Source organism: Manis javanica, chromosome X, assembly GCF_040802235.1.
Source record: "Manis javanica isolate MJ-LG chromosome X, MJ_LKY, whole genome shotgun sequence".
NCBI lineage: Eukaryota > Metazoa > Chordata > Mammalia > Pholidota > Manidae > Manis > Manis javanica.
Genome location: NC_133174.1, coordinates 12313156 through 12435051, shown reverse-complemented (window position 1 = coordinate 12435051; position 121896 = coordinate 12313156). Strand labels below are relative to the sequence as shown.

Below are 121896 nucleotides of genomic sequence, written 5' to 3'. Positions count from 1 at the left end.
TGCAAATGGTAGGATTTGTTTTCTTCTTATGGCTGAATAATATTCCATTGTGTATATGTACCACATCTTCTTTATCTATTCATCTACTGATGGACACAGGTTGGTTCCATTCCTTGGCTATTGTAAATAGTGCTGCGATAAACATATGGGTGCATCTATCTTTTTCAAACTGGGCTGCTGATTTCTTAGGGTAAATTCCTAGAAGTGGAATTTCTGGGTCAAATGGTATTTCTATTTTGAGTTTTTTGAGGAACGTCCATACTGCTTTCCACAATGGTTGAACTAATTTATATTCCCACCAGCAGTGTAGGAGGGTTCCCCTTTCTCCACAACCTGGCCAACATTTGTTGTTGTTTGTCTTTTGGATGGTGGCAATCCTTACTGGTGTGAGGTGATATCTCATTGTGGTTTTAATTTGCATTTCTCTGATGACTAGTGATGTGGAGCATCTTTTCATGTGCATGTTGGCCATCTGAATTTCTTCTTTGGAGAAGTGTCTGTTCAGCTCTTCTGCCCATTTTTTAATTGAATTATTTGCTTCTTGTTTGTTGAGGTGCATGAGATCTTTATATATTTTGGATGTCAACCCTTTATCGGATCTGTCATTTATGAATATATTCTCCCATACTGTAGGCTGCCTTTTTATTGTATTGGTGGTGTCCTTTGCTGTACAAAAGCTTTTCAGCTTGATATAGTCCCACTTGTTCATTTTAGCTTTTGTTTCCCTTGCCTGGGGAGATATGTTCATGAAGAAGTCGCTCATGTTTATGTCCAAGAGATTTTTGCCTATGTTTTTTTCTAAGAGTTGTATGGTTTCATGACTTACATTCAAGTCTTTGATCCATTTCGAATTTACTTTTGTGTTTGGGGTTAGACAGTGATCCAGTTTCATTGTCTTACATGTAGCTGTCCAATTTTGCCAACACCAGCTGTTGAAGAGGCTGTCATTTCCCCATTGTATGTCCATGGCTCCTTTATCGTATATTAATTGACTGTATATGTTTGGGTTAATATCTGGAGTCTCTATTCTGTTGCACTGGTCTTTTGCTCTGTTCTTGTGCCAGTACCAAATTGTCTTGATTACTGTGGCTTTGTAGTAGAGCTTGAAGTTGGGGAGTGAGACCTGCCCCCACTTTTTTCTTCCTTCTCAGGATTGCTTTGGCTATTCGGGGTCTTTGGTGGTTCCATATGAATTTCAGAACTATTTGTTCCAGTTTGTTGAAGAATGAGATTTTACCTTTTGATATTTTTCCAAGGAAGTTACTGTTGTGAAGATAGGAAAAGAGCTTTATTGTAACCATCAATTCAATACCAAATACAATTTATATCTTAATGATAATGTGTTCATCTTTTAGTGGGGAAAAAGGGGTAATTTGTTAGAAACAACGATCTGAGGATGTTTGTAAACTCATTTACTATTTTAATTAATTTATTAGTTATTTAATATGTATTTTATGGATTTTTCCCCATAAGGTGAAAATAGGAATGGTGAGTTTACCAGGAATACCTTGGATATGTAGTCTCTACCAGGCTTATCTTAGTTATTGTTTAGGCTTCTGTGTTTTAGGGAGAAAGGAGCCCATGAAGTGAGAAAACTAAGGAGTCTTCACTAATTGTCCTAAAATGTTTACTTATTCAGATAATATTGTTTCAGTAGAACCCTGTGTGCTGATGGGAATCTAGATTAAATTTACCTAAATTGGAAGGAAGTTCATCTTTTCATTCTGGTGTACTAATAAATTGTAAAGAAAGGTACAAAGGAAGTAATCAAGCACACTTGAGATACAGGACTATTTCACATTGGATTTGAGCTTAGTGGGGACAACAAATCTCTAAAGTTATCACAGGCTGAATCAGAACTATAGGAGCCAGTTGACAGAAGTAAATCTGAGGCTTGAAAAATGATCACGAAAATTTGGATTTTACCAGCCTTAGTCTATTCTCTCAATTCAAATAGAACTGAATTAATTTTATGTTTCATTTTTTGCTTATCCTTAGTTTCATATTTTAAAGAAAAATTAATTGAACATCATATACTAGGTGTTCATTCATCCATTGATCCATTCACTAGTTCAACAAATATTTACTAGATTTCTACTGTGTGTGGGGTACTCCCATATAATGTAAAAGAGACGGTGATGTTCCGACCTATGCTAACATCATTAAAGAGCTGTCTCAAGTTTATTTTGGCAAAGGGGGAAAAGGAAAAGCAGGGTATAAGTAAGTAAAAGAATTATTGAATGTTTATAAAAATAACCTGTGAGGAAAGCATATGATTTCCCAAGGGTGGGATAGGAAATGTTCAAGTGTATGTTCAGAAGTTGGTTCTGCCACTTATGAACTATGTAGTATTCAATTTCCTCATGTGTAAAATGGGAATAAAGGTACCTACCTCGTAAGGACTTTATGAAAGAACAGTATGTATCTGAAGAAGCTAGCATGATTCTCAGGACATGGTAGGTAGATGGTTGACTGTTAACCATTAACTCACATTCAATGTAACAGTCACACTTCTATAAATGCTGTAAACACAGTCATTGACAAGATGTTCTAATATAGATAATGTGAATTATATTTTTCAAGTAAAGGCTTCAGTAATTTCATGTTAAAAACAGAAATAGGGGAAGTAGATGAGGTTTTGGTCAGATAGAGTGTGTGTGTGTGTGTATATATATATATATACATATTGTATAATCTGTGTATATATATATATGCATATGTATATACAACAATCAGGCATAGGGGACAGCCCAAATCTTTCCCACTTAGAATGTAGAGGTGAATTTTAAATGTTTCCAGTGCGTCATGATTAGAAAGACAATGGCTAGTAATTAAGAGTTAACTGCGGACCCCATCCCCACCCTTCTGTAACCCGGATTTGCTTCGCTTAAAGGGTTTTGCTTTACTAAGGGTTTGCTTAGATTAAACCTGTTTTAATTTCTTTCTGTTAAAGATAACTTTCTGGCTTTAGAAGACATTTTTGAACCCTCATCTTAGACCATGTCACCATTCCGTTCCTCACATGTGATGTATATTATACAATTGATATGATCAAATCTCTTTAATATTTTCATATGAATGGCCTAGTTTCTCGATTTTCCACCATCAAGTTTTCTTGAGTTTTGCATTAACATGTATTGATTCATTTTTAAAGGATTCAAGATAAGAGCAATTTGAGTTTATGCCACTCCTCGATGTTTCAATATAATCAAAACCCTTTAATTTGGCCCTTGTTTAATAGTGAAAAAGTTGTGTATGAGAAGTTTTATTTTGCATTGTAGACAATGGATATGTAACGCAGTTTTTTAAGTTTAGGCTCCGATTTCCCACTTATAATTTTAAAAAATACATAATGCTCTATATATACTACGTTAAGGCGATCACGGATGCAAAACCTACATACAAGTTTTGAAAGAGTTGTAGAAAGAGAGGCCTGCCAATGGTTTATTTTAGTTAACACAGCACACTGTATTGTTTTTCAAACAAAAGTTTTAGATCTGTTCATACCCAACCTCACAAGGAGGGGTGGGATGTTTTTCTACGGTTTTCTGTTTGCTACACTGTGCAGAGATCCTTGGGCTGTTTTACCCCTGCCGCTTTCCCCTCGGTGCGACTTCCACCTGCGCAAACGCTCCTCCCGAGACGAGGAGGATCGAACAGAGGAGACACCCTCCAAAAGCGCACACTCGTGGACGCTTCCGAGCACCCTAAAGCCAATGAGCGAATTCTTTTCCCCGCCGGGTTAATCTAGTTCCCGTTAGCTCAAGCCTGGGTTTACGGAAACAACTAAACGCAGAATGTGCAGCTGGAGGGGAACGCGTGGCAAAAACCCATGGGGGGACGGGGGGAAGCTCTTTCAAGGAAAATGCTGCAAGTCGCGAAAGAGGGGCTTTGGTCAAGTTGCTCTGACGAGCTGTATTTTCCTTGCTCATCGGACTTCAGCTTGAGCTCTAGGGAAGCGGCTGCCTTTTCATTGCGTGTCCAGGGTGGGTGGCGGCCGAGAGTCGAAGGTGGTGGCCAATAGGAGCAAGTTCCCGGGATGGAACTTGACGCGGACCCCGCGGTCCCAGTTGGGGAGCCCACCAGTGTCTTGGGTGTTTGGGTCGCGACTGGCTTTTTTCTTTGGCGGGAGGGCAGATGGTGGGGGGAGGATGAAGGAAAACTGCCAAGGGCTTTCCCGGGCTCTCCGTGTCTCATCGCCCGGCACCGTCTGCGCGGGCTTCCGGCTGGGGCCCTGGCTCGGGCCACGCCCGCGCCGGTGGTCACAATGTGCGTGACCAAAGAATGGCACGCGGGCTGGCGTGGGCGGGGCTGGCTGTCGTGGGCGGGGCGTGGGCGGGGCAGGCGCGGGTCCGCGCGCGGCTTCTCAAACATGGCGGCGGCGGTGTGAAGACCGGCAAATCGTTCGCGATTCCACTGGACAGAATATCCCTGCTGTGGCCGACGAGACCCGAGGCGCATGGCGACTTCAGGCCCTGTGAGTAGCAGAGAGACCGCGACGTGGCGTCCGGGCTCTGGTCGTTGTCCGCGGGCAGGTGGGCGGCCGGGAACCGTCGCACGGTAGTCGTGCGCGAGAAACGACCCCTCGCCGCTCCGCGGGGTTCGGCCGTAAGTGGGCCCCGCCGGCTCTCGGCGGCCTCACTCCCGAGGCGAGCGCTCCTCTGCGCCGTGTAGCGCTCTTCGCGACGCCCCCCAGTATTCGCGGCTCGCCTTACCACTCCCCCAGGGCCCGTCGCCGGGCGCGGGCCAATCCCTCCCGCGGCGTCCGGGTTCCGGGCCGCGGTCCGATCGTCCCCTGTCCCGAAAAGCGCAGAGCACCCTCCCGAGTATCCTCCCTCTGTGAGTGCGGTCGGGCTGGGGTCCCGGGCTGGTGCGGGTGGGCTGCGGGCTTGAGGTGCAGGGTTGACTTTGAGTGCTTGGGGCTGAAACCCACCCGATTGCCTTCCGGGGACTTGTTAAGTAACTTTGGGAGTTTGGGAGGGAAACGTTGGCCCGGAAGGATGCACCTGTCGCGGAGCGCGGGCTCGCGTCCCAGTGCCAGGTGCCCTTCGGCCTCGCGCCCGGAGCTCCGGGCGCTTGGAGGTGGCAGGGGTCGCCGGTGGCTCGCCTTGGGGAAGAAGGGGGCGAGGTGGGGGCGCGGTCCCCTGTGGGAGGCGGAGCGGAGCGCTGGGCGCCAATGCTCCGGAGGAGCAGCGAGGTGGCCGCAGTGCCCTCGCGGCACGAGTGGGTCTAGGGACCATTGCTGCCTTCATTAAGAGACTGCGTTCTCGCCTTTTCCAGCTGAGTACTGGTTGTGCTATATCCTAGTGTGAACCGTCGTACGGAGAGCGAGTATGCGAATTTGATAGGTTTTGCGCCCTGCGGTTGTACGTTGCTTTTAGGTCTGAACTGTAATTTGGTCTCCTCTCTGCCGAAATGTTTGGTCTAGGTCAGGTAGGTAGTTACTGGTTTCTATTTAAGGTTATTGTGTTTTTTTTAAATTTTGGTATCATTAATCTACAATTACGTGAGGAACATTATGTTTACTAGACTCCTCCCTTCACCAAGTTCCCCCCCCACATACCCTATTAGTCACTGTCCATCAGCGTAATGAGATACTGTAAAATTACAGCTTCTCTTCTCTGTGTTGCACAGCCCTCGCCGTGCCCCCCACCCCACAACCCCACATTATACATGCTATTCGTAAGGCCCCCTTTCTCCCTGCCCCCCTGCCCCATTCTCTGTCCCTTCCCACCCATCCTACCAAGACCTTTTCCGTTTGGCAACTGTTAGTCCTTTCTTGGGTTCTGTGATTCTGCTGCTGTTTTTTTCCTTCAGTTTTTACTTTGTTCTTATACTCCACAGATGAGGGAAATCATTTGGTGCTTGTCTTTCTCCGCCTGGCTTATTTCACTGAGTGTAATCCCCTCTAGCTCCATCCATGTTGTTGCAAATGGTAGGATTTGTTTTCTTCTTATGGCTGAGTAATATTGCATTGTGTATATGTACCACATCTTTATTCATTCATCTACTGATGGACACTTAGGTTGCTTCCCTTCCTTGGCTATTGTAAATAGTGCTGCAGTAAACATAGGGGTGCATCTGTCTTTTTCAAACTGGGCTGCTTATTTCTTAGGGTAAATTGCTAGAAGTGGAATTTCTGGGTCAAATGGTATTTGTATTCTGAGCTTTTTGTGGAACTTCCATACTGCTTTCCACAATGGTTGAACTAATTTACATTCCCACCAGCAGTGTAAGAGGGTTCCCCTTTCTCCACAACCTGGCCAACATTTGTTGTTGTTTGTCTTTTGGATGGTGGCCATCCTTACTGGTGTGAGGTGATATCTCATTGTGGTTTTAATTTGCATTTCTCTGATGACTAGTGATGTGGAGCATCTTTTCATGGGCCTGTTGGCCATCTGAACTTCTTCTTTGGAGAAGTGTCTTGTTCAGCTCCTCTGCTCAGTTTTTACTTGGATTATTTGATTTTTGTTTGTTGAGGTGTGTGAGCTCTTTATATATTTTGGATGTCAACCCTTTATCGGATCTGTCATTTATGAATATATTCTCCCATACTGTAGGCTGCCTTTTTATTGTATTGGTGGTGTCCTTTGCTGTACAAAAGCTTTTCAGCTTGATATAGTCCCACTTGTTCATTTTAGCTTTTGTTTCCCTTGCCCGGGGAGATATGTTCATGAAGAAGTTGCTCATGTTTATGTCCAAGAGATTTTTGCCTATGTTTTTTTCTAAGAGTTGTATGGTTTCATGAATTACATTCAGGTCTTTGATCCATTTCGAATTTACTTTTGTGTATAGGGTTAGACAGTGGTGCAGTTTCATTGTTTTACATGTAGCTGTCCAGTTTTGCCAACACCAGCTGTTGAATAGGCTGTCATTTCCCCATTGTATGTCCATGGCTCCTTTATCCTATATTAATGGACTATATATGTTTGGGTTAATGTCTGGAGTCTCTATTCTGGTGCATTGGTCTTTTGCTCTGTTCTTGTGCCAGTACCAAATTGTGTTGATTACTGTGGCTTTGTAGTAGAGCTTGAAGTTGGGGAGCGAGACCCCCCCAGTTTATTCTTCCTTCTCAGGATTGCTTTGGCTATTTAGGGTCTTTTATGGTTCCATATGAATTTTAGAACTATTTGTTCCAGTTCGTTGAAGAATGAGATTTTACCTTTTGATATTTTTCCAAGGAAGTTACAGTTTTTTTTTTTGAGAGGGCATCTCTCATATTTATTGATCAAATGGTTGTTAACAACAATAAATTTCTGTATAGGGAACTCAATGCACAATCATTAATCAACCCCAAGCCTAATTCTCAACAGTCTCCAATCTTCTGAAGCATCATGAAGTTCTTGCACGGTGAACAAATTCTTACATAGTGAATACGTTCTTACATGGTGAACAGTGCAAGGGCAGTCATCACAGAAACTTTCGGTTATGATCATGCATTATGAACTACAAACAATCAGGTCAAATATGAATATTCATTTGATTTTTATACTTGAATTATATGTGAATCCCACATTTCTCCCTTATTATTATTATTATTATTATTTTAAATAAAATGCTTAAGTGGTAGGTAGATGCAAGATAAAGGTAGAAAACATAGTTTAGTGCTGTAAGAGGGCAAATGTAGATGATCAGGTGTGTGCCTGTAGACTATGTGTTAATCCAAGCTAGACAAGGGCAACAAAACATCCACGGTGCAGATTTCTTTCAAAACAGGGTGGGTGAGGTTCTAAGCCTCACCTCTGTTGATCCCCAATTTCTCACCTGATAGCCCCTCTGGGACTGTGCCTGTCTTAGGTTGTTCCTCCCTTGAGGAATCTTACCCGTCTCTGGCTAACCAGTCATCTTCCAGGGCCATACAGGGAAATGTAAGGTTGTTAAGTGAGAGAGAAGCAATATTGTTTGAAAAGGTTAGCTTTTTACTTCTTTGGGAAGTTGTTGTTTTGAAGATAGGGAAAGAGCTTTATTGTAACCATCAATTCAATACCAAATACAATTTATATCTTAATGATAACCTGTTCTTGTTTTAGTGCGGAAAAAGTGGTAATTTGTTAGAAACAACGATCTCAGGATGTTTGTAAACTCATTTACTATTTTAATTAATTTATTAGTTATTTAATACATATTATATGGATTTTTTGAAAATAGGAATGGAGAGTTTACCAGGAATACCTTGGATCTGCAGTTTCTGCCAGGCTTATCTTAAGTTATTGTTTAGGCTTCTGTGTTTTCAGTGAGAAAGGAGCACATGAAGTGGGAAAACCTAGGGAGTCTTCACTAATGGCCCTAAAATGTTTACTTATGCAGATAATACTGTTTCAGTAGGAGCATGTGTGCTGATGGGAATCTAGATTAAATTTATGTATTTAGGAAAGGAGTTCATCTTTTATTCTGGTGGACTAATAAATTGTAAAGAAAGGTAATCAAGCACACTTGAGATACAGGACTATTTCACATTGGATTTGGGCTTAGTGGGGACAACAAATCTCTATAAAGTTATCACAGGCTGAATCAGAACTATAGGAGCAAGTTGACAGAAGCAAATCTGAGGCTTGAAAAATGATCACGAAAATTTGGATTTTACCAGCCTTAGTCTATTCTCTCAATTGAAATAGAACTGAATTTTTTTATGTTTTATTTTTTTGTTTATCCTTAGTTTCATATTTTTAAAGAAAAATTAATTGAACATAATATACTAGGTGTTCATTCATCCATTGATCCATTCACTAGTTCAACAAATATTTACTAGATTCCTACTGTGTGTGGGGTACTCCCATATAATGTAAAAGAGACGGTGATGTTCCGACCTATGCTAACATCATTAAAGAGCTGTCTCAAGTTTATTTTGGCAAAGGGGGAAAAGGAAAAGCAGGGTATAAGTAAGTAAAAGAATTATTGAATGTTTATAAAAATAGCCTGTGAGGAAAGCATATGATTTCCCAAGGGTGGGATAGGAAATGTTCAAGTGTATGTTCAGAAGTTGGTTCTGCCACTTATGAACTATGTAGTATTCAATTTCCTCATGTGTAAAATGGGAATAAAGGTACCTACCTCGTAAGGACTTTATGAAAGAACAGTATGTATCTGAAGAAGCTAGCATGATTCTCAGGACATGGTAGGTAGATGGTTGACTGTTAACCATTAACTCACATTCAATGTAACAGTCACACTTCTATAAATGCTGTAAACACAGTCATTGACAAGATGTTCTAATATAGATAATGTGAATTATATTTTTCAAATAAAGGCTTCAGTAATTTCATGTTAAAAACAGAAATAGGGGAAGTAAATGAGGTTTTGGTCAGATAGAGTGTGTGTGTGTGTGTATATATATATATATACATATTGTATAATCTGTGTATATATATATATGCATATGTATATACAACAATCAGGCATAGGGGACAGCCCAAATCTTTCCCACTTAGAATGTAGAGGTGAATTTTAAATGTTTCCAGTGCGTCATGATTAGAAAGACAATGGCTAGTAATTAAGAGTTAACTGCGGACCCCATCCCCACCCTTCTGTAACCCGGATTTGCTTCGCTTAAAGGGTTTTGCTTTACTAAGGGTTTGCTTAGATTAAACCTGTTTTAATTTCTTTCTGTTAAAGATAACTTTCTGGCTTTAGAAGACATTTTTGAACCCTCATCTTAGACCGTGTCATCATTCCCTTCTTCACATGTGATCTATACTATACAATTGATATGATCAAATCTCTTTAATATTTTCATATGAATGGCCTAGTTTTTCGATTTTCCACCATAAAGTTTTGAGTTTTGCATTAACATATATTGATTCATTTTTAAAGGATTCATTCAATACAAGAGCAATTTGAGTTTATGGCACTCCTCGATGTTTCGATATAATCAAAACCCTTTAATTTGGCCCTTGTTTAATAGTGCAAGAGTTGTGTGTGAGAATAGTTTTATTTTGCATTGGAGATAGTGGATATGTAACGCCGTTTTTTTTTTAAGTTTCGCTCCGATTTCCCACTTATGATTCAAAAAAGTACATAATGCTCTATATATACTATGTTAAGGCGATCACGGATTGAAAACCTACATACAGGTTTTGAAAGAGGTGTAGAAAGAGAGGCCTGCCAATGGTTTATTTTGCTAACACAGCACACTGTATTGTGTTTCAAACAAAAGTTTTAGGTCTGTTCATACCCACCCTCACAAGGAGGGGTGGGATGTTTTTGTACCGTTTTCTGTTTGCTACACTGTGCACAGAGATCCGTGGGTCGTTTTACGCCCGCCCCTTACCGCTCGGTGAGACTTCCACCTGCGCAAACGCTTCTCCCGGGAAGAGGAGGATCGAACAGAGGAGACACCCTCCAAAAGCGCACTCTCGGGGACGCTTCCGAGCACCCTAAAGCCAATGAGCGAATTCTTTTCCCCTCCGGGTTAATTTAGTTCCCGTTAGCTCAAGCCTGGGTTTACGGGAACAACTAAATCCAGAATGTGGAGCTGGAGGGGAACGCGTGGCAAAAACCCATGGGGGTGGGGGGGAAGCTCTTTCAAGGAAAATGCTGAAATTCGCGAAAGAGTGGCTTTGGTCAAGTTGCTCTGACGAGCTGCATTTTCCTTGCTCATCGGACTTCAGCTTGAGCTCTAGGGAAGCGGCTGCCTTTTCTTTGCGTGTCCAGGGTGGGTGGCGGCCGAGAGTCGAAGGTGATGGCCAATAGGAGCAAGTTCCCGGGATGGAACTTGACGCCGACCCCGCGGTCCCAGTTGGGGAGCCCACCAGTGTCTTGGGTGTTTGGGTTGCGACTGGCTTTTTTCTTTGGCGGGAGGGCAGATGGTGGGGGGAGGATGAAGGAAAACTGCCAAGGGCTTTCCCGGGCTCTCCGTGTCTCATCGCCCGGCACCGTCCGCGCGAGCTTCCGGCTGGGGCCCTGGCTCGGCCCACGCCCGCGCCCGTGGTCACAGTGTGCGTGACCAAAGAATGGCACGCGGGCTGGCGTGGGCGGGGCAGGCGCGGGTCCACGCGCGGCTTCTCAAACCTGGCGGCGGCGGTGTGAAGACCGGCAAACCGTTCGCGATTCCACTGGACAGAATATCCCTGCTGTGGCCGACGAGACCCGAGGCGCATGGCGACTTCAGGCCCTGTGAGTAGCAGAGAGACCGCGACGTGGCGTCCGGGCTCTGGTCGTTGTCCGCGGGCAGGTGGGCGGCCGGGAACCGTCGCACGGTAGTCGTGCGCGAGAAACACCCCCTCGCCGGCCCGCGGGGTTCGGCCGTAAGTGGGCCCCGCCGGCTTCGGCGGCCTCACTCCCGAGGCGAGCGCTCCTCTGCGCCGTGTAGCGCTCTTCGCGACGCCCCCCAGTATTCGCGGCTCGCCTTACCACTCCCCCAGGGCCCGTCGCCGGGCGCGGGCCCATCCCGCCCGCGGCGTCCGGGTTCCGGGCCGCGGTCCGATCGTCCCCTGCCCCGAAAAGCGCAGAGCACCCTCCCGAGTATCCTCCCTCTGTGAGTGCGGTCGGGCTGGGGTCCCGGGCTGGTGCGGGTGGGCTGCGGGCTTGAGGTGCAGGGTTGACTTTGAGTGCTTGGGGCTGAAACCCACCCGATTGCCTTCCGGGGACTTGTTAAGTAACTTTGGGAGTTTGGGAGGGAAACGTTGGCCCGGAAGGATGCACCTGTCGCGGAGCGCGGGCTCGCGTCCCAGTGCCAGGTGCCCTTCGGCCTCGCGCCCGGAGCTCCGGGCGCTTGGAGGTGGCAGGGGTCGCCGTTGGCTCGTCTTGGGGAAGAAGGGGGCGAGGTGGGGGCGCGGTCCCCTGTGGGAGGCGGAGCGGAGCGCTGGGCTCCAATGCTCCGGAGGAGCAGCGAGGTGGCCGCAGTGCCCTCGCGGCACGAGTGGGTCTAGGGACCATTGTTGCCTTCATTAAGAGTCTGCGTTCTCGCCTTTTCCAGCTGAGTACTGGTTGTGCTATATCCTAGTGTGAACCGTCGTACGGAGAGGAGTAGGTGAATTTGGTAGGTTTTGCGCCCCGCGGTTATACGTTGCTTTTAGGTCTGAACTGTAATTTGGTCTCCTCTCCGCCGAAATGTTTGGTGTAGGTCAGGTAGTTAGTTACTGGCTTCTATTTAAGGTTATTGTGTTTTTTTAAAATTTGGTATCATTAATCTACAATTACGTGAGGAGCATTATGTTTACTAGACTCCCCCCTTCACCAAGTCCCCCCCCACATACCCTATTAGTCACTGTCCATCAGCGTAGTGAATGCTGTAAAATTACTTGTCTTCTCTGTTTCACAGTTCTCCCCGTGCCCCCCACCCCACATTATAAATGCTAATCGTAAGGCCTCCTTTCTCACGCCCCCCCCCTAGTTCTCTGTCCCTTCCCACGCATCCTCCCCTGACCCTTTCCCTTTGGCAGCTGTTAGTCCTTTCTTGGGTTCTGTGATTCTGCTGCTGTTTTGTTCCTTCTGGTTTTCCTTTGTTCTATACTCCACAGATGAGGGAAATCATTTGGTACTTGTCTCTCTCGGGCTGGCTTATTTCACTGAGTGTAATCCCCTCTAGCTCCATCCATGTTGTTGCAAATGGTAGGATTCGTTTTCTTCTTATCGCTTAGTAACATTCCATTGTGTATATGTACCACATCTTCTTTTTTCATTCATCTACTGAGGGACCCTTAGGTTGCTTCCTTTTCTTGGCTATTGTACATAGTGCTGCAATAAACATAGGGGTGCATAGGTCTTTTTGAAAAAGGGCTGCTTATTTCTTAGGGTAAATTGCTAGAAGTGGAATTCCTGGGTCAAATGTTATTTCTATTTTCAGCTTTTTGTGGAGCCTCCATACTGCTTTCCACAATAGTTGAACTAAATTACATTCCCACCAGCAGTGTAAGAGGGTTCCCCTTTCTCCACAACCTGGCCAACATTTGTTGTTGTTTGTCTTTTGGATGGTGGCCATCCTTACTGGTGTGAGGTGATATCTCATTGTGGTTTTAATTTGCATTTCTCTGATGACTAATGATGTGGAGCATCTTTTCATATGCCTATTGGCCATCTGAATTTCTTCTTTGGAGAAGTGTCTGTTCAGCTCCTCTGCCCATTTTTTAATTCGATTATTTGCTTTTTGTTTGTTGAGGTGTGTGAGCTCTTTATATATTTTGGATGTCAACCCTTTATCGGATCTGTCATTTATGAATATATTCTCCCATACTGTAGGCTGCCTTTTTATTGTATTGGTGGTGTCCTTTGCTGTACAAAAGCTTTTCAGCTTGATATAGTCCCACTTGTTCATTTTAGCTTTTGTTTCCCTTGCCCGGGGAGATATGTTCATGAAGAAGTCGCTCATGTTCACATCCAAGAGATTTTTGCCTATGTTTTTTTCTAAGAGTTGTATGGTTTCATGAATTACATTCAGGTCTTTGATCCATTTCGAATTTACTATTGTGTATAGGGTTAGACAGTGGTGTAGTTTCATTGTTTTACATGTAGCTGTCCAGTTTTGCCAACACCAGCTGTTGAAGAGGCTGTCATTTCCCCATTGTATGTCCATGGCTCCTTTATCGTATATTAATGGACTATATATGTTTGGGTTAATGTCTGGAGTCTCTATTCTGTTGCACTGGTCTTAGGCTCTGTTCTTGTGCCAGTACCAAATTGTGTTGATTACTGTGGCTTTGTAGTAGAGCTTGAAGGTGGGGAGTGAGATCCCCCCAGTTTATTCTTCCTTCTCAGGATTGCTTTGGCTATTCGGGGTTTTTGATGGTTCCATATGAATTTTAGAAGTTTTTTTTCAGTTCGTTGAAGAATGAGATTTTAGCTTTTGATATTTTTCCAAGGAAGTTACTGTTTTGAAGATAGGAAAAGAGCTTTATTGTAACCATCAATTCAATAGCAAATATAATTTATATCTTCATGATAACGTGTTCATGGTTTAGTGAGAGAGAAGTGGTAATATTTTAGATACAAGGATCTGAGGATGTTTGTATGTTCATTCATATTTTTAGTTAATTTATTAGTTATTTAATACGTATTGTATGGATTTTTTTCCATAACGTGAAAATAGGAATGGAGAGTTTACCAGGAATACCTTGGATCTGCAGTTTCTGCCAGGCTTATGTTAAGTTATTGTTTAGGCTTCTGTGTTTCAGGGAGAAAGGAGCACATGAAGTGGGAAAACCTAGGGAGTCTTCACTAATGGCCCTAAAATGTTTTCTTATGCAGATAATATTGTTTCAGTAGGAGCATGTGTGCTGATGGGAATCTAGTAAATTTAGGTATCTAGGAAAGAAGTTCATCTTTTATTCTGGTGGACTAATAAATTGTAAAGAAAGGTACAAAGGAAGTAATTAAGCACACTTGAGATACAGGACTATTTTGCATTGGATTTGGGCTTAGTGGGGACAACAAATCTCTGAAGTTATCACAGGCCGAATCAGACAGAACTATAGGAGCCAGTTGACAGAAGCAAATCTGAGGCTTGAAAAATGATCATGAAAATTTGGGTTTTACCAGCCTTAGTCTATTCTCTCAATTCAAATAGAACTGAATTACTTTTATGTTTTATTTTTTTGTTTATCCTTAGTTTCATATTTTTAAAGAAAAATTAATTGATCATAATATACTAGGTGTTCATTCATCTATTGGTCCATTCACTAGTTCAACAAATATTTACAAATTCCTACTGTGTGTGGGATATTCCCATATAATGTAAAAGAAGCGGTGATGTTCCAGCCTATGCTAACATCATTAAAAAGCTGTGTCAAGTTTATTTTGGCAAAGGGGGAAAAGGAAAAGCAGGGTATAAATAAGTAAAAGAATTATTGAATGTTTATATACATAGCCTGTGAGGAAAGCGTATGATTCCCCAAGGGTGGAATAGGAAACGTTCAAGTGTATGTTCAGAACTTGGTTCTGCCACTTAGGAAATATATGGCATTCAATTTCCTAATGTGTAAAATGGGAATAAAGGTACCTACCTCGTAACAGCTTTATGAAAGAACAGTATGTATCTGAAGAAGCTAGCATGATTCTCAGGACATGGTAGGTAGATGGTTGACTGTTAACCATTAACTCACATTCAATGTAACAGTCACACTTCTATAAATGCTGTAAACACAGTCATTGACAAGATGTTTTAATATAGATAATGTGAATTATATTTTTCAAGTAAAGGCTTCAGTAATTTCATGTTAAAAACAGAAATAGGGGAAGTAGATGAGGTTTTGGTCAGATAGTGTGTGTATATATATATGTACATATTATATAATCTGTATATGCATATATATATATGCATATGTATATACAACTATCAGGCATAGGGGACAGCCGAAATCTTTCCCACATAGAATGTAGAGGTAAATTTCAAATGTTTCCAATGCGTCATGATTAGAAAGACAATGGCCAGTAATTAAGAGTTAACTGTGGACCCCATCCCCACCCTTCTGTAACCCGTATTTGCTTCGCTTAAAGGGTTTTGCTTTACTAAGGGTTTGCTTAGATTAAACCTGTTTTAATTTCTTTCTGTTAAAGATAACTTTCTGGCTTTAGAAGACATTTTTGAACCCTCATCTTAGACCATGTCACCATTCCGTTCCTCACATGTGATGTATATTATACAATTGATATGACCAAATCTCTTTAATATTTTCATATGAATGGCCTAGTTTTTCGATTTTCCACCATAAAGTTTTCTTGAGTTTCGTATTAACATGTATTGATTCATTTTTAAAGGATTCAAGATAAGAGCAATTTGAGTTTATGCCACTCCTCAATGTTTCGATATAATAAAAGCCCTTTAATTTGGCCCTTGTTTAATAGTGCAAGAGTTGTGTGTGAGAATAGTTTTATTTTGCATTGTAGACAGTGGATATGTAACGCAGTTTTTTGTTAAGTTTTGGCTCCGATTTCCCACTTATGATTTAAAAAAATAGATAATGCTCTATATATACTACGTTAAGGCGATCACGGATGCAAAACCTACATACAGGTTTTGAAAGAGGTGCAGAGAGGCCTGCCAATGGTTTATTTTGGCTAACACAGCACACTGTTTTGTGTTTCAAACAAAAGTTTTAGATCTGTTCATACCCAACCTCACAAGGAGGGGTGGGATGTTTTTCTACGGTTTTCTGTTTGCTACACTGTGCAGAGATCCTTGGGCTGTTTTACCCCTGCCGCTTTCCCCTCGGTGCGACTTCCACCTGCGTAAACGCTCCTCCCGAGACGAGGAGGATCGAACAGAGAAGACACCCTCCAAAAGCGCACACTCGTGGACGCTTCCGAGCACCCTAAAGCCAATGAGCGAATTCTTTTCCCCGCCGGGTTAATCTAGTTCCTCTTAGTTCAAACTGGATTTACGGTAACAACTAAATCCAGAATGTGGAGCTAGACGGGAACGCGTGGCAAAAACCCATGGGGGTTGGGGAGAAGCTGTTTCAAGGAAAATGCAAGTCGCGAGAGAGGGGATTTGGTCAAGTTGCTCTGACGAGCTGTATTTTCCTTCCTCATCGGACTTCAGCTTGAGCTCTAGGGAAGCGGCTGCCTTTTCATTGCGTGTCCAGGGTGGGTGGCGGCCGAGAGTCGAAGGTGATGGCCAATAGGAGCAAGTTCCCGGGATGGAACTTGACGCGGACCCCGCGGTCCCAGTTGGGGAGCCCACCAGTGTCTTGGGTGTTTGGGTTGCGACTGGCTTTTTTCTTTGGCGGGAGGGCAGATGGTGGGGGGAAGATGAAGGAAAACTGCTAAGGGCTTTCCCGGGCTCTCCGTGTCTCATCGCCCGGCACCGTCTGCGCGGGCTTCCGGCTGGGGCCCCGGCTCGGGCCACGCCCGCGCGGGTGGTCACAATGTGCGTGACCAAAGAATGGCACGCGGGCTGTCGTGGGCGGGGCTGGCTGTCGTGGGCGGGGCGTGGGCGGGGCAGGCGCGGGTCCGCGCGCGGCTTCTCAAACATGGCGGCGGCGGTGTGAAGACCGGCAAATCGTTCGCGATTCCACTGGACAGAATATCCCTGCTGTGGCCGACGAGACCCGAGGCACATGGCGACTTCAGGCCCCGTGAGTAGCAGAGAGACCGCGACGTGGCGTCCGGGCTCTGGTCGTCCGCGGGCAGGCGGGCGGCCGGGAACCGTCGCACGGTAGTCGTGCGCGAGAAACGCCCCCTCGCCGCTCCGCGGGGTTCGGCCGTAAGTGGGCCCCGCCGGCTTCGGCGGCCTCACTCCCGAGGCGAGCGCTCCTCTGCGCCGTGTAGCGCCCTTCGCGACGCCCCCCAGTAGTTTTTGCGGCTCGCCTTACCACTCCCCCAGGGCCCGTCGCCGGGCGCGGGCCAATCCCTCCCGCGGCGTCCGGGTTCCGGGCCGCGGTCCGATCGTCCCCTGTCCCGAAAAGCGCAGAGCACCCTCCCGAGTATCCTCCCTCTGTGAGTGCGGTCGGGCTGGGGTCCCGGGCTGGTGCGGGTGGGCTGCGGGCTTGAGGTGCAGGGTTGACTTTGAGTGCTTGGGGCTGAAACCCACCCGATTGCCTTCCGGGGACTTGTTAAGTAACTTTGGGAGTTTGGGAGGGAAACGTTGGCCCGGAAGGATGCACCTGTCGCGGAGCGCGGGCTCGCGTCCCAGTGCCAGGTGCCCTTCGGCCTCGCGCCCGGAGCTCCGGGCGCTTGGAGGTGGCAGGGGTCGCCGGTGGCTCGCCTTGGGGAAGAAGGGGGCGAGGTGGGGGCGCGGTCCCCTGTGGGAGGCGGAGCGGAGCGCTGGGCGCCAATGCTCCGGAGGAGCAGCGAGGTGGCCGCAGTGCCCTCGCGGCACGAGTGGGTCTAGGGACCATTGCTGCCTTCATTAAGAGACTGCGTTCTCGCCTTTTCCAGCTGAGTACTGGTTGTGCTATATCCTAGTGTGAACCGTCGTACGGAGAGGAGTAGGTGAATTTGGTAGGTTTTGCGCCCTGCGGTTATACGTTGCTTTTAGGTCTGAACTGTAATTTGGTCTCCTCTCCGCTGAAATGTTTGGTCTAGGTCAGGTAGTTAGTTAGTAGTTTCTAACTAAGGGGATTGTGTTTTTTAAAAATTTGGTATCGTTAATCTACAATTACGTGAGGAACATTATGTTTACTAGACTCCCCCCTTCACCATGTCCCCCCCCACATACCCGATTAGTCACTGTCCATCAGCGTAGTGAATGCTGTAAAATTACTACTCGTCTTCTCTGTGTTTCACAGCTCTCCCCGTGCCCCCCCACCCCACATTATACATGCTAATCGTAAGGCCCCCTTTCTCCACTCCCCCCTCGTACTCCGTCCCTTCCCACCCATCCTCCCCTGACCCTTTCCCTTTGGCAACTGTTAGTCCTTTCCTGAGTTCTGTGATTCTGCTGCTGTTTTGTTCCTTCAGTTTTTCCTTTGTTCTTATACTCCACAGATGAGTGAAATAATTTGGTACTTGTCTTTCTCCACCTAGCTTATTTCACTGAGCATAATCCCCTCTAGCTCCATCCATGTTGTTGCAAATGGTAGGATTTGTTTTCTTCTTATGGCTTAGTAATATTCCATTGTGTATATGTACCACATCTTCTTTATTCATTCATCTGCTGAGTGACCCTTAGGTTGCTTCCTTTTCTTGGCTGTTGTACATAGTGCTGCGATAAACATTGGGGTGCATATATCTTTTTGAATCTGGGATACTATTTTCTTAGGGTAAATTCCTAGGATTGGAATTCCTCGATCAAATGGTATTTCCATTTTGAGTTTTTTGAGGAACCTCCATATTGCTTTCCACAGTGGTTGAACTAATTTACATTCTCACCAACAGTGTAGGAGGGTTTTTCTTTCTTCACATCCTCGCCAACATTTGTCATTTTTGTTTTGGATATTGCCCATTCAGCTGGTGTGAGGTGATATCTCGTTGTGGTTTTAATTTGCATTTATCTGTTGATTAGCGATGTGGAACTTCTTTTCATGTGTCTGTTGACCATCTGAATTTCTTTGGAGAATTGTCTGTTCATATCCTCTCCTCATTTTTAAATCAGGTTATTTGCTTTTTGTTTGTTGAGGTGTGTGAGTTCTTTATATATTTTATATGTTAACCCCTTTTTAACTTTACAAACTCTGAGTGAATCGATCTTTTCCAATATGGATGATCTGAAGCTTAAGGTATCTGAAATTCTTCCTGTCTTTAGGGTTAAAAAAATAGAGTATTTTATTCATTGGTCTGTGGTTCTCCCTCTAAAATGACTGGTTTGGATTCTGAAGCACTGGTTTTGAATTTAAGAATGTTTCCTTTGTGTTTACCTCTAAGAAAGGTCTGTTTTTATGGAAATACTTGATTTATATTCCTGCCAGCAGTGTAGGAGAATTGAAGTTCCACGCATTCACTGACATTTGGTATTGTCAGTCTTTTTAATTTTAGCTATTTATGTCGTGGTATGTTGTTGTGGTTTTAATTCGTGTTTTCTGAACACTAACAGTTTTGATTGAACATCTTTTCCCATGCTTGTTTGCCGTTTGTGTATCTAGTGAAGTGAGTGTCCAAATGTTTTGCTAATCATGTTTTTATTAGGCTGTTAGGCTTTTTAAAATTGAATTATAAGTTTTCTTTATATATTCTGGATACAGATCTTTTATCAGATGTGCATTCTACAAATATTTTCTCCCATTCCATGGCTTATCCTTTTATTTTCCTAACAGTGTACTGTGAAGAGCAGTTGTTAGTTTTGAGAAAGTCCAATTTATCAATTTTTTTTGTGCATTGTGCTTTTTTGTGTTATATCTAAGAAATTGCCTGACTCAAAATCACAAGGTCTCTATGTTCTTTTGAAACTACATAATTTTAGGTTTTACATCTACACTTGCAATCTTTTTCAAGGTTATTTTTGTGTATTAACTTGTGAGATGTGCTATTTTTTACTTTTTTGTATATGAATATGTTCCAGCAACGTTTGTTGGAAAAAACAAAACAGAACTATCCTTTCTGCGTTACCTCTCTGAATTACCTTGACACTTGTATTGAAAATCTATTTACTATATATATGTGGATCTTTCAGGATTACATCTCTCTTTACTTTCTCTTTGGATTCAGCACCTTCTATATATTTCACTTTTTCTTTTTCTTTAGCCACTAGGTTATAGTCCATAATTGACAGCATCCTTCCATTGGTATCAAATATTCAATCCATTTGATTATTCCTGTCTGACTTTCAGAGGAGAGATCTGGGAAGGGCCTTGAGTTAATGCTTTGTGTTTGTGTGGCTTCTGAAGCCATGGGCCCTGAGAGACTGTAGAAGGAAGTGAACGCCCGGGAGGAACCTGAGCAACTCCAGCATTTCATAGTCAAGTAGAAGAGGCAGGAGCCTCTTTAGTCTCTGCTCATTGTGTGTCTTTCGCCTGAAATTCTGTCTTCTCTACTCATGGAAATGCTCATCTTTAAGGACCAGTTCAGTGCCATTTCCTTTGAGAAGCCTTCTTTTATATTCCCAGTTAATTGTGCCTTCTGTCTAACCACATAGCATTACTTTTACCTTCCTTAATAAAGCCTGTATTTTATTCTGCTTTGTTTGACAATTATTTGTTATGTCTTTCCCAGTAGATTTGCAGCTCTTTTGTAGTAGATTGTGTGTCTTCTGTCCACATAGCACTGAGCACAAAACAAGAATTCTGTACATATTTATTAAATAAATGACTAGATCACACCTGGGAATAGATGATGGTAATGTAGAGAGGAACAAGAAGCCTTCAAGAAGGAGGTTGCATTTATGTTAGGCCTTAAAGGATAGATAGGATTTCAAGAAGCAGAAGAGGAGGAAAGGGTATTGCATGTAGATAGAAAAACATGATGAGTCTTGGATTAGGCCATAGGATAGCTGTAGGTGGTAGATGTCAGGTGGCTTTTGAAATTGTGAGGGGGTAATTAAATAGGCCCCATATAAGATTTTTTGTTCAAATTCAGTAGTCAGTGAAATTATTAAAACAGGAGTGTGATTTGGGCAGAAAGCAACTCAGACCATATGTAACATTATGTGTTGGGTAGGTTGGAGTACGGAAAGGCCTTTGTGGTGAGATGAGTTAGGTGGCCATGGTATTACACCAGGCAGGAGCCAGTGAGGGTATAATACCAGTTAGTGGCAGGGAAAGTGGGGGGGAATATGAGAGCATGTATTGGCCACTGAACATATGAGTGAAAGAAGAAAACCTCACACATTCAGTCATACCTTGGGTTTTAAGTCCAAGTACCTGGGAAATCAATAGTATTTGTAAGATAAAAATGTCAGAAGGAGTAAGTTTTGGGGAGGTGATGCTTGAGTGTAACTCTGTTGAGTCATAGGTACAGAAGGTAGGTGTTCTGGATGGCTTAATGAATGTATTCCTCATAGGCTTCTTTTAAATAAAAAATTACCTTTCATTATTGAAGGGCCCCCACCAGTAAGATGGCAAACTTCCGGCTTCTCTTCGGGGGGGGGGGGTCCTCAGTTCCCGCCGGTGCCACCTGAAGCCCAATCACCTCTTGACCCCCTCCCAATCCCAGCACCTAGCCAACAGCCACCAGCCGCATAGAAGTGACACCTCAATCAATTCATGCCCCTTCCTATATAACCCAGCACCTTTCCCTAATAAAGGAAAATTCTCCGGTGAATTGCTGCTGTGTGTCACTCCTTTCCTTTCATTGGTGCTGAAACCCAGGAGACGGGACACCCCAACTGGGCCCCGTCTTCCCCCCGACACCAGCAGCAGCTTGCCCTCGTCCTCTTTTTCCTGCGCTGGCTCATCACACTCACCACTCCTCTCTGGCCTTTAGGTAAGTTTTCCCCCCGGAGTGGGCCACTCTTCCCTGAGCTATCGCAGTGCCATTGACCGTGATCGTCCGGCAAGGCCCTGACGCTCGGGGATGAGGAGGGAACTCTCCCGCCTCAGGCCTTCACGGCTGTGGCAGGCCCTCAGGCCCCTCCTCCAACAGCCATAAACGAGGTGACTCCTTTGCTGATGAGAACGCTCCCTTTTCCCCCCCCTCCTCCTTCTGTTCCGTCCGCCGAAATCTGTCTGCCAAAAATTCCTAGCGCTAGGTACCTCGTGACTCCGGCAAACTGCCTTCTTAGGGAAGTCTGGGTGACGACCCACACTTCCTAAGAAATTCCGACTCGTATACAAGTTTCCGCAGACCACCAAGGATCATCGGGGACGCCCTTTGTCTCCTTGCGGTCTGCTTCCAGTCCGAGGATCTCCGTTCATCTTCCCCCGTTTGTCTCCTTCTCTGTCCTTTAGCCATGGGAGCCTCCTCATCCCTCCCTGAAAGTTCACCTCTTGAATGCCTGCTTAAGCATCTGGCTACCCTCTCCCTGACACCTGATATAAAACCAAAACTTCTCCGTAAATATTGTTCCCAAGATTGGCCGACATACCCCCTAGACAATAACAACCAATGGCCCGCAGGGGGAACTCTTGATCCTAACATCACTTGCAATCTTTTTAACTACTGCCAGCACCTGAAAAAATGGAAGGAGATTCCCTATATGGAAGCTTTCCACCTCCTCCCGCCGCCCCCTCCCAAGTTCTCCAAGCCTGCAAGCCGTCTTCCTCCCCTCCCCACACTCCCAGTCCCTCTTCGATTACCTTTGACCCGGCTGACGAGCCTCCGCCATACAGGCTTCCCCCTTCGGCCCCTCCCCCTCCTACAACCCCTCCACCCTCCACCGCGGTGGCTGCCTCTTTCCTGGCGGAAGCCTCCCGTCCTCTCCCTTCCCCTTCTTCTCCTACAACAGCCCCTCCCCCTTCCTCTGCCGCCACCGCCGCTGCTGCCTCTGCCTCCACCCCCGCAGAAGTCTCCCGTCCTTTCCCTTCCCCTCCTCCCCTCCCTCCACCACCATCTCCTCCCTCACCTCACCCCCTCCTCCTCTGTCCCCCTCACCTCCCCACCTCCTGCAGATCGAGCCTGAGCCTTTCAGCCCCCCTCTAACTAAGTTCCAGGAGCCTCCTCTGTCTTTGCCCCCTCAGACTTGGTCCTGAGGGCCTCCCAAAATTATCGCGGCTTTGCCCCCATCACCTGTTTCCCCCGCACAGACTGAGCCAGAACCCTTCAGTCCCCCTCAGACCCGGTCCTGAGGGCCTCCCAAAATTATCGCCTCCCCTCCGGGAAGTAGTAGGATCCGAAGGCATCGTGCGCATTCACGTCCCTTTCTCCTTAGGAGATTTAGCCCAACTAGAGAAACGCCTAGGTTCCTTTTCCACTGATCCCACGACATACATCAGCGAGTTTCAGTGGACCCTCTAGTCTTACAGCCTCACACATCATGACATTTTCATGCTCCTGGCCAATACTCTCCTCCCTGAAGAGCGTAGACGAGTTTGGGACTTCGCCCAAACGCATGCTACTGAAACCCACAGGACTGACCCCACCTATCCCCCTGGCCCCACTGCTGTCCCTGAACGAGACCCACACAGGGATTATAACACCACCGTGGGTCTCCACTCTCGAGCTATTTTTGCCTCCTGCTTAATAGCAGGCCTGAAAAAGGCAGCTCGTAAAGTAGTCAATTTTCAAAAGCTCCAAGACATAATTCAAAAGAGAGACAAAACCCCCTCCCAAGTTCTTAGACAGACTCACTCAAGCCCTATTACAGTATACCAGCCTGGACCCAGAAACACCTGAAGGAAGACATGTCCTTATGACATACTTCCTAGCTCAAAGCTACCCCGACATTAAAGCTAAACTCAGAAAGTTAGAACAGGGCCCCGCTACCCCACAGACTGAGATCCTAACAGTGGCCTTTAAAGTCTTCCATAACCGGGAGGAGGAGAAAGAACGCCGTAAACAAAAGGCTGATCAGGCCAATTTCCAGATGTTGGCCCAGCTGATAAAACCACAACCTGGGCGCCCCTCTACAAACAAGCCCCCCCCCAGGAGCTTGTTTCAAGTGCGGAAAAGAGGGACATTGGTCAAGGGCGTGCCCCTCCCCCAGATCTCCTACCACCCCATGCCCCAGATGCCACAAAAAGGGCCACTAGGGGTCTGATTGCCCAACCACCCGGAGGGGAGGCTGGATGAGCAACCCCCATCCTAAGCCCGCCGTAGTGGGGCTGGCAGAAGAAGATTGACGGGGCCCGGGGGCTTCTCGCCCAACCATTTCCATCACCAAACAGGAGCCCAGGGTTACTTTAACAGTAGACAGTCGCCCCATCTCCTTCCTCCTAGATACAGGAGCCACCTTCTCAGTCTTGCGAGAATACCGGGGCCCTACCACGCCAGCCATTACTCCTATAGTCGGGGTAAGAGGTAAACAGATTTTCCCATTAAACACCCCCCGCCTTTTATGTACAATCCAAGACAGTCCCATACCTTTCTCCCACTCCTTCCTGGTTATGCTCCAGTGTCCCATCCCTTTACTCGGATGGGACATCCTTTCTCTCCTCCACGTTTCCATAACTATATCCACTGCCACAGCCCCCAGTACTCCCTTTCTGATGGCCCTCATAGCCAACAACCCCCGTCTACCCAATGAAAGCTCCGGTTCTGCCCTCATACACCCTGTAAATCCCAAAGTTTGGGACATTACAAGCCCCTCCATGGCCCTATGTCCCCCTGCCTCTATCAAATTACGTGACCCCTCTCAGTATATCTGTCAGGCCCAATACCCCCTAACCACTTCAGCCCTCATAGACCTCCAACCCATCATTCAAGATCTCTTAAACAAAAATTACCTCAGACCCACTCACTCCCCATTTAATACCCCCATATTAGCTGTTAAAAAAACCAACGGATCTTTCCGCCTTGTCCAAGACCTTCGCCTTATCAACATGGCCGTTGTCCCTATCCATCCCTTAGTTCCAAATCCATACACCCTTTTATCGCAGATCCCTGCCTCAGCATCCCACTTCTCAGTCCTAGATCTCAAGGACGCATTTTTTTCTATCCCTCTAGACCCCTCCTCCCAAGATTTTTTCACCTTCACCTGGATGGACCCATGCACCAGACATTCTGAACAACTTACTTGGACAGTTTTGCCACAAGGCTTCTGAGATAGTCCCCATATTTTTGGACAAGTCCTAGCTCAAGACCTCAAATGGTTTCATCATGATCACCCCGAGTCCACTTTATTACAATATGTAAATGATCTTCTACTCTGCAGTCCCTCGTGGGAGCAGTCTCAACTTGACACTGCGTCTCTACTTAACCTTCTAGCTTCCAGAGGTTACCGGGTATCCCCCGTCAAAGCTCAAATCTCTTCCCCTTCTGTCACTTACCTTGGATTCCTTCTGTCTCAAGAAAAAAAGTCCATTACCTTAGACAGAAAATGACTCCTCTCTGACCTGCCCGTTCCCAAAACCAAGACAGAAATCCTTTCCTTTCTAGGCCTGGCTGGGTATTTTAGAGCGTGGATCCCTAACTTCTCCCTGTTGGCAAGACCCCTATACGACCTCAGCAAGGGCCCCCCTGAAGAACCATTGTCATCCTCACCCCGACACTCCTTCATTAAGCTCCGTCAAGCCCTTGTGGAAGCGCCAGCTCTCCATCTTCCTGATTTGTCAAAGCCCTTCTCATTATACATTCATGAGAGGTCCAGTCAAGCTCTAGGAGTCCTAGGCCAATATTATGGCCCATCCTTTGCCCCAGTAGCTTATCTCTCCAAGCAATTAGACCCCACAGTTCGGAGATGGGCCCCCTGCCTATGAGCATTAGCCGCTAGACAGCTCTTGGAGAAGGAAGCTCATAAACTGACATTCCGGGCGCCCCTTACCATTCTGTCCCCACATCACCTAAAAGATCTCTTAACCTACAAAAGTTTACAGACTCTCCCTCCCTCCCTCCAGACTCCTGAGCTTACTGTCCTCTTTCCTCCAAAACCCCGTTCACCCCCTTTGCCATCCATACCCAAATCATGACTTTTTCCTCCTTTACTGCTCTCTCGCTTTTTTCCCTCATTCCTATTGTCTTCCCCGCCACCCCAGCCTCCTTTGTATGGCGATTCAAAGTCAGACAGGCTTACACACAGCATCAAACAAAAGTTACTGCCCTCATTGCCACACCAGACTGCCCTCTGAAAAGCTGCTCTGAGCCTTTATACCTCCACTTTCCTCCTTCCACTGAAGTGTTCACTAGCAGCTACCCTTATTCTCCCTACCTCTGCTTCCTCTATGACCAAAAACAAGCCTATTGCAGGCGATAGCCAGACACCTACAGGAGATGTCCCTACTGGTCTTGCGCCATTCACTACATGGGTAACTTCCAGTACCCACAGTATTACTCCTCCAACCGTTTCATGAAATATCCCAACGGCTCATTCTCCTTATCAATCCCAGATCCCTGGGACTCTCGATGGGCCGCCGGAGTCACAGCCTCAGTTTACTACGGGGGGTCCTTGACCCCCCACGGTACCCTTCATATCTCTTGAAAGTATGTTCCCTCTCATTCCCAGATCTCTCAAGTTGCATCAGATATCAGACATTCTGAAAAAGTCATTATCCAAACTCTTGACGGCACCTCTTCATCTTCTTATCCCCGCCCCTCTTCCCATTTCTCCTACTCTTCATTACAGCTCATTCAGGACACCACCATCTTTCTCAACCACACCCTTAACACCGCCAATTGTTTCTTGTGTGCATCACTACAGCGCCCACTGCTGGCCGCTGTGCCCCTTAATATTTCTAACTACTCCTTCCATGCAGAAAGACAACCCCTCTGCCCCCTGGCAGACATACCCCTATGGGAACCAGAATACACAGATAATCTCACCATCCACCACTGTGTAGGCCCAACTCCACCCCCCTCCAGCGCACTTCACTGCCTCTCTATCTACACCCCTACCTCCGGCTCTAAGACTTTTACGCAACCGGGACACTTCTTTTGGTGTAATGGCAGTCTTTTCAACTCACTGCCTCTTGACTCTGATACACTCTGCATTCTCGTCACCGTAATCCCACAACTTACACTTTACAGCATGGCAGAATTTCTTGAGCTCCAACCTCCCTTGCCCTCGTCCACAAAAAGAGCTGCTTTCCTTCCCATCATGGTCGGTCGGGGCAGGGTTTTCGGGAGAAGCCTTGGGTCACTCTCTATGGGCAGTTAGAGATCTTAACGCCAAACATGAGGGAGTCCTGACATCCACTGCCGATTCCCTAGCCTCTCTCCAAAGACAGGTCACTTCGCTAGCTAAGGTCACCCTTCAAAACCGGCGGGCCCTAGATCTGCTTACAGCCGAGAAGGGCGGCACCTGCGTCTTCCTCCAGGAAGAGTGCTGCTATTACATCAACAAATCCGGCATTGTAGAAACTGATATCACCAAACTCACTGACCTTGCCTCCAGTCTCTCCTCTGCTTCCAATTCCCACCCATTCTCTTCAATAGTAGCAAACCCCCTCCTCACCTAGCTCTGGCCCATTGCAGGCCCCATAATAATCATTCTTCTCGCCTGTCTCTTCTTACCCTGTATAATAAAGTTCATCAAATCCCAAGTCGGAAAAATCTCTAATCAAGCTTTCAACCAGCTTTTACTCAGGAACTACCAGCTTCTGGCCACCCTCAGGTGACCTCCTCACCACATGCTGAGATGGACCCCTCTCTCCACTGGAAACTGTTCCTGGAAACAATGGCCGCAGACACCTGGCTCCTGACACCCATATCCTCTTGGCACCATTGGAATCAACAGGTCCTCAACCTATGGTTACAGGGAACCTTCATTAATTTCCAACCTGAAGAAGTCCACATCTACTCGTCCTTACTGTAGAGAGTCCTATCAACCCTTTCCTCCCAATCCTCAAGCCCTCACTCCCTTCTCCGCCCCCGTTCAGCAGGAAGCAGCCAGAGAGAAAGCAACGTCCACAACCCCATAGAGGAGAAAGGGGGGAATGAAGGGCCCCCACCAGTAAGATTGCAAACGTCCAGCTTCTCTTCGGTGTCCTCAGTTCCCGCCGGTGCCACCTGAAGCCCAATCACCTCTCACCCCCCTCCCAATCCCAGCACCTAGCCAACAGCCACCAGCCCCGTAGAAGTGACACCTCAGTCAATTCATGCCCCTTCCTATATAACCCAGCACCTTTCCCTAATAAAGCGAATTCTCCGGTGAATTGCTGCTGTGTGTCGCTCCTTTCCTTTAAATTATATACATCATTGTGCTCTGACTATGGGCATAGAGTAATGGGAAGTAGATAGCCTTTTGATATACTAAGTATTTCTGTATACATCTCTCCTTTATGGCGCTCTTACTGTGTTTTGTTCACATGCCTATTTCTAACTGGACATAGTGCCTGGCATATTGAAGACATGTAGGAAAATGTTTGAATTAATTAATTAGTGGCTCAAAATACACAGGCCTTCTAACATGTAACTGCCTTGTTAGAATACTTGACTCTTGCAGTTCTTCCAAATTTCACCAACACAGTTATGATTCTTCTACCTCTCAGTAACATGGGCTTATGTGAGCTTTTGGTATAGGCCTCAATTTGAATCCTGTCTCTTAAGAACATATCATCTGCTCTTTTTTGTTCATTTAATCATAAAATTAGCCCTTTTAAAATGTATATTCAGTGATTTTTAATGTATTCACAAGGTTGTAGAACCATTACCAACCACTATGTAATTCCAGAACATTTTCATCACCCCAGAAAAGAAACTCCTTACACGTACTCGTATCTCTTGTCCTACCCCTGACAACTACTAATCTACTGAACCTACCATTTTTATTCAAGGGAAAGGGATTAAAATGATCTAACTCTGTAACTGATTTCTAATGCTAGTACCCTTCAGAAATGTATTATGCTAAAGAGAGGCATTAATTGATTTTTTTCCTTGTAGGAGAGAGCACCAGAAGGAGATACCATGGGGCAAACAGTAAATGAAGGTAAAGTTTACTTGTCTAAAGATGATATTTTTAGTTGTTCATTTGCAATGAGTATGTTCTGGTAGACTGAAGTTTTGAAAAAAGCCTTTTTAAAAGTAAAGTTAGAGGAGAAAACTTTTGGGATTTTACCCAAAGAAAAAATCCCTAATCCAAAAGGATATATGCAGTGTTATTTACAATAGCTAAAATATTAAAACAACTTAAGTGTCTATCAGTAGATGAGTAGATAAAAAAGGTGTGTTAGGTATATGCAGTGGAATGTTAGCCATGAAAAAGAATGAAATCTTGCCATTTGTGACAACATGGATGGACCTAGAGGTTATTATGCTAAGTAAAATAGGTCAGATAGAGAAAGAGAAATACCATTATCATTTCACCTATTTGTAGAATCTAAAAAACAAGTGACTCAAACCCAGAGAACAGACTGGTAGTTGCCATACGGAAGGGTGGTGTGGAGAGTGGGTAAAATAGGTGAAGGGGGAGTACAATTAGAGAGAATGTTTGATATCTTGATCTGGGTAATGGTTACATGAGTGTATGTGTCAAAATTAATCAAGCTGTGCACTAAGATTTGTACGTGATTGTATATGCCTCAATATAAAAAAATTAAAAAGAGAAAGAATGGTCATCTGCCCTTTCCTGGGAGGGCCCCCAACTAAACACTGGTTAATGATTGGGTATGAAGATCTGAGATTCAGAATCAGTCACTAGAGAATTAGCTTCAGGCCTTTGTTGTGATTGAACTGCAGTTCAATTTCCCTCTGCTCAATTCTGCTTCCTTCTCATCCCCCAGGTATTGATCCTGAGTGCACTCCCCAATAAATCTTGTTTATGTAGAAAAAATAAAATAAAGTTACAGGAGATAATAGGTGCTTAGATTCGGATGTTAGGTGTTTAGATCTTTTATAGATCTTTCTTTAAGAAGCTTGTCATTTGACAATTTGAATATCAGTTAGGGTAAAACAGCAATAGATGGAAACAGAGCAAGTATGGTTAAATCCATGAGTTCATAATGATATTAAAAAATAAAACAATTTATTGTCATGTGAAGAATGGTAGGGATCGAGTTCATTACTTTCAAAACTAGGAAATAAAGGAAAAGGCAGCATTGATCATGACTTCCCCATGTTATCTATACCTCAGGGTGACTCAGTGGTCAAAGAGCGGAGGGTTCTATCTGTAGAAGTTTTCTGGCTAATAAAGACAAGATGACAAAATTAGAATACCTCTGTTTGGCAATGATGAGCCAATGGATCTAGGCAATAGCCATCTGTGGCTGCTTATATCACCAAAAGAAGAGAGAACTAGGTACTAGGAGCCTCCTTTGAGAAGTACACATCAGCTAGGCACAGAGAAAAAACTGCCTTGTCCATTGAATTATATTGTATTCTAGCTTCCCTGTTATGTTTTAAACTCTCAGAAACATCTACGTTATTTCTAGGGCAAACTGATTTAACCATTGTAAGGATCAGCTCAGCTTTTTTTGGTTTGTTCATTCATTCATGTAACAAATGTTTGAGGATGTTCTGTATGCCAGGTCCTATTCTAGGTACTGAGGCTTCAGCAGTGACCAAAACAGAGAAAATAAATAAATCGCTGCTCTTTTGGAACTTATATTTGAGTGCAGTAAGACATACAATAAACAAAATAAATACACAAATTATAAGGCATATAGTATATTAGAAAATGAAGTTCTATGCAGAGAATTATTGAGGGTGTTATAAAATTATAAAATTAAAACTGGCTCCTGTTAGAAAATAGTTTTAGTTTATAGTTTTTCTAAGTGCTCTTTCAGACTATTGCTATGAACTTCTGGCATTGCTCACTATTGCCTTTCTTTTTCTTCCCTTTTTTTTAAGAAAGCTCCTCGCTCAGGTGCATCTTCTGTGCAAAGTGCCAGGATTCAAAGTAGTTCAGCACGCCATATTTTTCTTCTCTACCCAGTGTTAATGTGAACTCTTTTTGCTTTTAGTCTATGTACAGTAAACTCCTGTAAATATAAAACCTAAGCAGTAGGAAAGGTAAAAAAATAGTATTTTATTTTGAAAATTTTACTTTGGTTTTACTTAGAGGTAAATTGGTATGGGATTAAGTAAAAGGATAACCATGTATTTCACTGAGAATTTTGCCCAATTAAAATACTTAGTTATTAATTACCATGTATTACCAGTTTAAAATAATTTGATTATTAATAAAAACCCTTATTTTAGCATTAAAGTCAGTGTGAAAGGCCTTTTGTGATGGTCAGAAGGCAGTTTGGTAGATAAAAGTTAAGACATTGAGAGGTCTGAGAAGACCTGTTCTAGGGTCTTGGCCCCATTCTCTACTGGCCTTGTGACCTTGGGCAAATTACTCAAAGTTCTTCTCTGTAGCATAGGTTAATGCTACTAACCTCATGGGAATATTGGAATTAGATAAAAAAAGAGAATGTAAAGCACTTAATATAATACTTAGGGATATGGAAAATGTTCAGTGAATGTTAACTTCATTAACCCTGAGCTATTAGTTCATGTTTTAAGTGCCTTATTATGAATAGCATGTGTATAGCACTGCATCAGAAACTCAGGAGATAGAATATGACCACTGCACCTGCTCTTAAGGAAAATGAGAAAATGAGTCATGCATACAGAAGGCTGAATAAAAACATACTGTTTGTAAACCTAGTGTACTTAAGAGTGATTTCCAGGCAAATCTGCTCTTTGTCTTTCTGTTGTACCTGTCCTTCCAGTCCCACTTTCTGTTCTTACAGGAAGATTGCCTGTAGAGGTAGTCCCCATGGAATCATTCTCACTGTAGCTGAGCACCCCCCTTGGTGCTTCCTTAGCTTTCTTTTCCATTGGCTTTTTTTGTTCTTCAGCTCTTTCCTGCAACTCCAAAAACCCTCCAAGGAAATGGAGGCCAAATGGTCTTCCTCATCTCTACAGAATCCTCTCCATCTTTTTTTTTTTAAAAGATAACAGTTTTACTGAGATACAATTCATCCACTTAAAGTATACAATACAGTGATTCTTATTATATTTACAGAATTTTATGACCATCAGCACGATCATTTTAGAACATTTTTATCACCCTAAAAAGAAATCCTGTACCCAGTTAGCAGTCATTCCTTGTTGCCTGCAGTGCCTCTCCCCTCCCCCACCTCTGGGCAACCAGTTACCTACTTTTTGTCTCTGTAGATTTGCCTTTATGGAAATTCATAAAAATAAATTTAAAAAATAGTACCTTAAAGTAACTTCAAAATTCAAAATGCTATGAAGTAGTGGGTGCTGATCACTGAGCTGAGAAGCTGCTGGTTCTAGTTATTTTGCCTATCTTCATGACAGGACCTCTGAACCCAATCCAAGCACTGATGGAAGACATGATTCTGATTTACTCTGGAGAAAACCAGGGGGGCTTATACAGATCATGTCTAGTTTGCCAAAGGTATTTGATCTAATGCCTGGACTGGAATAGAGTACAAGTCAAATAAGGACCCATGGGCATGTGTGAACAACAATTAGATTACAAGGTTGTGTATGTATACCTGTCTTGTGGGCAAACATATCTATTCCCAGTCCTCTTTTCTGAGAGAGAATAACTGCCCCCCCATCTGTCAATGAGGATAAGATGCAGAGGCAGACTGGGAGTTTCTGACCATTTTGGCTCCTGGTCAGGAATTCCAGCTGTGGTATTGTAGACGTGTCAAATCTAAACTAGTAAAGCCTGTTGCTATATATATTTCCCCTATGTTACTGGTAGGGTCTTAGCACATGAGCAGCCAAGCTGAACAGTTTTACAGATTAAAAGCTCTGCTTTATGAATAAGGAAAAGAATTAAGGCTCCATTGGTTAAATGCTACATATGTGCATTGGCTAACAATGTGATAAAAAATGACCATATTATAGAGCACCAGTATAAAGTATTTGCTAGCTCAAATTATAGCCCCTTCAGATGCAAGTAGTGATAGAATATTTTTAAAAATTGTGTTAGAGGTGGATTAAGTATTTCCTAATGTCACTGAAAAATTTTACAAATGTAACTGATTTATGGAAGAGTCATAATTCTTTGAGGCATAATTGTGAAGTGGTTTTAGTTTCCAGTCATCTTCAATTTAACACTCCTTTCTTCCTTAGATGCCAGCTCCTTAATGACATCCTAGTCGTATTTTTCCTTCCATTCATGTTTTATTCTGTTTTTTTAATGCTAAGACCAAATCGTGGTAGAGCTTCTGGGTCTTCTGATTATTGGGTTAGTGCCTAGGAGGTCACTGAAATATTCTGGTCAGTTTAATTTTGGAGCCATTGATCTTAGTTTCCACTTTTGACAAAAATACCCAGTATATGTAAATTTGGGAACAGCTATGACATTTAATTTTATAATAATAAACATACCGTTTATTGAGTGACTCACATGTATGCTACTTCACTTAATTCTCAAAATACCTTGTACCATATGTGTTATTTTCCCCTATTTTATAGATGCAGGAAAACTGAGGCTGAGAAAGTAAAATGACTTGCTCTGGGTCACACAGATAGTAAGAGGCAGAGCCAGACTGGGGGAAGCAGGTTCAACTTTGAAGCCCATATTCTTGACATTCTGCTGAATGCCTTTCAGCACTGTGGTAGTGCTTGCCTCACATCGTCTGGAAGTGGAATTAGATCCAGTATTTTTTTTTTTTTAAGAGATGGAACAGTCTCGTAGATATATTGTATTAGAAAAAAAGGCAGGGTGTGCAATGTTAGGTGTGACATGCTTAATACCATATATAATATGTGTACATACACCTGTAAGTGAACGCACACAATTAACTGTGGTATGCCATGGCTCATGACAGCTTGAGAGAGTCAGTTGTGCACATGTCTTCCCAACTTTGTTGTTGATTACTTCACTTTGGCATCTTGCTGGTAGTATTTACATCGCAGAAATCTGCAAACATTACCAGTTAGGTTTTTTGTTTATATTTTCTGGAAAGCTGCTTATTAAGCATTTATCAACACTCCATTTTTCTGTGTGTGTATATATATCATATCCTTTGAAGGATATATCAGAGGCTGGTAACAGATTCGCCCAGGAATGCGGAACTGCCAAACCCAGTATTTTTATAGTGAGGAAATTAAGAGTATAGAAAAACCTCATTGTTCATGAGAATTAAACTTTGTATGAATTAATAGTACCTTTAATACTGCTGTCAAGTTTTTCTGTGTCTTGGCAGTCTGACTGGCACAGCGAATTGTTCAAGCCAGACAAAGTACACTGCTTTCTGACCTTCTCCTCTAGCATTATAGTATATCATGAAGACTGTGTGACAGAAAGGACAGGAAGAGTTGATAGGAAATGTAGATTATTAAAATAATCCATATCAGTGACTGCACCAAAGAGTGGTTTATTGCTTTGTTCTGCCACCATGTTTTTGACATCCTGGATGGAGCTCTGATAGTCCATTGAGAAACAACAACTTTGGTTCTCAGATTTTTCCTTTTCATAAGCACTTCAGGGTAAAATTCTGTTATAGTACATACTTATAGCTTCCCATGAACAACAAAGATACACACCTTCATATTGGGATAAAAATGGGAAACACAGGTTGAGTAAATTTATATTAGAGACAGATGAGTAGAAATTGCTATTACTCTATAAAAAGTCCTTTAAGCATTTCTGGAGTTGATATTTTTATAATCACAGTGCTGCTGTCCTCATTATATTGAGCAGATTTGGAGTGTTATGTATATCAGAGCCATTATTATCAGAAAGTTACCTAATTTTTTTATTTCCATGCAACTCATCAAATATTGATCTCTTTAGGAAGTATTTTTTTTAAGATACGTAAATAAAACTCATTTTATTCCTGAAAGTTAGTATACATATTGTATGTACTAAAAAAATGCTGATTTTGTACATGTTTTTTCCCCCAGATGATTTCCATTGGGACGATTACTTGAAAGAGACTGAATCTTTAAGGGCTCCTTCAGAGTGTTTCAGACAGGTATGCCAAACTTCTATAGATGTTGTATATATTAGTGTAAACTATTAACTTGTTGAAGGATGTTTGTGTGATCATTAGGTTCTGGTAGTGTGAGGAGAGAGTGGGATTGTGGTAGTGACACTTAAGAGCCAGATGGTCTCTGCATTCATTTGTTAGGAATTTACTCTATGTCAGTTATACTAAGCCCTTATGCTTGTCCATCTGGAAGGAAAGACAGATATGTAAATAATTATGAGAAATGTCATAAGTCTCTACTGGAAGGGCTCACAGAAGAAGTGCTATTATATGAGATGGTTGGAATGAGGAGAAGGATATTCTGGGTAGAGAACACCAAACAAAGGCACATGAGTGTAAAACAACCTAAATATTGAGGGATGGCAAGGGGCGGCTGGAGCACAAAGTGGGTAGAGGTGGTGATGTGGGAATGAGGTTAAAGGTGTGAGGGTTTTGAAATTGTACTGAGGATTTGGACTTTATGTTAGGCAGTGGTACCCTGCTGGTTGGTTTATCAAGGTGGGTGGCCTAATTGGATGCTTAATTTAGAAAGCCATTCAGGGTGCATTTTAGAGGCTCTATTTGGGTTGTCTGGAAGTGGGCAGATGAGTGAGACAAGCCATGGGCAGTGTTTTTATGCTGCATGTCAAGCCAAGGAGAGGGTTTGGAGAATATCTTTTTCTTGACTCTTGCAGCTGTTACTGCGGTCACCATCTGCTGTGATTCTTACCTTAAAATGTTTCTCAGGTATTCTGGTAACATAACTGACAGTTTGTTTTTCTTATAGTTTATGCATTTTAACAAAATTTTATTTATGTGTGTGTATATATATATAGGCCAAAATTCCACCGGCTAATGACTTCGAAGTTGGTATGAAATTGGAAGCCCATGATCCTCGCAATATGACTTCAGTATGCATCGCTACAGTTGTTGGAATTACTGGTGCTAGACTATGTTTAAGATTGGATGGTAGTGATAACAGAAATGATTTTTGGAAACTTGTCGATTCTCCAGACATACAGCCAGTTGGAACATGTGAAAAGGAAGGGCGCTTACTTCAGCCTCCACTAGGTAAAGAAAATAGTTTTAAAAACAACGTATTCTAACTAATTGGATATTCAGTAGAAATAGTTATAAGTGGCCTTTAAAAAATCTCTTCTAGGCATTCTTGCAAATAGATTGTAGGGTAGTTACCGTGGAGAATGAGAGAGGAACTCAGTACCATATGTTACAGAGTTTCACTTAAGTACACATTTGGTGTATATGTGCTGAAGGTTCCCCACTCTGGGGCAAGACTCCTGCTGTCTTCAAACTTAAACTGTCAGAAACAGCTCTGCTAGATTACACATGCAGATTCAGAAACCCTTCTGTGGGAGAATTTTATAGTGTTTGATATCAGTTTCTTGCTCAGTATTGTCCACTGAGTCATTCATCTTTGGTATGGAGGTAAGCACGGGGGAAGGGCATGATTCCACATCCACACTCCACTTTCTAACTTAGGAATTTCATTACCTAGAATGAGAAGAAATCATAGTGAAAGGGGGGGGTGTAGGAATCAGTATCTATGGGTTTTGCACAAAACTCTCAATTTTGACCAAGTTTTTAAAAGGTAAAAGTGTGTGACTCCAATTTTGGGCAAAATTTTTCTCTTGATGTTCTGTAGAAAGTAAGTGACTTAGTTTATTTATACCATGAGATTCTGTAGAAAATAAGTAATTTAGTTTATCGCTTCTGCATTCTGAGTGAATGTTTGGGTATTTTTATTTCTTCTTCACGGTGCGGAAAAGGAAACTTCTCTGTTGTAAAGCACAATGAGAGAATGGACTTTTTTGTCTCCTACTAGTGAAAAATTCCCCGAAAACCAGAAATTTAAGATATTAATAATAACCACTCTTTCAGCTGTATCTTTTTATATTGTCCTTGCTCTAATTGTTAATTATTCCTAATTTGGTTTAAAGTAGTCAAAAAATCTAATCAGGAATGTGTTATTTCAAGAAGATGGTTTAGGGTGTGTGCCTTTCCTTTTTTTTGCCTTGATCATACCATTTTTGTTGTTTGTTTTTATATTTCATAAATCATACAGAATTTTGTAAGAGATACAAGTGTAAACCCGAGGGTTAGTGCTTCCCTGTTTGGATTTTAGTTGTTTGTTTACAAATGATAATCTGTTCTTGTATTTTGTTTAAAGGAAATGCAGCTATAGTTATTGTTAACATTTCAAACTCATAGTCAGATTTAAGATCATTATTTTTTCAAATTATTTCTGGAATTTATTAATTAAAAATATGAGGTACATAGCAATATGTGCTAATTGGTGTATATTTTGACAGTACATATAAAAAATACACAGTTTTGGCAATTTGCTAATCAGATGCTTTTGAATAGTTTCCAGTTTAAAATAACACAACTTATTTACTTTTCCTTTTTAAAAGGTTTATTTGTTTAAACCTTAAAGGTTATTATTTAAAAGACTTTTAGGAGTTTTAACATACAAACAGGAAAGTGCAAATCATGTGTGCAGCTTATAAATGAACACACCTGTATAACTACCACCCAAATAAAAATATAAAACATTTTCAGTATCCCAGAAGCCCCAGTTCTCCTAATCCCCAGTCATAATCTCCTCTTTACCAAAGGTAACCACTGTCCAGACTTGCTAACATCATAGGTTAGTTTTATCTGCGTTTGAATTTTTTATATGGACTTTCATCTGTACTTGGTCTTTTAATCTATGTTTGACTTTAGGCGATTAAAGAAATAAGAAAAATGTTAAAGAAAATTATGGCGTATGATGTAATAGTATAAAATGGGGGTTCAGAGAAAGGCATAAGGACCAGAGAATGATTCTTTTTTTTAATTTTAATTTTGGTATCATTGATGTACAATTACATGAGCACCAGTAGGTTACTAGACTCACCTCATTATCAAGTCCCCACCACATACCCCATTACAGTCACTGTCCATCAGCATAGTAAGATGCTATAGAATCACTACTTGTCTTCTCTGTTTTATGCTGATTTCCCTGTGCCTCCCCCCTACCTTATGTGTGCTGATCGTAATGCCCATTTTCCCCCCTTATCCCTCCCTTCCCACCCATCCTCCCCAGTCCCTTTCCCTTTGGTAACTGTTAGTCCATTCTTGGGTTCTGTGTTTCTGCTGCTGTTTTGTTCCTTCAGTCTGTTCTTTGTTGTTAATACTCCACAGATGAGTGAAATCATTTGATACTTGTCTTTCTCCACCTCGCTTATTACACTGAGCATAATACCCTCTAGCTCCATCCATGTTGTTGCAAATGGTAGGATTTGTTTTCTTCTTATGGCTGAATAGTATTCCATTGTGTATATGTACCACATCTTCTTTATCCATTCATCTACTGATGGACACTTATGTTGCTTCCATTTCTTGGCTATTGTAAATAGTGCTGCGATAAACATAGAGGTGCGTATGTCTTTTTCAGACTTGGCTGCTGAATTCTTAGGGTAAATTCCTAGAAGTGGAATTCCTGGGTCAAATGGTATTTCTATTTTGAGCTTTTTGAGGAACCTCCATACTGCTTTCCACAATGTTTAAACTAATTTACATTTCCACCAGCAGTGTAGGAGGATTCCCCTTTCTCTACAACCTGGCCAACATTTGTTGTTTGTCTTTTGGATGGTGGCCATCCTTACTGGTGTGAGGTGATACCTCATTGTGGTTTTAATTTGCATTTCCCTGATGATTAGCGATGAGTATCTTTTCGTGTGCCATCTGAATTTCTTCTTTGGAGAAGTATCTGTTCATATCCTCTGTCCATGTTTTAATCGGGTTATTTGTTTTTTGGGTGTTGAGGCATGTGAGCTCTTTATATATTTTGTATATTAAACTCTTATTGGATATGTCATTTACGAATATATTCTCCCATACTGTAGGATGCCTTTTGTTCTGCTGATGTTGTCCTTTGCTGTATAGAAGCTTTTTAGTTTGATGTAGTCCCATGTGTTCATTTTTGCTTCTGTTTCCATTGTTCGAGGAGATGTGTTCCAGAAAAAGTGGATCATGTTTATGTTCAGGAGACTTTTGCCTCTGTTGTCTTCTAAGAGTTTTATGGTTTCATGACTTACATTCAGGTCTTTGATCCATTCCAAGTTTACTTTTGTGTATGGGGTTAGACAGTAATCCAGTTTCATTCTCTTACATGTAGCTGTCCAGTTGTTGAAGAGGCTGTCATTTTCCCACTGTATGTCCATGGCTCCTTTATTGTATATTAATTGACCATATATGCTTGAGTTTATATCTGGGCTCTCTAGTCTGTTTCATTGGTCTAGGGCTCTGTTCTTGTGCCAGTACCGAATTGTCTTGATTACTGTGGCTTTGAAGTAGAGCTTGAAGTCAAGGAGCATAATCCCCCCAGCTTTATTCTTCCTTTTCAGGATTGCTTTGGCTATTCAGGGCCTTTTGTGGTTCCATATGAATTTTAGAACTATTTGCTCTAGTTTATTGAAGAATGTTGTTGGTATTTTGATAAGGATTGTATTGAATCTGTGGATTGCTTTAGGCAGGATGGCCATTTTGACAATATTAATTCTTCCTACTGAAGAGCATGGGATGAATTTCCATTTATTAGTGTCCTCTTTAATTTCTCTCAAGAGTGTCTTGTAGTTTTCAGGGTATAGGTCTTTCACTTCCTTGGTTCGGTTTATTCCTAGGTATTTTATTCTTTTTGATGCAATTGTGAATGGAATTGTTTTCCTGATTTCTCTTTCTGCTAGTTCATCGTTAGTGTATCGGAATGAAATAGATTTCTGTGTATTAATTTTGTATCCTGCAGCTTTGCTGAATTCAGATATTCTAGTAGTTTTGGAGTGGATTCTTTAGAATTTTTTATGTACAATCTCATGTCATCTGCAAACAGTGACAGTTTGACTTCTTCCTTGCCAATCTGGATGCCTTTTATTTCTTTGTGTTTGATTGCCGTGGCTAAGACCTCCAGTACTATGTTGAATAAAAGCAGGGAGAGTGGGCATCCTTGTCTTGTTACTGATCTTAGGGGAAAAGCTTTCAGCTTCTCACTGTTCAGTATGATGTTGGCTGTGGGTTTGTCATATATGGCCTTTATTATGTAGAGGTACTTGCCCTCTATACCCATTTTGTTGAGAGTTTTTATCATGAATGGATGTTGAATTTTGTCTAATGCTTTTTCAGCATCTATGGAGATGATCATGTGATTTTTGTCCTTTTTGTTGATGGGGGTGATGTTAATGGATTTTTGAATGTTGTACCATCTTTGCATCCCTGAAATGAATCCCACTTGATCATGGTGTATGATACTCTTGATGTATTTTTGAGTTCAGTTTGCTAATATTTTGTTGAGTATTTTTGTATCTATGTTCATCAGGGATATTGGTCTGTAGTTTTCTTTTTTTTGTAGTGTCTTTGCCTGGTTTTGGTATTAGAGTGATGCTGGCTTCATAGAATGAATATGGGAGTATTCCCTCCTCTTCTATTCTTTGGAAAAGTTTAAGGAGAATGGGTATGTCTTCTCTAAATGTCTGATAAAATTCAGCGGTGAATACATCTGGTACCGGAGTTTTGTTCTTGGGTAGTTTTGTTCTTGGGTAGTTTTTTGATTACCAATTCAATTTCGTTGCTGGTAATTGGTCAGTTTAGATTTTCTGTTTCTTCCTTGGTCAGTCTTGGAAGGTTGTGTTTTTCTAGAAAGTTGTCCATTTCTTCTAGATTATCCAGTTTGTTGGCATATAGATTTTCATAGTATTCTGTAATAATTCCTTGTATTTCTGGGCTGTCTGTAGTGATTTTTCCTTTCTCATTTCCAATTCTGTTTATGTGTGTAGATTCTCTTTTTCTCAGTAAATCTGGCTAGGGGTTTATCTATTTTGTTTATTTTCTCAAAGAACCAGCTCTTGGTTTCATTAATTTTTTTCTGTTGTTTTATTCTTCTCAATTTTATTTATTTCTTCTCTGATCTTTATTATGTCCCTCCTTCTGCTGACTTTGGGCCTTATTTGTACTTCTTTTTCCAGTTTCAATAGTTGTGAATTTAGAGTATTCATTTGGGATTCATCTTCCTTGCTTAAATAGGCCTGGATTGCTATATACTCTCCTCTTAGAACTGCCTTTGCTATGTCCCACAGAAGTTGGAGTGTTGTGCCAGAGAATGATTCTTATATATAATATTCTATTCACAGTGTGGAAAATCCATGCTGTGGATTATTTATTAGATATCACTAATAATAGGGTTTATTTCAAATAAAGGGATTTATTATAAGGGAGTCTGTAACAAATGTTTCCCCCACCATTTTTTCTAACAGTTACTTTCCCTAGTCAGATTAAGGGGGTTTTGGTATAGTATTATTATAGGATGACTTTTTATCTGTACTTTTTTGCATGTTTTATCCTATTGATGGCTGTATTCTGGTTCATGTGCCTCCCTATCTTAATGCATGTATCTGTCAGGGATGCATGCCAAGCTCTCCATTTCTGGCATCAAGGCAGGCAAGTGTTGCATGAAACAGATTGCCCCACAGAGGGTAGTAAACATAGCAGACCCCTGCTCCCTGCTTCGCTGGCAGATGAGATCCCACTGCGGTAATTGATGAGATCCCTAGAAAAGACACCTGTTGAAATCTATTTTGATAGCATTTGATAGAAATTCTAAGAGAAGATCATGTTTAGTGTGTGTAAAGATTGCTAAAGTGAGAGCTGTTTTTTTTTTCCTAACATAGTGTATGGAAAATTTCAAACATACAGGAAAGGTAAAAGAATTTTACAGTGAACACCCACATACCTACTACCTAGGTCCTGCTATTATCATTTTTTGTACTTGTTTTATCATTCTCCTATCCATCTGCCCTAGATTTGTCAGTCCATCTAATTTTTAAATCCATTTCAGAGTAAGTTACTGATGTCAGTACATTTCCCCTAAATACTTCAGCATGTAAATTGTTAATTGGAGTTCCATATATTTTTTCCCCTTTGGAGGTGAAAATTATATATAATGAAATGCACCTTTGTAAGTGTGCATTTGCTGAGTTTTATGAGAAAGTAGATTTTTCTGAAAAGAAGTAAGGTTCTGAGGAAAAAGAGGGGCTGGAAGTCTTCTGCAGCCTTTTTTCTGCTTGTGTAGCTGTTGGTGAGGAATGCAAGCTCTCATGGGTTCTGGCTTGGATCACCCCCTAGTATTATGACCCATTCCCAACATATATGTGTATAATGGTAAATCCTAGCTAAAGGCTTTTCTAAAATGAGTTTCTACCCCTACTGTAGCATTGCTGCCAAACAGTACAGTGGGGATACTTATTGCAGGGTGTATCTGCAACCCTTGTCCATTTTCTGATTTCCTTGATAAGAAAGTCATTCTCTGGAGAAGAGAGGTTAAATGAAATGTAATTTTTATACCAGCTAGCTCTGTTGCCACAGGGAGGCCTTTTCATGATATCTGATTTGTTTTATGAAATAGGGTACCAGATGAATCCGTCATCTTGGCCAATGTTCGTTTTACGAACTCTGAAGGGATGTAAAATGGCTCCTGCAGCATTATTTAAGGAGGTAAGAAAGATGTTATAAAAGGTTTCCATCAACTGGGCTGTGGTTTTATTGTTTTAATTGGGACACTTCAATGCTTTGTCTTCTTTGACATGTAAAAACAAAAATGCTTTTTAAATTACTGGAGTGGCAAGTATATTAGTCCACTAGGCGTGCCATAATGAGGTACCACAGATGGTGCCTTAAACAACAGAAATCAATTTTTTCACAATTCTGGGCGCTAGAAGTTCAAGTCATAGTGCCATTAGCACTGGTTTATGGTGAGACCTCTCTCCTTTTTCAGTGTCATCACATGGCCTCTTCTCTTTGCATGTATGGAAGGAGAGGGATCTCTTGTTTCTCTTCCTCTTCTTAACAAGGATACCAGTCCTATTGGATTAGGGCCCCACCCTTCTGATCTCACTTAACCTTTACTACCCCCTTAAAGTCCCTGTCTCTAAATACAGCCACATTAGGGGTTAGGGCTTCAATTTAGAAATTTTGGGAGGACACAATTCAGTCCTTAACAGTGGCTTAAACAATCAGAAATTTATCTGGAGGCTAGATGTCCTAAATCCAGAGGCTTGGTTACTTCTGATGTCTTTTTCTTTGGCTTGTAGATGGCCGTCTTCTCTCAGGGTCTTCACATGATCTGTGTGTCTTGTGTTCTAAATTTCCTCCTCTTGTGAGTTTATTGGTCATATTGGATGAAGGCCCACCCTAATGACCTCATTATAATTTAATTACCTTTTTAAGGACCCTATATCCAAATAAAATCCTGTCTGAGGTACTGGGGGTTAGGACTTTAACATGAATTTTGGGGGGGAGGATGTAATTCAGGTTATGACAGCAAGTCATAAAAAAGGCCCAATTATAATCACAATGAATTCATACCCTCTTTCTTGACCTTAGATATGAAAGGGGTGCTCTGCTGGAAGAAAATGTTCATTGCTGTTTTTATTTACCTTCTGAAGTGAAGCATTCCCTCACTTTGCTATGTTAATCATCCCTTTGATATCAGAGAAAACGATGATGGGCCAAAAAACCTCTTCAAAGTTACTTGGAAAAATTTGGTTTTAGAAGTAAAAAAATGTTAAAACCAGTTACCAGAATTTGTTGTAAGGAAATACTTGTTATATAACAAAAAGAGAAAATTCCAAAATAGTTTATGCTGTTGAGAAAATGTTGAAAGGATACAGTTTAAGAAACAATGAATAAAATCAAAGTTTTAGTTAAATTATGGGTTAAAATAGTTCTTTCTCGCTCTCTGTCCTGATTGCTTTCTCAATCAACTTTTATTATAACTACTTATACCAGGAATGATAAATATTGATTGTAGTTTTTTTAATTAAGGTATCACTGATATATACTCTTAGGAAGGTTTCACATGAAAAACAATGTGTTTCCTACATTCACCTATATTATAGAGTCCCTCCTCCCCCACCCCATTGCGTCACTGTTCATCAGTGTAGTAAGATGCCACAGAGTCACTACTTGTCTTCTCTGTGCTACACTGTCTTCTCCGTGATCCCCCCCCACCATGTGTACTAATCATAATACCCTTCAGTCCCCTTCTCCCTCCCTCCCTACCCACCCTCTCCCACCCTTCTCCTTTGGTAACCACTAGTCCCTTCTTGGAATTTGTGAGACTGCCGCTGTTTTGTTCCTTCAGTTTTGCCTTGTTGTTATACTCCACAAACGAGGGAAATCATTTGGTATTTGTCTTTCTCTGACTTATTTCACTGAGCATAATACCCTCTAGCTCTATCCATGTTGTTGCAAATGGTAGGATTTGTTTCTTTCTTATGGCTGAATAGCATTCCATTGTTTACATGTACCACATCTTCTTTATCCATTCATCTACTAATGGACACTTAGGTTGCTTTCATATCTTGGCATTGTAAATAGCGGTGCAATAAACATAGGGGTGCATATGTCTTTTTGATTCTGAGAACTTGTTTACCTTGGGTAAATTCCTAGGAGTGGAATTCCTGGGTCAAATGGTATTTCTATTTTTAGTTTTTTGAGGAACCTCTATATTGCTTTCCACAATGGTTGAACTAGTTTACATTCCCACCAGCAGTGTAGGAGGGTTCGTTCCCCTTTCTCTGCATCCTCACCAGCATTTGTTGTTCCTAGTCTTTTGGATGTTGGCCATCCTAACTGGTGTGAGGTGATATCTCATTGTGGTTTTAATTTGCATTTCCCTGATGATTAGTGATGTGGAGCATCTTTTCATGTGCCTGTTGGCCATCTGAATTTCTTTGGAGAAGTGTCTGTTCATATCCCCTGCCCATTTTTTAATCAGGTTATTTGCTTGGTTGTTGAGGCGCGTGAGTTGTTTACGTATTTTGGATATTAACCCCTTGTCAGATATGTTGTTTACAAATATGTTCTCCCATACTGTAGGATGCCTTTTTGTTCTGTTGATGGTGTCCTTTGCTGTACAGAAGCTTTTTAGTTTGATGTAGTCCCATGTGTTCATTTTTACTTTTGTTTCTGTTGCTTGAGGAGATGCGTTCAGGAAAAAGTGGATCATGTTTATATTCAGGAGACTTTTGCCTCTGTTGTCTTCCAAGAGTTTCATGGTTTTGTGACTTACATTCAGGTCTTTGATCCATTCCGAGTTTACTTCTGTGTATGGGGTTAGACAATCCGGTTTCATTCTCTTACATGTAATTGTCCAGTTTTGCCAATACCAGTTATTGAAGAGGCTGTCATTTCCCCATTATATGTCCATGGCTCCTTTATTGTATATTAATTGACCATATATGCTTGGGTTTATATCTGGGCTCTCTAGTCTGTTTCATTGGTCTAGGGCTCTGTTCTTGTGCCAGTACCGAATTGTCTTGATTACTGTGGCTTTGAAGTAGAGCTTGAAGTCAAGGAGCATAATCCCCCAGCTTTTATTCTTCCTTTTCAGGATTGCTTTGGCTATTCAGGGTCTTTTGTGGTTCCATATGAATTTTAGAACCATTTGCTCTAGTTCGTTGAAGAATGCTGTTGGTATTTTGATAGGGATTGCATTGATTCTGTAGATTGCTTTAGGTCAGATGGCCATTTTGACAATATCAGTTCTTCCTATCCATGAGCCACAAGATGTATTTCCATTTATTTGTATATTCTTTAATTTCTGTAATGAGTGTCTTGTAGTTTTCAGGGTAGGTCTTTCACTTCCTTGGTTAGTTTTATTCCTAGGTATTTTATTCTTTTTGATGCAATTGTGAATGGAATTGCTTTCCTGGTTTCTCTTTCTGGTAGTTTATTGTTAGTGTATAGGAAAGCAACAGATTTCTGTGTATTAATTTTGTATCCTGCAACTTTGCTGAATACAGGTATTCTGATGGTTTCTTGGTGGAGTCTTTAGGGTTTTCTATGTATAATATATCATCTGCAAATAGTGACCGTTTAGTTTCTTCCTTATCAATTTGGATGTCTTTTATCTCTCTGTGTTGTCTGATTGCAGTGGCTAGGACCTCCAGTACTATGTTGAATGAAAGTGGTGAGAGTGGGCATCCTTTTCTTGTTTCCAATTTTAGAGGAAAAGCTTTCAGCTTTTCACTTTTAAGTATAACGGTGGCTGTGGGTTTGTCTTATATGGCTTTTATTATGTTGAGGTACATACCCTCTTATACCCATTTTGTTGATAGATTTCATCATGAATGGATATTGAATTTTGTCAAATGCTTTTTCCCTATCTATTGAGATGAGCATATGATTTTTGTCTTCCTTTTTGTTGCTGTGGTATATGATATTGATTGATTTATGAATATTGTACCATCCTTGCATCTCTGGAATAAATCCCAGTTGGTCATGATGGGTTATCTTTTTGATGTGTTTTGTAATTCAGTTTGCTAATATTTTGTTGAGGATTTGTGCATCTATGTTCATCAGGGATATTGGTCTGTAATTTTCTTTTTATGTGGTGTCTTTGGTTTTTGTATTAGAGTGATGCTGGCCTCATAAAATGAATTTTGCAGTATTCCCTTCTCTTCTACTTGTTGGAATACTTTAACGAGCATAAATATTAAATGTTTGATTAAATGTGTGAAGCCATCTGGACCAGGGCTTTTGTTCCTGTGTAGTTTTTTTGATTGCCAGTTTGATTTCATTGCTGGTAATTTGTTCAGGTTTTCTGTTTCTTCCTGGATCTGTCTTGGAAGGTTGTATTTTTCTAGAAAGTTGTCCATTTCTTGTAGGTTGTCCAATTTGTTGGCATATAATTTGTCATAGTATTCTCTAATAATTCTTTGTATTTTTGTGGTGTCTGTTATGATTATTCCTTCTTTGTTTCTGATTCTGTTTACGTGTGCGTGCTCTTTTTTTTTACTTGGTAAGTCTGGCTAGGGGTTTATCTGTTTTGTTTCTTTTCTTGAAGAACCAGCTCCTGGTTTCTTTGATTCTTTCTATTGTTTTATTATTCTCAAATGTATTTATTTCTCAGATTTATTTATTTTATTATGTCCCTTCTTCTACTCACTTTGGGCATCCTTTGTTCTTTTTCTAGTTTCTTTAATCATGATTTTAGACTATTTATTTGGGATTGTTCTTATTTCTTGAGGTAAGCTTGTATTGCTGTGTATTTTCCTCTTTGAACTGCCTTCGCTGCATCCCACAGGTTTTGGACTGTTGAGTTGCTGTTTTTATTTGTGTCCATATGTTGCTTGATCTCTGTTTTAATTTGGTTATTGATCCATTGGTTATTGAGGAGCATGTTGTTAAGCCTCCATGTTGTTTTTAGGCTTTTTTGTTTTTCTTTGTGTAATTGATTTCTAGTTTCATACCTTTGTGTTCTGAGAAGCTGGTTGGTAAAATTTCAGTCTCTTTGAATTTATTGAGGCTCTTTTTGTGTCCTAGTATGTGTTCTATATTTGGAAACACTCCATATACACTTGAGAAGATTGTGTATCCTGCTGCTTTTAGGTGGAATGTCATGTGGATAATCTGTGAAGTCCATCTGATCTCATGTATTATTCAGTGCTTCTGTTTCCTTACTTATTTTCTGTCTTGTTGATCCATCTATTGATGTGAGTGGTGTGTTCAAGTCTCCTAAAACGAATGTTTTGCAGTCTGTTTCCCCCTTTAATTCTGTTAGTATTTGTTTGACATGTTTAGGTGATCCTATATTGGGTGCATAGATATTTATAATGGTTATATCCTCTTGTTGAACTGACTCCTTTGTCATTATTATGTAATGTCCTTCTTTGTCTCTTTTTACTTTCTTTGTTTTTACTTTTTCTGATATAAGCACTGCTACTCCTGGTTTTTTTCTCCCTAGTATTTGCATGAAATATCTTTTTCCATCCCTTCACTTATAGTCTGTGTATGTCTGGGTCTGAAGTGAGTCTCTTATAGGCAGCGTATCAATGGGTTAAATGGGTCTTGTTTTTTTATCCATCCTGCCACTCTATGTCTTTTGATTGTGCATTCATTCCATTTAAATTTAAGGTGATTATTGATAGATATGTACCTATTGCTATTTTACTAATTTTTCTAATTTTTTTTGTATCTCCTCTCTCTTCCTTTTTCTCTCTCTTATTCTCATGTCTCTGTTATTTGATGGATTTATTTATTTTTATGATTGGATGTTTTCCTTTTCCTTTTCCTCTCTTTTCTCCTTTTTTGCTTTATTTTTGTGGTTACAAAAGGTTTAAGGATTGCTCCCTTACTATGTAAGTCTATCTTAAATTGCTGATTACTGTATTTCAGACAAAATCTGTAGATTTTTCTTCTTTTCTTTCCTCCTCCACACTTTATTATTAGATGTTATAATCTGCACTGATTGTGTATCCCTTGACTGATATTGTGAGTTGTTGATTTTGCTCCTTTTGTTTTAATTTTGTAATTGCTTGGTAATTAATTGGTCTACTACCTTTACTGTGAATTTATTTTCAATGGTGAAAGCTATTTAGACTGAGGGAAATTGCCATCTACAGCAGTCCATCTAACAGATCCTGTAGGGTGGCTCAGTGGTGGTGAATTCCTGCAACCTTTGTTTATTGGAAAACTGTTTAATCCCTGCTTCATTATTGAAATGATAATCTTGCTGGGTAGAGGGTTCTTGGTTGGAGGCCCTTCTGTTTCATTACATTCAATATATCATGCCTTCCTTCTGGTTTTTAGAGTTTCCACTGAGAAGTCTGCTAATAGCTTGATGGGGTTTCCTTCATACATAATTTTTTTTCTTTTTCTGGCTACTTTCAGTAGTCTCTCCTTATTCTTGATCTTTGCCATTTTAATTATTGTATATCTTGGTGTTGTCTTTCTGGGTTTTTTTTGTTAGGGGCTTTCTGTGCTTCCATGACCTGAGTGTCTCTTTCCTTCCCCAGACTGGGGACATTTTGAACAATTATTTTCTCAGAAAGTCTTTCTGTTCCTTTGTCTCTGTCTTCTCTTTCTGGTACACCATTAGGTGATTATTTTTATGTTCGGATTGGTCACACAGGTTTATTATTCTTTCATTTTTATAGATCCTTTTTTTCTCTGGTTTTCTGTTTTATTTTCTTGTTCCCTAGTTTTTATATAATTTACAACTTCTTCAACCTTTGTTGCTGTTAAATCCCTCCTTTATATATTTCATTTCAGGTACTGTATTTTTCAGCTCAGAGTGACTCTTTTGCAGGTCTTCTATCTTTTTTGTTGAAATCCTCCCTGAGATCTTGAATATTTTTCTGTTGATTTGTGAGCATGTTTATTACTTTGTTTTAGAAATATTTATCAAGGACATTGGTGATTTCTGTTTCATTCTGCCCTTTTTCTGGGATTTTCACTTGTAGTTTTGTTGGGACCATAGGCCTCTACTTCCTCATTTTACCAGGGTTTTTTTGTATTTCTTCCAGTCGAGTAATAGCTTTATGAAGGAGGCACCCTCTAGTGCCCAGAAGCTGAACACTGTTTACTTTCCAGTGTGGGAGTCCCAGCTGTTGGTGTGTAGTGGGGTAAGGCTGCCTTTCTGTGTGGCTTATAGTGGTCTGATTCTGGGCAGGTAGTGTTCTTCCACTGATCAGCACAGACGTCTTTGGTGGAGTTGCTACGGGTGGGGCCGCCCTCTACCTTGCCCTATAGCAATGGTGGAGTCACAGGTGCACAGGACCTGGTGCCCATGGGGAGGAAGGAGCTTCCTGGGGGCCATCCGTATCCCTGGCTGGGCCAAAAAGAAGCTGAGAAAGCTGGGATGGTCTTTCTCTGCCTACCTGGCAGTAAAAACTGACACTACTGCTGGGCCAAATGGGTTGTCTGCTGGCGGTGTGTGAAGAAAGGAGCCTCCGGGCTGCATGACCAGCAGAGGGGATGGAGCATCTGGGGCTCTCAAGAGTTACCAACCTGTTGGGCTGAGGGTGGGATGGAGAGCCATTGTCCACCTGCCCGTTGTCCTGAGAAGAGAGCCCTGTCCATTCTTCTCCCCTCTGGGACCCCTCTCGTTGCTGGAAAGTATTTCAAATTGCCTGCTTTGCTTTTTTCTCAAGGCCAGTAGAGTGTGCCTGTTCTCCACACGCAGCTGGAATCTCAGCCTCCCCGAGTGCTGTGGGTGTCTTTGTGGTCCAGCCCCACTCATCTCCAGAGCACCATGTAACATGGGCTCGTGTTCCTGGAGCAGATCTCCAGGTCCAGGTGTTCAGAGATCCTGAGCTCCTATCCCCTCCCAACTCTTTTCCTCTTTTTCCTGCCTGTGGGCTTGGGTTGGGGGAGGGTTTGGTTCCTGCCACATCTCAGCTTTGCCACTTTAGCCTTTTCTGTGAGGTCTTCTCTTCTCCCCCAGGCATGGGTAGTCAGTTCTGCAGTCTTCAGGTCACTTTCAGGTTTAGTTGTATTTGTTGTATTTTTGTGTTTTATGTATTTTTGGGAGTATTCTTCCTTGCCTTTCTACTCTGCTGTATTTTTCCAGGAGACTCCCCCAGATACGATTTGTAGATTATATTTTGGTAAAAAATTTGTTCTTCATGTGATCACTGTTCGCTCATTAAAAAAGAAACTCTTGCTGCAGGATTCTGTGCTTGAAATAACAAAATAAGATATAATACCTGCTTTTGATAATCCCTTAGTCTCATAGTGGAGTCAACGAATTTCAACAGTTGTTCCACAGCTGAAGGCCAGCACATCTCTTTGATGTGGGCCTAGAAGTGAGCAGGAGTTGGTCAGGTAAGCTTTAAAGTGGCCAGGAGAGCTGGGCTTTGAAGTGGATAAGTTTGAGTTGGCCAGGCAGATGATGGAATAGAGTGTTGCATGATGTTGGCTGCCTAGGTTTAAAATCTAGCTCTGATAGTTAAGGCGTATTTGCGGCAAAAACATCCATTCTGAGGCTGTTTTTGCATTAGTTTTATCATATGTAAAATGGGGATAATAATTTCACTGACTTCACGGGGTTGCTGTGAGAATTAAATGAATATATTGGAAAACATTTAAAACAATGCCTCGTGTATACTAAACAATTGAAGTTTAATTTTTTTATTTCTATTTTGTTTAATTTGTTTTGTTGTTAGAGTCCACATATGAATGAAGTCATGTGGTATTTGTCTTTCTCCGTTTGGCTTGTTTCACTTAGCATAATACCCCCTAAGTTCATCCATGTCGTCACAAATTGTAGGATTTCTTTTTTATGACAGAATAATATTTCATTGTATATATGGACCACATCTTTATCCATTCCTCTTTTGACACTTTCAGAGCTTTCATGTCTTGACTATTATAAGTAACGTGGTGATAAGCATAGGGGTGCAAATATCTTTTCAAATCAGAGATTTTGTTTTCTTCAGGTAAATTCCAAAAGTGAAATTACTGGGTGGTAAGGTATTTCTATTTTTAGTTTTTTGAGGAAACTCCATACCGTTTTCTATAGTGGCTGTGCCAATTTCACTCCCACCAATAGTGTATGAGGGTTCCCTTTTCTCCACATCCTTTTCAACACTTGTTATTGTCTTTTGGATAGTAGCCATTCTAACTGGTGCGATGTGATACCTCATTGTGGTTTTGATTTGCATTTCCCTGATGATTAGCAATGTGGAGCATCTTTTCATGTGCCTGTTGGCCTGAAGTTTAAGTTTAAATGTTATTCTAAAGATCTAGGGGTAGAACTGGCAGGTTGTTGTCTTTGAGTCTGAGTGTTAAGGGAAAAAGGTTGTGTCTAGGTTAGTGGTCCTCAGTCCCTGCTGCATGTTAGAATCACCTGGGGATTCAAAATATGTTGATGCCTGGGCTCTACCTCAAACTGATTTAATCAGTATCTCTTGTGGTGTGGCCCCAGGTGATTCTATATTCAGTCAGGTTGAGAACCACTGGTGTAGGACTATTTACATACTTCTGGCTTGGATAAGTGGTTGCTGATGGTGACATTTACTAGGATAAAAAGAAATTGAAGGAAAAGATGTTCCCTTTAACATAGCAGTTGGGTTTTCTAAGACTTCTGTTAGCATTTGCATACTTTAACTTTTTGTAATTATCTGCTGCTGTTCGTTCTCTTTGGGCTTATCACCTTTGACATATCCTATAATATATGTATTTATTAGATTTGTTTGACTATCTCTGTTAAAATTTCTTATTGATTGCTTGCCCTTCTTTCCCCTACTCAGCTCCTAACCACTACTAACACCAGCACTAGAATGTAAGGTGCACCAGAGGAGGGATCTTTGATATTTTTTTCACCTGTGAATCCAAATTCCTGGTACATGCTATATAGTACATATTTCTTGAATACATGAATGAATTAATTAATATCAGGCTGGTTTTGTTTCCTTCCAGGTTCTTGGCTCTGCTCCAGAGTAAGTGAGATGTTGTAGAGCAGTTTCAGAGAAATCTGTGAGAACTGTTTCCTTGTAGTTAATTGATAAACATGGAGCTTAATTTTTGGTTGTTAAAGGTTGTAAGAGTACAATTGAATGATTTATTACATCTTAACAATGGAAACTTTTTTTTATTGTTTTGGTAGGAACCACCAAAGCCACCTCTAAATAATTTTAAAGTGGGAATGAAATTGGAAGCTGCAGACAGAAAGAACCCTTATATGATTGGCCCTGCAACTGTTGGAAATGTTAAAGGAGATGAAATTTATATCACATTTGATGGCTGGAGTAAGGGTTTTGATTATTGGTGCAAGTATTACTGTCGAGATATTTTCCCAGTAGGGTGGTGTCACTTGACAGGAGATGTATTACAACCACCAGGAACTCATGGTAAGATAATAAGTAATTATGTATTTTTTTATTTACAGACGTTATATCTAACTGCTATTGGCAGTGAGGTTGGGCCTTTATGCCTAACTGGAGCAGCAGGCAGAACAGCAAGGGCATTGTCTATGCTAGAGGACTGAGGGTAAAGAAGGCTATGATTAGACTTCTGGAATGCCAACCCAGAATCATAGTCTAAATTGATAGTACACACTGAAGCATGTGGTTAAACTATAAGTCATACTTGGACCATTGAAGCTCTCCTGCTATAAGCATTTTGAAGTGCTCAGCTACCTTTATAGTTGATATTCAACTTAAAATTACACATGGTATTCCATTGTTTATATCTTGAAGGTAGTTTTTAAAAGGTTGGGTATAACAGCTGTTATATACAGGTTTTACATGATTTTGGTCATTTTTCAATTTAAATTGATACTTTGAGAGTCTTAAGTAAAATCTATATGTCAATGAAAATTTCTGACTAAGAAGGCATCATAGATTAGTATGTTATTTTACTCATGTGTTTATCAGTTGTAATGCTGTGCTTTCTAAGTTGAATAGTATGATTGTCTAGATAGTTTCTTTCAGAGAAAAATCATTAAAATATTGAAGCTCCTTGGTGACTTTCCCAAGGGTTTAGAAATGCCTACCCAGGTCTTCTCTGATGGACTAACTGCTGAGATTCAAGTGGGAATCTAAGCATAGAACCCATTCATTGGCCTAAATTAAATATAAACCTATTAGTATAACCAAATGTAAACATACTTAAAATTTACCCCACTAAATTTATTTGTTTTTATTAAAAAAAGAGATTTATGTAGAAAATGTGTAAGTAATGTGTATCGAGGACAGCAGTGGATAGGTAAGAGCAGATGGCCATGTTATTTTAACTGCTTTGATAATCTTCTATAATTTGGGATTTTTATGTATCCCATTATACTACAGTCCTACATACTATGATGTCTTTTTTATTAGGTACCTCTTTTACCAGTTCCCTGCCACCATAATTTTAGGAAGCAGATATTAATGGTTGATTTTTGTAAAGTTTATTATGATACAGACCTATGTGCACATAGAAATTTACCTTCTAGTGGAAGAAGGATGAATGTAGGTGTAGACTTAAAAAAAATCTGTTACAGAATTAGCAATGCAAAAATGGAGGTGTATGCTATGTATGAAGGTGATCCAAACATGTCCAGTCTGTTCAGGCTGGAGGAAAAGGTGGTTGGTTGGGTAAAGGAAAGCTTCACAAAAAGACACATGATGTTAGTATTAAGAGAGGAGAATGAGTTTGTTAGGCAGAATGGATATAAAGGTAGGGTGGACCCATCACAAAGGTATAAAATTAGGTTGTCCTGAAAACTGGTAAGTTCATTTTGGGACATGGTTACTTTGGAATGTGTGGCCAAGAATGCTGTTGTCCTTCAGTATCTGATCTCCTTCTTTTTTTCTCCCTAGTAACACAGTTTGACTGCCTAACATAAAGACTACATTCTAGTGTCTCAAGCAGTTAGATATGGCCATGAAACTAGTCTGGTCCATGGGATAAAAGTATGAGTAGTGTATTCTACTTCCAGGAAGTATATTACAGAGGGATAAATGAACCCTCCTCTCTCTCTCTTCTACCTGCTTGTACCCGTCTGTTAGGAATGTGATTGTTTTGGTGGGACTTGGGCCATGAAATGGGGGCCCTATTTTAGGCATAGTGGAGTGGAAAGAAGAAAGGAACAGAATCTATATGAGAACTTTAGAAGAATTTTCATATTAGCCTGGTCCAGACTGTTATTTGAGAGAAATAAACTATGTTTTATAAACCACCATTTTTTTAAAGTATCGTTGATACACAGTCTTATACTGGTTTGATATGTACAACACAGTGGTTCAGCAGTTACCCCTGCTATTAATCTTCACCCCCTCTATTGTAGAAAGGTGTTTCAGAATCATTGACTATATTCTCCATGCTATACTATTGTCTCCATGACCAACTTACAGTGTGATTGTGAATTATTGTGCTCCTTTGTACTCCTCACCCTTCCCCTTGACCTGCCCCAACCCCTCTAGACAATTCTCAGTGTCCCTGAGTCTATTGCTATTTTTGTTCCTTCTGTTATACTTTGATTTATATTCCACAAATAAGTAAAATAATATGTTATTTCTCTTTCTATGCCTGGCTTATTTCACTGAGCATAACACCCTCTAGATGCATCCATGTTTTTACAAATGGCAGTATTTCTTTTCTTTTTATGGCTGAATAATACATTCCACTTGATGGCCAAATAATAATATATGTACCACGTCTTATTTATCCATTCATCTACTGATGGACACTTAGGTTGCTTCCATAACTTGGCTATTGCAAATAGTGCGGCAATAAACATAGGGGTGCATATATCTTTTCGAATTAGGGATTGTGTTTTCTTTGGGTAAATTCGTAGAAAAGAAATTATTGGATCATATGGTATTTCTATTTTTAGTTTTTGAGGAACCTCCATACTGCTCTCCTGCAGGTGTACCAGTTGACATTCCCACTAACAGGAGGGTTCCCATTTCTCCACATCCTCATCAACATTTGTTATTTCTTCTCTTTTGGATAGTGACCATTCTAACTGGAGTGAGGTAATAGCTCATTCTGGTTTTGATTTGCATTTCTCTGATGACTAGTGATGTGGAACATCTTTATTCCATGTGCCTGTTGGCTGTTTGAATTTCTTCTTTGGAGAAATGTCTGTTCAGGTCCTCTGCCCATATTATAATTGGGTAATTTGTTTTTTTGGGTGTTGAGGTGTATGAGTTCTTTATTTATTTTAGATGTTAACCTCTTAGGGATAAAGTATTTACGAATATATTCTCCCATACTGTAGGTTGCCTTTTTATTCTGATGATGTTGTCCTTTGCTATACAGAAGATTTTTAGTTTGATATAGTCCTACTTGTTCACTTTTTATTAGTTTTTCTTGCCCAAGGAGATGTGTCCAAGAAAAAATTGCTCATATTTATGTTCAAGAGATTTTTGCCTTTGTTTTCTTCTAAGACTTTTATGGTTTCATGACTTAATTGAGGCCTTTGATCCATTTCGAGTTTACTTTTGTGTGTGGAGTTAGACAGTTACCCAGTTTCATTCTCTTACATGTAGTTGTCCAGTTTTCCCAACACCAGTTGTTGAAGAGGCTGTCTTTTCCCCGTTGTATATTCATGACTCCTTTATCGTATATTAATTCACCATATATGTGGGTTTATAATGATTCTATATTCCGTTCCACTGATCTATGGGTCTGTTCTTATGCCAGTACCAAACTGTTTTGATTACTGCAGCTTCATAGTAGAGCTTTAAATCCGGGAATGTAACACCCCCAGCTTTGTTCTTCCTTCTCAGGATGGCTTTGGCTATTCAGGGTCTTTTGTGGTTCCATATGAGTTTTAGAACTATTTGTTCTAGTTCATTTAAAAATGCTGTTGGAATTTTGATATAGATTGCATTGAATGTAAATTGCCTTGGGCAATATGTTCATTTTGATAATAATTCTTCCTATACATGAGCATGGGATAGATATCCATTTATTTTTGTGTCTTCTTTAATTTCTCTCATGAGTGTCTTATAGTTTTCAGAGTATAGGTCTTTCGTTTCCTTGGTTACATTGATGTCTAGGTATTTTATTCTTTTCGATGCAATTGTAAATGGAGTTGTTTTTCTGATTTCTCTGTCTGCTAATTCGTTATTAGTATATAGGAGCACAACAGATTTCTGTGTATTAATTTTGTATCCTGGAAGTTTGCTGAATTCAGTTATTAGTTCCAATAGTTTTTTGGTGAAGTCTTTAGGGTTTTCTATGTATAATATCATGTCCTCTCCAAATAGTGACAGTTTAACTTCTTCCTTGCCAGTTGGCATGCCTTTTATTTCTTTGTTTTGTGTCATTGCTAGGACCTTCAGTACTATGTTGAATAAAAGTGGTGGGAGTGGGCATCCTTGTCTTTTTCCCCATTCTAGAGGAAAAGCTTTCAGCTTTTTGCTATTAGTGTGATGTTGGCTGTGGGTTTGTTGTATATGGCCTTTATTTTGTTGAAGTACTTGCCCTGTATACTCAGTTTGTTGAAAGTTTTTATCATGAATGGATGTTGAATTTTGTCAAATGCTTTTTCAGTATCTATGGAGGTGATCGTATGATTTTTGTCCTTTTTGTTGATATAGTGGATGATGATGATGGATTTTCAAATACTGTACCATTCCTGCATTCCTGGAATAAATCCCAGTTGATTATGATGATCATTTTGATGTATTTTTGAGTTCGGTTTGCTAATATTTTGTTGTGTATTTTTTGCTTCTTTGTTCAAAAGGAATGTTGGTCTGTAATTTTCTTTTTTTGTGGGGTCTTTGCCTTGTTTTAGTATTAGAGTGATGGTGGCTTCATAGAATGAGTTTGGAAGTTTCCCCTCCTTGCCTACTTTTTGGAATACTTTATGAAGTATGGGTATTAGCTCCTGTTTAAATGTTTGGTAGAATTTAGCTGTGGAGCCCTCTGAATATGGAATTTGTTTTTTTGGAGTTTTTTGATTGCCAGTTTGACTTTGTTTCTGGTAACTGGTGTGTTCAGATTTTCTGTTTCTTACTGTTTCAGTATTGGAAGATTGTATTTTTCTATAAAGTCGTCCATTTCTCCTAGGCTATCCAATTTTTTGACATATAATTTTTCACAGTATTCTCTAATAATGCCTTGTATTTCTGTGGTATCCATTGTGATTATTCCTTCTTTGTTTCTGTTTTTGTTTATATGTGTACTCTTTCTTTTTTCTTGATAGGTCTTGCCTAGGGGTTCATCTATTTTGTTTATTTTATCAGAGAAACAGCTCCTATACAAACCACTGGTCTTTTAGTTTTTTCTGTTCCTATTAGCTGTACCTAATTTCAACTAATTTGGGGTAACTTTAGGACATTTGCAGGATATGTCCATTGCACATGCAAGTATAGAGCCTAAAAGAGAAGAGGAAGAGGTAGGTCTTGGTTGACAAAGCAAGTTTTGAGAGTTGTGTTTATTCAAACAACTATTCTTTGTGTAAGGTGGGATTATAGGAGCTGGGTGGAAAAGGGGTGGGCAGGGTATACATTCTATTGGTACTCTAAGGGAAAGGTAGAAGATAGAAGTGGATTTATGACACTGAGAAATGTATATGTAAGTGTAGGAGAGTCACTAGAGTAGTTTCTGCAACAGGAGAGGAAAGATTTCAAGGAGTAGGATTAAACAGTGTCATATGCAGCATAAAAGTCAAGAAGAGAACTCAATAATGGTCTTAAGTAAAAGTGTGGTTAGTAGACTTCTTTGGAAAGCCAGATTTAGAGAGTTGAGGAATAAATAGATTCAAAAGTATTATTTTTTAAATGTGGTTTCACCAGAGCTTTCTGAGGTCAGCCTCCTCTTTCTTTTACCTCACTAGGCATTTCACCAGTTAAAGTGAAGTTTAGAAACCTTACCTCAATTTACATGTCTTAAGCATTTCCTCTGCATTCATTGAGAGTGGCTTTAGACAGTGCTTTAATTTTTGCTTCTACCATTAAACATAATTGAGAAAACTCAAGAGAAGGAAAGTCTTCTGTTTTTACTCACATTTTTGCCCTTGCAGTTCTTTCATCCTTCCTGATGTTCCAAACATTCCTTCTTTCATTTTTTTCTCTTTAGAGAATTTCTTTCAGTCATTCTTTGAGGATATAGGTCAGCTGGCAGCAAATCTTTATGTTTTCCTTCATCCAAGAATGTCTTTATTTCTCCTTCATTCTTGAGGGATGTTTACTGGATATAGAATTCTCTGGTGACAATTATTTTCTTTCAGCAGGTGAAAAATGTTCTGCAACTTATGGCTTCCATGTTTCTGCTGAGAAGTTTATTGTTTTTCCTCTGTTGGTTCCATTCTGATTATGGGTCATTTTTCCTTCTGTAGTTCTTCTAGTGTTTACTTTATGCTTTATGTATCTTTTTTTCTTTTTTTTATCTGGTATCATTAATATACAATTACATGAGCAACACTGTGGTTACTAGATTCCTCCCATTATCAAGTCCCCACCACATACCCCATTACAGTCACTGTCCATCAGCATAGTACGATGCTATAGAGTCACTACTTGTCTTCTCTGTGCTATACTGCCTTCCCTGTGCCCCCCTTACATTATGGGTGCTTATCATAAAGCCCCTTAATCCCTTTATCCCTTCCTCTCCCCCCCCACCCTCCCCAGTCCCTTTCCCTTTGGTAACTGTTAGCCCATTCTTGGTTCTGTGAGTCTGCTGCTGTTTTGTTCCTTCAGTTTTTTCTTTGTTCTACTTTATGTATCTTATGGCTACATGATCAGGTGTGTACAAATTTAGAACTGTTAAAACTTACTGCTCAATTGAACCTTCTGTAGTAACCCTCTTTTTTTTAAAAATTAAAGTATCATTGATATACAGTTTTATGTTGGTTTCAATTATACAACACAGTGGTTCAGGTGTTATCCATATTATTAAATCCTCATCCCTTCTAGTGGGCCACTATCTGTCAACATAAACTGTACTAACACTCTTTATGGTAATTTAAAAAAATATCTTCAAGTCTGCTTCATTTTATACTAATGTAGCTATACCAGATTTTATTTGATGTTCTTAATTGTTCTTTCTCCGATGTTCAACTTTTATTCATATTTAGAAAGGTGCATGTCCTGCAAATAGTTAGATTTTTATTTTTTGTCCAGTCAGCCAGTCTGTCTTTTAACTGCAGCTTTTAATCTATTTATATTTATTGTAATTACACATGCATTTGGTTTTCAGTATGCCTCCTTGTTTTGTGCTTTTTATTTGTCCTGCCTTTTTGGTACATTTTTTTCCTTTCATGGATTATTTTTTTTGTCATCCTGTTTTTTCTCCCTCTTCTTGTTTAGAAGTTATTCACTATATTTTCTGTTCTTTTGGTATTCCAGCAATCAATCAATCAATCAACCAATTAATTAATTAATTCTGTTATCATTAATCTACAATTACATGAAGAACATTATGTTTACTAGACTCTTCCCCACAAACCCCATTACAGTCACTGTCCATCAGCATAGTAAGATGCTATAGAATCACTACTTGTCTTCTCTGTGTTGCACATCCCTCCCTATGCCCCCCCCCACATTAATTGTAAGGCCCCTTTTCTTTTTCCCCACCCTTATCCCTCCCTTCCCACCCATCCTCCCCAGTCCCTATCCCTTTGGTAACTGTTAGTCCATTCTTGGGTTCTCTGATTCTGCTGCTGTTTTGTTCCTTCAGTTTTTCTTTGTTCTTATACTCCACATATGAGTGAAATCATTTGGTACTTGTCTTTCTCTGCCTGGCTTATTTCACTGAGCATAGGTATTCCAGCAATTTATTAAAGTTTTTTAATGGAAGCCTGAAATTAGTATTTTTGCTCTGTACTAAGACAATAAAAGGAACTTAGAATACACTATCTGTTTACCCCCTTCAAATTTGTGTTGTTACTGTTGTATATTTTAATTTTTAAAAAATTTTGGTATCATTAATCTACAATTACATGAGGAATGTTGTTTACTAAACTCCCCACTTCACCAAGTCCCCCCCACATACCCCATTAGTCATTGTCCATCAGCATAGTAAGGTGCTGTAAAATCACTACTTGTATTCTCTGTGTTTCACAGCCCTCCCTGTGCCCCCCCACATTACACATGCTAATTGTAAGGCCCCCTTTCTTCTTCACCCCCTTCTCCCTCCCTTCCCACCCATCCTCCCCAGTCTCTTTCCCTTTGGTAACTGTTAGTCCTTTCTTGGGTTCTGTGATTCTGCTGCGATTTTGTTCCTTCAGTTTTTCCTTTATTCTTATATTCCACATATGAGTGAAATCATTTGGGACTTGTCTTTCTCCACCTAGCTTATTTCACTGAGCATAATACCCTCTAGCTCTATCCACGTTGTTGCAAATGGTAGGATTTGTTTTCTTCTTATGGCTGAATAATATTCCATTGTGTATATGTACCACATCTTCTTTATCCATTCATCTACTGATGGAAACTTAGGTTGCTTCCATTTCTTGGCTATTGTAAATAGGGTAAAATAAACATAGGGGTGCATCTGTCTTTTTCAAACTGGGCTGCTGCATTCTTAGGGTAAATTCCTAGGAGTGGAATTCCTGGGTGAAAAGGTATTTCTATTTTGAGCTTTTTGAGGAACCTCCATACTGCTTTCCACAATGTTTGAACTAATTTACATTTCCACCAGCAGTGTAGGAGGATTCCCCTTTCTCTACAACCTGGCCAACATTTGTTGTTGTTTGTCTTTTGGATGGTGACCATCCTTATTGGTGTGAGGTGATATCTCATTGTGGTTCTAATTTGCATTTCTCTCATGACTAGCGATGTTGAATATCTTTTCATGTGTCTGTTGGCCACCTGAATTTCTTCTTTGGAGAAGTGTCTGTTCAACTCCTCTGCTCATTTTTTAATTGGATTGTTCACTTTTTGTTTGTTGAGGTGCATGAGCTCTTTATATATTTAAGATATCAACCCTTTATTGGATCTGTCATTTATGAATATATTCTCCCATACTGTAGGATACCTTTTTGTTCTATTGATGGTGTCCTTTGCTGTGTAGAGGCTTTTCACCTTGATATAGTCCCACTTGTTAATTTTTGCTTTTGTTTCCCTTTCCTGAGGAGATATGTTCATGAAGAAGTCGCTCATGTTTATGTCCAAGAGATTTTTGCCTATGTTTTTTTTCTAAGAGTTTTATGGTTTCATGGTTTACATTCAGGTCTTTGATCCATTTTGAATTTAGTTTTGTGTATAGTATTAGACAATGATCCAGTTTCATTGTCTTACATGAAGCTGTCCAGTTTTGCCAACACCAGCTGTTGAAGAGGCTGTCATTTCCCCATTGTATGTCCATGGCTCCTTAATTGTATATTAATTGACCATATATGGTCATTTAATGACCACTAATGTTTGGAGACTCTATTCTGTTTCACTGGTCTGTGACACTATTCTTGTGCCAGTACCAAATTGTCTTGATTACTGTGGCTTTGTAGTAGAGCTTGAAGTTGGGGAACGAGAACCCTCCCACTTTATTCTTCCTTCTTTGGATTGCTTTGGCTATTCGGGGTCTTTGGTGGTTCCATATGAATTTTAGAACTATTTGTTCCAGTTTGTTGAAGAATGCTGTTTGTAGTTTGTTAGGGATTGCATTAAATCTGTAGATTTCTTAGGGCAGGATGGCCATTTTGACAATATTAATTCCTCCTAGCCATGAGCATGGGGTGAGTACCCATTTGTTCGTGTCCTCTTTGATTTCTCTTAAGAATGTCTTGTAGTTTTCGGGGTATAGGTCTTTCACTTCCTTGGTTAGGTTTATTCCTAGGTATCTTATTTCTTTTGATGCAATTGTGAATGAAATTGTTTTCCTGGTTTCTCTTTCTTTTAGTTCATTGTTAGTGTACAGGAAAGCCTCAGATTTCTGTGTATTAATTTTGTATTCTGCAACTTTGCTGTATTCCGATATCAGTTCTAGTAGTTTTGGAGTGGAGTCTTTAGGGTTTTTTATGTACAATATCATGTCATCTGTAAATAGTGCCAGTTTGACTTCTTCTTTACCAGTCTGGATTCCTTGTATTTCTTTATTTTGTCTAATTGCCATGGCTAGGACCTCCAGTACTATGTTGAATAACAGTGAGGAGAGTGGGCATTCCTGTCTTGTTCCCGATCTTAAAGGAAATGCTTTCAGCTTCTTGCTGTTCAGTATGATGTCGGCTGTGGGTTTTTCATATATGGCCTTTAGTATATTGAGGTTCTTGCCCTCTGTACCCATTTTGCTGAGAGTTTTTATCATGAACGGACGTTGAATTTTGTCAAATGCTTTTTCAGCGTCTATGGAGATGATCATGTGATTTTTGTCCTTCTTTTGTTGATGTGGTGGATGATGTTGGTGGATTTTTGAATGTTGTACCATCCTTGCATCCCTGAGATGAATCCCACTTGGTCATGGTGTATGATGCTCTTGTACTTTTGAATTCGGTTTGCTAATATTTTGTTGAGTATTTTTGCATCTGTGTTCATCAGGGATACTGGTCTGTAATTTTCTTTTTGGTTGGGTCTTTGTCTGGTTTTGGTATTAGGGTGATGCTGGCTTCATAGAGTGAGTCTGGATGTATTCCCTCTTCTTCTATTTTTTGGGAAAACTTTAAGGAGAATGGGTATTATGTCTTCTCTGTATTTTTGATCAAACTCTGCAGTAAATCCATCTGGCCCGGGAGTTTTGCTCTTGTTTAGTTTTTTGATTACCAATTCATTTTCTTTGCTGGTAATTGGTCAGTTTAGATTTTCTGTTTCTTCCTTGGCCAGTCTTGGAAGGTTGTATTTTTCTAGAAAGTTGTCCATTTTGTCTAGGTTTTCCAGTTTATTAGCATATAGTTTTTTGTAGTATTCTCTAATAATTCTTTGTATTTCTGTGGGGTCTGTCGTGATTTTTCCTTTCTCATTTCTGATTCTGTTGATGTGTGTAAATTCTCTTTTTCTTTTTGTAAGTATGGCTAGGGGCTTATCTATTTTGTTTATTTTCTCAAAGAACCAGCTTTTTGTTTCATTGATTTTTTTTCTTGTTTTATTTTTCTCAATTTTATTTATTTCTTCTCTGATCTTTATTATGTCCATCCTTCTGCTGACTTTAGGCCTCATTTGTTCTTTTTCCAGTTTTGATAGTTGTGTCTTTAGACTATACATTTGGGATTGTTCTTCCTTTTTTTAATAGGCCTGGATTGCTATATATTTTTCTCTTAAAACTGCTTTGGCTGCATCCCACAGAATTTGGGGCTTTGTGTTGTTGTTGTCATTTGTTTCCATATATTGCTTGATCTCTATTTTGATTTGTTCGTTGATCCATTGATTATTTAGGAGCATGTTGTTAAGCCTCCATGTGTTTGTGAGCCTTTTTGCTTTCTTTGTATAATTTATTTCTAGTTTTATACCTTTGTGGTCTGAGAAGTTGGTTGGTAGAATTTCAGTCTTTTTGAATTTACTGAGGCCCTTTTTGTGGCCTAGTATGTGGTCTATTTTGGAGAATGTTCCATGTGTACTTGAGAAGAATGTATCCTGTTGCTTTTGGGTGTAGAGTTCTATAGATGTCTTATTAGGTCCATCTATTTTAGTGTGTTGTTCAGTGCCTCTGTGTCCTTACTTATCTTCTGTCTGGTGGATCTGTCCTTTGGAGTGAGTGGTGTGTTGAAGTGTCCTAAAATGAGTGCATTGCATTCTATTTCCTCCTTTAATTCTGTTAGTATTTGTTTCACATATGTTGGTGCTCCTGTATTGGGTGTGTATGTATTTATAATGGTTATATCCTCTTGTTGGATTGACCCCTTTATCATCATGTAATGTCCTTCTTTATCTCTTGTGACTTTCCTTGTTTTGACATCTATTTTGTCTGATACTAGTACTGCAACACCTGCTTTTTTCTCGCTGATGTTTGCATGAAATATCTTTTTCCATCCCTGGACTTTTAGTCTGTGTATGTCTTTGGGTTTGAGGTGAATCCCTTGTAAGCAGCATATAGATGGGTCTTGCTTCTTTATCCATTCTATTACTCTGTGTCTTTTGATTGGTACATTCAGTCCATTTACATTTAGGGTGATTATTGAAAGATATGTACTTATTGCCATTGCAGGCTTTTGGTTCGTGGTTACCAGAGGTTCAAGGTTAGCTTCTTTACTATCTTACTGTCTAACTTAACTTTCTTATTAAGCTATTATAAACACAGTCTGATGATTCTTTTTTCTCTCCCTTCTTATTTCTCCTCCTCCAGTCTTTATGTGTTAGGTGTTTTATTTTGTGCTCTTTTGTGTTTCCTTTGATTGCTTTTGTTGGTAGTTCTTTTTATTTTTTGCCTTTGTTAGTATTTGATTGTTCTGCTTTCTTTGCTGTGATTTTGTTTTCTCTGGTGACATCTGTTTAGCCTTAGGAGTTCTCCCATCTAGACAAGTCCCTATAAAATATGCTGTAGAGGTGGTTTGTGGGTGGCAAATTCCCTCAACTTTTGCTTCTCTGGGAATTGTTTAATCATCCTTCATATTAAAATGTTAATCGTGCTGGATACAGTATCCTTTGTTCAAGGCCCTTCTGTTTCATTGCATCAAATATGTCAAGCCATTCTCTTCTGGTGTGTAAGGTTTCTGTTGAGTAGTCTGATGATAGCCTGATGGGTTTTCCTTTATAGGTGACCTTTTTCTCTCTAGCTGCCTTTAAAATTCTTTCCTTGTCCTTGATCCTTGCCATTTTAATTACTATGTGTCTTGGTGTTGTCCTCCTTGGATCCTTTCTGTTTGGGGTTCTGTGTAATTCCATGGTCTGTTCGATGATTTCCTCCCCCAGTTTGGGGAAGTTTTCCACAATTATTTCTTCAAAGAGACTTTCTATCCCTTTTCCTCTTTCTTCTTCTTCTTCTGGTACCCCTATAATACGAATGTTATTCCTTTTGGCTTGGTCACATAGTTCTCTTAGTGTTGTTTCATTCCTGGAGATCCTTTTATCTCTCTCTATGTCAGCTTCTATACGTTCCTGTTCTCTGGCTTCTATTCCTTCAATGGCCTCTTGCATCTTATCCATTCTGCTTATAAATCCTTCCAGGGATTGTTTCACTTCTGTGATCTCCTTCCTGACATCTTTGATCTCCCTCCGGACTTCATCCCATTGCTCTTGCATTTTTCTGTGCATCTTATCCCATTGCTCTTGCATTTTTCTCTGCATCTCTGTCAGCATGTTCATGATTATTATTTTGAATTCTTTTTCAGGAGGAGTGGTTAGATCTGTCTCCTTCTCAGGTGTTGTCTCTGTGATCTTTGTCTGCCTGTAGTTTTGCCTTTTCATGGTGATAGAGATAGTATGCAGAGCTGGTATGAGTGACCGCTGGAAGAGCTTCCCTTCTTCTTGGTTTGTGGCCTTCCTCTCCTGGGAGAATAGTGAGCTCTAGTGGCTTATGCTTGTCAGCTGTGCGCAGACAGGGCTTCTGCTTCCTGCCCGTTTGCTATGGAGTTTATCTCCGCTGTTGCAGTGGGCGTGGCCTGGCTGGGGCCACTCCTCTAAAGTGGTGGCGCCCAGTTGGAGAGGGAGCGGCCGGGAGGCTATTTATATCCGTAAGGGGCCTCTGTGCTCCCTGTTGCCCAGGGAGTTAGAGTGCCCAGAGATCCCCTGAGTCCCTGCCTCTGGTCTAAGTGTCCTGTCCTGCCCCTTTAAGACTTCCAGAAAGCACTCTCCAAACCAAAACAACAGCAGCAACAATGAGAGAGGAAACAGCAAAAAAAAAAAAAAAAAAAGGAAAAAACACACGATTTTTTTTTTTTGTCCTCAGGTGCCGGTCCCAGGCACCTGCTCACTGGTCCTGCTGCCCTGCCTCCCTAGCACCGGGGTCCGTGTCCCTTTAAGGCTTCCAAAAAGCACTCGCCCAAAAGAGAAAAAAAGAAGGGTAAAAACACGCGATTTCCTCCGTCCTCAGGTGCTGGTCTCAGGCACCCGCCCACCAGTCTCTCAGGAAAACACGCGATATTGTTTGTCCTCAGGCACCGTTCCCAGGCACCCGCTCACCAGTCCTGCTGTTCTGCCTCCCTAGCACCAGGGTCCCTGTCCCTTTAAGGCTTCCAAAAAGCACTCGCCAAAAAGAGAAAAAAAAGGGAAAAACGCGCGATTTCCACCGTCCTCAGGCGCTGGTCTCAGGCACCTGCTCACCGGTCCTGCTGCCCTGCCTCCCTAGCACTGGGGTCCCTGTCCCTTCAAGGCTTCCAAAAAGCCCCTGCCCACCGGTCCCGCAGGGAAAAACGTGCGATATTCTTTGTCCTCAGTCGCCGGTCCCAGGCACCCGCTCACCGGTCCTGCTGCTCTGCCTCCCTAGCACCGGGGTCCCTGTCCCTTTAAGGCTTCCAAAAAGCACTCTCCAAACAGTGGGAAAAAAAGGGGAAAAACGCGCGATTTCCTCCATCCTCAGGCGCTGGTCTCAGGCACTCGCCCACTGGTCCCGTAGGGAAAAACGCGCGATATTCTTTGTCCTCAGGCACCCGCTCACTGGTCCTGCTGCTCTGCCTCCCTAGCACCGGGGTCCCTGTCCCTTTAAGGCTTCCAAAAAGCATTCGACCAAAAGAGAAGAAAAAGGGGAAAAACGCGCGATTTCCTCCGTCCTCAGGCGCCGGTCTCAGGCACCCGCCCACTGGTCCCATAGGGAAAAATGCACGATATTCTTTGTCCTCAGGCGCCGGTCCCAGACACCTGCTCACCGGTCCCGCCGCCCTGCCTCCCTAGCAATGGGGTCCCTGTCCCTTTAAGGCTTCCAAAAAGCACTCGCCAAAAAGAAAAAAAAAAGAACCGCTCCAGTTTCTTTCCACCCGCTGGGAGCCGGGGGGAGGGGCGCTCACGTCCCGCCGGGCCCGGGCTTGTATCTTACCCCCTTCTCAAGGCGCTGGGTTCTTGCAGGTGTGGATGTGGTCTGGATGTTGTCCTGTGTCCTATGGTCTCTATTTTAGGAAGAGTTTTCTTTGTTATATTTTCATAGCCCTATGTGTTTTTGGGAGGAGATTGCCACTGCTCTACTCCCACCCGCATCCTGGCTCCGCCCCCTATTTTTCTTTTGATTATAATCTGTCATTTTTTTCTTACCAGGTTTGATATGTTCATGTCGTGTTTTGTGTTCTGCAGTTGTACTCTGATCCTTCTAGGTGTGGGTTTCATTGACATCGGATATATTGACAAATCCACACATACACAAATTATGTTTACTTTCATGTGTGAAACATTTTTAGTGTTTGATATTATATTTTAACTTCTTTATCATTATCAAGGATTTCAAATGTCACTGGTAATTTGATGTTGTAAAATACTTTTCATGATTGCTTTCAAATTACAAGTAATCCAAACCATATTAAAGTAGGATTTGGAAGTGGTAAAGGCAAAGATGTGCCCACTGGTGCCACATTCTGTTTTGTGAAGATTCACACAGGTCCCTAGAAGAACTTCAGGATTCTGGGGAAAGTATGATTAAAATTTGTTAGGTGTTACCTGAAGATATTGTATGTATGATTTGGTTTGTTTTTTTTAAAGCATTGATTATTGGTTACAGATAGATCACTAAGGTTAATAGTGTACTTACACAAGGTAAAGTGGTCCTTTTGAGTAGAATTTTTTAGCTAATGTTCATTAAATGACAGCTATAATATAGAAGTACCATATCTTGCATATAATGTGATGCATTTTTGGCAGCAAATACTTTAAAATTAGTTTTCATTACTTTTAGTATAAAATTCTTCCCTTGCAGAAAAAGTAATTAATGTTCCAAGCAAAATATTGAGACAAGCACACTGAGATAACCATGGCAAGGAGTTTGATCTGTTTGGCTTCACACTGCTTTTATTCTTTTTGTGTTACACATAGACCTTTATAGACACGTGGCCAAATCAACAGTGAAATGCTGAAAGGCAGGTTATGGGGTAGTTATTCTTTAGAATAATATAGAACAATTTAGAATGAGTGTGTTTCTATTTATTAAGAAAGAAAGCTCTCCAAGATGTATTAAGACAAAAAGGCAACCCCCTAAAATACAAACAGTATGACATCATTAAGTCAAAACAAATAATGTATTTCTATATGTAACTATAGATGTATGGATATAAATACATAAAAAGGTCAGAAAGGCTATATACCAAATCTGTAGTGAATTATTCCTGGAAAGGGTTAAAGGAAGGGTAAATATCTGCAGGGTGATAAAAGAAGTGGTAATGGTAGTTTTGCTTTTATCAGTGGCATTTTTTAAAAATACAAGAATGTATTTGTGTGTTAAATTTGTACTGCAAAATAAATTCACAATTTTAGTTTGAAAAGGATTTACTGTGCATATACCTTGCCATATCATAACATTGTGACTATATTCCCATGTGTCACATCAAATTCTATTTTATTTCTGTTGTATTCCATCATATGGCTCTACCATAATTCATTTAACCAAACTTCTATTTTATTTGATATTAGAATGTTTCCAGATTTATGTCATTAAACTAAATGGTATAATGAAACTATCTTTTTATGCCTTTCTAGTTATTTCCATGGAATAAGTTTGCTGGGCCAGGAGGTATGTTTCTAATATGACAAATTGTCTTTCAGAAAGGTACACCTATTTCCACTTCCCTTAGTGGTGGGTGAAAGTTTTTTTTTTCCCTCTGGTCAACTTTGAGCATTAATTTTTGCTAATTTGAAAAACGTTATTTAAAAATTTTTTTAATTTCTTAGATCACTAGTGAAGTTGAGTCTTTTTCTTTCCATGTATTTTGGCCATTAATATTTCCTCATAATCTTCTGGCTACTTACCTTTGCTCACTTTCTTCTTAGAGTGTTCCTTTTCCTGTTAACTTGAGTGCTTATTTTTTTGTACATACCAACCATTTGTCATAAAGGTAAAAACATTTTTCTCAGTCATTTCCTTTGTAATGTTATCTGTGGTCTTTTAAAAAAATCTACAAAAATGTTATATTTGTTGGCTTGTATATTAAATAACTTAAGGGCGTTAGTGCCAAGTAATTTCAGAAGGTACAAATGTTAAATACTGTATTTCATAAATATTTAAAAATCTCTCATTTTGTTCATTTTGACTGTTTCTAAACATTGGAAATGTTTGTTTTTTAACCTTTGTATAATTGCTTTTCCAACTTTTTTTAGGATATAGCACTTACAACTTTTTCTGATAGTTGATTGAAAACAATTCACTTGCATAATTTCTTAAAGAAATGTGAACTGTCTGAATGCTACTTGATTTGACTTTACATTAAAAAAGTACTTTAAGCTTTACTGGTTTTCAAGAATAGTAATAAAGTGTAATTGACTTTAAAAGTTTATCTAACAAATATTTTTACCTCGGTATTAACATTTCTTATAATCAGAAACAGACAAGTTCTTATCAGGCTTATCACTTGTAGAAAAATCCAGTGAGCAGCTTACCTTGGATAGAAAATTGAGCTGTGTGGCTTTTCTTCTTGTTTATTTTGGGTTTCCGTTCCTGGCCCGTGTTACGGCCTTACAATCTTTCAAAACCCTTCTTTTCTGTTTATTTCTGTAACAGCTCATCAGATTTATTCTGGAGACCTGTACAGTGTGCTGCCTAGGGAGAAGGAAAGATGTATGTGTGATGCTAGCTAGGTCCTTGGTAACTTAAAGAAAGCTGAGTCAAGTAAATTAAAACAAGCTCCATTGTAGATTTTCTTGCAGAATTTATTTGATGTTGCTGCTTTCTTTTTCACCTTCTTCCTCCCTTACTTTTTATCTTATACCTTAATTCTCTCTAGAAATTGATAGAAATTGAGGAATGTGCTGTAAGCTATTGGTTTCTTCTCATATTACCCTTCCTTTGTATCTGGCTAATATAGTTATGGGAATTTAGAGTCAGTGGTCTTGTGAGAGTCCAAATATTTGGTATATGAAGGAGCAAGACTTTAGAATCAAGCAACTTAGATCATTTAAATGAAAAATTTTTTTTTCTTCTTTATCTGGGAAAGTTTGTAAAACAATTATGTTACTCTTTTGTTTCTATAATATTATTTATGACCACAGTAAATTTAGGTTTTTAGTCTTTAGAGAAGTTGGAGAAATTTGAAAGAAAATAATTCTTTAAAAAAATTAGCCCTAATGTTATTTTTTTTCTAATATTGTGGTATAGTCAGAGTTTTTTTTTAAAGTAGATTGTTATATTATAAACCTTTCTACCTGGCTTAAAAAGTACTTAATTATTTATTTATCTATGTGTGTATTTATGTATGTATGTATGTATGTATCATTAATCTACAATTATATGAGCAACATTATGGTTACTAGACTCCCCCCTTTGTCAAGTCTCCCCCACATACCCCATTACAGTCACTGTCCATTAGCATAGTAAGATGCTCTAGAATCACTACTTGGCTTCTCTGTGTTGCATAGCCCTCCCCGTGCTCCCCCCCTACATTATGTGTGCTAATAGTAATGCCCCCTTTTTTCTCCCTTATCCCTCCCTTCCCCCCCATCCTCCCCAGTCCCTTTCCCTTTGGTAACTGTTAGTTCATTGTTGGGTTCTTGTTCCTTCAGTTTTTTTCTTCTCATCTCCACAGATGAGTGAAATCATTTGGTACTTGTCTTTTTCCACCTGGCTTATTTGACTGAGCATAATCCCCTCTACCTCCATCCATGTTGTTGCAAATGGTAGGGTTTGTTTTCTTCTTATGGTTGAATAATATCCATTGTGTATATGTACCACATTTTTTTTATCCATTCATCATTCATCTACTGATGAAAAAAAAGTACTTAATGCTTTTAACTATTTATATTTTGAGCTTAAATATTTTCTAAAACATTAATGAATTAGTTTTAACTTAGCTTCAGATTTATGCATCAGTGATTGTGAATTAATGACCCACACTGGTGTGAAGTGTCGTCTTGTAGCCTAATTCTTTAAGCAGTTGTATCCATACAGATCAGAAAGAAGAGCAGCAAACTTCCAGATGTTTTGAGTATAAAGTTGCAGGCTCCCAAGGGTATAGAGTTATTCCTTTGCTCCAAAGGGGACTCTGTGGAGGAGGGGAAAAACCTAGAATCAGGAAGATATAGCCAGACATTTCTTTCTAGTGGCACCATAGGCTGTCAGTAGCCATCTTAACACTTTTCTTGATAAAATCCTTCAGTTTTGGGGTTTCCCCATTCCCTGCCTCTCATAGAAATAGCTTAATTTCCAAGTAGAATTCAGTGTTAACATGGCATTTCCTTCACTACTTTGTAAAACATTTCTAATAATGAATATTTGATACAACCAACATATTAGATTTTCTTCTTTGTTGGTAATTCGGACATAAATTGTATGATATAGGAACTTGTTAAGATTGAAGTAAAAAATTAAAAATAAAATTTAAATGAAATTATCTTGGGCACTATAAACTTTGGTGGTTTCTTGTGTATGGTTTAGTTTTTATCTTAATTAAGATTTTAAAGGAGCAAGTTTTAAAATCTAAATTCCGATCTTTTTAAAAAATGTAGGATTGTAGGTAGTCATTTTATACAGTACTTATTTGCAAAACCCTTCCTATGAAACATTTTTCTTTTGAACTATTAAAAGTTAGTCTTTTGAGAAGTATTTCAAAACTTCCATTGAGCAAAGAAGTAGCTTTACTCCTCACCCCTGCCTCATTGTCATCTATTAAAAAAAGAAAACCAGAAGTTACGGCTACTTTTGCTCTTTGTTTAGAAGTGCGCAGAGGAGTATGTGTTTTCTGTGACTTGTACTTCACCTCTCTAAGTTTTAAAATGAAGATTTTACAATTTTTAGGACATATCTTTATCAACTTTTTTCTCTTTTTATGTAACTATATATGTTTAGTAAAAACCACATAAACCAGCATTTTTCCTTTCTCTATGTTATAGTAGTTCAAAGTAAGAGGTACATATATTTAAGGCTGTAAAAAGTTCAAGGTGTGTCAGTCCCGCTGGAAAGCTTCTGAATAAAGCACTGAAGTATTTGTTTAGGTTTTTGCCCTTAATGTGGTTTATAATGAAATACAGACTAGTATACTTATTATATGTAGTACTCTTCTTGTTTGGTTTAAATGAAATAGTTAGAAATGCTATCAAACCGGATTATTCCCTCAAAAGCTATGAAATTTAAAACAGCTGATACTTTCTTTTTCATAGGAACAGCTTGGAACAAATGTTTTGCTTGTGCAAACGAGACAGCTATTATGATGCAAAGAAGTATCTTGAAAAAAAATGTCCTTTCTCAGTTTTAAGTATTTCAGGGAAATACTGCAGTAATTGTAAGCATAGCCTGGAGCTTTTTTCTTGTTTCTGTTCTATAATATATTTTAACAAGTTCTCTTGAGACTATTAAAATGTCTTGGTTTTGAGGACATGTGGTCCAGTGGGGATAACTTTGTCTACAGATGCAATGGGTTGGCAGTTAGATTTTGCATGTCTTCTCATTTCTTGCCAGATTCTCTGACCCAGGGTAACCTTTGATTTTTCTCTGAAGGAAGGAGTGAAGGAAGCTTGAGCAGGTGACTGATGATCACTGTCTATTACAGCCTCTAGACAGTATGCGAATTACTTTACCAGTCCCGTCAGTCCCTTCCCTCCACTCCACCCCTCTCAAACAAACAAATGCAAATAGCTTCATCCCCATTTGCTAGAAATCCAGGCTTGCCCAGGCAACATGGGCTTTGTTGTTGACTGCTTTCTCCAGAAAGGCAGTTTTATTCTGGTAAAGGAGAAAAGCTATCAAGTGGAACCTAAACGACCTTAATGGTAAATACAGCAAAAACTTGTTTCTTCAGAATATTTCTAAAGGTAGGAATTACCCCCAAAATTTCTTTATATTGTAGTAGAAGTGTGGTTAAGGAAATTTCATTGTCTGCTTTGTTAGCTTTCGTATACTAAAATATCCGAGTCCTTTCTGCTACCTCAAAAACTCTCTGTTTTGTTCTAAACATTATTTATGGAAATTGTTGGTACTATTATTTGATTAGTCACTTCTAAAAATTGTTTTATTGTAAAAGAGAAAAGTCAGTCTTTGATTATTTCCACCATAAAAATGGTTTAAAATAAAAAGGAACATCTCTATTATAAGTCAAACTTGATCATTTAAATCTCCGGTTTGTAATTAAAAGTGTTGCCAGTTTTTTTCTATAGCTTTGAGGACAATGACATGATTTTTCACTGGTAGTACATGAGACTTACTGAAAGTGTTTTTATGATATAGAAAACTGTATAACATTTTACTAATTTAATGTTGTTTATACATACAATGTGTTCTGTGGAAGTTATTGCAGTGAGTGATTTTTTTTAACAGCATAATAATGGAAGTCGCTCTGTAGTAAAGTCATTCAATAAGGAAAAAGATGCTGTGTTTTAAAAATAGAGTGGCCTTTAAAAGCTCAGTGTTCTTATATGAATTATGAATTAACCTGAAAAAACTGAAGTTTCTTCTTTTTGTGTGAACTTTTCTTCTAAAAACATAAAAGGCTTTGGAAATTGTCATCTTCTTTAATAATATCATTGTGACCAGAATCTTGGTCTCTTTTGAAGTGAGCAGATACTAATAGTGATAGTGAAATAAAATAATCTTCATGGGAAACACACCTCATGAAGCTGAAGGGGAGTAATTTACAAAGCATCTGTGATTGGCCAGTAGAAAACAAATATATTTTTTAAACAACAGTCTTAAAGCCTTTCTAAAGTCTAACTGATTTCTAGCTTCTTACTTTTTATGATTTCTTTTCTGGCATGAATACTTATGACATAAAATTATATAACAGGGTAGGAAAACCATGTAAATTCTACTAAATCCAATTTCTTATTTTTTATTTAGCATGCATGCCAAGAAAAAAGGCACTGTCATTTAGGTATGGGGATAAACAACTTTAATTTGCTTTTGTTTTTTGTTTAAGTTAGAGAGCTATCCCTTAACCTTTCAGTTGTGTTTGGGAAAATTTCCCAGTAACATTTTTACAAGTTTGCAGTAACCTTAAGATAGAATATTCTATGCAGATTAAGGTGTGCTTTATAAGGTGTATAAATAATTTCTTCTGTCCTCTTTTATCTATCTTTTCTCTCCAAACCCTGTTTTGAAATGGGGGAAGGAGAGTAGATGAAAGCTACAGATCCTTTGTGGAAAAAAGGGAACCCTTTTACACTGTTGATAAGATTGTAAAATGGTACACCCACTGTGGAAAAACAGCATGGAGGTTCCTCAAAGAATTAATAATAGAAATACCGTAATTCCACTTATGGGTATTTACCCAAAGAAAACAAAATCACTAATTCGAGAAGATGTATACGCTCCTATGTTTATTGCAGCATTGTTTACAATAGTCAAGCTACAGCAATAACCAAAGTATCCATTGACAGTTGAATGGATAAAAAAGAGTGGTATATATGCACAATGGAATATTACTCGACCATAAAGAATGAAATCTTGCCATTTGTGACAATGTGGATGGACCTAGAGGGTATTTTGCTAAGTGAAAAAAGTCAGAGAAAGAGAAATACCATATGATTTCACATACATAGAATCTAAAAAACAAAACAAATGAACAAATAAAACAAAGACTCATAATACAGAGAGCAAACTGGTGGTGGCCATAGGGGAGGGGAGTAGGGGCATGGGAAAAATAGGTGAAGGGGATAAAGAGGTACAACCTTCCAATTACAAAATAAATAAGTCACAGGATGAAAAATAACAGCATAGCGAATATCATTAATAATATTGCTTTGGTGACATGGTAACTACACATGGTGGTGAGCATTTCATGATGTATGTAATTGTTGAATCTCTATGTTATACACCTGAAACTAATATTGTGTGTGAACTACAATTAAAAAAGAAAAGCTACAGTTTCTTTCATTGTATTTGGTTTTAGTTTAGTTGTCCAGACATAATTTTAAAAAGCTGCTAGAAAAGGCATAGCAGTATTTCCCAAATGGGGATGCAAACTATGAGATCTTTACTTTTCTGGGTGAATTGTTTGTTTTTGCGTGGGAGTTACTTTTGTTACATGTTCAAGGTATTTTTAATGCTGTAAAACTGTGGTTCTTGGTGTGGAGAGGGAAACCAACATGGGTCACCAAGGAGACTCAGGAAGGATGATGGAGGAGCTAAGGCAAAAGAGCTGGGCTTGCTCATATTATTGGATGCCAACCATACCATCTCTGCTTGGTAATGAGCAGGGAACTGGGCAGAGCCCTCAGGTTTGAATAGAGAACTTGGGGCAAGATCTAATAGGGGTTAAAATAGAAAACACAGGTCCCATTTCCATAAAAACCTGCCCAGCACTACTAAAAATTAGAGACTAATTTGCCTTTGTAACTTCTCCAGTGTTTGCCATCCTTTTTCCTTGTAGTGATGAGGTGTAAAACAACATTTTAAAATGAAAGGTGGGGCGGGTCTCAAAAAGGACTTTTCTATTTGTTTTGGCAGAGTAGGAAAGTGAGAGAGAGAGAGAGTAAAAAAGCAGTATTGTAGAGAAGTCTTTCAGTTATGATAAAAGGAAAAGCGATAAGCAGAGACCTGTAGGAAGCAGGATGTAGGTTTTAGAGGGTTTCTAACCGGGATGGAGTGCCTTTTTTTTTTTTTTTTTTTTTTTTTTTTTTACTAGGAATGGAAGTAGACTGGTCTGTGACAGTCAACTGCTTGGGCAATAGAGATGCTTTTATAATTATGTTCTGCTGAATCAACTTCTCTGAAAGATTTCTGCCTGTGGTACTGAGGGGATCAACTGTTTAATTCCAAAACTGCTGGATACTGAGCTGTAGGTTCTAAAGGTCACTGTTAGTATGCACTGAGCTTACATGGGTATCTCCAATGTTATTTTTAATGGATTTATATATGCTAGTCTAAAAGTTGCATGGCTTTTTATCAAAATAGACCATTATAATGCTTATATGTTGAATAATTGTTTTCTTTAGAGACATCTAAATATTTAGAATGGCTGGTTCTATTCAGAAGTGGCTAGTTTGTTTATCTTTGTTAGGGCATTTTATAATTTTAATGACAAAATTGGTATATACTGTAGAACATTCAGGAAACAAGGGTAAGTATGAAGAGTAAAACCTAAAAATTGCTTGTATTTCTGCCACTGGATATAATGACTGCTAACGTTTTGGTATATAAGCCTTAGGATATTTTAACTAAAGTTTTGGTATATAAACCTTAGGATATTTTAACTAAAATGTCAGAAATGTTAATTGCCAGTAGTCATTGAGACTGATGGAGGACACCTTCAAAAGCATTGTATTGTATTCTGTTCTGTGTACACAGAATTGTATTGGTTTGGTCTCATCTTCTTAAGTAATCTTACTCTGTTATTCCAGTAACTAATAAACATATAGTATGTTCTGATTGTAAAAATTTGAATTAGAGAAAGTCCACAAGAAAATTTAGAGTTACAGACTACCAGAAGTTACTCCTCCAATATTTGATGCAGTTTTTTTCCCTTAAGGGTGTATTCAGCCAAGAGAATTAAAAAACCAAAGCACCTAAACATTGATTATTAAGGGCATGTTGATAAGTTGTCTTCTGTACTACTTTAAATATTTTTCTTTGTGATTTACATGTAAGCTCCCTCAAATTTGAACCTGAAAAAAATGTTTATCCAAACTAATTCTGCATTTTGTTCATTAAATTTATAAAAGAAAATAATTAAAAGACCACGTTTTTTCCTTTTTTTTCCCTCACTAATTTAACATAGCACTCGGTTTAACCAAAGAGCCTGGGCTAGATGTGTGATACTGGATTGGATATTGCTTATCTCACTGAGCCTCTATTTCTTTAGATGTAAAATGGAGATAATAATGTTACCTGGCAGTGGATTGTGGAATTCCTTGGTTCTTGTCTTCTCAAAGGAAAGAATTCAGTCAGGAGACCTGATAGAGAGTTAAAGGTGCAAAAGGTGTTTTATTTAGCTAAGCGAAAGGAAAGTAGTCAGCAAAGACGGAGGGGTGGGCTGACCACAAGGGTGGATAGCAACCTGCCAGGTTTTACATTGTTTTTTTTTATGGGGGTTCATTTAGTTTCCTCCCTTCTGATTTGTCATTCTTACATCATCCTTTGGATCTGCCTTGGTTTCTCCCCTCAGTCTCTCTGCGCAAGATTGTGTTCATTGTTTTTCTCATGGGCACCTAAACAAAACCCACAGTAGGGCTAAAACTGCAATGTAAATAATATTATAATGGCCTCAGGGTCATTAGCAACAAGGTCTTCCTTAAATGCATATGGTCCAAAATCGGGAAGGTCCAGTGACCTGTATCTTTTGCTTATCAGTTTGAGCTGAAGGGCAAAAGGAATTGGTCTTAGGGAGACAGGGTGGTCTTTGGGCGGAGACGGGGTAGAAACTGGCTGGTCTGCCACCCTCCTTTCTTCCCTCTCCCCTCTTGCTCATGTCTGTTTAACTGCCTACTTTAACAATAATACTTGCTCTCCAAAGTTGTAAAGACAAATTTTAATAATACCTGCAAAGTCTCTGGTCCATTTGATGTATACAGATTCTTCTTCCTTTCCCCCCACCCCCAGTATTTGTTTTGTTTTTTATGAGATAAAATTCATATAACCTAAAATTAACCATTTAAAAATGCACGATTTAGGAGCACTAAGTACATTCACAGCAGTACATTCACAGTGCTGTGCATCTACCACCTGTATCTAGTTCAGAAACATTTTCATCATCCTAAAAGGAAACCCTGTACTCATTAAGCACTCCCTTCCCATTTCTCCCTCCTTAGCCCTGGCAACCATTGGTCTGTTTTCTGTCTCTATAGATATTTCATGTAAATGGAATCATACAGTATGTGATTTTTGTGTCTTGCTTCTTTCTCACAACATAGCGCCTTCATGGTTTATCCATGCCATGTATCAATACCCCATCCTTTTGGCCTAATAGTATTCCAGTGTGTGGATATACCACCCATTTGTTTATATGTATTTACTGGTGGACATTTGGGATGTTTCCACCTTTTGGCTACTGTGAATAGTGCTGCTGTGAACTTGCACATTCATGTACTTGCTTGAGCCCTGTTTTCATTTCTTTTGGATATATACCTAGGAATGGAATTGCTGGTTCATATGTTAATTCCATATGGAACTTATTCAGGAGCTGCCAAGATGTTTTCCACAGCAGCTGCACCACATTCCCACCCAATGTATGAGGGTTACAGTTTTCCACATAAATGACAACACTTGTTATTTTCTTTTTAAAAAAAATGATAGCCCACTTAGTGGTGGGTATGAAGTAGTACCTCTTCATGGTTTTTGATTTGTAGTCCTCCCTTACTTTTTAATTAATTAATTAATTATTTTATTAAGGTATGATTGATATATACTCTTATGAAGGTTTCACATGAAAAAACAATGTGGCTACTACATTCACCCACAATATCAAGTCCCCACCCATACCCCAATGCAGTCACTGTCCATCAGTGCAGCAAGTTGCCAGAGATTCACTAAGTCCCTTCTCTGTGCTGCACTGTTCTCCCCGTGATCCCCCACACCATATGTACTAAACATAATACCCCTCAGTCCCCTTCTCCCTCCCTCCCCACCCGCACTCCCACACCCCTCCCCTTTGGTAACCACTAGTTCATTCTTGGAGTCCCTGAGTCTGCTGCCATTTTGTTCCTTCAGTTTTGCTTCATTGTTATACTCCACAAATGAGGGAAATCATTTGGCATTTGTCTTTCTCTGCCTGGCTTATTTCACTGAGCATATTGTCCTCCAGTTCCATCCATGTTGTTACAAATGGTAGGATTTCTTTCTTTCTTATGGCTGAATAGTATTCCACTGTATATATGTACCACATCTTCTTTATCCATTCATCTACAGATGGACACTTAGGTTGCTTCCATATCTTGGCTATTGTAAAAAGTGCTGTGATGAACATAGGGGTGCATATGTCTTTTTGGATCTGAGAAGTTGTATTCTTTGGGTATATTCCAAGAAGTGGGATTCCGGGGTCAAATGGTATTTCTATTTTTAGTTTTTTGAGGAACCTCCATATTGCTTTCCACAATGGTTAAACTAGCTTACATTCCCACCAGCAGTGTAGGAGGGTTCTCCTTTCTCTGCATCCTTGCCAACATTTGTTGTTCTTAGTCTTTTCGATGCCATCCTTACTGGTGTGAGGTGATACCTCATTGTGGTTTTAATTTGCATTTCCCTGATGATTAGTGATGTGGAGCATCTTTTCATGTGTCTTTGGCCATCTGAATTTCTTCTTTGAAGTACTGTCTCTTCATATCCTCTGCCCATTTGTTAATCAGGTTATTTGCTTTTTGGGTGCTGAGGTGTGTAAGTTCTTTATGTATTTTGAATGTTAACCCCTTGTCGGATATGTCATTTACAAATATATTCTCCCATACTGTAGGATTCCTTTTTGTTTTGTTGATGATGTCCTTTGCGTACAAAAACTTTTTAGTTTGATGTAGTCCCATGAGTTCATTTTTGCTTTTGTTTCCCTTTCTTGAGGAGATGCGTTCAGGAAGAAGCTGCTCATGCTTATATTCAGGAGATGTTTGCCTATGTTGTCCTCTAAGAGTTTTATGGTTTCATGACTTACATTCAAGTCTTTAATCCATTTTGAGTTCACTTTTGTGTATGGGGTTAGCAATAACCCAGTTTCATTCTCTTGCATGTAGCTGTCCAGTTTTGCCAACACCAGCTGTTGAAGAGGCTGTCATTTCCCCATTGTATGTCCATGGCTCCTTTATCGTGTATTGACCATATATGGTTGGGTTTATATCAGGGCTCTCTAGTCTGTTCCATTGGTCTATGGGTCTGTTCTTGTGCCAGTACCAAATTGTCTTGATTACTGTGGCTTTGTAGTAGAGCTTGAAGTTGGGGAACGTAATTCCCCCAGCTTTATTCTTCTCAGGATTGCTTTAGCTATTTGAGGTCTTTCGTGGTTCCATATGAATTTTAGGACGATTTTCTCTAGTTTGTTGAAGAATGCTGTTGGTATTTTGATAAGAATTGCATTGAATCTATAGATTGCTTTAGGCAGAATGGCCATTATGACAATATTAATTCTTCCTATCCATGAGCATGGGATGTGTTTCCATTTATTGCTATCTTCTTTAATTTCTCTCATGAGTGTCTTGTAGTTTTCAGACTATAGGTCTTTTCACTTCCTTGGTTAGGTTTATTCCTAGGTATTTTATTCTTTTTGATGCAATTGGGAAAGGAATTGTTTTCCTGATTTCTCTCTCTGCTAGTTCATTGTTAGTGTATAGGAATGCCACAGATTTCTGTGTATTAATTTTGTATCCTGCAACTTTCCTGAATTCAGATATTAGATCTGGTAGTTTTGGAGTGGAATCTTTAGGGTTTTTTATGTACAATTTCATGTCATCTGCAAACAGGGACAGGTTAACTTCTTCCTTGCTAATCTGGATGCCTTTTATTCCTTTGTGTTGTCTGATTGCCATGGCTAGGACCTCCAGTACTATGTTGAATAGGATTGGGGAGAGTGGGCATCCTTGTCTTTTTCCCGATCTGAAAGGAAAAGCTTTCAGCTTCTTGATGCTAAGTATAATGTTGGCTGTAGGTTTGTCATATATGAACTTTATTATGTTGAGGTACTTGCCCTCTATACCCATTTTGTTAAGAGTTTTTATCATGAATGGATGTTGAATTTTGTTAAATGCTTTTTCAGCATCTATGGAGATGATCATGTGGTTTTTGTCCTTCTTTTTGTTGATGTGGTGGATGATGTTGATGGATTTTCGAATGTTGTGCCATCCTTGCATCCCTGGCTTAAATCCAACTTGATCATGATGGATGATCTTTTTGATGTATTTTTGAATTTGGTTTGCTAATATTTTGTTGAGTATTTTTGCATCTATGTTCATCAGGGATATTGGTCTGTAATTTTCTTTTTTGTGTGGAGTCTTTGCCTGGTTTTGGTATTAGAGTGATGCTGGCCTCATAGAATGAATTTGGAAGTATACCCAACTCTTCTATTTTTTGGAAAACTTTTAAGGAGAATGGGTATTAGGTCTTCCCTAAATGTTTGATAAAATTCAGCGGTGAAGCCATCTGGTCCAGGAGTTTTGCTCTTGGGTAGGTTTTTGATTACCAGTTCAATTTCATTGCTAGTAATTTGTCTGTTCAGATTTTCTGTTTCTTCCTTGGTCAGCCTTGGAAGGTTGTATTTTTCTAGAAAGTTGTCCATTTCTTCTAGGTTATCCAGTTTGTTAGCATATAATTTTTCTTAGTAGTCTCTAATAATTCTTTGTATTTCTGTGGTGTCTGTAGTGATTTTTCCTTTCTCATTTCTGATTCTGTTTATGTGTGTAGACTCTCTTTTTTTCTCGATAAGTCTGGCTAGGGGTTTATCTGTTTTGTTTAGTTTTCTCAAAGAACCAGCTCTTGCTTTCATTGATTCTATTTTATTCTTCTCGATTTTATTTATTTCTGCTCTAATCTTTATTATGTCCCTCCTTCCACTGACTTTGGGCCTCATTTGTTGTTCTTTTTCTAGTTTCATTAATTGCGAGTTTAGACTGCTTATATGGGATTGTTCTTTCTTGAGGTAGGCCTGTATTGCAATATACTTTCCTCTCAGCACGGCCTTTGCTGCATCCCACAGATTTTGTGGTGTTGTATTACTGTTGTCATTTGTCTCCATATATTTCTTGATCTCTGTTTTAATTTGGTCATTGATCCATTGGTTATTTAGGAGCATGTTGTGAAGCCTCCATGTGTTTGTGGGATTTTTCATTTTCTTTGCGTAATTGATTTCTAGTTTCATAGCTTTGTGATCTGCGAAACTGGTTGGTAGAATTTCAGTATTTTTGAATTTACTGAGGCTCTTTTTGTGGCCTAGTATATGATCGATTCTTGAAAATGTTCCATGTGCACATGAGAAGAATGTGTATTCTGTTGCTTTTAGGTGTAGAGTTCTGTAGATGTCTGTTAGGTCCATCTGTTCTATTGTGTTGTTCAGTGCCTCTGTCTCCTTACTTATCTTCTGTATGGTGGATCTATCCTACAGAGTGAGTGGAGTGTTGAAGTCTCCTAGAAAGAATGCAGTACATTCTATTTCCCCTTTTAATTCTGTTAGTATTTGTTTCACATACGTGGGTGCTCCTGTATTGGGAGCATAGATATTTATAATGGTTATATCCTCTTGTTGGATTGGCCCCTTTATCACTATGTAATGTCCTTCTTTGTCTCTTGTTACTTTCTGTGTTTTGAAGTCCATTTTGTCTGATACAAGTACTGCAACTCCTGCTTTTTTCTCTCTGTTAGTTCCATGAACTATTCTTTTCCATCCCTTCACTTTTAGTCTGTGTATGTCTTTGGGTTTAAAGTGAGTCTCTTATAGGCAGCATATAGATGGGTCTTGTCTTTTTATCCATTCAGTGACTCTATTTTTTTTGATTGGTGCATTCAGTCCATTTACATTTAGGGTGATTATCGATAGGTATGTACTTATTGCCATTGCAGGCTTTAGATTCGTGGTTACCAAAGGTTCAAGGTTAATTTCCTTACTATGTAAGGGTCTAACTTAACTCACTTAAGGTGCTGTTACAAACACAATCTAAAGGTTCTTTTCTTTTTCTCCTCCTTTTTCTTCCTCCTCCATTCTTTATATATTAGGTATCATATTCTGTATTCTTTGTCTATCTCTTGATTGACTTTGGGGATACTTAATTTAATTTTGCATTTGCTTAGTAATTAGCTGTTCTACATGCTTTACTGTGGTTTTATTTCCTCTGGTGACAGCTATTAAACCTTAGGAAGACTTCCATCTATAGCAGTCCCTCCAAAATAGACTGTAGAGATGGTTTGTGGGAGGTAAATTCTATCAGCTTTTGCTTATCTGGAAATTGTTTAATCCCTCCTTCAAATTTAAATGATAATCTTGCCGAATAAAGTAATCTTGGTTCCAGGCCCTTCCGCTTCATTGTATTAAACACATCATGCCACTCCCTTCTGGCCTATAAGGTTTCTGCTGAGAAGTCTGATGTGAGCCAGATGGGATTTCCTTTGTATGTGATCTTACTTATCTCTCTGGCTGCTTTTAATAGTCTGTCCTTATCCTTGATCTTTGCCAGTTTTATTACTATATGTCTTGGTGTTATCTTCCTTGGGTCCCTTGTATTGGGAGATCTGTGGATCTCCATTGCCTGAGAGACTATCTCCTTCCACAGACTGGGGAATTTTTCAGCAACTACCTCCTCAAAGACACTTTCTGTCCCTTTCTATCTCTTCTTCTTTTGGTTTCCCTATGATGCGAATATTGTTCTGTTTGGATTGGTCACATAGTTCTCTCAATATTCTTTCATTCTTAGAGATCCTTTTTTCTCTCTCTGCTTCACCCTCTTTGTATTCCTCTTTCTAGTTTCTATTTCATTTATTGTCTCCTCCACTGTATCCAACCTGCTTTTAATACCCTCCATCGTGCTCTTCAGCGATTGGATATCCGACCTGAATTCATTCCTGATTTCTTGGATATCTTTCCATACCTCCATTAGCATGTTGATGATTTTTATTTTGAACTCCCTTTCAGGAAGAGTCGTAAGGTCCATGTCATTTAAATCTTTCTCCAGAGTTATATTAATTTTACTCTGGACCAGGTTTCTTTGGCGTTCCATATTTGTGTATGGTGCCCTCTAGTGTCCAGAAGCTCTACTCTGGAGCTGCTCAGCCCCTGAATCAATGTCAGGGGTTGCAGGGGAGCCATATTGGTGCCTTGGGGGAGGAAAGAGCTGTTCCCTGCTTCCCGGCTGCTGTGCCTATCTCTATTGCCTGAACCAGGGGGCTGAGCACACAGGTATAAGCTTTTGCCCCAGAGCAGCTGGATATGGATCCCTGCTTTCCACAAGTGGCTGGAATCTCAGTCTCTCCAGGAATTCTGCCTGTATTAACTTTCCAACCCAGTAGTCATGCGAGTATCATGAAAGCACCATGAAATGTAGGTTTGTGCTCCCAGAGCAGATCTCCAGAGCTAGGTATTCAGCAGTTCCAAGCCTTCCACTCCCTCTCTGCTCTGTTTCTCCCACCGGTGAGCTGGAGTGGGGGAAGGGCTCGGGTCCCGCTGAGCCACAGCTCTCATATGTTACCCTGTTCCGTGAGGTCTGCCCTTTTCTCCAAGTGTATGCAGTCTGGTGCCATCCTCTTTCCTGTTGCTCTCAGGATTAGTTGTGCCAACTATATTTTCTAATTGTATGCAGTTTTAGGAGGAAGCCTCTGTCTCTCCTCTCACGCCACCATCTTTAATCCTTCTCCCCTCCCTTACTTTTTGAATGGAGTGTCCCAAAAGTTTATTTTTAAGTTGGTTGGTTAGTATTTGAAGCATATTATTCCAAGTAAACTGTGAAATGTGATAAGGCCATGGTAACCTATTTAATACATAAATTACCTGAGTTGCCTCTATGGGAATATAAGGTCAGAGACAAAACTGGACAATTAAACATTTATTCTTTTAACAAATATTTATTACATCCCCATTATGTAGCAGGCCCTAAGCCAAACCAGATGTTTGAGATATAACACTAGAACTTACATGGTTCTTTCCCCTAAAGGGAACTCACAGTGTGATCGGACATACAGATATGTAAGTAAAGATATGATATAGCTGTAAGATCTGTGCCAGTAGAGATAAATGTAGTTTGTGTGGTTTATGAGCATTAAGATCCTATGGTTTGCCTTGGACCTTAGTGCTAGAATTTTATTGAGCTTGTAATTTAAGTAGAATGTCAAATAACGTATAAGTTTACCCATTGACAGATGAGGGGAAAAGCCTTTCTTGGATCAGCCTATGCAAAAGCAGTAAGGGTCAGAGTGTTTGGGGACCTGAAGCAGATAATTGCTGGGGAAAAGAGATTATGTAGTTGGCTATTGAAAACAGCTCTGGAACTTGAGACAGGCTTATGTAGGGGTGGGAGTGGGGCATATGAATGCTTGAGTGAGCAAAGACCTAAGAGCCAGCAATTGGGAATCATCATATGTAGGCAGTAGCTGAAATCAAGGAAGTGAACTAAAGCATTCAAAACTGAAGTGGGGGTAGGGAGAAGGTGGCTAATCTGGGGAATACCACAGGAAAAAAATAAATGACAGAGGTAGGAGGAGAAACGGGGAAGGAGTGGGTGTGTGAGACCCAAGAAAGATTTTTGACAACAAAGACTTTAGTTGTTAGAAGTAGTTAGAAGTCAAATGGATACTATTTGAAAATAAATATTAAATAAGGTTAAATCCCCAAGCATGGAAAGTTTTACCAGGGTGTTTTTCTCTGTACTTGTTAATGTGTTCTTCTTACAAGTATGCCTCCACATCTGTTTTTAAAAAATCCCAAGATTCCCTCTGTCAGAGAGCACTTGTTGACTATTTTGTGAATTATCACATAGGAATTCATAAGGTTGTCTTTTGGGCCTTTTTTTTAAAGCCCCATGCACTTTAACTCAGGGGAGTGAATTTAATAACCTTTTTTGTTGAACTACAGAAAGCAAGGTGGCAGGTTAGGAGAAGTGTACACTTGGGAGATAAATCTTTGCCATGTGGGTGATCTTGGCCAAGTTACCTAACCTCTCATGGGTAAAATGGGGAAACAATATCTGCCTTATAGGACTTTTGGAAGGATTACATGCCATAATGGGTAACCTTCATTTGAAATACTAAAACTGAACTGTGCTACCAAGTAACTAGTAGAATACACATCACTTGGGTGTGAGTGGTCCTTCTGTGACAACCTCCATTAGAGTCTGTATTGTAGTAAATGAACCTTTATTAGTAGACATACATACAGGAGCATACTGTGCTTTAGCCATTAAAAACCAAGAGCAGGGTCTGAAAGATGAAGCAGGAGCTGTTGGTAGCTGCTTTGCTATGTTTTTATATGTTGATGGGCAAAATGATTCCTGCATATGGCATAATTGAATGGTACTTTCTGGAGGAAAAACTCTTTTCTGTGGTAAGGACTAAAAGTATGAGAAGTAGACAAAAGGTAAATTGCTGAAAATTTTCTTTGTGCTAAGTTTGAAATTAATGGTTCCTCTTAAAAAAGTGCTTTATTTCTTCTGGAGATTTAGACTACTTCCTATAATCTGAAATCTTAAAAACCTAAAACTTACTTTAAGTGGTACCTTTAAGTGGTATTCAATGAATAACCTTTGGACTATTTTAAAAGATTGAGTTAAATTTCTTCTGGGTTATAAGAAGACAATACCTTCATTATATCATTTACTTTAATTATATTTTTGTGTTTTGTTTTTTTCTCAGTTTCTATTACAAAGAATATAGCAAAAACACAGCCTTCCCCTTCCAGAGCAACCCAGCATTCAATGCAGTCTCCACAGAAAACTGCTGTAATATTACCACCACAGCAGAATAGGAAGTCAGGTCGGACTAAACCACCTGCACAAACTTCACTCCCCAAGAAGGGAAGTTCTGTTAAAAATAGTACACCAAGGAAAAAAGGCCCAAACTCTGGAAGAAAGGTTAGTTGTATCTTCTACTAATTTCTATTACAGGTCTCTGTAGTGCCTTATTATTTATAACGTACAGCGTACAGTTTAGGATTTACTGAGTATGATGAGGCCCTTTAGGAATGTACAGAGTATATAAAACTCTTTAAGGCCCATATAGCTATCAAGGTTCATATTTCTTTTCTTTGGTAAATTAAAAACTTGCAATAGCATTCAACCTCTTCAAAACCATGTTGGAAATACTTTGTGGGTGTTTTTATGTTCGAGCCAGTTTATTTAAAACTCAGTATACTTTAAAAGTCAATGTCAAGTAAATTTTATTGTGCAGAAATTATACCTCAGTAAACGGGGGAAGAGGGAATCAATGTGATAAATTCAGTGGTGGTGCTAGAGTCACATCCTACCTGACTCCCCCAAAGAAAACAACTCTAAAACCTTTAAATAATAGGAATAACAGGTACTTGAAGACATTGTAGAGCCGACTGTAAGTAGACTCTCATTGGGGGGTGCAACAGGACGGTAGGGGTGTTATATAAAATTCTCTATCTGGCAAAAATACTCTTCAAGAATGAAGGTGAACTAAAGACATTTTCAGATAAAATCATACTAAGAGAATTCATCACGGGTGGACAAGCACTATAAGAAATGCTGAAGGAAGTTTTTCTCTGAGTAAATGCAAATAACTTTGTTTTTTGCTTTTTTTCCTCTTAATTTCTTTTTAATAATGTGACTATTTAAAGCAACAATTACAGTACAATCCTGTGGGGTTTATAACATACATAGATGTAATACATAAAACAATTAGAGTATAAAAGCTTGGGGTAGGGGATATGGATTAGTATCAATGCAAGGTTTCAATGTTTTATGTTAAGTAGTACAGTATTAACTTTATGTGGATGGTACATTGTAATCACCAGGGCATGTTATAAAAACACAAAATTCAAAGAAGTACAGCTAAAAAGCCAATAGGAAAATTAAAATGGGATATTCAAGTAATCCCCCCAAAAAAAGACAGGAAAGGAGAAATGGAGGAATAAAACAAAGAGGAGACAAATAGAAAACCAATAATTAAATGGTAGGCCTAACCCAAACATACTAATAATTACTTTGAAAGTCAGGGGACTAAACTCTCTAATTAAAAGAGATGATCAAAATGGATTTTTTAAAAGACCCAAATATATCCTGTCTACAAGAGATATACTCTAAATGTGAAGACACAGTATCTTCCTGGATGTATTAGAACTGACTTAAAATTGAGCAGTATTAACTTAAACATTTCTGAGTTCAGCCATCTGATATCAATACTTATGACAGATATTCAGCTATCAGATATCAATATATATAACATGTTAATATATATAGCATCAATATATAACATTTGTTTTGTTTCACCTAATATTTGCAGTATGGACCAAAATGACAATACCATTTTGACTTAACAATACTTACATTAATATTGGTATTTTTATTAAAATAAAAATCAAAAGTCAGTGATATATTTCAAATATACAGTCAACATTAAAAAATCAAATAGATAATTCTAATGTAAATCAGATGAAATTTTCAACTTATATATTATGTAAAAATAAGAAAAGCTAGTGAAATTTAAAGAGAAATATTTTGTTTGAAATGTATCTTGAAAATGAAAATATATCAAGGGTGTCATTGCAGCAACCTTAATGCATATTTTCCAGCTGTTGAGAAGTCTTTGTGATTAGTTGGTATAAATGGTTTTATCTCCATGGATTTAACTCTACAGTGTTTCTCTTGACTCCTTTATTTTCAAATAATTTCAACACTAATTCGATAATTTAGAAGAGATCTTTTTGAAAATATTGTTTAGATAGGGCAAGGAAGGACAGGGCAAGGAAGGACAAAGGCAGATACTGAAATTTTTTTATAATAAACTATTATTAATTTCAAAGGAAGCATTTCAATTCACCTTCATCTTTTCTAGCTTCATTATTTCATCATGAAAAGATAAAGATTCTCATGCAATTCCCAAATCCCTGTTTCAGTACTGCCATGTCATAGTTTAGTTATTTTAGGAAGTCTTTGAACTAGAGTATGAATTATTCTCACATTATACTCTTTCCTTTATTAACTATTTTCTCCCCCAACTGCTTAAGGAGTCCAGAGGTGTAGAAGCACATTTTCCAAATAAATGTGCCCTTATTCAGTTTATAATGTTAATGCAAACATACTATCTTGATATGTCTTAAGTCAAGGGATTCATATTTCTGATTTTTAAAATACTGAAAGAACAAGAGTGTATCAACACAGTAATTGTAGTTCAGTACTTAAAAAGTATTGTGTACTAGAATACTGTGAACCCAGAGTTGTTAATTTAAACAAATGCAGAAAAATCCAACAACATTGAATGTTACCCTGTTTTTTTCTCCTTTGTACCTGCTTTTTAAATATCCTCTTTTAATACCTTTTCTAGGCATAAAAGCCCCCTTCTCTGATACTTGAGAGCTGTATCAGCCATATTCTTAGTTCCAAGACAACCCTAAGAATTGTTAATAAAATACAACATTAGTGATGTTTAATAATGCCCAGAAAACATTTGGTTCTTGTGTACAATAGGCATAATTTTGTATGGACTTTAGCAAACCACTTGTAATTTTGTCAAAATTACCATATATAATATGGAGAAGTGCAGGATAGGTAACAGTAAAAACGAGATAAGCGACTGCTTTCCAAAGAAAGACTTTTTTCTTCTGCCTTGTTGAGGTCTCCCACTCCCATTTGATGTATTGCTGGATTAGATTTATAGACTTTTCTTCAGCAGTGTGAAAAAAACTCATCTTCCAGGGCATCTCAAAAAATAAAACAAGTTTTACACAGTTGAACTATTTTGGAGGGGTAGTGGTGGGAATCCCAGACTCTTGGTCTCTTCCTCTACCACCTTACCAGCTCATGGTCCCCTCTAAGGAAGCAGTTTTGGAAAGTACTGCATGCAGTTCTCCACACATACAGGGGTTTTCAGCCCTGAGGACTTAACAACTGATCATTTTTGAGCCAGTAATGCTGATAATTTTCTGACTTCCTTCTCTGGGAAGTTTTTAAAGGGTAATGCATACTTGTGTTCTTTTTTTTTTATGTAGGAGAAACAGCTTCCTGTTGTGTGTTCTACATCAACAGCTTCTATGAAGTCTCTGATCAGAAAGTATCGCTTTTCATGTGTTAAGGATGCTGTTCCTGAGGCATCTAAAATAGTGATGTCTACAGGTAAACTAGTATTTTTAGAAGAGTGTAAAATTACTAATTTTTTTATTCTGTATTATTTTCAGTGTCTTTATAGTCCTGGAAATAAACTAAGGGAGAAAAAAGATGTTGATAATAAACATTTCTTTTAGCATTTTTCATATTGAAAGTGTTTTGAAATTCTGGTTGCTCATTTTGATGTTCGGGAAAATCCATCTGTTTAAACACCTAAGTCACTTGAAAATTTGATATCCTTGAAGTATTTTATCCATCTTACTAAGATTTATAAAATTTACATTTTTATCAAATCTGTTTTGTTTTCCCTTCATCTCATTTCAAAATTTGTCTTTTTGTCTTGTATGTATTTTTAAAGCTACCTCAAACCTTTATTTAATGCCTTTTAAAATCTTGACAGATCCTCACCTATCAAGGGGCATGATAATGTTAAATAGTTCTCTGCTATGTGAAGAGTAAAATTATAGAGACCCAGACTAATCCCTTTGATTTGTCATCTTCTGCACATTTCCTTATACCTTTCCTATTTGTTAAAGCATCTTGTATTGCTTCCTCCCGTAGATGCCTAATTATTTCCCTTACACTCTTCTGTTCCTTGAGTTATCCCCTGAATTTTTCTTTCCTGACTTAAAAAGAAATTGTAATTTAAGTTGTTGAAATGGAAATCACTTTAAAAAATGATTATTATAACTTACCTCATTTTGTCAGTTTATTTCTGACTTAAAGTCCATTATCAGGAGACACTAGCTAAATGAGTATAATACTAAGGAGATAAAACATTGAAATCCTTGTTTAAGCATCACTCGTGTTCAATAGAACTTTGTCCATGCCTTCAACACCACAGGTTAAGTTTTCAATAGCTGTTTCATTCTTGTGAGAGTGCACCCTTCCTCTGGCTTTTGTCAGAAAGTTGAGTTATTGTATATTTCAACCTAGTGAAAGTGAGATTAATGGATTTTTATCGTACTAAATATAGACCCATGTATATAGGAAAATTTTGCAATATAGATTAAGTAATGGATAAAAATGTGTTCCTTGATTTTGGTGGGGGACAATAAATTTTGTTTGGTAGTAATGGAGTATTGATCTCAGTGAAGAAAAATTATGGAAACTTAACATTTGTGTGATTATAGATGTTTTGCTTTCTAAATCATATGCTTTTATCATACTAAGGAAAGCTTTTATTTTTACATTTTCTTCAGTGAACCTTGGCATGTACATAAAGAACATTTTTATTTTCTTAAAATTAATGAAAAGAATTGCTCTGGGTCATTGTAACTTACTATATCATATATCTTATATTACTTGGTTACTTTAGAAAATATAATGAAGTTATAATATTGGTGACTTGAAATAAATTCAGTCCATAAGTTAATATACCAACATTACCAGTTTTTAAAGAAAGTTATTGTAGTATGTATACAGTTAAAAGGTGAAAATATTCATCTATCTTTATACCATTTTATGTAATCTGAGAATGTGTGAAGAATTGTTTTGTGATACTACTAGAACTCCTATAGTTCTATTATAATCAGTTAAAGCAAAATGAGCATTGGGATTCTTTCTAGATTTAATATCTTTACATTAATATGAAAATATATTTTCATAACATTTTTAGGTAGCAGAAATGATCATTGATATTAACTGTATTTAGGTTCTTTTTAAGTGAAGTGTGACTAGTGGGAAATAGTGATTGATTATGTAGTATTTATGTTCCTTTCAACCATTCTCGTTGTATTTGTATACATGTTTTTCCTCAAGTCTGTGTCTATGTAAACAAACATGGAAACTGCGGCCCTCACCTGGATCCAAACAAAATCCAGCAGCTGCCTAACCACTTTGGCCCGGGCCCTGTGAATGTGGTGCTCCGGCGGATTGTGCAGGCCTGTGTGGATTGTGCCATTCAAAGTAAGACTGTTTTTGGATTCCTTAAGCCAGATGATCGTGGAGGAGAAGTGATAACTGGTATGCTCATTTAGTCCTTTATTCAGCTTTTTTTCCAAATTTTGATTTTAGGTTTGGTGATGACCAGGATTTTATAATACTATGTTATGTTATAACATGAGAATAATTATTACGTTGATATAATAAAATCTTTTAATAATTATGTGTTTATAGACTTTCAATCCTAGTTTGGAAAGTTTAACTTTCAAACTAGAAAAATAATGTCAGAGTAATATTGTAAATGGAGATGAAAGGTACAGATTTTTCTGTTTATAGCATGCTATATTAAGCTCACTATAGACAAAATACATTGGTTGATTATGTATTTTAACATTTCTTGGAAAACAGGCTGGTCTATAAGCTCTAAATAAAAATGTGACTCAAAGTGATTGAGAGTTAAGATACAGCTGGCTTTCATGATTGTGTGATCAGATACTATAACATTTGTACCCATGGACTGTTATAGCAGAAAGTGTTGTTACAGATCAGTGGGTTTCTGTTGTTGTTTACATTGTGAATATTTTTAAATGAGAATTTTTTTAAATACAGACTGTTGTGTTTTAATGAGAGAACTTTTATAATTTAAGATCATTCCTTTATAAAGTACAAAAACCACAAATAATACATTTCCTAAATTGATGGGGGGTTTTTTTTGATGTAGTTCTCACCTTTCTCTAATGTAGCTCTGACTTTTTTGTTCCCACTGATAGCCTTCTTTGAAGGGGAAACTCATTCCATTCAGCTCCCGCCAGTGAATAGCGCATCATTTGCTCTTCGCTTTCTTGAGAACTTATGCCACAGCATGCAGTGTGATAACCTTTTAAGTAGCCAGCCTTTTAGCTCTTTCAGACCTAATACTGATAGTCCTGCAGAGCATGATAAAAGTAAATCAGGTAAGAGAAAATTTAAAATTTTGTACTGTGCTTGTTTTATATTGTATTTTATAATTAACTTGAGCATCTTGTTTAATTCAGTCTTGCCTCCTCAAACATTTTAGCTACAGTGAACTAATTAAACATATATAACATCGTTGTTTTTGTTCATTCAGGGTGAGAAAGTAATTTCTTGTGGTATTCATAATGAACTTGACAAGAATTAAAACCTGAAAAGTATCAGGTTGTGGTTTGATTTGCATTTCCCTAATGGCTGGTGTTGAGTATCTTTTCTTGTGCTTATTGGCTTTTTCTGTATCTTCTTTGGAGAAATGCCTTTTCAGATCATTTACTCAATTTTAATGGGGTTGTGCTTTTATTAAATAGAAATGTATTTATATATTATATATTTATGTTTGTTGTATATAAATATATACAGTATATTTTATATATTCTGGATACAAGTTCCATATCAGATTTATGTGTTCCATATATTTTCAGTCATTTTGTAGGTTGTCTTGTACTTTCTTGATGGCGTCATTTGAAGCACAAAACTTTTTGGTTTTGATGTGCTCTAGTTTATTTTTTCTTTTCTAATTTTGGTGTCATTTCTAAAAAAAAATCCGATACAAGTTCACAAAGATTTACTCCAGTGTTTTCTCCTAACAATTTTATAGTTTTAGCTATTGTATTTAGGTCATTGATCTATTTTAAATTAACTTTTCTGTATGTTGTGAGGTAGTGGCCCAATTTCATTCTTTCACATGTGGATATCTAGCTGTCCCCAGCACCAGTTGCTGAAAAGACTACTCTTTTCCTATTCATTTGTCTTGGAACTCTTGTCAGAAATCAGTTGACTATAGCTACATAGGTTTATTTCTGGGCTACAATTCTATTTCATTGATCTGTATGTCTGCCCTCATGGCACTACCACACTATCTTGATTACTGTACCTTTTTATAGTTAATTTTGAAATTGGAAGTATGAGTTTTCCAACACTGTTCTCCATTTTCAATATTGTTTGGATATTCTGGGTCCTCTGCATTTCCATATGAATTTTAGGTTGAGCTTAAAACCTGAAAAGTATCAGGTTGTGGTTTGATTTGCATTTCCCTAATGGCTGGTGTCGACGCAGCTGTGATTTTAATGGGGATTATATTGAATCTGTAGATCTATTGGGGGATTATTGCCATTTTAACAATATTGCCAATTTAACAATATTGAGTCTTCCATTTAACTGAACCTGGGATGTCTTTCCTTGTATTTAGGTCTTCTTTAATTTATTTCAGCAATGTTTTGTAGTTTTTAGAAAGCACACCTGGCACTTCTTTTGACAAATTCATCTCTGAACATTTTATTGTTAGTGCTATTGTAAATTGAATTATTTTCCTAATTTGATTTTTGGCTTGTTTGTTACATGTATATAAAAATACAGTTGATTTTTGTATATTAAACTTCTATTCTGTAATCTTGCTAAAAATGTATTCATTCTCTGGAGATTTTGTATGTGTGAATTCTTTTTTTTTCATTAAGGTATCCTTGATATACAATCTTATGAAGGCTTCATACGAGCAACATTGTGGTTACTACATTCACCCATGTTATTGAGTTCCCCCCCACACCCCATTGCAGTCACTGTCCATCAGCATAGTAAAATGCTGTAGAATCACTACTTGTCTTCTCTGTACTATACCGTCTTCCCCGTGACCCTCCTTACATTATGTTTGCTAATGATAGTTCTCCTTAATCCCCTTTCCCCCACCAACCATCCCCTACTCCTTCCCTTTGGTAGCCACTAGTCCCTTCTTCAAGTCTGTGAGTCCGCTGTCATTTTGTTCCTTCAGTTTTGCTTTGTTGTTACATTCCACAAATGAGTGAAATTATATGGTACTTATCTTTCTCCACCTGGCTTATTTCACTGAGCATAATACCCTCTAGCTCCATCCATGTTGCTGCAAATGGTAGGTTTTTTTTTCTTATGGCTGAATAATATTCCATTGTGTATATGTACACATTTTCTTTATCCATTCATCTACTGATGGACACTTAGGTCACTTCCATATCTTCACTATTGTAAATAGTGCTGCAATAAATATAGGGGTGGGTATGTCTTTTAGAATCTGGGAAATAAAATAAAATCTTATTTTATTTTATTTTTTTAATTAAGGTGTTATTGATATACACTCTTATGAAGGTTTCACATGAAAAAACAATGTGGTTACTATATTCACGCATCACCCATATTATTGTGTCCCCCCATACCCCATTGCAGTCACTGCCCATCAGTGTAGTAAGATGCCACAGAGTTACTATTGGCCTTCTCTGTTCTACACTGTCTTCCCCATGATCCCCCCCACACCATGTATGCCAATAATAATAATAACCCTCAATCCTCTTCTCCCTCCCTCCCCACCCACCCTCCCCCACTCCTCACCCTTTGGGAACCGCTAGTCCCTTCTTGGAGTCTGTGAGTCTGCTGCTCTTTTATTCCTTCAGTTTTGCTTCCTTGTTATACTCCTCAAATGAGGGAAAACATTTGGTACTTGTCGTTCTCTGCCTGGCTTATTTCACTGAGCATAATGTCCTCCAGTTCCATCCATGTTGTTGTAAATGGTAGAATTTGTTTCTTGTGGCTGAATAGTATTCTATTGTGTATATGTACCACATCTTCTTTATCCATTCATCTACTAATGGACACTTAGGTTGCTTTCATATCTTGGCTATTGTAGATAGTGCTGCAATAAACATAGGGTTGCATGTCTTTTTGACTCTGAGACCTTGTATTCTTTGGGTAAATTCCTAGAGTGGAATTACTGGGTCAAATGGTATTTCTGTTTCTAGTTTTTGAGGAACCTTCATATTGCTTTCCACAGTGGTTGAACTAGCTTACATTCCCACCAGCAGCATAGGAGGGTTCCCTTTTCTCTGCATCCTTGCCAGCGTTTGTTGTTCTTAGTCTTTTCCATACTGGCCATCCTAACTGGTGTGAGGTAGTATCTCATTGTGGTTTTGATTTGCATTTCCCTGATGATTAGCGATGTGAAGCATCTTTTCATGTGCCTGTTACTCATCTGAATTTCTTCTTTGGAGAATTGTGTGTTTATATCCTCTGCCCATTTTTTAATCGGTTTATTTGCTTTTTGGTTGTTGAGGCGTATGAATTCTTGATATATTTTGGATGTTAACCCCTTGTCGGATATGTCATTTATGAATATATTCTCCCATACTGTAGGATGCCTTTTTGTTCTATTGATGGTGTCTTCTGCTATACAAAAGCTTTTTAGTTTGAGGTAGCCCCACGTGTTCATTTTTGCTTTTGTTTCTCTTTCTTAAGGAGATGGGTTCAGGAAAAAGTTGCTCATGTTTATATTCAGGAGATTTTTCCCTGTGTTGTCTTCTAAGAGTGTTGTGGTTTCATGACTTACATTCAGGTCTTTGATCCATTTTGAGTTTACTTTTGTGTATGGGGTTACACAATAATCCAATTTTTCTGTTGCATATAGCCATTCAGTTTTGCCAACTCCAGTTGTTGAATAGTCTGTCATTTCCCCATTGTATGTCCATGGCTCCTTTATCATATATCAATTGACCACATATGCTTGGGTTTATATCTGGGTTCTCTAGTCTGTTCCATTAGTCTATGGGTCTGTTCTTGTGCCAGTACCAAATTGTCTTGATTACTGTGGCTTTGTAGTAGAGCTTGAAGTTGGGGAGTGCCATCCCCCCACCTTTATTCTTCCCTCTCAGGATTGCTTTGGCTATTTGGGGTCTTCTCTGGTTTCATATGGATTTTAGAACTATTTGCTCTAGTTCATTGAAGAATGCTGTTGGTATTTTGATAGGGATTGCATTGAATCTGTAGACTGCTTTGGGTAGGATGGCCATTTTGACAATATTAATTCTTCCTATCCATGAGTGCGGAATGTATTTCCATTTATTGGTATCTTCTTTAATTTCTCTCATGAGTGTATTATAGTTTCCAGAGTATAGGTCTTTTCATTTCCTTGGTTGGGTTTATTCCTAGGTATTTTATTCTTTTTGATGCAATTGTGAAGGGAATTGTTTTCCTGATTTCTCTTTCTGCTATTTTATCATTAGTGTATAGGAATGCAGCAGATTTGTGTATTAATTTTGTTATCCTGCAACTTTGTTGAATTCAGATGTTAGATCTAGTCGTTTTGGAGTGGATTCTTTAGGGTTTTTTTATGTACGATATTATGTCATCTGTAAACAGTGACAGTTTAACTTCTTCTTTACCAATCTGGATGCCTTTTATTTCTTTGTGTTGTGTGATTGCCATGGCAAGGACCTGCAGAACTATATTAAATAAAAGTGGGGAGAGTGCGGATCCTTGTCTTTTTCTGATCTTAAAGGAAAGGCTTTCAGCTTCTCACTGTTAAATATGTTGTTGGCTGTGGGTTTGTCATATATGGCCTTTATTGTGTTGAGGTACTTGCCCTGTATACCCATTTTGTTGAGAGTTTTTATCATGAATGGATGTTGAATTTTATCAAATGCTTTTTTCGCATGTATGGAGATGATCATGTGGTTTTTGTCCTTTTTGTTGATGTGGTGAATGATGTTGATGGATTTTCTAATATTTTACCATCCTTGGCATCCCTGGAATAAATCTTACTTGATCATAATGGATGATGTTTTGATGTATTTCTGATATCGGTTTGCTAATATTTTGTTGAATGTTTTTGCATCTATGTTCATCAGGTATATTGGTTTGTAATTTTCCTTTTTTTGTGGTGTCTTTGCCTGATTTTGGTATTAGAGTGATGCTGGCCTCATAGAATGAGTTTGGGAGTATTCCCTCCTCTTCTACTTTTTGGAAAATTTTAAGGAGAATGGGTATTAGGTCTTCACTAAATGTTTGATAAAATTCAATGGTGAAGCCATGTGGTCCAGGGGTTTTGTTCTTAGGTAGTTTTTTGATTGCCAATTCAATTTTGTTGCTGGTAATTGGTCTGTTCAGATTTTCTGTTCCTTTCTGGATTAACCTTGGAAGGTTGTATTTTTCTAGAAAGTTGTCCATTTCTTCCAAGTTATCCAGTTTGTTAGCATATAATTTTCCTAGTATTCTCTCTTAATTCTTTGTATTTCTGTGGTGTCCGTAGTTATTTTTCCTTTCTCATTTCTGATTCTGTTTGTGTGTGTCAACTTTCTTTTTTTCTCGATAAGTCTGGCTAGGCATTTATCTATTTTGTTTATTTTCTCGAAGAATCTGCTCCTGGTTTCATTGACTTTTTTCTATTGTTTTATTTTTCTCAATTTTATTTATTTCTGCTCCAATCTTTATTATGTCCCTCCTTTTACTGACTCTGGACCTCATTTGTTCTTCTTTTTCTAGTTTCATTAGTTGTGAGTTTAGATTGTTCATATGGGATTGTTCTTCTTTCCTGAAGTAGGCCTGTATTGCAATGTAGTTCCGTCTTTGCACCACCTGCACTGCATCACAGAGATTTTCTGGTGTTGAGTTATTGTTGTCATTTTTCTCCATATATTGCTTGAGCTCTGTTTTTATTTGGTCATTGATCCATTGGTTATTTAGAAGCATGTTGTTAAGCCTCCATATGTTTGCGGACTTTTTAGTTTTCTTTGCGTAATTTATTTCTGGTTTCATACCTTTGTGGTCTGAGGAGCTGGTTGGTACAATTACAATCTTTTTGAATTTATTGAGGCTCTTTTTGTGGCCTAGTATATGATCTATTCTTGAAAAGGTTCCATGTGCACTAGAGAAGAATGTGTATCCTGCTGCTTCTGCATGGAGTGTTCTGTTGATGCCTGTGGGTCCCTATTGGTTGCCTGAAATATCTTTTTCAATCTCTTTATGTTTAGTCTGTATATGTCTTTGGGTTTGAAGTGAGTCTCTTATAAGCAGCATATAGATGGGTCTTGTTTTTTTATTCATTCTATAACTCCTCTGCTTCTGGGACTCTCCCATTAAGTGTAAACCTGGTGATTATTCTTTTACTGGTTCTTCAAATCGTTTGAGCCCCTTTAGTGAATTTTTCATTTCGTTTGTTATATTTTTTCACGTCCTGAATTTCTATTTGGTTCTCTTATTATTTTTATCACTTTATTGATAATCTCTATTTGGTGAGACATTGTTCTCATACCTTCCTATATTTCTTTAGACTTTTTTTTCCTTTTTAGCTCTTTGAACATATATAAAATAGTTGAATTACAGTCTTTTTCCAGTAAGTCCACTGTCTGGGCTTCCTCAGGATAGTTTCTATTGACTAGTGGTTTTCCCTGTGTATGGGCTATACTTTTATGTTTCTTTGCATGTGTCCTAATTTTTTAGTCGAAAACATGGCATCTGAAAAGAATGTAATAAGGGAATTCTGAAAATCAGATTCCCTCTCCCTCAGTTTGTCTCCCAGCCTTTGCCAGGGCACCAGGGGGTTCTTGTTGTTGTTGTTGTTGTTGTGTGTGTGTGTGTGTGTGTGTGTTGGGACTTAACCTTGAACACTCTAGGAGGCAGTTTATAAGTCTGCTTTCTGCAGAGCCTCAAGGTTAGCAAGAAATGAAAGATGAGGGCCCTCCCATGTCTTTCAAAGAGTGCATACAACTCTGCATATGCATATGGCTTTCTAGATTCTCATAACTATCTCAAGGGTTTTCGAAGTCCTCTAATGGGCGCCTCATTCTCCAGTTTTTCCTTTTAAGCTTTTCGGTCAGCATCTTTTCAGCCTAAACTGGTAATGCTGCCTTAGGCAGGTACAGTGTAAAATAATTGCCATTGTTTGGTTTTTTTTTTGGTGTTACTGACCAGTGTCTTCAAGATAGGGCTGTTCACACAGAGCAAGCTCTGAATCAGGTCAAAATAAGCCCTGCGATCAGAGCTTTACAATGAGCTGTAAGATTGGTCACATAGTGATATTTCTCTAGGGATAGGGCTTCTAGAGAGCTTCAAATCCATTGTGTGCCCCTGTAATGACTGCTAGGTTGCTGGTTTTTACAGATACTGTAGTTTGAAAGCTGTTGGTTTGCAAGGCTGCTGCAAAACTGGGTGAAGGGGATAGGGAAGCTAAAATGTCACAGAATTTGCTGTTCTTTCTGAGATTCAGCCATGTTACTTGAATAAATGCTTTTTGGATTGTTTTAAGCTTTTAGTTAATGTCTGTAATTTTCAAAAATTACTTTTGCCAGTGTTTTCATTATTTTTATGAAGGAGTGGTTTTTTGAAGGTCTGTAATAGTCATCCTGGAAGTGCGTCTCTATGATGACTTCTAAAGTACTTTGTAAATTATCTGGAATTTTTTACTTATCTCTTCAGGAAACGTTTCATGCCTGAGTTTACTACAATACCCAGAAGTGAAAGTCAAGAGTCAGTTTTTGTTTGTGTCAGACCCAGATAGTAGACCATATATCAGTGTCATAAACTTTTCATAGAAAAAAAAGCATTAAAATATTACAAGTAAAAGATAAGTAAAGACTTTTCCTGATCTTGCTTAAGATTCTGAGGTGAACAAATAATCTATAGAAAACTATACTTTAGTATTTGAATTTTTTGTATCATTAAATGGGCAGCAAAAAAGTCAGCTATTTCTTTCCTTAGAATTTAAATGTTCTAATTATAGAAATACTTGTCATTCACTGAAATGTGTTTGGCCTGTTTGGTAGTCTACAGTTAAAGGTAAAATCCAGTGGTAAGAGCTCTCTTAGACTCTGATAAATCATTCAATAATAACTAGATGGCCAAAAATTGCTCATCAGATGATTTTGAGAGACATACCTGGCCTCCAGCCATTTTGAACCAGATGAGGTTTTTGACTTTGTTACTTTCACAATGCAAATCTTTCTTCTATCTTGAGGTCTATTACCAAACTTTAAAATTTTGTATTATACTTTATTTTTCCTTTTATTTGGTGGTTAAATGAAGATGTTGATTAATATTTAGAGTGTGATCAATAATTCGAGATGTGTATTTTGAGGATCATGCCTTAAAGAGTGATTCTTTAGGTAGAAATGCATTTGGCTGAATGATAAGTAAGCAGTAAAGTTATTTTAAGAGTAGCTCTAGGCCAGGATTGTTGCCTATAAAATATGGTACCCATTTTAACCTATTCTCTCCTTAACTTCTCTGAATTCTTTAACTTTTCTTGCTTATGGGAGAAAATTTCCCAGGGCTTTGAAACACATTATATATTAGACACAGCCTCACTGCCTCCTGAGGTATTTAGAGAGATGTGATAACCCTGGAAAAAATGAAGCCTAGACATAATGCTCTTAAGTCTTGAATATAATGTCCCTGAAAATAGGATGAAATGAATATGTTATTCATAAACAAGTGATTATTAAATTAGTGATGTTATAGAGGCAGATGATTTAGAAACAAAAGTGGGTTTTGCTGATGATATGAAAATGCTTGATTATATTAATTAGTTAAAGCAGACACCTTTTGTTTTTTGTTTTGAAAACGGTAACAGAAGACGTAACAGAAAAGAAAAGCATCAAACGATCTGCTCCAGAACCTCTGCCTTCCGTAGTTCCTCTGTCTCCTAAGCTTTCCAATACAGAAGTGTATGGTGTTAAAGGTAAATAGTATTTATACATCCCAGGATTTGGAAGAAAAGTCATCCTCCTATCACTTATGTATGCTCTTGGGTGGTGGTGTTGGGGGGTTAGGAGCTATATTTGCCCAAATGAGTTTGGCAATTGAGCTACTACTTTTGCCGTTTTGTTGAGCATTTCATTCCTTTCAGAAGCACACAGTTGTTGTTTCTCCTTAGATAAAAAGATCATAGTAACATTTTCCATTCAGTTTTGTATTGCTAAAAGCTTATGTAGGAATAGAAAATCCTAATACCTTTCTTCAGTGAAAGTTTTAAGTTTTAAGTGTTTAAATAATAAGCAAAAGTTAGAATCCAGGTGTTTGATCATATTATAACAAACAGTTTTGAAGAACTGTATTCCTAGAGTTAGTACTTTACTGAGGTGTTCACATCCTTGGTGGCAAAGCTGGCAAGGGATAGTTGCCATGAGAAATATAAGTGATATAGATTCGATTTGGATTTCAGGACAGTGTCCATTACTGTACATGCCAAGAAGTGGGATGGCCCTGTACTTTGTTTTTGATGTTTTGGCTCAGGATAGGATAGCTTAAATGAACTGTTGGAGATCAGGAGATTTTTGACCTTTTAATAATATTTCAGCTATGAATTTGTTGAAGATAACTGCCTTTTTTTTTTTGCTTTTGGAAGAACTACTCTCTTCTGAGGGAAGTGGCATGCCCAAAGAGGAAAAGCTCCCTGAAGGTTCCAAGAACTCACCTCTAAATCCTGAAAATTCTTTGAATCTTGCCAGCGGAGATCATCCTATAAGCACTCAAAAAACCACAGTCTCCAGGAATTTTTCTCCAAGTGTGCCAGGTACCTCAAGTTCAGCACTAGTGGGGAGAAAATCATCTACCAAGAGCAGTCACCGTAAAGTTAAATTCCGAATACAGAGGAAAAGTGAAGGTAATTTAAAAACAGTGATTCTTAACAAATGTGTTTGTCTTTCCCTTTAAGGTTTTCATGCCCAACAACATGCCCTGAGAGTGTATAACTGGAGAAAGTGCCCAAATTGAGGAGGTCGAGTCGTCCCCTTTACTTTACTGTCAGGGCCAAACCACTACAGATGCTCCAATCCTCATGGCATCACAGAACTGTTTCTAGGGATCTGGGACTCTGACCATGTGTCCGATAGATCAGACTTCTCAGATGATTGGTTCTCATTGATGGTCCTGTTGAAATTTATCATTTCTTTGGGTACTGGACTCACAAACCTCCCATGACCCTGGGGCCTAGAAACACACAATGCCCTCTGCTTTCTGATGTGTTCTCTTCTTTGTCTCTTTTGAGACCTTTCCTGGCCCCAGCCTGTATGTAGCTTCCATATCTGGGCTCTGGCATCCTGTTGCTGCAGTCATTTCATCATTTTCCTCAGACTCACTGGGAGAACATGAGAAGTATAAACATTGCCATTTGGAAGAAGCTAGAACAGCTTTTTGCCAAGGTAGCTACCACGCCATACCCTTTTAAGGATTAAGGTGAGGCAGGGGTGAGAGTGGAAATAAGTGTTTTGTCCTTTTTCTCCACTTAGTCATCTAGGAAAGGTTTAGTAGTGAAGGCAGTGGGAACCAACTAATTCACTTGCCTTTCATCATGTATATTATCTTTGGAGAACTGCACTGCATACATGCTGTGACATATTTAATGTCTTCCTCCCCACCAGCTCCTTCCCTGTATAGATTGTATCTGCTTTTAGAGTGACATTGTTTGCAGAGAATCTGAAGATAGATGTTTATTCCATAAAGAGGTAGTGTACCCTGAGTCTTTAGGTATTTTCACTAAATAGAGCTTTTGATTACAGACCTTCTCAGTAAAAGGCTCTAAAAGGTTATCTCTGATGCTGAAGAGCTCACTTCCAAATGTATTCCTAACACTACCATGCCAGAGTAGCTTGCATTTGGGCTTGAGAAGGCTAGCTTCTGGCCTTCCTAGGAGTAGAAAGACTAATAGTAATAGCATTACTTACTGGTAATTTATGTAATAGTGATAGAAATCATCATCATCTTCATCACCAACTGTCGTTACATGACAGGCACATAACATTTTGCATAGACTTGTACATTACATCTTCATTAACAATTCCTTGCGATGTAGGTGCTGGTAAACATTTTTAGGTGAGAAATTTGAAAAGTCAGTTGGCTAAGGTCCCCCAGCTAGAAAGTGGCTGGGCTAGTTCTTGAACCTCCAGGCACTCTTACTCTAAGGTTGTACTCTTAACTGCTGTGCTGACTACATTTCCAGAGAATAGGTAAGCATTGCACTTGAAAACTGTTTAGCGGTATCATTACTATTATTTTATTTAAGGTACTGGAATTGTTACTTGAAGCTGAGTCCACCCCGATTGACAGTGATGTTCACACAACCCGCTCTGCCCGCCCTGTTATTTGAATGAAAAAAATTGTTCATTTTTATTACAGGAAAGATACCCAATAACATCGTTATAAAGAAAATCAAGTCACCTTCATTTTATTTATTTCAGAAATATTTTCTGATATCCTAGTATGTATATATAAGACAGACTGATTCAGGAGAAAACATGACTGGAATTTGATTATTTTTAAATTGTTTCATATTTGAATAACACTGATGTAATGTTTGCAATCTTCTCTGATTGTTTTAAAGGTATGGACCCAATTAAATTATTTTTCCACAGTGGATTAAAAATAGATGATCTTAACAGTTCTATGTTTAATATAAAGTTGCAGTTTTATACCACAAATCATATCTTTACATATATTTGATCTGTAGTAATCTGTAAAACTAGTTACATGTTACTGAAGACATAACTGTATTAGATTCTGATGGCAAAAACCAGAAATCTCACAAAAACATTAGTATAATTTAAAGATATGACCAGGTTTGCCAGCAATTTTTTAATGTTATATTGAATCTTTCTTGAGTACAAGAAGAGTTTCCTGTCTAAATTGTTAGAATGCTTTAGGCATGGCATGGTCTACACTATCATCATTTTTACTTGGGTTGAAACAGCAGCATTTCTTGATAGATAAGATCAACATTTTTATCTCTGACATGTAGAAGGGAGGATATATTTTACTAAATAGTTGTTTATTTCACATCAAAGTAGAGTTAGTGAAAAAGAAAACAAAATTCTGAGCTACATACAAAAACTTGACCATTGTGAGTTCTTTTATCTTCTATCTGAATACAAGATAAAACAATACATGTTTGGCTAATTTGCACACACGAAAGATCATATTTGTGTTGACAGCCCTTGGCTCGAGAAATAAATCTTCCTAGCAAACTGCAAAACTCTCTTTGGTTGTCACACCCTAACTGTAGAGGGTCGAGTGCTGCGGTGGAGTAAATGGATACCTGTTTAGACACAAAGCAGTTTCAGCACAACTCGAACGGCATGGTGAACACTTTGTGAGGTCTGAGCACTTCTCTTGTCTCCTGTCTCAGCCATTTCTGTATTAAACAAATTAACCCTCAACCAAGGTATCTATTACACTGTAATTCAACTTGAAAGAGGTAGTCAGTATAACATTAAAGTTACTTCTAAGCTAGCTTAGCAGAAAATAATCTTGTTTTCTTCAAAATTCAGATAAGCATTTAATCCTTGAGAGACAGGAATTTAAAGTGTAAAGTGAGGCAAAAAATATCCTTGTTGAATACCTGGGAGAGATCCAGTAAAAGAGCTAATTTGGTTCTCAAAAAATAGTGGGGTTTCTAAAATTCATTGATTGAAGTAAATAAATTTAAGCAGTTAAGAAACTAAACTTTTGGGAATTTTCATTGTATTTTGCTCGTAAAGAAAAACCTATGATCTTTGAAGCTGTGAGGCAGCTTCTGAAGCTGTTCTTGCTGTTTACAGAAGGTCAGAGGGGATGCTCTTGGGTAGCCGCCCTCAGGCTGTGCTCACCTAGGCTTCCACTGGATTTACACGGACTCCTGGTCCTGAAGGTTCGGGAAAGAGACCATTGCTCCCTACCTAACATCTCTTCTTTCAGGATAAAGATCAGGTCAGGTTTGATTTGTCTTCCTTTCCCCCCTTTGAAGCTACAGGTGCACCACCAGTTAGAGCTGGCTCGGATATGCTGCAGCGAAGCTTCTCTGATGACCCTGAATCTTGGTCCGTGGAAGAAGTGATTCTGTTCCTGAAACAAAAAGATCCTCAGATATCAGGCCTCCTCGCTGACAGCTTCAGGGAACATGTAATGTTGGAGAGACCAGTGCATCTTTTGATCTGGTTTTCCTGCCGTAATGTCTTTGAATGACCTGTGCGCAGGCCCTTCAGTTGGATACTCATTAGTGTATTTGGTGGGGGAGCCCTACCAACTGATTTTTCCATTTGTGAGAAACGTTGCTTTTCCCAGGGCTAGATCCTTAAAATGGTGGAGGCTGGATCTGTGCTTTAAGCGGGTGCCTGCCTGCATACCTAAAATCCTATAAGCCTTCAAGTTCTCCAGAGAAGGGGATTCGGCATAGCCGCTCTCGGGTGTCTTCTCCTTGTAACAGCAGCTACAAGGATCCTCCTTCCCACCTGCTCCCTGCTCGGCCCCAGGACCGTGCGTGGGAGGGGGTGACTGCAAGCTGTGACAGGGTGTCCTTGTTAATGATACCCGATGAGTCCAGCAACTATGTAAGTTAAGTACAGCTTTATTTTAAATAGGAACTCATGAATATCAAATAATATGCTTCCACAATGTAAGTTGGTTAATTAAGGAAATAAATTTTAGGAGGATTCCTTGTGTCTATTAAGTAATATGTTTTTAGTCATTTCTAACAAATTGATGGCAAAAATCTGATGTATGTTTTTCAGTAATGTAAGAAAATCAGTAATTACTTTCACCATCTTCAGCTGTCTGATTAGCTTTCAACATAGACAATACTGTATATATGTATAGCACATTTACAGTTTGCATTGATGCTGATGCATTCATATTTCCAGCCTAGCTAAGAACATTAATGACTGTCTGAAGTTCATTTTTTCAATTTATAGTTTTCCACTCTTTGTTCTAGTTGTATAGTATTTTATCTAACATGCAGTATTTAAAATTAGATAGCTTGATGCTTAAGCTACTGGGTTTAGGAAATTTAAAGTGAATTTAGAAATTACAAATGATGCTTCACTGTATCAGTTTTCAGGACATAAGTGTGTTTTCAGAGTATATTTTTCAGGAATGTACAGCTATTTTACATGTTCTTACATATAAATAACTTGACAATATCAAAGCATTATTAATTATCATTTCTTTCTCTCTGTAGGAAATTGATGGGCAGGCTCTGCTACTACTCAAAAGTGAGGTCATGATGAAGTATATGGGGCTGAAGCTTGGGCCAACATTAAAGATATGTTACTACATTGAGAAACTTAAAGAAGGAAAATAAAATTGAAAAAAAATGTATAATCTTAGATTGGACATAATTCTTAGTTGTCCTGATAACTTTAAGTATCTGTATTCTCTTAGTTTTTTCGTAAACAGTTCCTCTAAAAATATGCTACACCCAGCACTGCAGAACTACATCACAGTCCAGGCTGCTTTAGAAACCATTTAACATGTTAGTAATAGCATATCCAAATTGGCAGTTCTTTATGTCTTTTTATTATATTACAGTCTATTGTTTTTATTATACAGTTTTCAAGAGCACTTTGTGCTGGAAACAGAAACACCTTTGATTTTGGTTAATATTTATATGTAGGAAAAAAACATCTAAATCACAAAGGGGAGAGGATCAGGGACTGACAACTTCTCAAATGAAATTCAGGATAAGTTTTCTTTAGAAGAGAATTTAAAGACACAGCTGTATCATCTCTTTCTCAAATATTTTCTGTCTCTTACAGCAATGCTCTCTTCGTGTTTTACCAGTTTCCACAAAGGGAATAGGCATATGTTATTTTCCTTTTGTTATTATTTTTCTGTATGTTGTATTTGTTCATATTTAAAGAAAAACAAGCTTACTAATTTTCATAAAGTGTTCTTAGTTTTTGATGAACCTTGAACAGTTATAGGATAGAATGGTTGTTTTATGCAGGAGACATTATACTACAAGTATGGTTTTGAGTCTGACTAAATTTTTTTCAGTGAAATACCTGTATCTGAAAACTTTAGATTAGACATTTAACCAGACATTCAGTTGTGACTTCTCTATATGAAGAGACCTAAGCCCAAATTTTAAAAAGATAAATATTTTATTGTCCGGGTTTATTCCTCATACGGATGCTGTACTATAATTATATATTATTCTATACCTGCAGGTATACAAACAAGTAAATCTGTTCTTTTTGAGTTTAATATTTTACTTTGCACTGCTACAGAGATAATGATTATTTATAAAGGTAGATGTTTTTATTCTGTAAAAAACAGGTGCACCATTTGCTGTCATTAGTACATCTCAGCTTAGTCTTCAGGGGATAAGAAACAATCCATAGATTGGTTTCCATACAGGGAAGTTCTCTGTCCTATGCAATGTTTCTACTTAATATGCTTCACTCTGAGCCATTTGTTCTGATACATTTTGAAGATGTATTAATTCGAACATCACTTTAGGCTTTATTTTCAAAAAGAAACTTTAAAGTTTTAGAACTTTAAAGGGGAAATGGTGCTATATGTTTATTATTATTACTTTGTGTAACTATGGTGTAATGTTTATAAGCTATGAAAATCTGTGCTAAAAATATTAGCCATTTGTTGTAAATGCCAACAAAACATACACCAGGGGCAAGAATGTATATTTTCTTTTTCTAGAAAACCAAATATACTTTATACATGAATGCAATTATTTAAAGTGTTCTTTTGATGTTATTCTTTTTGTGTTAGAAGACAAAATTCTAATTTAAACTTGGTCTTTTTTCAAATTGTATGAGGATGCTGTGCCCAGTTGAACAATCCTCAGGTGTTTCTATGGATAATATATTTTAAAATTCTCAGATTTTTAAGTACAATAAAGTTGAATAAGCACAACAGTTAGTGTGAAAGCCTCAGATTTGATTTTACTTCCCTTCACCACAGCACATTAATGTACAGTTGAAAATGCAGCAGTCTAGTTAAAGTCTGGGGTTTTATGTCCAAGTACTTGAGTGTTAACGCTTGCCGTCATTCTGTGGGTGGACAGATTCCTAGGAGCAAACGACTGGTCCCTTGTAGGGGCCTTAATCAGGACGCCAGGGGAGCAGGGGGAAGTGAAACAGTACACTCTGTGCACGGTTTTGTGGCTTGCGACGTTACTGGGAACAGGAACGTGATGAGCTAGAAAGTGCCGGTGTCCACATAGCTCATCCCACCTGACTTTGTACATCTCACTGGCAATTCTGGCCGCTCTGTGCCCTGGGGGCCAGAAGCCATGCTGCCTCTCTGCCACAGCCTCCCCGCCTGGCTGGTGGACGAGCCTCACAGGCTCGGGATTGTGGCCGAATCTCCTTCAGTAGCTGACCCCTCAGCCACTCTGCCCCGGGAGCTGCGGCTCCAGGCCTCTGAGCCCAGATGCGCTTCCTGCTCTGGCTCGCGAGCAGCGTGTCCTGCAGCTCCTTACAGCCGAAGGGCGTGAGCTGAGGCACTCGGATGACGCTCAAGTGGCTGGAGCGGGGCTTACAGTTAGTGTCGCTTTGGTGTGTGAGACACACGGGGCACTCAAGCACTGGTTTCTCACTGTCTGGTGTGTATGTTTTCAGCACAGAGAATATCCCGCCGTGCTAGCCTCCCGTGGCCGTCCAGGCTCTAGAAACGATCTTCCCTCTGCTTTCGCCTTGCAGTCCATCCACCCTTAGCCCGGCTGTAGGCAGCCGAATTCGGCAAGGTGGGTGCGAACGCTCGCGTCACGGCAAGCACGTGCTTCCCGTGGGATGTCTTCTGCGCCGTGTTCAGGAAAGGATTTCCCAGACCCTGAAACCTGGGCCCCTCTGTAAGTGTGGAAATGCTGTGCCCTTCCGGACTCTTCTGGAGAATTAAGCCTTCAACACCCTGACTAGGAGCAATGTAATGGGGAGGGAAAGCGCGGCTTTGTCAAGCTGCCCGAGGGATCGGAGGCACGGCTGGCTGAAGAAATGGACGGCCCCAGGCTGTTTTGGGAGAATGTCGCCTCAGATCTGTCTTGGGACAGAGCACGCAGGGACCCTGAAGGTTGCATTTACGGTCCTGCCACATCCCCTTCTGCCTGCCCCACAGAGCAGCCTGTTCGCTTCAGCTGCACATCAGCCGTGTTGGTACCAGGAATCTGCCCAGCTGCGGGGAGAATTCAGTGTCGCGATGGTGGGACCCACCCTGCGTGGAGTACAGAACCCTGCCCCTCAGCCTGAGGCCCGTGCCGATGTCCTGGACCCTTAGAAGCCCAGCACCCAGGCATCGCTGGCCTGTGGCAGGGGCATCTCTGGGGCCCAGGCCTGCTCCCAGGTTTAACAGCTCCCGTGGCTGTTCAGGTGCAGCCAGGGTCAAGACCAGGTGTCTAGCAGAGTGACCTGTGCCACTGGTACATTGGGTGGGTCCCTTGTCTGCCCCCCTCCCTCGAGGGCAATGGCTGGAGTCTGGGCCCCAGGATCCCAGCCACCCCATCCTCACTCCCCCAGCTCTCTCCGGGGCCACGCTTTCTGCCCTTCCCTCTGTTGCATTCCAAGATGTGACCACCCCTTTCCTGCTCTTTTTCTCGTCCCCACAAACGTTGGGGTCGTCACTTCAGCTCTGTAAAGTCTGCACGTGTGGTATCCCCCAGCTTGGGTTTGGCCTGTAAGGGAGGCTAGAGAGGCCTGGGCTTGCCAGCCTGTGTTCGGGGCCTTTGCTGGAAGTTTTCTGTTACTAAAGGGTGAGGAGGTGTCTTTCTGAGAACTTGGGCCCTTGAGGACTTTAAGTCCAACCCTTCCCACAGACCTCGTACGATGCTCACAGACTAGCTTCCTCCAGAGACCAAGGCCACCAGGCAGGTGGCTGTGTGGGGACCGCTCTGTGCGGGAATGCCCGGTGGTGGTCACGCCGAGCTGTCAGCAGAGGTCGGTGCGCCCAGCACAGGTGTTTTATTACCTCCTGCTGTCTTACCTTCTCCCGTACCTGGTTGTATTACATTCCATCCTGGATATTCTGTTTAAATACTGTTTGAACAAATAACTTGATGTAATTTTCATAGGAAAGGATGTTTTGCTTATGGCACCCACCTGGGAGTGCTAAATCCCCAGTTGATGATGAGACTGAGGTACAGTCCACGTGGCTCACTGTGATTATGGATCACCTTGATGCCACAGGGAGGCCTCTCTGAGGTCCCTGTCCAACGGATGGGGTAGTTTACTCCCTCTGTCCTTGGTGGGTGCCACACTTTGACTTTGGTTTCTCAGTCCCAGCACGTCACCACACGTGCAGCCTGGCCTCTCTCAGCCTGTTCTGGGGGCCTTCTATTTTATCATCCTTAATTCTTCGACCCTTGTGATGGAAGTGCCGTTTCATATAACTAGGGGGTGGTGCTGCTCTGCAGGACCCTAGGAAAAGGGTGTATTAACAAGAACTCCTAATCTCAGGCAAACTGATTTGAGTGCTAAAAGTGAAAGTAACCCGGAGGAATCACAGAGGAGATACTCATTCTTACCAGGGGGCTTTAGGAAAGCGTCGTGGTGTAGGTATTATTGGAACAGATGTTACATCGCAGAGGCTTTGAAGGATGGGAAAAATTTCCAGAGGCAATTGAGCAGAAGGTAGAGTAACGTAGGGGACGTGAGCGTGGGCTATGGGGGGCTGATGGTGCGCTCAAATCATGACTCTGCCGACATTCTTGTGGCTTTGAGCAAGTTAATGAGACCCTCAGCTTCAGTTTTCTCATTTTGAAAATGGGACAATAATACCTCTTAAAACGTTGACGGCCACATAAGTTCCGATATGTTAAGTGGCTGTCTTGTAGTGAGAACTCGGTAAATCGTAGCTATTATGAAGCAGGTGGGTGTTTGGGGAAAAAAAAGTGAGCAGAGAGGAGTCGGCGGAAGGGCCGCAGGGTAAGGACTTAGTCAGTCTTATTGGCGCACATTTCAAAAGTTGGATTATTCTCAGATTTGTTTCCAAAGCTGGCACTGGACGTGAATGTAAAACCCAGAAAACGATTAAGTCTCAACTCAAATCTCTTACATTCTACACTTTCTCTGTGATGCGTTATGCGTGGAGAGCATTTTGTGAAGGGAGGAACTACACCGGCTGTAACCCTTTCACTTTTTTCTTTTTAACTACGATTCAAACTACGTACATACAGATAGAAAATGAAAGGAAGGGAGGCGAGCTTGGCGTCGGCCCTGTGCTGCCCCTCCAATCGCATGCGCATACTGGTCGACACTGCGCAGCCGCAGAAACTTTAAGTGGTTACATTTGCGCGGCTTCCATCTGGCGCCTCGGTGTCCTGCAGTCCTTTCGAGTGCGCAGTCGCAGTGCAGACGCCAAGCCGACCGCGATCCTGAGGCGCTCGGAGTCGACGGTGATCCTGAGGCGCTCAGAGTCGACGGCGGTCCTGAGGCGCTCAGAGCCGGGCTCTCGGACTCACAATGTTTGAGGAGCAGGGTAAGGACCCCTTCCCGATGCTGCTGTACTGGTTTCAGCCCCTTTCCTCAAATAGCCCGAGGAAAGCTCTGACGGGGTTCGCACCAAGCCTTCTGACTGGGATTGTCTGGTTACTGGCCAGGGTGCTTCCAGAAGCGACGTCTGCGCGGTGTGGAAGTGCAGTATTGTGGGCAGATTCTGGCCCAGGGTTTGGGGTGACCCACGGCTGGAGGTGTCTGGGGGATTCATGAAGTCTCAGGAAACTGAGGTGGCCCCCAGGTTCATAGTGTCCCAGGGTTTTGAGGTGGTGCCGGGGCTCAACGTGCTCGTGAGGGCTGGAGGCCGCCCCGCGACTAAGGGTGTCCCCGGGGGCTCGTGGCATTTACGGTCGCCTGAGGTGGACCCAGGCTCATGGCTTTTCCAGGGCTCCTGGTGTTCCCGGGTGCCTGAGGCTCTCACGGCGATCCCGGGTGCCTGAGGAGGACACGAGCTCCTGGCGGGCCTGGGGCTCATGACGTCCCAGGGCGCTCGAAGAGGTCCCGGGGCTCGTGGCGTGCCCGCGCACTTGAGGCGTTCCTGGGGCTTGTGGCGCTCCCGTTTGTTCACGGTCGTCCCGGGCTGCCGAGGTGGACCCGGGGGCTCAAGATGGTTCCGGGGTTTGTGGCGTTTGTGGGACTTCAGGATGGTCCCTGTGCGTGGCGTGCCCACGGCTCGTGACATTCCCAGAGCTTGTGGGTCTCCTGGGGGCGTGGGGTAATCCTGGCGCTGGGGGTTACTTGGGGGCTCACGGCGGCCCAGAGGTTCATGACGGTGCAGAGTCTGAAGGTGCCTCTGGGCTCGTGGAACTAGTGCGTGGAATACGGCTGTGTTTCTGGCACAAGAGCCATTTTTTCCCAGGCCTTCTAGCGCCCGTCAATGGTGCCGGACATTCACCGTGATCCGCTGCCCTTGCCCTGCAGGGGGCGGTGTGCCGAGCTGTGGTTCCAGAAGCAGCGGAACTCTATCCTTGAGTTTTTTTTTCGAGGCCTGGTGTGCACGCGCCGGCAGCGGCTGCTGAGCACAGCCGTCCGGGCAGTAAAGCAGTGTGGCCTAGGGCTGGCGTTCTCCTGGCAGGGGAGGATTTGGTCTGCTAGGAGGGCGAGTCTGCACTTTGCAGCCTCAAATTTTAGCAGTGTTGTGGCACGGCGGGCTACGGTGGTTGCCACTCTTCCTGGGATGCCCGTGCCAGTGCACTTTTGGATTTGGCCACTTGCTAAGTACCTGGTGTTGACCTTCTGAGACATTTGTCCGTAATTCTTTATCCTTTCAATTTACCTGTTGGAGGAAGTAGGGGTCTAGGAAGGACCAAGATGCTCAGACTTTATGTAGAATTTTGAGTTTAAAAAGTTGAGAAACTGCCTATAACTATAATCAATCATCATAACATCTTTTAAGATTGAGACGTTTATTTTGAGGTTTTGATGGTAATCATATTTCAGCAAAAACAGCAAATGCAGCCTCTGTTTTATTGTAAATGTATAAATGAGAAGGAAAATGAAGATGTAGGTGGGGAGAAGTCCTCCAGTATAGAGCCCGTTCTTTGCTTCAAGAAGATAGACGCAGGAGGCAGAGAATACTGTAAAATATGAGGACTCCTGTAATGCAGGGGAGCCGTTCCCTGCGTACCCCAGGGCCATTCCTGCTCCCTGTACATTTGAGTCTTTAAAAAATAGAACCTCTCCAAACCCTGCCCTACATTCTATGGATGAGAAAACAGAGGTGAAAAAATAGACATATCTGGCTGAAAGGTCACATGTCTGGATTGGAACCTCTGTCATTTAATTCCTAACTTAGCACCATTTTCACACCACCTTACGCCCTCACACTAGCTAATTGCTTTATTCAAATGTTTTGGTCTCTTTCAAATAAATGTATTGAATCCAAGTGAAAATGCAATGTAAATATGATTTGTGACTTCATACTTCAAGCTTAAACATGTTATTTTTCAGGTCAACTTTAAGAAATAAGGCAGGCAATTTATACATCAGACATTTTGCCTAATGTGCTATTTTTATATTCATTAAAATAGTTTACCTAGTTGATATTTCACATCTAGTTTGTGTGCGCCTAGTTCACATTTTCTGATTCAATTTGGATTTGTTTCATAACATTCACTATGGTACTTTATTTCTGTGTTTTTTTTTTATCATAAAGGCTATTGTCAAGTTGTAGAGAACAAGTTTGGAAATTACTGGTCACTAGAAAGGGTGGCTATGTAACATCAGTCTCTTCATTTACAAGTTAAAAGCATATCACTGAACACATAGCTTGGGCCATAGGAGGTGGTCATGTTTCTTCAATGAGAAGAAACTTACTCCTCTATAAAATTTGAAGTTCTAGAGATAGTATTATACATGTTTGTGTACATATGAACACATACATACCTCAAACTTCATACTAGGCAATTGATTTCTTTGCTACCTGGCAGGGCTTTGAGATGTGAAAGCATTTGATGTAGTTTTTTCAGTAAAATTGTTTTTAAAACACTCTGTGACTTTATTACGTGGTTTCCTCTAGAAACTGTGTTTTTAAGGGGATATCTAAATTTCCTCTTTTCTGATTTTTAGATTATATCGTTGTAACTCTTGGAGATGACAGTGCTGACAGTGAGGACACCTCTCACTGGAGTGACCGTGACAACAGCTCTGATGTTGTGATAATAGAAGATTCTGACTCAGAGCTTAGTGAGAAGGGACTTCCCATGGACAGCGTGTCAACCGATCAACCAAGTTTTCAAGGCAGGGCTGATAACCATCAGCAGCTATCCCAAATGCCACCCGGTAATTATGTTAAATACCCTCCTGTGTGAAATCTTGCTCCCAGGTCCCCATTTCCACTAAATTGCTTAAATATCACTAGAACCTTTCACTAACCAGTTGTTATCAGAGGGCTAAGCTTCATGGTAATATCACAATGTTTCCCTGGGTGTGTATTTTCCCTTCATTTAAGCTTTCTCATGTCCCCTTTTCCATTTTTGGTATATGGGGGGCCAAATGTAAAATATCGATGGGGAGATATACAAATATATAAGAGCATGGGGGAAAATAGATTTCCTTTCTCTGAAAAATTTATACCTGGCAAAACAAATTATAACTATTTGCTGGTAAAGCAAAAATTGAACTTATGGGAAAAACAGCTTCCTTGGGTCAAGAGTCCATGGAACAGGAGAGCTAAAGAATCAATAAAAAACTCCTGGGACTAATAAGCACTTAAAGTAAGATTGTAGGGTACCAGGTTAATATGCCAAAGTCAATCCCTTCTCTATGGAGAAGCAGTAGACAGTTGGAACTTGAGATAAGAAACACTGCACCAGTTATTTCAGCACCTAAAAAAGCATCCATGGAACGTGGAGTCCTACGATCGGGATTGCTGCAGGTATACTAGTCCTTGCAATGGCTGCTTCTCAGCCACCGTCAGAAGGGAAATATGAGGCCATTCACTCCTCACTTAGCCACAGAGCCAAGAGACGTCGGATCAGTCCCTTGGAATATTTCTTCAGTAGCTAGATGACAATTTGTTCTGTGCCTTTTGTTTAGAGAATTGGGCTTTCTACTCTTTAAAACAATGAAATGTTGTTTCCAGATTCGAGATGGGCAAACTTTTTCTGTAAAACGCCAGATAGTAAGTTTTAGGCTTTGCCGCCATAAGGGCTCTGTCACAGCCACTCAACTGTGCTGCTGAAGCATGAGAGCAGCTGATATGTAAACACATCAGTGTAGCTGTGTTTCAGTAAAACTTTCTGGACACTGAAATTTGAATTTCCTATGAGTAGTTCACTTCATTAAGTATTCCTCTTGTTTTTGTTGTGTAATCATTTAAAAAGTGAAAAAGGAAAACAAACCATTCTTGGCTCATAGGCTGTTACAAAAGCAGGTGGCAAGATGGATTTGTTGCGCAGGCCATACTCTGCTGACCCCTGATCTTTGCCAGAAGGTCATTTGATACCACTTAGTCTGTGTTACGGTTTTAAGACTATATGCAGGACCAGCAGGACCCTTCCTTAGTGTGTGTGTTACAGAACATCTATCTGGCTGACTCCAACAGCCCTCCTTAGTGGGAAGGAACTAGAGGAGAATTGTCAAATCTGGATACCCTCTCCCCTATCATTTCTACTCCTCGGACTTTATCCTACGGAACTACTCACACAAGCGCGAGACTGTTCAGCAGTGTTCTTTGCCAGAGCAAAACTTGAGGAGTAACTTGAATTTCCACGAATCGGGGACTGGCTAAATAAATAAATCACGGCCTATCTGCATGATAGGAAACTAAGAAGCTGTTGAAATGATTGCAGTATATCTAAAGGTACTGGTCTGGAAAGACCAATACATGTTTAGTGAAAAAAAGGGGGTCGCAGAGCAGTACTTATAGTCTGTTCCCTTTTAACTAGCTAACTGAAGGAAAAATTCAGAATAGGAGATTTCAGAAAATGTGGCCAGTTCATTTTTATTGTGTGGTAAAACATACATAACATCCTATTTATCATTTTCACCATATGTACGTGTACCACTTATAGCATTAAACAGCCTAACAGCTCCGGCTAGAAGTTTTAGTACAAGGTTGACAGCAGTGTTGAAAGTGTTCCTAATGTTAGCGGGAGAGCATTCAGTCACTCACCCTTGCGTATAATGTTAGAGGTGGCTTTTCATGAACACCCTTTATGTGGTTGTGGAAGTTTCCTTCTGCTCTCAGGTTTCCTAAGACTCTTTATGACGAAATGGTATTGGGTTTTGTCAAATGCCTTTTCTGCGTCAGCTGAGATGATCATGTTCTCTCCCTTTATTCTATTAATGTGATGTGTCACAGTGATTGATTTTCTTACGTTGGGCCACCCTTGTATTCCTGGGAGAAATCCCTCCTGTGAGCGATCCTTTGAATTTGCTGTTGGATTAGATTCGCTAATATTTTGTGGAGAATTTTTGTATCTGGATTTGCAAGGGATATTGGTCTGTAATTTTTCTCCTCTTGTAATATCTTTGTCTCGCTTTAGTATCAGGGTATTTGTGGCCTCACAGAAAGAGTTAGGAATTGTTCTCTCCTTTTCAATGTTTTGGAAGAGTTCGAGAAGGAGTGGTGTTAATTCTTCTTCAAGTGTGTGGGAGAACCCACCAGTGAAGCCCTCTGGTCCAGGCCTTTTCTTTGCCGGGAGGGATGTGATGACTGATTCCATCTCCACCTGTTACAGGTTTGAGATTTTCCCATTTTTTCTTGAGTCAGGTCAGATAAAGAATTTTTTAAATCGTAAGAACAAATTGCTTCCTCATGTTATCACCATCAAGCCATCAGAAAATATATGGAAAAAACCCCAACTGAAATGGCTACAAATAACTAATCAAAATTCTGAGGAATGTGTGGATAAAAAATAGTAGAACCTACATGACAGGAAAGTAAAAACTTACTGAGGGTCATAAAATAAGCCTTGAATAAGGATTCGATTCAAGAAACACAAATTGTTCCTGGATGGAAAAAAAAACCTCTAGTACAACTTAAAAAAAACTTGGGAAAACCTGTTTAAGGAACAGGTGGTAATTTGCCAGATCAAACAATAGATATTTTAAAAGGGCAGTTGTTAAAATAGTACTAGTTCTGAAGTAAGGAGTCAGATTTAATGCAGTAGGAAGCTCATAAACAATGAAGAATTTAGTGTTAACGCGATATGAATATGAGAACCATGGACAGGAAATCATGCTGGGACAAATGCTTAACGACTGAAGCAAAAAGCCCGCTGGATTCCACCTCATATCACACACTTAAACAGTTTCAAGATGGATTAAAGAGTTGAGTATCTAGTAAGTGGAAGTATGGAAAATTAGAAGATACCTGAGCATTTTCCTGATGTAGTTGAAGATTAGGTATAAGAGCCGTTGAAGAAATCACAAAAATATTGATGAATGTCATGAAATAAAACAAAGAACCCCTTCTTATCTCAAAATTATCAGACTCCAAAATCGCATCACCACCTGAGGAAAGTTATTTGCTGAAAATAAACATTTTCCAGGCTTACGATTCTGAAGATGGCAACGCCTCATACAAATCAAACAGGGAACACTGAAATCCCAGTCCCAGGCCAAGAGCAGAGGACACGAGAAATAACAAATCACAGAACTCTTAGTGGATAGAAAACATCTGAAAAATATTCAGCTGCGTTAGTAACAAGAGAAATGCAAATTAAAATGGGATATAAACGTTAAAGTTCCGTCTACCAAATTAGCAGTTTTTACATGGTAGCTCACTTTGGTAATAATGGAGGAAAACCACTGCATCGCAGTTCTCCAAGAATGAAAATTAATACAGCCTTTTGCACACGTTGGCAGCACCTATCAGGAGCCCCTGAAATGTTCATAGCCTTTAATCTAGTGATTCTTCCAGATATCCATTAGAAGGAGCTCCTCAGGGATGTACATAAACATTTACATTTGGATGTGCACATATCATTAAAGCAAACGAGTGCAAAATTGGAAGCCACCCAAATGTCCCAGAACAGAAAACACAAAACCTGACGTACGGACATCCACACAACGGAAGATCACACAGGCATGTAAAATAACTCTCAAATTATTGTACGTGAGCCAAAAAAATTTTAAAGGGGGAAAACAATTTTTTTAAATTTCAATTGACACACAGAATTGCTCAGAATGCACGCACAGTGTGACTCAAGCTCTGTAAAATATACACGGAGCAAGAAAGAGAAGGAAATCTCGCTAAGGGTTGTGATATTTACTGGTGATGGCTTACTTAATTTAGCGTCTGAATTTTGTATAGAGAGATTAATTTGATCTAGGTAGACTTTTTATAAAGATCGATCACATACAAACATATGCATAAAACATAAATATGCAGCTTAAGTAATTTTCATGTGAACACACACATATAACGAGCACCCACACCGAGAAATAGGTTCTGAGCTCCCCAGAATCAGCCTTCAGCTCCCTTCCAGTCCCTACTCGTCTCGCGAGGCAGTGCAGTCCTGACATCTGCCACCACTGATCTCTTCTGCCAGTTTTTGAGCTTTAGGTCAGTTGATCAGAACTGTTCTGGGTTCCTGGATCCAATTCCTACGAGTGTGTTTGGGGAAGGGGCACTTCCCACAGCACACCAAACGATTCTCGGGCACTAGCAGCGGACGAGAGTTGAACCCAATTCAGACACTACTGGAAGGCAGCGTCAGATCCCACAGGTTAAGGCTTCAGTCCGGCAAGACCCGTCACCCCCGCCCTTTCAGACGCCAGCGTCAGTCCCACTCCCGGGCTCTGTGCTTCTGACCGAAGAGCTGTAAATCAGAGGATCACACAACCTCCCTGGGTTCGATTAATCTGCTAGGGCGGCGCACAGAACTCAGAAACGTTTTACTTACTGGAGCACTGCTTTACTACCAAACGGTATCAGTCGGCAACAGCCAGATTGAGAGATGGTTCAGCGAGGCTTGGGAAAGGGTGCAGGGCTTCCATACCGCCTCCCGGCGCACCACTGTCCCCCAGTACCCACACGTCCACCTACCCGGAAGGTCTCCTACCCACTGCCTTTGGGTTCTTTATGGCGGTTCCATGGCACAGGCAGGATTGACTAAAACTCTAGCCATTGGCGAGCGATTCTGCCTGCTGCCCCTCTCCCCTCCCTGGCGGTCAGGGGGATGGGACTGAAAGTTCCAACCCTCTAATCACAGGCTAGGTGCCTTGGGTGACCAGCCCCCATCCTTAGGTGCTCTGGGGGCATTCCCAAAGTGACCTTGTTAACATAACAGAAGACAGGTTTATCAGGCTCACTGCTTGGGAAATTCCAAGGTGTTTAGGAGCTTTGCTAAATACTTTCTTTTGTGTCTGGCTTTTACTCAACGTTATGGTTGTGAGATTCATCCTGGTTGTGTAGCAATAATTGGTTTACTCCCATTGCTGTGTAGTCTTCCTTTACATGAAAACAACACAGTTTAATTATTCATAGCGTGCACTAGTTTTATAATCAGAAAAAACCCAGTTAAAAAATTTGGAGTTGCAGCTCAAATTGGAGGTATCTTACAATTGATTTGTTTCTGTAATATTGGTCTGCATTTCTCCAACTTGAAATCTTTATCTCTTTTGCTTCTCTCTTCTGAGCTTTTGTTCATTAGTATCTCAGCTACAGGAATAAAGGCGAAGAAGAAAGGGGGTGAAACTTGAATCCCTTCATTCTGCTCCTCACTAACACTTCCCCTCCCGGCACTGTGGTTCCAGAGTTCAAATGTCTATTACAAGACACAATGTGATAACACTGCACTCCGTGTCTTTTTCTAGTGGCAGAGTGAGTGACTCAGCATCATAACCGAGCCTGCATAATTCTAGAATATTTGGGGGCTCATATTTCACATGCATTTGTTTCTTTAGGTAATGTCACAGTTCACTGCAGGAGCAGTCATAGTCTCAGAGCTGAGATGACCATAGAGATCCTCTCAGCAGCTCTCACCTGGCAGGGGAGCGCACCACGCCTGTAGTGCCCTGCCCAGTCCGCCCTACAGGGCGTGGGGGGAATGTACCCGGGCGGGGTGGGCAGGGCAGAATAGACTCAGACTCACTTTCAGAGGCTTGCCACCTCCGTCAGTTAAAAGCCTTTTTGGGCTCCTTTACAAAAGCATTCGGGAAGCCTGCTCTCTCGTTCTGTGTGTCCCAGCATTTTACTCTGTAGCCTTTAAGATGTGAAGGATTCACTTCACAGTTGGGAATTGTGTTCGACCTTGATTCATGTTCCTAGGCATGGGCAGTGTAGCCCTTCAACTTTTAAAGATTTATGCTAAATCCCTAGTGGAAAATGTCTTCTTCTGTCACTCTCTGGAACTCAACCAGGACTCTAGTTCAATTTGAGCTGGCATTCTGAGAACATATCCGTATTATTAAAGGAGCAGGTGTGTGAAGCGACTTTCTTCTGTGATGCTTTTCAGGAGCAGAAGTTTTGCCAAGCCAAGGCGACCGAGGTGTTTCGCAAGTGAGCTTTCCCAGAAGTTTCAAAAGCTACCGCTCAGGCCCAGGGAACATGGAGCCTATCCCTGCGCCCAACACACGAGGATCATCTCCTCCAAGGGAGAATAATATGGTTTGTATATTAAGAGTGAAAAATCTGATTTTTTCATTCTGCTTAATTACTTTGTTTCAATTTCGAGTTTAATTCCATGCAGTGAAATGCACAGGTCTTAAGTACGCAGTTCAATGAGTTTTGACACACATGTATACCTACCCCCCTAGCAAGATGAAGAGCCTTTCCATCATCCCAGAAAGTGCCCTCACGTCTCTTTCCGGTAAGTCACAATCCCCCAGGAACGTGGTGAAATAACGTCCTCATGTTTTTTCCGTCGGAGATTAGTCTCGCCTGTTCTCGGATGTCAGAGAAATGGAATGTATGGTGTGTACTGTTTTGTGTCACACTCACTTTGTCTTCAGAATGATGTTTTGGAGATGATCTGGTTGTAGCAATATTCATTCCTGTTTATTGCTGAGCAGTATTCCATTGCTGGAGCACCCATACTTTGTTCACCCATGCTCCTTGCGATGGGCATTTGGGTTGTTCCCAGTTTTTTGCTATTATGAGTGAAGCGGCTGTGAACATTATTATGGAAGTCTCTTTGTGAACGTAAGTTTACGTTTAATTTGGGTGCGTTCTTAGCAGTGGACATAGTGGGTCATGGGGTAGATGAGCGTTTACAAGAAACTGCCAGGCAATTTTCTGAAGTGGTTGTACTGTTTTAAATTTCTGTCATATTTTGCTATGCTTCTTCCTCTCAGGGTGAATAGAGATGATTACACTGTGTACAATTTGGCCCAGCAGAAAATGCATTTATGTACTTACGTAAGGCTAGTAATGCCCCCTAAGTGGCACAGGCACTCTTCACCTGTCAGTCCCAGGTTTTGGTCTTTGGAGAAAATGTTAACTGCCTACCGAAGACTCACGGCGTCTGCCATAAGTAGGCGAAGGCACTGTGAAATGCATAAAGCACTGTGCCAGGATAAGATGGCAATGGTATTTTTAGGAGTACCAATCTGTATTGTAATTCCATACATCTACTGCTGTCTAATAAGTTTGTAATGCAGGGCCGATTCATATAATTTTAAGATTAAACACATTGATAACCACGTGGCATGTTTACGTTAAAATATTCTTGTAATCCATAGTTCATCCTTAGAATAGAGTTATTATAATTAAATGTAACGGTTATTTGCTGTCTCTTTACTTATTTGCGCCCTGTTCCCTTCCAGAGCAGGATTTCTTCCCTGTTTTAGAGATTTATTAAGAAAAACAGGTGCTTAAGTGTTTTCTACTTTGTCCACAGAGTGTCACTGTTGGATTATTTGAATAGCCAAAGCCGGCTAACGTTTAGCTCCTTGTTCATGGTTCGGAATATTTGCTTTTAAAGCAGTCAGATTATCGGAAGACTAGTCTTTCTAGCCTGAAGTACATAAGGGGGTAAGGAG

At 39.7% G+C, this 121896-nt stretch overlaps 2 protein-coding genes across 5 annotated transcripts in view; both read left to right on the top strand.

The window, feature by feature from the left end:
* The first annotated feature begins 11006 nt into the window (after positions 1-11006).
* SCML2 (Scm polycomb group protein like 2) lies at positions 11007-108167 on the top strand. 4 transcript variants are annotated; one of them, XM_073227675.1, is made up of 14 exons: positions 11007-11112; positions 28717-28762; positions 34654-34724; positions 35555-35789; positions 42175-42263; positions 52162-52405; positions 86154-86371; positions 89470-89593; positions 91346-91549; positions 92239-92421; positions 100842-100949; positions 101616-101873; positions 104988-105142; positions 106197-108167. In XM_073227675.1, exons 1-14 carry the CDS (start codon positions 11095-11097, stop codon positions 106317-106319), a joined length of 2076 nt encoding a protein of 691 aa, XP_073083776.1. In that variant the 5' UTR covers positions 11007-11094; the 3' UTR covers positions 106320-108167. The 4 variants fall into 4 exon arrangements, with proteins under 4 accessions (XP_073083776.1, XP_073083777.1, XP_073083775.1 ...); XM_073227676.1 differs by lacking the exon at positions 11007-11112 and adding an exon at positions 16885-17009 and having other exon boundaries at positions 104994-105142; XM_073227674.1 differs by lacking the exon at positions 11007-11112 and adding an exon at positions 16885-17009.
* Positions 108168-113356: 5189 nt separating this feature from the next.
* LOC140847510 (sex comb on midleg-like protein 1) overlaps positions 113357-121896 on the top strand; it is a 19039-nt gene continuing 10499 nt past the window's right edge. Inside the window, exons 1-3 of the mRNA XM_073228030.1 lie at positions 113357-113363; positions 114034-114246; positions 120372-120523. Of these exons, the coding sequence (XP_073084131.1) occupies positions 113357-113363; positions 114034-114246; positions 120372-120523 (372 nt within the window). The remainder of the gene's footprint in view (positions 113364-114033; positions 114247-120371; positions 120524-121896) is intronic.

Excerpts from the sequence above, each read along its gene's own strand:
- SCML2 (XM_073227675.1), top strand. Across the intron at positions 86,372-89,469 it reads GCCCAAACTCTGGAAGAAAG|GAGAAACAGCTTCCTGTTGT; the intron begins GTTAGTTGTATC and ends TTTTTTATGTAG. Across the intron at positions 105,143-106,196 it reads CTGACAGCTTCAGGGAACAT|GAAATTGATGGGCAGGCTCT; the intron begins GTAATGTTGGAG and ends TTCTCTCTGTAG.